Raw genomic sequence first — 144,179 nt, 5'->3', positions numbered from 1 at the left:
ATGGCCCTCTATCAGAATCCAGAGTTTTGGGAAGATTGGAGAAACTTAATTTTTCGCCCCAAAAAAAAAAACGTAAGGGGTACCACTGTCGTTTTTTTTTTTCGGGCCGAATTTTTGAGTTTCGATATCTCAGCTCTGGAAGGGGCTAGAGCCTCCATTTTTGCACTCAGGTCTAAGTCTCATGGCCCTCTATCAGAATTTGGGAAGATTGGAGAAACTTAATTTTTCGCCCAAAAAAAAAAACGTAAGGGGTACCACTGTCGTTTTTTTTTTTCGGGCCGAATTTTTGAGTTTCGATATCTCAGCTCTTGAAGGGGCTAGAGCCTCCATTTTTGCACTCAGGTCTAAGTCTCATGGCCCTCTATCAGAATTTGGGAAGATTGGAGAAACTTAATTTTTCGCCCCCCCCCAAAAAAAACGTAAGGTGTACCACTGTCGTTTTTTTTTTTCGGGCCGAATTTTTGAGTTTCGATATCTCAGCTCTGGAAGGGGCTAGAGCCTCCATTTTTGCACTCAGGTCTAAGTCTCATGGCCCTCTATCAGAATTTGGGAAGATTGGAGAAACTTAATTTTTCGCCCAAAAAAAAAAAACGTAAGGGGTACCACTGTCGTTTTTTTTTTCGGGCCGAATTTTTGAGTTTCGATATCTCAGCTCTGGAAGGGGCTAGAGCCTCCATTTTTGCACTCAGGTCTAAGTCTCATGGCCCTCTATCAGAATTTGGGAAGATTGGACAAACTTAATTTTTCGCCCCCCCAAAAAAAACGTAAGGGGTACCACTGTCGTTTTTTTTTTCGGGCCGAATTTTTGAGTTTCGATATCTCAGCTCTAGAAGGGGCTAGAGCCTCCATTTTTGCACTCAGGTCTAAGTCTCATGGCCCTCTATCAGAATTTGGGAAGATTGGAGAAACTTAATTTTTCGCCCAAAAAAAAAAACGTAAGGGGTACCACTGTCGTTTTTTTTTCGGGCCGAATTTTTGAGTTTCGATATCTCAGCTCTGGAAAGGGCTACAGCCTCCATTTTTGCACTCAGGTCTAAGTCTCATGGCCCTCTATCAGAATTTGGGAAGATTGGACAAACTTAATTTTTCGCCCCCCCAAAAAAAACGTAAGGGGTACCACTGTCGTTTTTTTTTTCGGGCCGAATTTTTGAGTTTCGATATCTCAGCTCTGGAAGGGGCTAGAGCCTCCATTTTTGCACTCAGGTCTAAGTCTCATGGCCCTCTATCAGAATATGGGAAGATTGGAGAAACTTAATTTTTCGCCCCCCCAAAAAAAACGTAAGGGGTACCACTGTCGTTTTTTTTTCGGGCCGAATTTTTGAGTTTCGATATCTCAGCTCTGGAAAGGGCTACAGCCTCCATTTTTCACTCAGGTCTAAGTCTCATGGCCCTCTATCAGAATCCAGAGTTTTGGGAAGATTGGAGAAACTTAATTTTTCGCCAAAAAAAAAAAACGTAAGGGGTACCACTGTCGTTTTTTTTTCGGGCCGAATTTTTGAGTTTCGATATCTCAGCTCTGGAAGGGGCTAGAGCCTCCATTTTTGCACTCAGGTCTAAGTCTCATGGCCCTCTATCAGAATCCAGAGTTTTGGGAAGATTGGAGAAACTTAATTTTTCGCCAAAAAAAAAAAAACGTAAGGGGTACCACTGTCGTTTTTTTTTTCGGGCCGAATTTTTGAGTTTCGATATCTCAGCTCTGGAAGGGGCTAGAGCCTCCATTTTTGCACTCAGGTCTAAGTCTCATGGCCCTCTATCAGAATTTGGGAAGATTGGACAAACTTAATTTTTCGCCACCCAAAAAAAAACGTAAGGGGTACCACTGTCGTTTTTTTTTTCGGGCCGAATTTTTGAGTTTCGATATCTCAGCTCTAGAAGGGGCTAGAGCCTCCATTTTTGCACTCAGGTCTAAGTCTCATGGCCCTCTATCAGAATTTGGGAAGATTGGAGAAACTTAATTTTTCGCCCAAAAAAAAAAAACGTAAGGGGTACCACTGTCGTTTTTTTTTTCGGGCCGAATTTTTGAGTTTCGATATCTCAGCTCTGGAAGGGGCTAGAGCCTCCATTTTTGCACTCAGGTCTAAGTCTCATGGCCCTCTATCAGAATATGGGAAGATTGGAGAAACTTAATTTTTCGCCCCCCCAAAAAAAACGTAAGGGGTACCACTGTCGTTTTTTTTTCGGGCCGAATTTTTGAGTTTCGATATCTCAGCTCTGGAAAGGGCTACAGCCTCCATTTTTGCACTCAGGTCTAAGTCTCATCAGAATCCAGAGTTTTGGGAAGATTGGAGAAACTTAATTTTTCGCCAAAAAAAAAAACGTAAGGGGTACCACTGTCGTTTTTTTTTCGGGCCGAATTTTTGAGTTTCGATATCTCAGCTCTGGAAGGGGCTAGAGCCTCCATTTTTGCACTCAGGTCTAAGTCTCATGGCCCTCTATCAGAATTTGGGAAGATTGGAGAAACTTAATTTTTCGCCCCAAAAAAAAAACATAAGGGGTACCACTGTCGTTTTTTTTTCGGGCCGAATTTTTGAGTTTCGATATCTCAGCTCTGGAAGGGGCTAGAGCCTCCATTTTTGCACTCAGGTCTAAGTCTCATGGCCCTCTACCACAATTTGGGAAGATTGGAGAAACTTAATTTTTCGCCCAAAAAAAAAAACGTAAGGGGTACCACTGTCGTTTTTTTTCGGGCCGAATTTTTGAGTTTCGATATCTCAGCTCTAGAAGGGGCTAGAGCCTCCATTTTTGCACTCAGGTCTAAGTCTCATGGCCCTCTATCAGAATTTGGGAAGATTGGAGAAACGTAATTTTTCGGCCCCCCCCCCCCAAAAAACGTAAGGGGTACCACTGTCGTTTTTTTTTTCGGGCCGAATTTTTGAGTTTCGATATCTCAGCTCTGGAAGGGGCTAGAGCCTCCATTTTTGCACTCAGGTCTAAGTCTCATGGCCCTCTATCAGAATTTGGGAAGATTGGACAAACTTAATTTTTCACCAAAAAAAAAAAACGTAAGGGGTACCACTGTCGTTTTTTTTTCGGGCCGAATTTTTGAGTTTCGATATCTCAGCTCTGGAAAGGGCTAGAGCCTCCATTTTTGCACTCAGGTCTAAGTCTCATGGCCCTCTATCAGAATCCAGAGTTTTGGGAAGATTGGAGAAACTTAATTTTTCGCCCAAAAAAAAAAAACGTAAGGGGTACCACTGTCGTTTTTTTTTTCGGGCCGAATTTTTGAGTTTCGATATCTCAGCTCTGGAAGGGGCTAGAGCCTCCATTTTTGCACTCAGGTCTAAGTCTCATGGCCCTCTATCAGAATATGGGAAGATTGGAGAAACTTAATTTTTCGCCCCCCCAAAAAAAACGTAAGGGGTACCACTGTCGTTTTTTTTTCGGGCCGAATTTTTGAGTTTCGATATCTCAGCTCTGGAAAGGGCTACAGCCTCCATTTTTGCACTCAGGTCTAAGTCTCATCAGAATCCAGAGTTTTGGGAAGATTGGAGAAACTTAATTTTTCGCCAAAAAAAAAAACGTAAGGGGTACCACTGTCGTTTTTTTTTCGGGCCGAATTTTTGAGTTTCGATATCTCAGCTCTGGAAGGGGCTAGAGCCTCCATTTTTGCACTCAGGTCTAAGTCTCATGGCCCTCTATCAGAATTTGGGAAGATTGGAGAAACTTAATTTTTCGCCCCAAAAAAAAAACATAAGGGGTACCACTGTCGTTTTTTTTTCGGGCCGAATTTTTGAGTTTCGATATCTCAGCTCTGGAAGGGGCTAGAGCCTCCATTTTTGCACTCAGGTCTAAGTCTCATGGCCCTCTACCACAATTTGGGAAGATTGGAGAAACTTAATTTTTCGCCCAAAAAAAAAAACGTAAGGGGTACCACTGTCGTTTTTTTTCGGGCCGAATTTTTGAGTTTCGATATCTCAGCTCTAGAAGGGGCTAGAGCCTCCATTTTTGCACTCAGGTCTAAGTCTCATGGCCCTCTATCAGAATTTGGGAAGATTGGAGAAACGTAATTTTTCGGCCCCCCCCCCCCAAAAAACGTAAGGGGTACCACTGTCGTTTTTTTTTTCGGGCCGAATTTTTGAGTTTCGATATCTCAGCTCTGGAAGGGGCTAGAGCCTCCATTTTTGCACTCAGGTCTAAGTCTCATGGCCCTCTATCAGAATTTGGGAAGATTGGACAAACTTAATTTTTCACCAAAAAAAAAAAACGTAAGGGGTACCACTGTCGTTTTTTTTTCGGGCCGAATTTTTGAGTTTCGATATCTCAGCTCTGGAAAGGGCTAGAGCCTCCATTTTTGCACTCAGGTCTAAGTCTCATGGCCCTCTATCAGAATCCAGAGTTTTGGGAAGATTGGAGAAACTTAATTTTTCGCCCCAAAAAAAAAAACGTAAGGGGTACCACTGTCGTTTTTTTTTTTTCGGGCCGAATTTTTGAGTTTCGATATCTCAGCTCTGGAAGGGGCTAGAGCCTCCATTTTTGCACTCAGGTCTAAGTCTCATGGCCCTCTATCAGAATTTGGGAAGATTGGAGAAACTTAATTTTTCGCCCAAAAAAAAAAACGTAAGGGGTACCACTGTCGTTTTTTTTTTCGGGCCGAATTTTTGAGTTTCGATATCTCAGCTCTTGAAGGGGCTAGAGCCTCCATTTTTGCACTCAGGTCTAAGTCTCATGGCCCTCTATCAGAATTTGGGAAGATTGGAGAAACTTAATTTTTCGCCCCCCCCCAAAAAAAACGTAAGGTGTACCACTGTCGTTTTTTTTTTTCGGGCCGAATTTTTGAGTTTCGATATCTCAGCTCTGGAAGGGGCTAGAGCCTCCATTTTTGCACTCAGGTCTAAGTCTCATGGCCCTCTATCAGAATTTGGGAAGATTGGAGAAACTTAATTTTTCGCCCAAAAAAAAAAAACGTAAGGGGTACCACTGTCGTTTTTTTTTTCGGGCCGAATTTTTGAGTTTCGATATCTCAGCTCTGGAAGGGGCTAGAGCCTCCATTTTTGCACTCAGGTCTAAGTCTCATGGCCCTCTATCAGAATTTGGGAAGATTGGACAAACTTAATTTTTCGCCCCCCCAAAAAAAACGTAAGGGGTACCACTGTCGTTTTTTTTTTCGGGCCGAATTTTTGAGTTTCGATATCTCAGCTCTAGAAGGGGCTAGAGCCTCCATTTTTGCACTCAGGTCTAAGTCTCATGGCCCTCTATCAGAATTTGGGAAGATTGGAGAAACTTAATTTTTCGCCCAAAAAAAAAAACGTAAGGGGTACCACTGTCGTTTTTTTTTCGGGCCGAATTTTTGAGTTTCGATATCTCAGCTCTGGAAGGGGCTAGAGCCTCCATTTTTGCACTCAGGTCTAAGTCTCATGGCCCTCTATCAGAATATGGGAAGATTGGAGAAACTTAATTTTTCGCCCCCCCAAAAAAAACGTAAGGGGTACCACTGTCGTTTTTTTTTCGGGCCGAATTTTTGAGTTTCGATATCTCAGCTCTGGAAAGGGCTACAGCCTCCATTTTTCACTCAGGTCTAAGTATCATGGCCCTCTATCAGAATCCAGAGTTTTGGGAAGATTGGAGAAACTTAATTTTTCGCCAAAAAAAAAAAACGTAAGGGGTACCACTGTCGTTTTTTTTTCGGGCCGAATTTTTGAGTTTCGATATCTCAGCTCTGGAAGGGGCTAGAGCCTCCATTTTTGCACTCAGGTCTAAGTCTCATGGCCCTCTATCAGAATCCAGAGTTTTGGGAAGATTGGAGAAACTTAATTTTTCGCCAAAAAAAAAAAAACGTAAGGGGTACCACTGTCGTTTTTTTTTTCGGGCCGAATTTTTGAGTTTCGATATCTCAGCTCTGGAAGGGGCTAGAGCCTCCATTTTTGCACTCAGGTCTAAGTCTCATGGCCCTCTATCAGAATTTGGGAAGATTGGAGAAACTTAATTTTTCGCCCCAAAAAAAAAACATAAGGGGTACCACTGTTGTTTTTTTTTCGGGCCGAATTTTTGAGTTTCGATATCTCAGCTCTGGAAGGGGCTAGAGCCTCCATTTTTGCACTCAGGTTTAAGTCTCATGGCCCTCTACCACAATTTGGGAAGATTGGAGAAACTTAATTTTTCGCCCAAAAAAAAACGTAAGGGGTACCACTGTCGTTTTTTTTCGGGCCGAATTTTTGAGTTTCGATATCTCAGCTCTAGAAGGGGCTAGAGCCTCCATTTTTGCACTCAGGTCTAAGTCTCATGGCCCTCCTAGAATTTGGGAAGATTGGAGAAACTTAATTTTTCGGCCCCCCCCCCAAAAAAACGTAAGGGGTACCACTGTCGTTTTTTTTTTCGGGCCGAATTTTTGAGTTTCGATATCTCAGCTCTGGAAGGGGCTAGAGCCTCCATTTTTGCACTCAGGTCTAAGTCTCATGACCCTCTATCAGAATTTGGGAAGATTGGAGAAACTTAATTTTTCGCCCAAAAAAAAACGTAAGGGGTACCACTGTCGTTTTTTTTTCGGGCCGAATTTTTGAGTTTCGATATCTCAGCTCTGGAAGGGGCTAGAGCCTCCATTTTTGCACTCAGGTCTAAGTCTCATGGCCCTCTATCAGAATTTGGGAAGATTGGACAAACTTAATTTTTCGCCAAAAAAAAAAACGTAAGGGGTACCACTGTCGTTTTTTTTTCGGGCCGAATTTTTGAGTTTCGATATCTCAGCTCTGGAAAGGGCTAGAGCCTCCATTTTTGCACTCAGGTCTAAGTCTCATGGCCCTCTATCAGAATCCAGAGTTTTGGGAAGATTGGAGAAACTTAATTTTTCGCCCCAAAAAAAAAAACGTAAGGGGTACCACTGTCGTTTTTTTTTCGGGCCGAATTTTTTAGTTTCGATATCTCAGCTCTGGAAGGGGCTAGAGCCTCCATTTTTGCACTCAGGTCTAAGTCTCATGGCCCTCTATCAGAATTTGGAAAGATTGGATAAACTTAATTTTTCGTCCCCAAAAAAAAACGTAAGGGGTACCACTGTCGTTTTTTTTTCGGGCCGAATTATTGAGTTTCGATATCTCAGCTCTGGAAGGGGCTAGAGCCTCCATTTTTGCACTCAGGTCTAAGTCTCATGGCCCTCTATCAGAATTTGGAAAGATTGGATAAACTTAATTTTTCGTCCCCAAAAAAAACGTAAGGGGTACCACTGTCGTTTTTTTTTCGGGCCGAATTTTTGAGTTTCGATATCTCAGCTCTGGAAGGGGCTACAGCCTCCATTTTTGCACTCAGGTCTAAGTCTCATGGCCCTCTATCAGAATCCAGAGTTTTGGGAAGATTGGAGAAACTTAATTTTTCGCCCCAAAAAAAAAACGTAAGGGGTACCACTGTCGTTTTTTTTTCGGGCCGAATTTTTGAGTTTCGATATCTCAGCTCTGGAAGGGGCTAGAGCCTCCATTTTTGCACTCAGGTCTAAGTCTCATGGCCCTCTATCAGAATTTGGGAAGATTGGAGAAACTTAATTTTTCACCCAAAAAAAAACCGTAAGGGGTACCACTGTCGTTTTTTTTTCGGGCCGAATTTTTGAGTTTCGATATCTCAGCTCTGGAAGGGGCTAGAGCCTCCATTTTTGCACTCAGGTCTAAGTCTCATGGCCCTCTATCAGAATTTGGGAAGATTGGAGAAACTTAATTTTTCGCCCAAAAAAAAAACGTAAGGGGTACCACTGTCGTTTTTTTTTCGGGCCGAATTTTTGAGTTTCGATATCTCAGCTCTGGGAGGGGCTAGAGCCTCCATTTTTGCACTCAGGTCTAAGTCTCATGGCCCTCTATCAGAATTTGGGAAGATTGGAGAAACTTAATTTTTCGCCCCCCAAAAAAAACGCAAGGGGTACCACTGTCGTTTTTTTTTTCGGGCCGAATTTTTGAGTTTCGATATCTCAGCTCTGGAAGGGGCTAGAGCCTCCATTTTTGCACTCAGGTCTAAGTCTCATGGCCCTCTATCAGAATCCAGAGTTTTGGGAAGATTGGAGAAACTTAATTTTTCGCCCCCAAAAAAAAAACGTAAGGGGTACCACTGTCGTTTTTTTTTCGGGCCGAATTTTTGAGTTTCGATATCTCAGCTCTGGAAGGGGCTAGAGCCTCCATTTTTGCACTCAGGTCTAAGTCTCATGGCCCTCTATCAGAATCCAGAGTTTTGGAAAGATTGGAGAAACTTAATTTTTCGCCCAAAAAAAAAAACGTAAGGGGTACCACTGTCTGTATTTTTTTCGGGCCGAATTTTTGAGTTTCGATATCTCAGCTCTGGAAGTGGCTAGAGCCTCCATTTTTGCACTCAGGTCTAAGTCTCATGGCCCTCTATCAGAATTTGGGAAGATTGGAGAAACTTAATTTTTCACCCAAAAAAAAACCGTAAGGGGTACCACTGTCGTTTTTTTTTTCGGGCCGAATTTTTGAGTTTCGATATCTCAGCTCTGGAAGGGGCTAGAGCCTCCATTTTTGCACTCAGGTCTAAGTCTCATGGCCCTCTATCAGAATCCAGAGTTTTGGGAAGATTGGAGAAACTTAATTTTTCACCCAAAAAAAAAACGTAAGAGGTACCACTGTCGTTTTTTTTTTCGGGCCGAATTTTTGAGTTTCGATATCTCAGCTCTAGAAGGGGCTAGAGCCTCCATTTTTGCACTCAGGTCTAAGTCTCATGGCCCTCTATCAGAATTTGGGAAGATTGGAGAAACTTAATTTTTCGCCCCCCCCAAAAAAACGTAAGGGGTACCACTGTCGTTTTTTTTTTTCGGGCCGAATTTTTGAGTTTCGATATCTAAGCTCTGGAAGGGGCTAGAGCCTCCATTTTTGCACTCAGGTCTAAGTCTCATGGCCCTCTATCAGAATTTGGGAAGATTGGAGAAACTTAATTTTTCGCCAAAAAAAAAAACGTAAGGGGTACCACTGTCGTTTTTTTTTCGGGCCGAATTTTTGAGTTTCGATATCTCAGCTCTGGAAAGGGCTAGAGCCTCCATTTTTGCACTCAGGTCTAAGTCTCATGGCCCTCTATCAGAATCCAGAGTTTTGGGAAGATTGGAGAAACTTAATTTTTCGCCCCAAAAAAAACGTAAGGGGTACCACTGTCGTTTTTTTTTCGGGCCGAATTTTTGAGTTTCGATATCTCAGCTCTGGAAGGGGCTAGAGCCTCCATTTTTGCACTCAGGTCTAAGTCTCATGGCCCTCTATCAGAATTTGGGAAGATTGGAGAAACTTAATTTTTCACCCAAAAAAAAAAAACGTAAGGGGTACCACTGTCGTTTTTTTTTCGGGCCGAATTTTTGAGTTTCGATATCTCAGCTCTGGAAGGGGCTAGAGCCTCCATTTTTGCACTCAGGTCTAAGTCTCATGGCCCTCTATCAGAATTTGGGAAGATTGGACAAACTTAATTTTTCGCCAAAAAAAAAAACGTAAGGGGTACCACTGTCGTTTTTTTTTCGGGCCGAATTTTTGAGTTTCGATATCTCAGCTCTGGAAAGGGCTAGAGCCTCCATTTTTGCACTCAGGTCTAAGTCTCATGGCCCTCTATCAGAATCCAGAGTTTTGGGAAGATTGGAGAAACTTAATTTTTCGCCCCCCAAAAAAAAAACGTAAGGGGTACCACTGTCGTTTTTTTTTCGGGCCGAATTTTTTAGTTTCGATATCTCAGCTCTGGAAGGGGCTAGAGCCTCCCTTTTTGCACTCAGGTCTAAGTCTCATGGCCCTCTATCAGAATTTGGAAAGATTGGAGAAACTTAATTTTTCGCCCCCCAAAAAAAACGTAAGGGGTACCACTGTCGTTTTTTTTTCGGGCTGAATTATTGAGTTTCGATATCTCAGCTCTGGAAGGGGCTAGAGCCTCCATTTTTGCACTCAGGTCTAAGTCTCATGGCCCTCTATCAGAATATGGGGAGATTGGAGAAACTTAATTTTTCGCCCCAAAAAAAAACGTAAGGGGTACCACTGTCGTTTTTTTTTTTCGGGCCGAATTTTTGAGTTTCGATATCTCAGCTCTGGAAGGGGCTACAGCCTCCATTTTTGCACTCAGGTCTAAGTCTCATGGCCCTCTATCAGAATCCAGAGTTTTGGGAAGATTGGAGAAACTTAATTTTTCGCCCCAAAACAAAAAACATAAGGGGTACCACTGTCGTTTTTTTTTCGGGCCGAATTTTTGAGTTTCGATATCTCAGCTCTGGAAGGGGCTAGAGCCTCCATTTTTGCACTCAGGTCTAAGTCTCATGGCCCTCTATCAGAATTTGATAGATAGAGCTGAGATATCGAAACTCAAAAATTCGGCCCGAAAAAAAAAAACGACAGTGGTACCCCTTATGTTTTTTTTTGGGGCGAAAAATTAAGTTTCTCCAATCTTCCCAAATTCTGATAGAGGGCCATGAGACTTAGACCTGAGTGCAAAAATGGAGGCTCTAGCCCCTTCCAGAGCTGAGATATCGAAACTCAAAAATTCGGCCCGAAAAAAAAAACGACAGTGATACCCCTTACGTTTTTTTTGGGGGGCAAAAAATTAAGTTTCTCCAATCATCCCAAATTCTGATAGAGGGCCATGAGACTTAGACCTGAGTGCAAAAATGGAGGCTCTAGCCCCTTCCAGAGCTGAGATATCAAAACTCAAAAATTCGGCCCGAAAAAAAAACGACAGTGGTACCCCTTACGTTTTTTTTTTGGGCGAAAAATTAAGTTTCTCCAATCTTCCCAAATTCTGATAGAGGGCCATGAGACTTAGACCTGAGTGCAAAAATGGAGGCTCTAGCCCCTTCCAGAGCTGAGATATCGAAACTCAAAAATTCGGCCCGAAAAAAAAACGACAGTGGTACCCCTTACGTTTTTTTTTTTTGGGCGAAAAATTAAGTTTCTCAAATCTTCCCAAATTCTGATAGAGGGCCATGAGACTTAGACCTGAGTGCAAAAATGGAGGCTCTAGCCCCTTCCAGAGCTGAGATATCGAAACTCAAAAATTCGGCCCGAAAAAAAAAACGACAGTGGTACCCCTTACTTTTTTTTTTGGGGCGAAGAATTAAGTTTCTCCAATCTTCCCAAAACTCTGGATTCTGATAGAGGGCCATGAGACTTAGACCTGAGTGCAAAAATGGAGGCTGTAGCCCCTTCCAGAGCTGAGATATCGAAACTCAAAAATTCGGCCCGAAAAAAAAAACGACAGTGGTACCCCTTACGTTTTTTTTTTGGGCGAAAAATTAAGTTTCTCCAATCTTCCCATATTCTGATAGAGGGCCATGAGACTTAGACCTGAGTGCAAAAATGGAGGCTCTAGCCCCTTCCAGAGCTGAGATATCGAAACTCAAAAATTCGGCCCGAAAAAAAAAACGACAGTGGTACCCCTTACGTTTTTTTTTGGGGGGCGAAAAATTAAGTTTCTCCAATCTTCCCAAATTCTGATAGAGGGCCATGAGACTTACACCTGAGTGCAAAAATGGAGGCTCAAGCCCCTTCCAGAGCTGAGATATCGAAACTCAAAAATTCGGCCCGAAAAAAAAACGACAGTGGTACCCCTTACGTTTTTTTTTTTTGGGCGAAAAATTAAGTTTCTCCAATCTTCCCAGATTCTGATAGAGGGCCATGAGACTTAGACCTGAGTGCAAAAATGGAGGCTCTAGCCCCTTCCAGAGCTGAGATATCGAAACTAAAAAAAATTCGGCCCGAAAAAAAAAACGACAGTGGTACCCCTTACGTTTTTTTTGGGGGGCAAAAAATTAAGTTTCTCCAATCTTCCCAAATTCTGATAGAGGGCCATGAGACTTAGACCTGAGTGCAAAAATGGAGGCTCTAGCCCCTTCCAGAGCTGAGATATCGAAACTCAAAAATTCGGCCCGAAAAAAAAAACGACAGTGGTACCCCTTACGTTTTTTTTTTTTGGGCGAAAAATTAAGTTTCTCCAATCTTCCCAAATTCTGATAGAGGGCCATGAGACTTAGACCTGAGTGCAAAAATGGAGGCTCTAGCCCCTTCCAGAGCTGAGATATCGAAACTCAAAAATTCGGCCCGAAAAAAAAAACGACAGTGGTACCCCTTACGTTTTTTTTTTTTGGGCGAAAAATTAAGTTTCTCCAATCTTCCCAAATTCTGATAGAGGGCCATGAGACTTAGACCTGAGTGCAAAAATGGAGGCTCTAGCCCCTTCCAGAGCTGAGATACCGAAACTCAAAAATTCGGCCCGAAAAAAAACGACAATGGTACCCCTTACGTTTTTTTTTTTTGGGCGAAAAATTAAGTTTCTCCAATCTTCCCAAATTCTGATAGAGGGCCATGAGACTTAGACCTGAGTGCAAAAATGGAGGCTCTAGCCCCTTCCAGAGCTGAGATATCGAAACTCAAAAATTCGGCCAGAAAAAAAACGACAGTGGTACCCCTTACGTTTTTTTTTTTGGGCGAAAAATTACGTTTCTCCAATCTTCCCAAATTCTGATAGAGGGCCATGAGACTTAGACCTGAGTGCAAAAATGGAGGCTCTAGCCCCTTCCAGAGCTAAGATATCGAAACTCAAAAATTCGGCCCGAAAAAAAAACGACAGTGGTACCCCTTACGTTTTTTTTTTTGGGCGAAAAATTAAGTTTCTCCAATCTTCCCAAATTCTGATAGAGGGCCATGAGACTTAGACCTGAGTGCAAAAATGGAGGCTCTAGCCCCTTCCAGAGCTGAGATATCGAAACTCAAAAAATCGGCCCGAAAAAAAAACGACAGTGGTACCCCTTACGTTTTTTTTTTTTGGGGCGAAAAATTACGTTTCTCCAATCTTCCCAAATTCTGATAGAGGGCCATGAGACTTAGACCTGAGTGCAAAAATGGAGGCTCTAACCCCTTCCAGAGCTGAGATATCGAAACTCAAAAATTCGGCCCGAAAAAAAACGACAGTGGTACCCCTTACGTTTTTTTTTTTTGGGGCGAAAAATTAAGTTTCTCCAATCTTCCCAAATTCTGATAGAGGGCCATGAGACTTAGACCTGAGTGCAAAAATGGAGGCTCTAGCCCCTTCCAGAGCTGAGATATCGAAACTCAAAAATTCGGCCCGAAAAAAAAACGACAGTGGTACCCCTTACGTTTTTTTTTGGGGCGAAAAATTAAGTTTCTCCAATCTTCCCAAATTCTGATAGAGGGCCATGAGACTTAGACCTGAGTGCAAAAATGGAGGCTCTAGCCCCTTTCAGAGCTGAGATATCGAAACTCAAAAATTCGGCCCGAAAAAAAAAACGACAGTGGTACCCCTTACGTTTTTTTTTTTGGGCGAAAAATTAAGTTTCTCCTATCTTCCCAAATTCTCATAGAGGGCCATGAGACTTAGACCTGAGTGCAAAAATGGAGGCTCTAGCCCCTTCCAGAGCTGAGATATCGAAACTCAAAAAATCGGCCCGAAAAAAAAAACGACAGTGGTACCCCTTACGTTGTTTTTTTTTTGGGGCGAAAAATTACGTTTCTCCAATCTTCCCAAATTCTGATAGAGGGCCATGAGACTTAGACCTGAGTGCAAAAATGGAGGCTCTAACCCCTTCCAGAGCTGAGATATCGAAACTCAAAAATTCGGCCCGAAAAAAAACGACAGTGGTACCCCTTACGTTTTTTTTTTTGGGGCGAAAAATTAAGTTTCTCCAATCTTCCCAAATTCTGATAGAGGGCCATGAGACTTAGACCTGAGTGCAAAAATGGAGGCTCTAGACCCTTTCAGAGCTGAGATATCGAAACTCAAAAATTCGGCCCGAAAAAAAACGACAGTGGTACCCCTTACGTTTTTTTTTTTTGGGGCGAAAAATTAAGTTTCTCCAATCTTCCCAAATTCTGATAGAGGGCCATGAGACTTAGACCTGAGTGCAAAAATGGAGGCTCTAGACCCTTTCAGAGCTGAGATATCGAAACTCAAAAATTCGGCCCGAAAAAAAAAACGACAGTGGTACCCCTTACGTTTTTTTTTTTGGGCGAAAAATTAAGTTTCTCCAATCTTCCCAAATTCTCATAGAGGGCCATGAGACTTAGATCTGAGTGCAAAAATGGAGGCTCTAGCCCCTTCCAGAGCTGAGATATCGAAACTTAAAAATTCGGCCCGAAAAAAAACGACAGTGGTACCCCTTACGATTTTTTTTTGGGGGCGAAAAATTAAGTTTCTCCAATCTTCCCAAAACTCTGGATTCTGAGAGAGGGCCATGAGACTTAGACCTGAGTGCAAAAATGGAGGCTCTAGCCCCTTCCAGAGCTGAGATATCGAAACTCAAAAATTCGGCCCGAAAAAAAAAAACGACAGTGGTACCCCTTACGTTTTTTTTTTTGGGGCGAAAAATTAAGTTTCTCCAATCTTCCCAAATTCTGATAGAGGGCCATGAGACTTAGACCTGAGTGCAAAAATGGAGGCTCTAGTCCCTTCCAGAGCTGAGATATCGAAACTCAAAAATTCGGCCCGAAAAAACAACAACAGTGGTACCCCTTACGTTTTTTTTTTGGGCGAAAAATTAAGTTTCTCCAATCTTCCCAAATTCTGATAGAGGGCCATGAGACTTAGACCTGAGTGCAAAAATGGAGGCTCTAGCCCCTTCCAGAGCTGAGATATCGAAACTCAAAAATTCGGCCCAAAAAAAAAACGACAGTGGTACCCCTTACGTTTTTTTTTTTTTTTTGGGCGAAAAATTAAGTTTCTCCAATCTTCCCAAAACTCTGGATTCTGATAGAGGGCCATGAGACTTAGACCTGATTGCAAAAATGGAGGCTCTAGCCCCTTCCAGAGCTTAGATATCGAAACTCAAAAATTCGCTCCGAAAAAAAAACGACAGTGGTACCCCTTACGTTTTTTTTTTTTTTGGGCGAAAAATTAAGTTTCTCCAATCTTCCCAAATTATGGTAGAGGGCCATGAGACTTAGACCTGAGTGCAAAAATGGAGGCTCTAGCCCCTTCCAGAGCTGAGATATCGAAACTCAAAAATTCGGCCCGAAAAAAAAACGACAGTGGTACCCCTTACGTTTTTTTTTTTTTGGGCGAAAAATTAGGTTTCTACAATCTTCCCAAATTCTGATAGAGGGCCATGAGACTTAGACCTGAGTGCAAAAATGGAGGCTCTAGCCCCTTCCAGAGCTGAGATATCGAAACTCAAAAATTCGGCCCGAAAAAAAAACGACAGTGGTACCCCTTACGTTTTTTTTTTGGGCGAAAATTAAGTTTCTCCAATCTTCCCAAATTCTGATAGAGGGCCATGAGACTAGGACCTGAGTGCAAAAATGGAGGCTCTAGCCTCTTCCAGAGCTGAGATATCGAAACTCAAAAATTCGGCCCGAAAAAAAAACGACAGTGGTACCCCTTACGTTTTTTTTTTGGGCGAAAAATTAAGTTTCTCCAATCTTCCCAAATTCTGATAGACCTGAGTGCAAAAATGGAGGCTCTAGCCCCTTCCAGAGCTGAGATATCGAACCTCAAAAATTCGGCCCGAAAAAAAAAACGACAGTGGTACCCCTTACGTTTTTTTTTTGGGCGAAAAATTAAGTTTCTCCAATCTTCCCAAAACTCTGGATTCTGATAGAGGGCCATGAGACGTAGACCTGAGTACAAAAATGGAGGCTCTAGCCCCTTCCAGAGCTGAGATATCGAAACTCAAAAATTCGGCCCGAAAAAAAAAACGACAGTGGTACCCCTTACGTTTTTTTTGGGGCGAAAAATTTAGTTTCTCCAATCTTCCCAAATTCTGATAGAGGGCCATGAGACTTAGACCTGAGTGCAAAAATGGAGGCTCTAGCCCCTTCCAGAGCTGAGATATCGAAACTCAAAAATTCGGCCTGAAAAAAAAACGACAGTGGTACCCCTTACGTTTTTTTTTTTGGGCGAAAAATTAAGTTTCTCCAATCTTCCCAAATTCTGATAGAGGGCCATGAGACTAGGACCTGAGTGCAAAAATGGAGGCTCTAGCCTCTTCCAGAGCTGAGATATCGAAACTCAAAAATTCGGCCCGAAAAAAAAACGACAGTGGTACCCCTTACGTTTTTTTTTTGGGCGAAAAATTAAGTTTCTCCAATCTTCCCAAATTCTGATAGAGGGCCATGAGACTTAGACCTGAGTGCAAAAATGGAGGCTCTAGCCCCTTCCAGAGCTGAGATATCGAAACTCAAAAATTCGGCCCAAAAAAAAAACGACAGTGGTACCCCTTACGTTTTTTTTTTTTTGGGGGGAAAAATTAAGTTTCTCCAATCTTCCCAAAACTCTGGATTCTGATAGAGGGCCATGAGACTTACACCTGAGTGCAAAAATGGAGGCTCAAGCCCCTTCCAGAGCTGAGATATCGAAACTCAAAAATTCGGCCCGAAAAAAAAACGACAGTGGTACCCCTTACGTTTTTTTTTTTGGGCGAAAAATTAAGTTTCTCCAATCTTCCCAAATTCTGATAGAGGGCCATGAGACTTAGACCTGAGTGCAAAAATGGAGGCTCTAGCCCCTTCCAGAGCTGAGATATCGAAACTCAAAAATTCGGCCCGAAAAAAAAACCACAGTGGTACCCCTTACGTTTTTTTTTTTTGGGCGAAAAATTAAGTTTCTCCAATCTTCCCAAATTCTGATAGAGGGCCATGAGACTTAGACCTGAGTGCAAAAATGGAGGCTCTAGCCCCTTCCAGAGCTGAGATATCGAAACTCAAAAATTCGGCCCGAAAAAAAAACGACAATGGTACCCCTTACGTTTTTTTTTTTTGGGCGAAAAATTACGTTTCTCCAATCTTCCCAAATTCTGATAGAGGGCCATGAGACTTAGACCTGAGTGCAAAAATGGAGGCTCTAGCCCCTTCCAGAGCTAAGATATCGAAACTCAAAAATTCGGCCCGAAAAAAAAACGACAGTGGTACCCCTTACGTTTTTTTTTTTTGGGCGAAAAATTAAGTTTCTCCAATCTTCCCAAATTCTGATAGAGGGCCATGAGACTTAGACCTGAGTGCAAAAATGGAGGCTCTAGCCCCTTCCAGAGCTGAGATATCGAAACTCAAAAAAATCGGCCCGAAAAAAAAACGACAGTGGTACCCCTTACGTTTTTTTTTTGGGCGAAAAATTAAGTTTCTCCAATCTTCCCAGATTCTGATAGAGGGCCATGAGACTTAGACCTGAGTGCAAAAATGGAGGCTCTAGCCCCTTCCAGAGCTGAGATATCGAAACTCAAAAATTCGGCCCGAAAAAAAAAACGACAATGGTACCCCTTACGTTTTTTTTTTTTTGGGCGAAAAATTACGTTTCTCCAATCTTCCCAAATTCTGATAGAGGGCCATGAGACTTAGACCTGAGTGCAAAAATGGAGGCTCTAGCCCCTTCCAGAGCTAAGATATCGAAACTCAAAAATTCGGCCCGAAAAAAAAACGACAGTGGTACCCCTTACGTTTTTTTTTTTTTGGGCGAAAAATTAAGTTTCTCCAATCTTCCCAAATTCTGATAGAGGGCCATGAGACTTAGACCTGAGTGCAAAAATGGAGGCTCTAGCCCCTTCCAGAGCTGAGATATCGAAACTCAAAAAAATCGGCCCGAAAAAAAAAACGACAGTGGTACCCCTTACGTTTTTTTTTTGGGCGAAAAATTAAGTTTCTCCAATCTTCCCAGATTCTGATAGAGGGCCATGAGACTTAGACCTGAGTGCAAAAATGGAGGCTCTAGCCCCTTCCAGAGCTGAGATATCGAAACTCAAAAATTCGGCCCGAAAAAAAAAACGACAATGGTACCCCTTACGTTTTTTTTTTTTGGGCGAAAAATTACGTTTCTCCAATCTTCCCAAATTCTGATAGAGGGCCATGAGACTTAGACCTGAGTGCAAAAATGGAGGCTCTAGCCCCTTCCAGAGCTAAGATATCGAAACTCAAAAATTCGGCCCGAAAAAAAAACGACAGTGGTACCCCTTACGTTTTTTTTTTTTGGGCGAAAAATTAAGTTTCTCCAATCTTCCCAAATTCTGATAGAGGGCCATGAGACTTAGACCTGAGTGCAAAAATGGAGGCTCTAACCCCTTCCAGAGCTGAGATATCGAAACTCAAATATTCGGCCCGAAAAAAAACGACAGTGGTACCCCTTACGTTTTTTTTTTTGGGGGCGAAAAATTAAGTTTCTCCAATCTTCCCAAATTCTGATAGAGGGCCATGAGACTTAGACCTGAGTGCAAAAATGGAGGCTCTAGCCCCTTCCAGAGCTGAGATATCGAAACTCAAAAATTCAGCCCGAAAAAAAAACGACAGTGGTAACCCTTACGTTTTTTTTTTTGGGCGAAAAATTAAGTTTCTCCAATCTTCCCAAATTCTCATAGAGGGCCATGAGACTTAGATCTGAGTGCAAAAATGGAGGCTCTAGCCCCTTCCAGAGCTGAGATATCGAAACTTAAAAATTCGGCCCGAAAAAAACCGACAGTGGTACCCCTTACGATTTTCTTTGGGGGCGAAAAATTAAGTTTCTCCAATCTTCCCAAAACTCTGGATTCTGAGAGAGGGCCATGAGACTTAGACCTGAGTGCAAAAATGGAGGCTCTAGCCCCTTCCAGAGCTGAGATATCGAAACTCAAAAATTCGGCCCGAAAAAAAAAAAACGACAGTGGTACCCCTTACGTTTTTTTTTTGGGGCGAAAAATTAAGTTTCTCCAATCTTCCCAAATTCTGATAGAGGGCCATGAGACTTAGACCTGAGTGCAAAAATGGAGGCTCTAGTCCCTTCCAGAGCTGAGATATCGAAACTCAAAAATTCGGCCCGAAAAAACAACAACAGTGGTACCCCTTACGTTTTTTTTTTGGGCGAAAAATTAAGTTTCTCCAATCTTCCCAAATTCTGATAGAGGGCCATGAGACTTAGACCTGAGTGCAAAAATGGAGGCTCTAGCCCCTTCATGAGCTGAGATATCGAAACTCAAAAATTCGGCCCGAAAAAAAAACGACAGTGGTACCCCTTACGTTTTTTTTTTTTGGGCGAAAAATTAAGTTTATCCAATCTTCCCAAATTCTGATAGAGGGCCATGAGACTTAGACCTGAGTGCAAAAATGGAGGCTCTAGCCCCTTCCAGAGCTTAGATATCGAAACTCAAAAATTCGCTCCGAAAAAAAAACGACAGTGGTACCCCTTACGGTTTTTTTTTCTTTGGGCGAAAAATTAAGTTTATCCAATCTTCCCAAATTCTGATAGAGGGCCATGAGACTTAGACCTGAGTGCAAAAATGGAGGCTCTAGCCCCTTCCAGAGCTTAGATATCGAAACTCAAAAATTCGCTCCGAAAAAACAACAACAGTGGTACCCCTTACGTTTTTTTTTGGGCGAAAAATTACGTTTCTCCAATCTTCCCAAATTCTGATAGAGGGCCATGAGACTTAGACCTGAGTGCAAAAATGGAGGCTCTAGCCCCTTCATGAGCTGAGATATCGAAACTCAAAAATTCGGCCCGAAAAAAAAAACGACAGTGGTACCCCTTACGTTTTTTTTTTTTGGGCGAAAAATTAAGTTTATCCAATCTTCCCAAATTCTGATAGAGGGCCATGAGACTTAGACCTGAGTGCAAAAATGGAGGCTCTAGCCCCTTCCAGAGCTGAGATATCAAATCTTAAAAATTCGGCCCGAAAAAAAAAACGACAGTGGTACCCCTTACGTTTTTTTTTTTTTTGGGCAAAAAATTAAGTTTCTCCAATCTTCCCAAAGCTCTGGATTCTGATAGAGGGCCATGAGACTTAGACCTGATTGCAAAAATGGAGGCTCTAGCCCCTTCCAGAGCTTAGATATCGAAACTCAAAAATTCGCTCCGAAAAAAAAACGACAGTGGTACCCCTTACGTTTTTTTTTTTTTTTGGGCGAAAAATTAAGTTTCTCCAATCTTCCCAAATTCTGGTAGAGGGCCATGAGACTTAGACCTGAGTGCAAAAATGGAGGCTCTAGCCCCTTCCAGAGCTGAGATATCGAAACTCAAAAATTCGGCCTGAAAAAAAAAAACGACAGTGGTACCCCTTACGGTTTTTTTTCGGCGAAAAATTAGGTTTCTACAATCTTCCCAAATTCTGATAGAGGGCCATGAGACTTAGACCTGAGTGCAAAAATGGAGGCTCTAGCCCCTTCCAGAGCTGAGAAATCGAAACTCAAAAATTCGGCCCGAAAAAAACAACAACAGTGGTACCCCTTACGGTTTTTTTTTTGGGGCGAAAAATTAAGTTTCTCCAATCTTCCCAAATTCTGATAGAGGGCCATGAGACTTAGACCTGAGTGCAAAAATGGAGGCTCTAGCCCCTTCCAGAGCTGAGATATCGAAACTCAAAAATTCGGCCCGAAAAAAAAACGACAGTGGTACCCCTTACGTTTTTTTTTTTGGGCAAAAAATTAAGTTTCTCCAATCTTCCCAAATTCTGATAGAGGGCCATTAGACTTAGACCTGAGTGCAAAAATGGAGGCTCTAGCCCCTTCCAGAGCTGAGATATCGAAACTCAAAAATTCGGCCCGAAAAAAAAAACGACAGTGGTACCCCTTACGTTTTGTTTTTTTTTTTGGGCGAAAAATTAAGTTTCTCCAATCTTCCCAAAACTCTGGATTCTGATAGAGGGCCATGAGACTTAGACCTGAGTGCAAAAATGGAGGCTCTAGCCCCTTCCAGAGCTGAGATATCGAAACTCAAAAATTCGGCCCGAAAAAAAAAACGACAGTGGTACCCCTTACGTTTTTTTTTGGGCGAAAAATTAGGTTTCTACAATCTTCCCAAATTCTGATAGAGGGCCATGAGACTAGGACCTGAGTGCAAAAATGGAGGCTCTAGCCCCTTCCAGAGCTGAGATATCGAAACTCAAAAATTCGGCCCGAAAAAAAAACGACAGTGGTACCCCTTACGTTTTTTTTTTTGGGCGAAAAATTAAGTTTCTCCAATCTTCCCAAATTCTGATAGAGGGCCATGAGACTAGGACCTGAGTGCAAAAATGGAGGCTCTAGCCTCTTCCAGAGCTGAGATATCGAAACTCAAAAATTCGGCCCGAAAAAAAAACGACAGTGGTACCCCTTACGTTTTTTTTTGGGGCGAAAAATTAAGTTTCTCCAATCTTCCCAAATTCTGATAGAGGGCCATGAGACTTAGACCTGAGTGCAAAAATGGAGGCTCTAGGCCCTTCCAGAGCTGAGATATCGAAACTCAAAAATTCGGCCCGAAAAAAAACCGACAGTGGTACCCCTTACGTTTTTTTTTTTTGGGCGAAAAATTAAGTTTCTCCAATCTTCCCAAAACTCTGGATTCTGATAGAGGGCCATGAGACTTAGACCTGAGTGCAAAAATGGAGGCTCTAGCCCCTTCCAGAGCTGAGATATCAAAACTAAAAAATTCGGCCCGAAAAAAAAAAACACAGTGGTACCCCTTACGTTTTTTTGGGGGGCGAAAAATTAAGTTTCTCCAATCTTCCCAAATTCTGATAGAGGGCCATGAGACTTAGACCTGAGTGCAAAAATGGAGGCTCTAGCCCCTTCCAGAGCTGAGATATCGAAACTCAAAAATTCGGCCCGAAAAAAAAAACGACAGTGGTACCCCTTACGTTTTTTTTGGGGGGGCGAAAAATTAGGTTTCTACAATCTTCCCAAATTCTGATAGAGGGCCATGAGACTAGGACCTGAGTGCAAAAATGGAGGCTCTAGCCCCTTCCAGAGCTGAGATATCGAAACTCAAAAATTCGGCCCGAAAAAAAAACGACAGTGGTACCCCTTACGTTTTTTTTTTTGGGCGAAAAATTAAGTTTCTCCAATCTTCCCAAATTCTGATAGAGGGCCATGAGACTAGGACCTGAGTGCAAAAATGGAGGCTCTAGCCTCTTCCAGAGCTGAGATATCGAAACTCAAAAATTCGGCCCGAAAAAAAAACGACAGTGGTACCCCTTACGTTTTTTTTTGGGGCGAAAAATTAAGTTTCTCCAATCTTCCCAGATTCTGATAGAGGGCCATGAGACTTAGACCTGAGTGCAAAAATGGAGGCTCTAGCCCCTTCCAGAGCTGAGATATCGAAACTAAAAAAAATTCGGCCCGAAAAAAAAAACGACAGTGGTACCCCTTACGTTTTTTTTGGGGGGCAAAAAATTAAGTTTCTCCAATCTTCCCAAATTCTGATAGAGGGCCATGAGACTTAGACCTGAGTGCAAAAATGGAGGCTCTAGCCCCTTCCAGAGCTGAGATATCGAAACTCAAAAATTCGGCCCGAAAAAAAAAACGACAGTGGTACCCCTTACGTTTTTTTTTTTTGGGCGAAAAATTAAGTTTCTCCAATCTTCCCAAATTCTGATAGAGGGCCATGAGACTTAGACCTGAGTGCAAAAATGGAGGCTCTAGCCCCTTCCAGAGCTGAGATATCGAAACTCAAAAATTCGGCCCGAAAAAAAAAACGACAGTGGTACCCCTTACGTTTTTTTTTTTTGGGCGAAAAATTAAGTTTCTCCAATCTTCCCAAATTCTGATAGAGGGCCATGAGACTTAGACCTGAGTGCAAAAATGGAGGCTCTAGCCCCTTCCAGAGCTGAGATACCGAAACTCAAAAATTCGGCCCGAAAAAAAACGACAATGGTACCCCTTACGTTTTTTTTTTTTGGGCGAAAAATTAAGTTTCTCCAATCTTCCCAAATTCTGATAGAGGGCCATGAGACTTAGACCTGAGTGCAAAAATGGAGGCTCTAGCCCCTTCCAGAGCTGAGATATCGAAACTCAAAAATTCGGCCAGAAAAAAAACGACAGTGGTACCCCTTACGTTTTTTTTTTTGGGCGAAAAATTACGTTTCTCCAATCTTCCCAAATTCTGATAGAGGGCCATGAGACTTAGACCTGAGTGCAAAAATGGAGGCTCTAGCCCCTTCCAGAGCTAAGATATCGAAACTCAAAAATTCGGCCCGAAAAAAAAACGACAGTGGTACCCCTTACGTTTTTTTTTTTGGGCGAAAAATTAAGTTTCTCCAATCTTCCCAAATTCTGATAGAGGGCCATGAGACTTAGACCTGAGTGCAAAAATGGAGGCTCTAGCCCCTTCCAGAGCTGAGATATCGAAACTCAAAAAATCGGCCCGAAAAAAAAACGACAGTGGTACCCCTTACGTTTTTTTTTTTTGGGGCGAAAAATTACGTTTCTCCAATCTTCCCAAATTCTGATAGAGGGCCATGAGACTTAGACCTGAGTGCAAAAATGGAGGCTCTAACCCCTTCCAGAGCTGAGATATCGAAACTCAAAAATTCGGCCCGAAAAAAAACGACAGTGGTACCCCTTACGTTTTTTTTTTTTGGGGCGAAAAATTAAGTTTCTCCAATCTTCCCAAATTCTGATAGAGGGCCATGAGACTTAGACCTGAGTGCAAAAATGGAGGCTCTAGCCCCTTCCAGAGCTGAGATATCGAAACTCAAAAATTCGGCCCGAAAAAAAAACGACAGTGGTACCCCTTACGTTTTTTTTTGGGGCGAAAAATTAAGTTTCTCCAATCTTCCCAAATTCTGATAGAGGGCCATGAGACTTAGACCTGAGTGCAAAAATGGAGGCTCTAGCCCCTTTCAGAGCTGAGATATCGAAACTCAAAAATTCGGCCCGAAAAAAAAAACGACAGTGGTACCCCTTACGTTTTTTTTTTTGGGCGAAAAATTAAGTTTCTCCTATCTTCCCAAATTCTCATAGAGGGCCATGAGACTTAGACCTGAGTGCAAAAATGGAGGCTCTAGCCCCTTCCAGAGCTGAGATATCGAAACTCAAAAAATCGGCCCGAAAAAAAAAACGACAGTGGTACCCCTTACGTTGTTTTTTTTTTGGGGCGAAAAATTACGTTTCTCCAATCTTCCCAAATTCTGATAGAGGGCCATGAGACTTAGACCTGAGTGCAAAAATGGAGGCTCTAACCCCTTCCAGAGCTGAGATATCGAAACTCAAAAATTCGGCCCGAAAAAAAACGACAGTGGTACCCCTTACGTTTTTTTTTTTGGGGCGAAAAATTAAGTTTCTCCAATCTTCCCAAATTCTGATAGAGGGCCATGAGACTTAGACCTGAGTGCAAAAATGGAGGCTCTAGACCCTTTCAGAGCTGAGATATCGAAACTCAAAAATTCGGCCCGAAAAAAAACGACAGTGGTACCCCTTACGTTTTTTTTTTTTGGGGCGAAAAATTAAGTTTCTCCAATCTTCCCAAATTCTGATAGAGGGCCATGAGACTTAGACCTGAGTGCAAAAATGGAGGCTCTAGACCCTTTCAGAGCTGAGATATCGAAACTCAAAAATTCGGCCCGAAAAAAAAAACGACAGTGGTACCCCTTACGTTTTTTTTTTTGGGCGAAAAATTAAGTTTCTCCAATCTTCCCAAATTCTCATAGAGGGCCATGAGACTTAGATCTGAGTGCAAAAATGGAGGCTCTAGCCCCTTCCAGAGCTGAGATATCGAAACTTAAAAATTCGGCCCGAAAAAAAACGACAGTGGTACCCCTTACGATTTTTTTTTGGGGGCGAAAAATTAAGTTTCTCCAATCTTCCCAAAACTCTGGATTCTGAGAGAGGGCCATGAGACTTAGACCTGAGTGCAAAAATGGAGGCTCTAGCCCCTTCCAGAGCTGAGATATCGAAACTCAAAAATTCGGCCCGAAAAAAAAAAACGACAGTGGTACCCCTTACGTTTTTTTTTTTGGGGCGAAAAATTAAGTTTCTCCAATCTTCCCAAATTCTGATAGAGGGCCATGAGACTTAGACCTGAGTGCAAAAATGGAGGCTCTAGTCCCTTCCAGAGCTGAGATATCGAAACTCAAAAATTCGGCCCGAAAAAACAACAACAGTGGTACCCCTTACGTTTTTTTTTTGGGCGAAAAATTAAGTTTCTCCAATCTTCCCAAATTCTGATAGAGGGCCATGAGACTTAGACCTGAGTGCAAAAATGGAGGCTCTAGCCCCTTCCAGAGCTGAGATATCGAAACTCAAAAATTCGGCCCAAAAAAAAAACGACAGTGGTACCCCTTACGTTTTTTTTTTTTTTTTGGGCGAAAAATTAAGTTTCTCCAATCTTCCCAAAACTCTGGATTCTGATAGAGGGCCATGAGACTTAGACCTGATTGCAAAAATGGAGGCTCTAGCCCCTTCCAGAGCTTAGATATCGAAACTCAAAAATTCGCTCCGAAAAAAAAACGACAGTGGTACCCCTTACGTTTTTTTTTTTTTTGGGCGAAAAATTAAGTTTCTCCAATCTTCCCAAATTATGGTAGAGGGCCATGAGACTTAGACCTGAGTGCAAAAATGGAGGCTCTAGCCCCTTCCAGAGCTGAGATATCGAAACTCAAAAATTCGGCCCGAAAAAAAAACGACAGTGGTACCCCTTACGTTTTTTTTTTTTTTGGGCGAAAAATTAGGTTTCTACAATCTTCCCAAATTCTGATAGAGGGCCATGAGACTTAGACCTGAGTGCAAAAATGGAGGCTCTAGCCCCTTCCAGAGCTGAGATATCGAAACTCAAAAATTCGGCCCGAAAAAAAAACGACAGTGGTACCCCTTACGTTTTTTTTTTGGGCGAAAATTAAGTTTCTCCAATCTTCCCAAATTCTGATAGAGGGCCATGAGACTAGGACCTGAGTGCAAAAATGGAGGCTCTAGCCTCTTCCAGAGCTGAGATATCGAAACTCAAAAATTCGGCCCGAAAAAAAAACGACAGTGGTACCCCTTACGTTTTTTTTTTGGGCGAAAAATTAAGTTTCTCCAATCTTCCCAAATTCTGATAGACCTGAGTGCAAAAATGGAGGCTCTAGCCCCTTCCAGAGCTGAGATATCGAACCTCAAAAATTCGGCCCGAAAAAAAAAAACGACAGTGGTACCCCTTACGTTTTTTTTTTGGGCGAAAAATTAAGTTTCTCCAATCTTCCCAAAACTCTGGATTCTGATAGAGGGCCATGAGACGTAGACCTGAGTACAAAAATGGAGGCTCTAGCCCCTTCCAGAGCTGAGATATCGAAACTCAAAAATTCGGCCCGAAAAAAAAAACGACAGTGGTACCCCTTACGTTTTTTTTGGGGCGAAAAATTTAGTTTCTCCAATCTTCCCAAATTCTGATAGAGGGCCATGAGACTTAGACCTGAGTGCAAAAATGGAGGCTCTAGCCCCTTCCAGAGCTGAGATATCGAAACTCAAAAATTCGGCCTGAAAAAAAAACGACAGTGGTACCCCTTACGTTTTTTTTTTTGGGCGAAAAATTAAGTTTCTCCAATCTTCCCAAATTCTGATAGAGGGCCATGAGACTAGGACCTGAGTGCAAAAATGGAGGCTCTAGCCTCTTCCAGAGCTGAGATATCGAAACTCAAAAATTCGGCCCGAAAAAAAAACGACAGTGGTACCCCTTACGTTTTTTTTTTGGGCGAAAAATTAAGTTTCTCCAATCTTCCCAAATTCTGATAGAGGGCCATGAGACTTAGACCTGAGTGCAAAAATGGAGGCTCTAGCCCCTTCCAGAGCTGAGATATCGAAACTCAAAAATTCGGCCCAAAAAAAAAACGACAGTGGTACCCCTTACGTTTTTTTTTTTTTGGGGGGAAAAATTAAGTTTCTCCAATCTTCCCAAAACTCTGGATTCTGATAGAGGGCCATGAGACTTACACCTGAGTGCAAAAATGGAGGCTCAAGCCCCTTCCAGAGCTGAGATATCGAAACTCAAAAATTCGGCCCGAAAAAAAAACGACAGTGGTACCCCTTACGTTTTTTTTTTTGGGCGAAAAATTAAGTTTCTCCAATCTTCCCAAATTCTGATAGAGGGCCATGAGACTTAGACCTGAGTGCAAAAATGGAGGCTCTAGCCCCTTCCAGAGCTGAGATATCGAAACTCAAAAATTCGGCCCGAAAAAAAAACCACAGTGGTACCCCTTACGTTTTTTTTTTTTGGGCGAAAAATTAAGTTTCTCCAATCTTCCCAAATTCTGATAGAGGGCCATGAGACTTAGACCTGAGTGCAAAAATGGAGGCTCTAGCCCCTTCCAGAGCTGAGATATCGAAACTCAAAAATTCGGCCCGAAAAAAAAACGACAATGGTACCCCTTACGTTTTTTTTTTTTGGGCGAAAAATTACGTTTCTCCAATCTTCCCAAATTCTGATAGAGGGCCATGAGACTTAGACCTGAGTGCAAAAATGGAGGCTCTAGCCCCTTCCAGAGCTAAGATATCGAAACTCAAAAATTCGGCCCGAAAAAAAAACGACAGTGGTACCCCTTACGTTTTTTTTTTTTGGGCGAAAAATTAAGTTTCTCCAATCTTCCCAAATTCTGATAGAGGGCCATGAGACTTAGACCTGAGTGCAAAAATGGAGGCTCTAGCCCCTTCCAGAGCTGAGATATCGAAACTCAAAAAAATCGGCCCGAAAAAAAAACGACAGTGGTACCCCTTACGTTTTTTTTTTGGGCGAAAAATTAAGTTTCTCCAATCTTCCCAGATTCTGATAGAGGGCCATGAGACTTAGACCTGAGTGCAAAAATGGAGGCTCTAGCCCCTTCCAGAGCTGAGATATCGAAACTCAAAAATTCGGCCCGAAAAAAAAAACGACAATGGTACCCCTTACGTTTTTTTTTTTTTGGGCGAAAAATTACGTTTCTCCAATCTTCCCAAATTCTGATAGAGGGCCATGAGACTTAGACCTGAGTGCAAAAATGGAGGCTCTAGCCCCTTCCAGAGCTAAGATATCGAAACTCAAAAATTCGGCCCGAAAAAAAAACGACAGTGGTACCCCTTACGTTTTTTTTTTTTGGGCGAAAAATTAAGTTTCTCCAATCTTCCCAAATTCTGATAGAGGGCCATGAGACTTAGACCTGAGTGCAAAAATGGAGGCTCTAGCCCCTTCCAGAGCTGAGATATCGAAACTCAAAAAAATCGGCCCGAAAAAAAAAACGACAGTGGTACCCCTTACGTTTTTTTTTTGGGCGAAAAATTAAGTTTCTCCAATCTTCCCAGATTCTGATAGAGGGCCATGAGACTTAGACCTGAGTGCAAAAATGGAGGCTCTAGCCCCTTCCAGAGCTGAGATATCGAAACTCAAAAATTCGGCCCGAAAAAAAAAACGACAATGGTACCCCTTACGTTTTTTTTTTTTGGGCGAAAAATTACGTTTCTCCAATCTTCCCAAATTCTGATAGAGGGCCATGAGACTTAGACCTGAGTGCAAAAATGGAGGCTCTAGCCCCTTCCAGAGCTAAGATATCGAAACTCAAAAATTCGGCCCGAAAAAAAAACGACAGTGGTACCCCTTACGTTTTTTTTTTTTGGGCGAAAAATTAAGTTTCTCCAATCTTCCCAAATTCTGATAGAGGGCCATGAGACTTAGACCTGAGTGCAAAAATGGAGGCTCTAACCCCTTCCAGAGCTGAGATATCGAAACTCAAATATTCGGCCCGAAAAAAAACGACAGTGGTACCCCTTACGTTTTTTTTTTTGGGGGCGAAAAATTAAGTTTCTCCAATCTTCCCAAATTCTGATAGAGGGCCATGAGACTTAGACCTGAGTGCAAAAATGGAGGCTCTAGCCCCTTCCAGAGCTGAGATATCGAAACTCAAAAATTCAGCCCGAAAAAAAAACGACAGTGGTAACCCTTACGTTTTTTTTTTTGGGCGAAAAATTAAGTTTCTCCAATCTTCCCAAATTCTCATAGAGGGCCATGAGACTTAGATCTGAGTGCAAAAATGGAGGCTCTAGCCCCTTCCAGAGCTGAGATATCGAAACTTAAAAATTCGGCCCGAAAAAAACCGACAGTGGTACCCCTTACGATTTTCTTTGGGGGCGAAAAATTAAGTTTCTCCAATCTTCCCAAAACTCTGGATTCTGAGAGAGGGCCATGAGACTTAGACCTGAGTGCAAAAATGGAGGCTCTAGCCCCTTCCAGAGCTGAGATATCGAAACTCAAAAATTCGGCCCGAAAAAAAAAAAACGACAGTGGTACCCCTTACGTTTTTTTTTTGGGGCGAAAAATTAAGTTTCTCCAATCTTCCCAAATTCTGATAGAGGGCCATGAGACTTAGACCTGAGTGCAAAAATGGAGGCTCTAGTCCCTTCCAGAGCTGAGATATCGAAACTCAAAAATTCGGCCCGAAAAAACAACAACAGTGGTACCCCTTACGTTTTTTTTTTGGGCGAAAAATTAAGTTTCTCCAATCTTCCCAAATTCTGATAGAGGGCCATGAGACTTAGACCTGAGTGCAAAAATGGAGGCTCTAGCCCCTTCATGAGCTGAGATATCGAAACTCAAAAATTCGGCCCGAAAAAAAAACGACAGTGGTACCCCTTACGTTTTTTTTTTTTGGGCGAAAAATTAAGTTTATCCAATCTTCCCAAATTCTGATAGAGGGCCATGAGACTTAGACCTGAGTGCAAAAATGGAGGCTCTAGCCCCTTCCAGAGCTTAGATATCGAAACTCAAAAATTCGCTCCGAAAAAAAAACGACAGTGGTACCCCTTACGGTTTTTTTTTCTTTGGGCGAAAAATTAAGTTTATCCAATCTTCCCAAATTCTGATAGAGGGCCATGAGACTTAGACCTGAGTGCAAAAATGGAGGCTCTAGCCCCTTCCAGAGCTTAGATATCGAAACTCAAAAATTCGCTCCGAAAAAACAACAACAGTGGTACCCCTTACGTTTTTTTTTGGGCGAAAAATTACGTTTCTCCAATCTTCCCAAATTCTGATAGAGGGCCATGAGACTTAGACCTGAGTGCAAAAATGGAGGCTCTAGCCCCTTCATGAGCTGAGATATCGAAACTCAAAAATTCGGCCCGAAAAAAAAAACGACAGTGGTACCCCTTACGTTTTTTTTTTTTGGGCGAAAAATTAAGTTTATCCAATCTTCCCAAATTCTGATAGAGGGCCATGAGACTTAGACCTGAGTGCAAAAATGGAGGCTCTAGCCCCTTCCAGAGCTGAGATATCAAATCTTAAAAATTCGGCCCGAAAAAAAAAACGACAGTGGTACCCCTTACGTTTTTTTTTTTTTTGGGCAAAAAATTAAGTTTCTCCAATCTTCCCAAAGCTCTGGATTCTGATAGAGGGCCATGAGACTTAGACCTGATTGCAAAAATGGAGGCTCTAGCCCCTTCCAGAGCTTAGATATCGAAACTCAAAAATTCGCTCCGAAAAAAAAACGACAGTGGTACCCCTTACGTTTTTTTTTTTTTTTGGGCGAAAAATTAAGTTTCTCCAATCTTCCCAAATTCTGGTAGAGGGCCATGAGACTTAGACCTGAGTGCAAAAATGGAGGCTCTAGCCCCTTCCAGAGCTGAGATATCGAAACTCAAAAATTCGGCCTGAAAAAAAAAAACGACAGTGGTACCCCTTACGGTTTTTTTTCGGCGAAAAATTAGGTTTCTACAATCTTCCCAAATTCTGATAGAGGGCCATGAGACTTAGACCTGAGTGCAAAAATGGAGGCTCTAGCCCCTTCCAGAGCTGAGAAATCGAAACTCAAAAATTCGGCCCGAAAAAAACAACAACAGTGGTACCCCTTACGGTTTTTTTTTTGGGGCGAAAAATTAAGTTTCTCCAATCTTCCCAAATTCTGATAGAGGGCCATGAGACTTAGACCTGAGTGCAAAAATGGAGGCTCTAGCCCCTTCCAGAGCTGAGATATCGAAACTCAAAAATTCGGCCCGAAAAAAAAACGACAGTGGTACCCCTTACGTTTTTTTTTTTGGGCAAAAAATTAAGTTTCTCCAATCTTCCCAAATTCTGATAGAGGGCCATTAGACTTAGACCTGAGTGCAAAAATGGAGGCTCTAGCCCCTTCCAGAGCTGAGATATCGAAACTCAAAAATTCGGCCCGAAAAAAAAAACGACAGTGGTACCCCTTACGTTTTGTTTTTTTTTTTGGGCGAAAAATTAAGTTTCTCCAATCTTCCCAAAACTCTGGATTCTGATAGAGGGCCATGAGACTTAGACCTGAGTGCAAAAATGGAGGCTCTAGCCCCTTCCAGAGCTGAGATATCGAAACTCAAAAATTCGGCCCGAAAAAAAAAACGACAGTGGTACCCCTTACGTTTTTTTTTGGGCGAAAAATTAGGTTTCTACAATCTTCCCAAATTCTGATAGAGGGCCATGAGACTAGGACCTGAGTGCAAAAATGGAGGCTCTAGCCCCTTCCAGAGCTGAGATATCGAAACTCAAAAATTCGGCCCGAAAAAAAAACGACAGTGGTACCCCTTACGTTTTTTTTTTTGGGCGAAAAATTAAGTTTCTCCAATCTTCCCAAATTCTGATAGAGGGCCATGAGACTAGGACCTGAGTGCAAAAATGGAGGCTCTAGCCTCTTCCAGAGCTGAGATATCGAAACTCAAAAATTCGGCCCGAAAAAAAAACGACAGTGGTACCCCTTACGTTTTTTTTTGGGGCGAAAAATTAAGTTTCTCCAATCTTCCCAAATTCTGATAGAGGGCCATGAGACTTAGACCTGAGTGCAAAAATGGAGGCTCTAGGCCCTTCCAGAGCTGAGATATCGAAACTCAAAAATTCGGCCCGAAAAAAAACCGACAGTGGTACCCCTTACGTTTTTTTTTTTTGGGCGAAAAATTAAGTTTCTCCAATCTTCCCAAAACTCTGGATTCTGATAGAGGGCCATGAGACTTAGACCTGAGTGCAAAAATGGAGGCTCTAGCCCCTTCCAGAGCTGAGATATCAAAACTAAAAAATTCGGCCCGAAAAAAAAAAACACAGTGGTACCCCTTACGTTTTTTTGGGGGGCGAAAAATTAAGTTTCTCCAATCTTCCCAAATTCTGATAGAGGGCCATGAGACTTAGACCTGAGTGCAAAAATGGAGGCTCTAGCCCCTTCCAGAGCTGAGATATCGAAACTCAAAAATTCGGCCCGAAAAAAAAAACGACAGTGGTACCCCTTACGTTTTTTTTGGGGGGGCGAAAAATTAGGTTTCTACAATCTTCCCAAATTCTGATAGAGGGCCATGAGACTAGGACCTGAGTGCAAAAATGGAGGCTCTAGCCCCTTCCAGAGCTGAGATATCGAAACTCAAAAATTCGGCCCGAAAAAAAAACGACAGTGGTACCCCTTACGTTTTTTTTTTTGGGCGAAAAATTAAGTTTCTCCAATCTTCCCAAATTCTGATAGAGGGCCATGAGACTAGGACCTGAGTGCAAAAATGGAGGCTCTAGCCTCTTCCAGAGCTGAGATATCGAAACTCAAAAATTCGGCCCGAAAAAAAAACGACAGTGGTACCCCTTACGTTTTTTTTTGGGGCGAAAAATTAAGTTTCTCCAATCTTCCCAAATTCTGATAGAGGGCCATGAGACTTAGACCTGAGTGCAAAAATGGAGGCTCTAGGCCCTTCCAGAGCTGAGATATCGAAACTCAAAAATTCGGCCCGAAAAAAAACCGACAGTGGTACCCCTTACGTTTTTTTTTTTTGGGCGAAAAATTAAGTTTCTCCAATCTTCCCAAAACTCTGGATTCTGATAGAGGGCCATGAGACTTAGACCTGAGTGCAAAAATGGAGGCTCTAGCCCCTTCCAGAGCTGAGATATCGAAACTAAAAAATTCGGCCCGAAAAAAAAAAACACAGTGGTACCCCTTACGTTTTTTTTGGGGGCGAAAAATTAAGTTTCTCCAATCTTCCCAAATTCTGATAGAGGGCCATGAGACTTAGACCTGAGTGCAAAAATGGAGGCTCTAGCCCCTTCCAGAGCTGAGATATCGAAACTCAAAAATTCGGCCCGAAAAAAAAAACGACAGTGGTACCCCTTACGTTTTTTTTGGGGGGGCGAAAAATTAAGTTTCTCCAATCTTCCCAGATTCTGATAGAGGGCCATGAGACTTAGACCTGAGTGCAAAAATGGAGGCTCTAGCCCCTTCCAGAGCTGAGATATCGAAACTCAAAAATTCGGCCCGAAAAAAAAATGACAGTGGTACCCCTTACGTTTTTTTTGGGGGGCAAAAAATTAAGTTTCTCCAATCTTCCCAAATTCTGATAGAGGGCCATGAGACTTAGACCTGAGTGCAAAAATGGAGGCTCTAGCCCCTTCCAGAGCTGAGATATCGAAACTCAAAAATTCGGCCCGAAAAAAAAACGACAGTGGTACCCCTTACGGTTTTTTTTTTTTGGGCGAAAAATTAAGTTTCTCCAATCTTCCCAAATTCTGATAGAGGGCCATGAGACTTAGACCTGAGTGCAAAAATGGAGGATCTAGCCCCTTCCAGAGCTGAGATACCGAAACTCAAAAATTCGGCCCGAAAAAAAAACGACAGTGGTACCCCTTACGTTTTTTTTTTTTGGGCGAAAAATTAAGTTTCTCCAATCTTCCCAAATTCTGATAGAGGGCCATGAGACTTAGACCTGAGTGCAAAAATGGAGGCTCTAGCCCCTTCCAGAGCTGAGATATCGAAACTCAAAAATTTGGCCCGAAAAAAAAAAACGACAGTGGTACCCCTTACGTTTTTTTTTTTGGGCGAAAAATTAAGTTTCTCCAATCTTCCCAAATTCTGATAGAGGGCCATGAGACTTAGACCTGAGTGCAAAAATGGAGGCTCTAGCCCCTTCCAGAGCTGAGATGTCGAAACTCAAAAATTCGGCCAGAAAAAAAACGACAGTGGTACCCCTTACGTTTTTTTTTTTTGGGCGAAAAATTACGTTTCTCCAATCTTCCCAAATTCTGATAGAGGGCCATGAGACTTAGACCTGAGTGCAAAAATGGAGGCTCTAACCCCTTCCAGAGCTGAGATATCGAAACTCAAAAATTCGGCCCGAAAAAAAACGACAGTGGTACCCCTTACGTTTTTTTTTTTTGGCGAAAAATTAAGTTTCTCCAATCTTCCCAAATTCTGATAGAGGGCCATGAGACTTAGACCTGAGTGCAAAAATGGAGGCTCTTGCCCCTTCCAGAGCTGAGATATCGAAACTCAAAAATTCGGCCCGAAAAAAAAACGACAGTGGTACCCCTTACGTTGTTTTTTTGGGGCGAAAAATTAAGTTTCTCCAATCTTCCCAAATTCTGATAGAGGGCCATGAGACTTAGACCTGAGTGCAAAAATGGAGGCTCTAGCCCCTTTCAGAGCTGAGATATCGAAACTCAAACATTCGGCCCAAAAAAAAAACGACAGTGGTACCCCTTACGTTTTTTTTTTTGGGCGAAAAATTAAGTTTCTCCAATCTTCCCAAATTCTCATAGAGGGCCATGAGACTTAAATCTGAGTGCAAAAATGGAGGCTCTAGCCCCTTCCAGAGCTGAGATATCGAAACTTAAAAATTCGGCCCGAAAAAAAACGACAGTGGTACCCCTTACGATTTTTTTTTGGGGGCGAAAAATTAAGTTTCTCCAATCTTCCCAAAACTCTGGATTCTGAGAGAGGGCCATGAGACTTAGACCTGAGTGCAAAAATGGAGGCTCTAGCCCCTTCCAGAGCTGAGATATCGAAACTCAAAAATTCGGCCCGAAAAAAAAAAACGACAGTGGTACCCCTTACGTTTTTTTTTTGGGGCGAAAAATTAAGTTTCTCCAATCTTCCCAAATTCTGATAGAGGGCCATGAGACTTAGACCTGAGTGCAAAAATGGAGGCTCTAGTCCCTTCCAGAGCTGAGATATCGAAACTCAAAAATTCGGCCCGAAAAAACAACAACAGTGGTACCCCTTACGTTTTTTTTTGGGCAAAAAATTAAGTTTCTCCAATCTTCCCAAATTCTGATAGAGGGCCATGAGACTTAGACCTGAGTGCAAAAATGGAGGCTCTAGCCCCTTCCAGAGCTGAGATATCGAAACTCAAAAATTCGGCCCGAAAAAAAAAACGACAGTGGTACCCCTTACGTTTTGTTTTTTTTTTTGGGCGAAAAATTAAGTTTCTCCAATCTTCCCAAAACTCTGGATTCTGATAGAGGGCCATGAGACTTAGACCTGAGTGCAAAAATGGAGGCTCTAGCCCCTTCCAGAGCTGAGATATCGAAACTCAATAATTCGGCCCGAAAAAAAAACGACAGAGGTACCCCTTACGTTTTTTTTTGGGCGAAAAATTAAGTTTCTCCAATCTTCCCAAATTCTGGTAGAGGGCCATGAGACTTAGACTTGAGTGCAAAAATGGAGGCTCTAGCCCCTTCCAGAGCTGAGATATCGAAACTCAAAAATTCGGCCCGAAAAAAAAACGACAGTGGTACCCCTTACGTTTTTTTTTTGGGCGAAAAATTAGGTTTCTACAATCTTCCCAAATTCTGATAGAGGGCCATGAGACTTAGACCTGAGTGCAAAAATGGAGGCTCTAGCCCCTTCCAGAGCTGAGATATCGAAACTAAAAAATTCGGCCCGAAAAAAAAACGACAGTGGTACCCCTTACGTTTTTTTTTTTTGGGCGAAAAATTAAGTTTCTCCAATCTTCCCAAATTCTGATAGAGGGCCATGAGACTAGGACCTGAGTGCAAAAATGGAGGCTCTAGCCTCTTCCAGAGCTGAGATATCGAAACTCAAAAATTCGGCCCGAAAAAAAAACGACAGTGGTACCCCTTACGTTTTTTTTTTGGGCGAAAAATTAAGTTTCTCCAATCTTCCCAAATTCTGATAGAGGGCCATGAGACTTAGACCTGAGTGCAAAAATGGAGGCTCTAGCCCCTTCCAGAGCTGAGATATCGAAACTCAAAAATTCGGCCCGAAAAAAAAACGACAGTGGTACCCCTTACGTTTTTTTTTTTGGGCGAAAAATTAAGTTTCTCCAATCTTCCCAAAACTCTGGATTCTGATAGAGGGCCATGAGACTTAGACCTGAGTGCAAAAATGGAGGCTCTAGCCCCTTCCAGAGCTGAGATATCGAAACTCAAAAATTCGGCCCGAAAAAAAAACGACAGTGGTACCCCTTACGTTTTTTTTTTGGGCGAAAAATTAGGTTTCTACAATCTTCCCAAATTCTGATAGAGGGCCATGAGACTTAGACCTGAGTGCAAAAATGGAGGCTCTAGCCCCTTCCAGAGCTGAGATATCGAAACTAAAAAATTCGGCCCGAAAAAAAAACGACAGTGGTACCCCTTACGTTTTTTTTTTTTGGGCGAAAAATTAAGTTTCTCCAATCTTCCCAAATTCTGATAGAGGGCCATGAGACTAGGACCTGAGTGCAAAAATGGAGGCTCTAGCCTCTTCCAGAGCTGAGATATCGAAACTCAAAAATTCGGCCCGAAAAAAAAACGACAGTGGTACCCCTTACATTTTTTTTTTGGGCGAAAAATTAAGTTTCTCCAATCTTCCCAAATTCTGATAGAGGGCCATGAGACTTAGACCTGAGTGCAAAAATGGAGGCTCTAGCCCCTTCCAGAGCTGAGATATCGAAACTCAAAAATTCGGCCCGAAAAAAAAACGACAGTGGTACCCCTTACGTTTTTTTTTTTGGGCGAAAAATTAAGTTTCTCCAATCTTCCCAAAACTCTGGATTCTGATAGAGGGCCATGAGACTTAGACCTGAGTGCAAAAATGGAGGCTCTAGCCCCTTCCAGAGCTGAGATATCGAAACTCAAAAATTCGGCCCGAAAAAAAAAAAACCACAGTGGTACCCCTTACGTTTTTTTTTGGGGCGAAAAATTAAGTTTCTCCAATCTTCCCAAATTCTGATAGAGGGCCATGAGACTTAGACCTGAGTGCAAAAATGGAGGCTCTAGCCCCTTCCAGAGCTGAGATATCGAAACTCAAAAATTCGGCCCGAAAAAAAAACGACAGTGGTACCCCTTACGTTTTTTTTTTTGGGCGAAAAATTAAGTTTCTCCAATCTTCCCAAAACTCTGGATTCTGATAGAGGGCCATGAGACTTAGACCTGAGTGCAAAAATGGAGGCTCTAGCCCCTTCCACAGCTGAGAAATCGAAACTCAAAAATTCGGCCAGAAAAAAAAAACAGTGGTACCCCTTACGTTTTTTTTTGGGCGAAAAATTAAGTTTCTCCAATCTTCCCAAATTCTGATAGAGGGCCATGAGACTTAGACCTGAGTGCAAAAATGGAGGCTCTAGCCCCTTCCAGAGCTGAGATATCGAAACTCAAAAATTCGGCCCGAAAAAAAAACGACAGTGGTACCCCTTACGTTTTTTTTTTTTGGGCGAAAAATTAAGTTTCTCCAATCTTCCCAAAACTCTGGATTCTGATAGAGGGCCATGAGACTTAGACCTGAGTGCAAAAATGGAGGCTCTAGCCCCTTCCAGAGCTGAGATATCGAAACTCAATAATTCGGCCCGAAAAAAAAACGACAGTGGTACCCCTTACGTTTTTTTTTTGGGCGAAAAATTAAGTTTCTCCAATCTTCCCAAATTCTGGTAGAGGGCCATGAGACTTAGACCTGAGTGCAAAAATGGAGGCTCTAGCCCCTTCCAGAGCTGAGATAACGAAACTCAAAAATTCGGCCCGAAAAAAAACCGACAGTGGTACCCCTTACGTTTTTTTTTTTGGGCGAAAAATTAAGTTTCTCCAATCTTCCCAAATTCTGGTAGAGGGCCATGAGACTTAGACCTGAGTGCAAAAATGGAGGCTCTAGCCCCTTCCAGAGCTGAGATATCGAAACTCAATAATTCGGCCCGAAAAAAAAACGACAGTGGTACCCCTTACGTTTTTTTTTTTTGGGGCGAAAAATTAAGTTTCTCCAATCTTCCCAAATTCTGATAGAGGGCCATGAGACTTAGACCTGAGTGCAAAAATGGAGGCTCTAGCCCCTTCCAGAGCTGAGATATCGAAACTCAAAAATTCGGCCCGAAAAAAAAACCGACAGTGGTACCCCTTACGTTTTTTTTTTGGGCGAAAAATGAAGTTTCTCCAATCTTCCCAAATTCTGATAGAGGGCCATGAGACTTAGACCTGAGTGCAAAAATGGAGGCTCTAGCCCCTTCCAGAGCTGAGATATCGAAACTCAAAAATTCGGCCCGAAAAAAAAAACGACAGTGGTACCCCTTACGTTTTTTTTTTTTGGGCGAAAAAATAAATGTCTCCAATCTTCCCAAATTCTGATAGAGGGCCATGAGACTTAGACCTGAGTGCAAAAATGGAGGCTCTAGCCCCTTCCAGAGCTGAGATATCGAAACTCAAAAATTCGGCCCGAAAAAAAAAAACGACAGTGGTACCCCTTACGTTTTTTTTTGGGGGGCGAAAAATTAAGTTTCTCCAATCTTCCCAAATTCTGATAGAGGGCCATGAGACTTAGACCTGAGTGCAAAAATGGAGGCTCTAGCCCCTTCCAGAGCTGAGATATCGAAACTCAATAATTCGGCCCGAAAAAAAAACGACAGTGGTACCCCTTACGTTTTTTTTTTGGGCGAAAAATTAAGTTTCTCCAATCTTCCCAAATTCTGGTAGAGGGCCATGAGACTTAGACCTGAGTGCAAAAATGGAGGCTCTAGCCCCTTCCAGAGCTGAGATATCGAAACTCAATAATTCGGCCCGAAAAAAAAACGACAGTGGTACCCCTTACGTTTTTTTTTTTTGGGGCGAAAAATTAAGTTTCTCCAATCTTCCCAAATTCTGATAGAGGGCCATGAGACTTAGACCTGAGTGCAAAAATGGAGGCTCTAGCCCCTTCCAGAGCTGAGATATCGAAACTCAAAAATTCGGCCCGAAAAAAAAAACGACAGTGGTACCCCTTACGTGTTTTTTTTGGGCGAAAAATTAAGTTTCTCCAAACTTTTATTTGTCCACCTGCGGCTGGACACCTCAGTTTTTCTCCAAATGCTTCCTTACTGGTTGGCAGTAATTGCATATTTCCTCTAAACTATGAGATATGCTGCCCAGTGTTCCATGGTATTCCTGTGCTAAACAGGAGCTCTTCGTCCGTGCCAGTCTCACGACAGGGATCTTACGTTTTACGCAGCTGTGAAGGTGGCATGATTAGACTGGTAACCCCATTCGTCGGCATCTGACGGAACTCGGAGTGACAACGAAAGGGAACGTCTCTGTTATGTATGTAAACCTCGTTCCCTGAGTAGGGAACGGAGATGTTCCGTCTTCCGTCTATTGCCAGTGTCCTCCTTTTATACCCACGAGGTAAGGCGGAGATACGCTATGCAAAATCCCCAGACCCATGGCATTTCTTTGCCATTGGCTCACTTTGTAATACTCGAAGTCGATAGGCTTTCTAAGCGAAACCCCATTTGTCGTCATCCGACGGAACGTCTCCGTTCCCTACTCAGGGAACGAGGGTTACATACGTAACCGAGACGTTTTTGAGGATATACTTCCCCAACAAGTATGCCCACTCCAGCTCTGTGCTGCCTGCATTTACAGTGCAGTGCTTTTAGAAAAACTGAATCAACAACCAATTGATTCGCAAAATGATTTGGTTTCATAACGTACTGACGACACCTGCTGGTCAAGAAGGAGACACATCATCAATAAAACAATAACGTGGGCTAAACTTGTAGAATGGTGTCTTTTTTAAAACAAATTTCAAATGGTTTTGCAATTTTGTTTCTAAATTAAACTCAAACTGTTTTAATTATAGACAGTAAGAAATGCATTCAAATGTTTTAATGCACATCCATAGAGGTGAACTAGGAGTGAAGTGTGCTGGTGTTTTTACATCCCAGCCGCTGATCGTTTTTTTTTCATACCGTCTCCCAGAGACAACGCGATTCAAATTCTAGATGTTTTCAGATACAAAGTATAATATTTAAACACATGCAGTTAATATCTTTAAGAGCACTTATTGCTCATAACATAAAAAGTCTATCCCATAAGTTTGTCTACAACTCAAAATTTCCTAATTCTCACAGGTTGCTCCCCAGATCCCCTTAACTATTTAAAACTACCAAAAATACTAAGCAAATTTTGGGTTGATTCTTACAGTCTCAGATATGTCAATGATTAACAAGAATATCAGTTTTGATGCATTTTTTTCTGCAGTGTCAGATTTAAAACAAAACACTAAATTTCACCCTTCACTTACACAATTAGAGATCTATCATGCATTCAACTAGCCTGTACCATCTAATGCAGCAAAAACAGAAAAGAAAAGAGTTTTTCTCCATTGGCCAAACCTGAGAAATAGCACCATCTGATCTCCAAGGACACAAAAGGGTTTAGCACAGAGACAAAATCAAATTTAAATTAAACTAATAAATAAAGTGCACTTTACAGAAGCATGAGTAAAAGACCTACAAGCAGTGCACCTTCACCCATGCCATTGGATTCGGGCATTGGGCCAATGGGTAATCCTTTTAGTCTATTATCAATAAACTACATTTACTAACTTAATTTAAGAATATGACAAAAAAAATGCCCTTATCAAGTTAAAATGCCTTTGGAAAATTTAATTGTTTCACTTTTTACAAGGATTCCATGAGAGGAAAATGTCTTTATCCATCTTTGTCTCAGATGCACCGACATGTTCATAAATGAGTTTGTCACAGTTGTGAAGTCTGCATAAAATATTGAACTACTGAAGAAAGAGTCTGTGCAATCACTGAAACTGTCCAGGTATACATTTATTAAAAACTGCAGAGTATAAATCACAACACTTTTTACATAATCTGTACACAGACATGTCCAATTAGTGTTGATTTTGTAATTTTGTTTTTTTAAAAATACTGTAGCTCATCGTCTCTTACTGGAATGTAGTGCTGGATGCTGGTTTTGCACATAAGATCCCCAGAACAGATGTGGTACTTCTCGATCTTTTTCCAAAAAAAAAAAAAAAAAATCTTTTCTGAGGTGCTCCGACAGCAAGATTTAAATTTTCTTTAAATGACAATTATACAGATCCATTACACAGATCCATACAAAAGCAACAATGTACATCCAAATTGAATGAAACATGTTCTTGTTGTCTTTCCTCATTTCAGACTGGATACTGTACAACACACACAAGGTTGAATGAAGTGAGGGTGTGATAACGCTGTGGTTCCCTCAGCAATGGTCACGGTCAGGAGAGAATAGAGCGATCAGACCTGCAGCATCAGTGTTCTCCAGCATATCTGTCGTAGGCTTTGGCTTCTTAAACAGAGATGGCAGGTTTCGGATGTGCACTTCCTTCTTGAACTGCTGTCCTAAAGGTTTCTAACAGCACAAACACAAATTGACCAATTGATTATAATGTTGAAATGAAATGATGTTGATATCATCATTGTAGCAGACCAGGAACCAAGATATTGTAACAAAAAAAAAGTGTTTATATTTTGCTTTTATTTTATTTGAACTGTATGAATGATTAGAGCTGAGCGATGCAGGTTAACATCATCAGGGTTCGAGTGCATGGTTAGGTGATTTTTTCATTTTTCCCATAGGGATTAAAAATATATATTTAAGTATTTTGAGAGCATAGTGAGATCGACTTCTGTGGTGCTTCATTGGAATGGTTTTGCTTTTGGCGTGATTTGATCTCTGCAACTCTGGTGGAATTTGGAGTACAGCATCATGGGTAATGTAGTTTTTCCACAATGAATTCCACTGTAAAACACAACTAATGCAAACTGAATGGGTTGCCCTCAGCATGGCACCGTGATAGGTTACCATTGGTGAAATTTCCACGGTCAACTTTTAGTGGTGTTATGACAAAGTGGAACCAATTGGGAACAGCAACTCAGCCACAAAGTGGTAGGTCACATAAAAATCACAAAGTGGGGTCATAAATAGCTACAGACCTATGAACTTCATATGGCCTTCAGATTAGCTCAAGAACAGTACGTAGAGAGCTTCATGGAATTGGTTTACACGGCCTTGCAAAGCGTTGGATGCAGAGAGCAGTGGAGACATGTTCCCTGGAGAACCAATAATGCTTCTCTGTCTGGCAATCCGATGGACGAGTCTGGGTTTGGCGTTTTGCAGGAGAACTGTACTTGCCCGATAGCACTAAAGTCTGGTGGAGGGGGGATTATGGTGCGGGGTTGTTTTTCAGGGGTTGGGCTTGGCCCCTTAGGTCCAGTGAAAGGAACTCTTAATGCGTCAGCATACCAAGGCATTTTGGACAATTTCATGCTCCCAACTTTGTGGGAACAGCCTGAGGATGTCCGCTTTCAGTTGACTAACATGACTCCATAAAGACATGGATGACGGGTTTGGCATGGAGGAAGTTGACTGGAGTCCTGACCTCAACCCGACAGAACACCTCTGGGATGAATTAGAGAACGAGCCAGTCTTAGCCAGTCTTATTAAAAATGCGCTTTTCTCTAATAGAATCGTAAAAAAAATCCCATAAACACCTCCCAAACCTGGAAAGCCTCCCTAGAAGAGGCGAAGCTGTTATAGCTGTAAAATGTGGGACCGACCCCATATTAAACCCTACGGATCAGGAATGGGATGTGATTAAAGTTCATGTGCATGTAAAGGCAGACGTCCCAAAACATTTAACAATATAGTGTATATTTAGTTGCCTGCTGTGTCATATTCATGTAAAATTAGAGTTATCTTGTTTTTATTTGAAGTGCACTCAGACTTAGATTACCGAGTGCCCTGTTGGTTAAAGTGTTTACTTCATTTATATTTACATTTTTCAAACGCTGTAGTTATTTGTGAAAAATACTGTAATATGATTCCAGATTCAAGAAGTCTCAATCTAAAGTAAGTGTTTAATTTAAAGATTTCTTTTTAAACTTTTTAAATTTTTATGTCACCCTGGTCTTTAAGATATGGGCCATTGAAAAACATTTATCGGTCGACCACTAGTTTAATGACAATTTTGACAACTGATTGTTAATTGCAGTACTGTTTTGAATTGAAAGTCCATAAGCTTGTTCCAGTCTCCATAGTACACCTCATAATTGGGAAGATCGGGATTCAGATCGTGCATCGTGATTGTCTGTTATAAGGTCATGATATAAAATTTCATGGGAACCAAACGGTTCAAGGTCCAAATGACAGTTTCAGTGCAGCTTCAAAGGTCTTATTAACGACACCAGACGATGAATGAGGGTCTTGTCTAGCGAAACAATCGGTCATTTTAAAACAAAAATAAAAAACTACGTTTTATAAGCACAAATGCTCACCTTGCTCTGTTCTGTGATGAGCGTTCGTGACTCTCCTATTCAAACTCGTCCATCAAAATGAACAAATCTTTTTTCGAGTCATGACTCGAAGGGTCCTTGATAAGACCCTTATTCATCGTCTGGTGTCGTTTAAAGCCCTTTGTAGCTGCACTGAAACTCTCTTTTGGACCTTGAACCGTTTGGTTCCCATTGAAGTCCATTATATGGAGAAAATCCTGGAATGTTATCATCAGAAACCTTAATTTCTTTTTGACTGAAGAAAGAAAGACATGGACATCTTGGATGACATGGGGGTGAGTAAATTATCAGCAAAAGTTTTTTTTAAAAGTGAACTACTCCTTTAAAAAGCACTTCAACTATTTCAGTGACTTTTTTGATAGAGCACTTGTACTTTTACTCAAGTCCGGATTTCTAGTACGTTATACATCTCTAGTTCTTAGTTTAATTTAAGTTGGAATAAAATTGAGCATGTCTGCAATAGCCATAATGAACGTGCCAAGAGATTATCTACTTCTTGAATTCATCTTGAAATCAAACTCTTTGTGAACAAACAAGTGTATTTCAAGACTTTTTTTTTTTTTTTAAAAATGCTAAAAGTGTCCATACCCCAACAGTGCCTGCAATGAGACGTTTAAACTGCTCTTTCTTTTTCTTCTCTGCAGCCTTTGACACAGCGGGTTGGATGGCCTTCTGATCAAACTGCTCCAGAGCATCAACCTGGATATCAGGGATCTGGTTCATGATGAGACGCAGCTCAGCGTATCGAGGCCTCTGTAGAGAAATATCACAATGAAAATTAATGACATTTTCTAAACGATGCATTCAGTCACTACTATGGTCATTTAAAGGCGCATTCGGTAGTAATTAAACTAGCGTTAACGTCGCTGTTCTTTGTGTACTTGAAGTACCAATAACACAGTGCACTGACGTCTACTTGGATCAGCACTGACTTTCATGAAAATAAAACTGATAATAGTTATAGAGAGTGTCACTGAGAGTTGAGGGATCATTTTAACATGGAGAAATATGCTGTTATACCATGTGGATGCTCAAATGCTGAATGCACAGTTAATCACCGTTCTATACGAATGCACTGCTGCATTGTAACGCACACACATACACAACAGCCCACATATTGCATTATTTTTCGAATAATTCAAAGGCCTGTCGTCAATTAATTACCACGAGCAGAAATCTAAGAGAAATATAATGACCCAAAGACAAAAGAACTGATAAAAATAAGCTGTTATGTAGGAGCAATAGCCTTGTGGGCAGTAGACGTCAACTTTAATCTCATAAATGCCAACTTAAAAAAAAAATGATATCCAGCAGGTTAGCTGCTTTGTGCAATAGAGTAACATTGGCAAAAAAGGATATACTTTTTACTGTTGTGCTGCATTAATATATGTACAAATGTGCTTCTCATACTGAGAAACATGCAAGTTATGATAGCTGAGCTGAAATGACGCACTAGAGCCTCGTAGATGAGCAAGGCCAGCTGAGTTAGTGCAGCATTGCAGCCTTCGTGTTGCCCATGCATCTGCAGACCCTTCAGGACACTGGCGAAGAGCCACGTCACAGCCTCCGGAAGCAGGTTACCACCAAGCACCTGCACAAGAATTCATTCACATACACACACATAGTCAAAACATTCAAATATAAAATAGCTGGCATCTTTACAATTCAATTCTAATCTCATTTACAGACAGATAGAAATATTGTGATGAATTATAAAGGGATAGTTGACCCAAAAATGTAAATTCTGTCATTATTTACCCACCCTTGCTCCAAAACTGTATGAATGCTGAACACAAAAGAAGATATTTTGAAGAATGTGTGTAACCAAACAGGCCCAGGGAACTATTGACTTCCATATTATTAAAAGTCAACAGGGACTGTTTGGTTACCCATATTCTTCAAAATACCTTCAGAAGAAGTATATTTAACAACTTGAGGGCGATTTTCCACTTTTGGGTGAACTATCCCTTTAAGAGAGACAGGAAAAATCCGCACCTGTTTTAGCAGAGTCCAGCAGAGCAAACCAGCAGTCCGTTGGCAATTTACAGTGTCCTTCCAGGAAAGGGAGTTAAAACATATAGTCAGGAGGTTCATATAAATATCCTGAAAAGGAAGGGAGAAAAATAAATGACTCTGATCTCAGAGGTCAGATGTCGAAGCCAACTGATGGAGCCCACAGATAAATGTTCAGTTACCTCACTTCGGAGAAGGCACTTGCCCAGTTCTGAGAGCTCATCTGTCGGTGTATTTGTTTGAATGCCCTGTGAGGAATCCATCGACACCATCTCCTCATCTCCTGAACAGAAGATGAAAGTCTTTTTAAGATCTGCTGATCCTATGTCTTGACATCACATGAAAAACTAAGGTTATTCATAAGAGCGTGAAGGGCGTGCTGCAAAAATGACATCACTGTGGTGTGGGCGGTCGTGCGCGTTGGAAGCGCAAGACCCCATTTCGCCTAGCGGTGTGCACGACACTTTTTATAACATTGCGCGCGGCGCCACATCCGAAGATGAACGACTTTGAGCCGAATCTGGCCGAACTGGTACCGGCATGTTTATGATCCTTCTATACACAGAGACATTTGCATTGATGGGCGACCATAAAATCTCATTTTGTGAACAGGAAGACATTTGCATTAAGCACCTCATTTGCACTTGTCTAAAGTAGGGGTGGGCGATATGACCAAAATTGTGTTTCACGGTATGACTAATTTTATTTCACGGTAACGATATATATTTCACGATATAGTTTTTTATATGTAGTTATCCTCACAAAAAAAAACTAAAAAAACTAAAAAAACAACAACAAAAAAAAACACAAAAGGGTATAATGTATAATAAATAAACCCAAATACTTTAGAAAAGAAAAGTATGTCACCTTGTTTGATTTTTATTTTATTTGGTAAATGATTTCTTTGGTAAACTATTTCTATAGAAAAATATAGTAAACAAAAAACACTCATCAACTTTTAGATGAACTTCCCACAACAGATTGATATAACTCATATTTCAACTTTAAATAAAGTGTTGCTGAATAAATTTTCAATCTCATGCATTGCTTTACTTCATCAATCAGTTTATAATATAATTATAATATATTTTTACCACATGTGCTTATTATCCTGCGTTTTTAAGGGGCTTGTTTTGCTCTTTTTGTGATATCTGGCAACCCGTCACCCTGAGCTTTAATCAAGAGGAGTTCAGAAGTGATTAGAAGGACTGCAGCTACAAAACAGCACATACTCAATAAAGGATCATGTTGAAGATGCATCCAAGTCTCCTAGTCTTCGCTTCTGAATTTCCAACACATCACAGTCCTCAGTAGGCTTTTAAACTACTAGTTAAGTCTGAAACAGTGCATTGTTCACATGAAGAAGAAAAAAAATGGGAATCCGCCATCATGTGGACTAGGGAGCCGAAGGAGGCCATCTAAGTTTGGTTGCAGTGGAACTGTGGCACGATGGAAAATCAAAGCAACTCACACTCTGGTTTATACTTGTTCAGAAAATAAAGTGTGTTTCAGACGTTATTAATTCCAAAACACACATACAAGCGTGAGTGAGTTGAAAATCAAATGCTCACACTCAGATGTATCCATTAAGCTTCAACGTCATGCAGTGTTGTTCACTAGCAGCACATAATAGTACCAAATTACTGAATAAATAGGCTACTTTGTTTTGCTAAGAGCTCATTTTGTAGCTCTCTGAGATGTGTTTTGGTTGTGAGAGAGACTACGCTGGATCGTGATTTCAGACAAAAACATTTTACTTATTGTTTTCTTCCATTGAGTGGTCAGACATTAATTTAATTGGCGAATTTCCACCATTAGATACAGGGAGAATGTGATCAGCAACTCACCATCTGCGTCCTCTTTGTTTGCAGATAACTCTGGACATTTTCTCGTAATGCAAGTCACACCTGAAAACACATTTACAAAGTTGGTGTTATTTTGTATAAAAAGTGAAGCAAACCTGATAGGCTTCACATGCATTAGGGAAACTCACCTAGAAGGTCAATGACTTCTCTCGTGACCAACCGCAACAGCTGCTCCTCCACCATTTCCTGAGTCACATGGTTCTCCTCATAGGCCTCGTCCTCCTCCTGAGCACTAAAACATCAATAACAGCCATATTAATAATCATGTTGACTTGACAAAGCCAACACAGATATTCTATTTAAACTTACAACATCAGTATGTTGCCATTCTCACGCCAATATAATAATGATTTTATTTAAATGTATTATTATGTTGGGTTAAGAATGCTACCATACTGATGCATGATGAGTTTAATTTGGATGTGCGTCATGTGAACTTTTCAGTAAATTATCAGCAAAAGTTTTTTGAAAAGTGAACTAATCCTTTAAAGTGACGTCAGCCTAATAAACCTGCTGCTGTCTGTCATTAAGGACAATCAAAGAACAAATCAAAAAGAAAAATCACTCTGCTCTCAAAAGCAATGAAAAACAAACTTTAAAGTGACGGCACAAGAAACAGCCACAAGTGACTTGAAGTACGGACACAAGCAACATGCAGCTACAAAGTCACTGGTGGTGTGAATGGGGCTTCAGTCGAGGCTTTTGGAGAATAGAAACTCGTGTCAGTCTCAACCACACACACACGAGGCAGGGGTCTCACACACGACGTGTTAGAAGAAAGCGGTGTTAAAAGAAATGTAAAAGACATCGGGTCTCCACTCCTGGACACCGGCCAGAACTGACCAAATGGCCAGAACTATACACAAAAAAAGTTTATTATCCAAAACTAAAATACTTTACCTCAGACTGGTCCTTTGGTTGATGATCTGCCACCGAAAACTCAGTCTCTGTTTTCAATGAAAAAAAAAAAAAAAATGGAGATAGCATTAGGCAAATCCTGTGCTACAAGCAATATTGCTTGCTTCACTATACCCAAAATTACTGAATGATGTAAAACAACAGAAGTGTCTGTGCAACCTTCAAACTTCAATATTGAAAACAGAATGATACCTCAATAGGAAGAAACAAAATGATTCCTCAAGCGGATGGCTTTTTCATTATACTGTGTTTATGCATGTAATATTGAAAGGAAAAAGAAAATAAAATAAAATTATTTTATTTTTTTATTTTTATTATTTTTTATTTTATTATTATTATTTTGTTTTGTTTCGTCTTTTTTTTTACTTTGTATACTGTGTTTTCCTAGTAAATTGTCTTTTTATATTGTATTAAAATAACCATCACTGTTACATGATTTTTATATGTTAATTGTTTTTGTGGTAATGTAATTTTATCTTGTCATGTGATTGTATTTGTGTAGGACTACAGATGGAAATTCGCATAGTGCTAAATCTGGTGCAGCCATCTTTTCAATGTAACTGCACATTGTCCTGTTATAAAAAAAATAAATCAAATCAATCAAATCAATATTTTATGGATATTTTGTTGCTATTTGGATGATATTTAGTGTGTTTTTGTGCTAGAACCTTGGATGGTTTTTAAGCCCGTCATGGAAAGCCGATACCCAAAATTATTACATGCCATTATAAAGGCAATTGTTCTTAACCTTATTAGAAGTATACATAAATTCACTTTAATTTAAAGGGATAGTTCATCCAAAAATGAAAATTCTGTCAGTATTTACTCACCCTCGTGTTGTTCAACCCTGTAAGAAAACAAATCATCTTCGGAAAACAAATTAAGATATTTTTTGATTAAATCTGAGAGCTAGTTCACCAGAAAAGATATTAAAGACATCGTTAAAATTGTCCAAGTGACTACAGTGGCTCAACCTTAAGTTTATCAAGTGATGAGAATAATATTTGCGTGCAATAAACCCCCCGAAAAAACAGCTTTATTCAACAATTCATTCTCTTCTCTGTGGGCCTCGAGTGAGTTCACGGCGTTTCTGTATTGTACGTCACACGTAAACTCACTATTGGCTGACGCTGATCTTAAAGGGATACTCCCCTTTTTTTTGGAAATATGCTCATTTTACAACTCCCCCAGAGTTAAACTGTTGAGTTTTACCGTTTTTGAATCCATTCTGCCGATCTTCGGTTCTGGCGGCACCACTTTTAGCATAGCGTAGTATAGTGCACAAGACCATTAGCATTTTTCAAAAAAAAAAAAAATATGGCTAAAGTGTTTAGATATTTTCCTATTTAAAACTTGACTCTTCTGTAGTTACATCGTGCACTAAGACTGACGGAAAACGTAAAGTTGCGATTTTCTAGGCTGATATGGCTAGGAACTATACTCTCATTCCTACGTAATAATCAGGAAACTTCACTGCCGTACCATGAGTGAAACAGGCGTAATGATATGACACAGTGCCTGAAAATAGGCTACCTTCCGTCAACATAACTACAAACAAATTACACTTGTTTTTTTTTTTTTAATGTAACTACACATTACAAATGATTTACTTTTAGCTTCTGACCAAGGCTGTATCTCAATACTAGTCCTACTTGATCTTAGCGCTGCGTTCGACACTATAGATCATATAATACTCTTGGATCGACTACAAAACTTCACCGGTGTCCAGGGACAGGCATTAAGCTGGTTTAGATCGTACTTATCGGACCGTTCTCATTTTGTCTGTTTAAATGGGAAAAAATCAAAGATAACGTCAGTAGACTATGGAGTACCGCAAGGATCAGTTTTAGGCCCTCTGCTATTCTCAATATATATGCTGCCACTTGGTAATATTATAAGAAAACATGGAATTAATTTCCACTGTTACGCTGACGACACTCAATTATATATTTCATCACGACCAGATGAAAACACTAACTCATCTAAAATGACAGAGTGTCTCAAAGATATAAAATGCTGGATGACGCGTAATTTCCTGCTATTAAATTCAGATAAAACGGAGGTATTACTTATTGGTCCAAAAAACTACTCACAAAACCTCTCACAATACAACTTTAATATAGACGGATGTCCTGTTACTTTATCCACAACAGTAAAAGACCTGGGTGTTATACTAGACCACAACTTGTCGTTCGAAAATCATATTTCATATGTTACAAGAACAGCCTTTTTCCACCTTAGAAACATTGCTAAGCTACGTAACATGCTATCTATTTCTGATGCAGAAAAATTAGTTCACGCATTCATGACCTCGAGACTAGATTACTGTAATGCTTTATTAGCCGGTTGTCCTGCATCCTCAATAAACAAGCTACAGTTAGTACAAAATGCAGCTGCTAGAGTTCTTACTAGGTCAAGAAAATATGATCATATAACACCGATTTTATCATCTTTACACTGGTTACCTATTAAGTTCCGCATCAACTACAAAATACTACTACTGACCTATAAAGCCCTAAATGGTTTAGCACCTATGTACTTAACGGACCTTCTTTCGCCCTACAATCCACCGCGTTCCTTAAGATCACTAAATTCAAGGCTTCTGGTCATTCCTAGGATATCGAAGTCCAGTAAAGGAGGGAGGGCGTTCTCGCATTTAGCTCCAAAACTCTGGAATGGCCTTCCCGATACGGTCCGAGCCTCTGACTCGCTGACACAGTTTAAAACTAGATTAAAGACGCATCTCTTTAGTCAAGCATTCACATAATGCTTACCTTCTACTCCTCTGTTATGCCATACGGAACCGTTTGCCACTGAAACTGCTTAACGCACCAGTGGGGCTCGACAGCCTCTTAGACAAACGGGTCGGCGCGTATGGTTGGGTTGCGGAGAGTTCGGGTTACGGAGAGTTTGTGAGTTATAACGGAAATTATTATGAACATCAGCTATGCTAATTATTTCCCATCTGCCTTTCTGCTGTTATCTCGGGACGCTTGTCCCGAGAAAAATGGCGTTCGTCAGGTCCAGTTTTGTGTCCAGCCTCTCACGGGGATTTCGGATGCCCCAACGCCTGTGATGAGACGACTCAACGCCTGTGATGAGACGACTCAACGCCTGCGATATGTTATGGCGCCGTTTGATTCATAAACAATATTTATATTTAATATTTATATTTAAACAATATGAATGTAAGCCAGAGGAGAACTGGCCCCCGACTGAGCCTGGGTTCTCCCAAGGTTTTTTCTCCATCCAATCTGATGGAGTTTGGTTCCTTGCCACTGTCGCCTTGCTTTTGGCTTGCTTTGAGCTTGCTCAGTTGGGGTTATTTATTTAGTGTTTAGCAATGTTGTTGATCTGTGTTGTGCTACTTACATGTTATCACTGTGAAGCTGCTTTGATACAATCTGTATTGTGAAAAGCGCTATATAAATAAATGTGACTTGACTTGACTTGACAAACTTAGTCCCGGTCACCGAGCTGGGGACTGTTTTCATGCGCTGCGTCATATCATTACGCCTGCTGCACTCATGGTACGGCACCTGAGATCGGCTGAATGGATTCGAAAACGGTAAACCTCAACAGTTTAACTCTGGGGGAGTTGTAAAATGAGCCTATTTCCAAAAAAAAAGTGGAGTATCCCTTTAATTTGTGTTCCGACGATGAACGAAAGTCTTACGAGGTTAGAACAACATGAGGGAGAGACAAAATTTTCATTTTTGGGTGAACTAATAACCCTTTAATAAATTAAAAGAGACATCAATCAAATGAAATCAGTAACAACAAAACATCTTTGCACAGCAGAGGCGGCACACAATATCAGTATTTAAATGAGGCATTATTGGGTGTGATGTGAAGTTTACCTGCTGTAGATAGGCAAATAATGGACCCAGCAAAGGACAGAGGAGGCTGTCATAATACTCACGAGGACAGGACACGACCAGCTGCTTCATGAAGAGACGTGATCGACATTAAGGAAAACAACCAGGCAGCAAAAACAAACTGTACCCTAAATCACTTCATTCAGGAGTCAATCTACATTTGATGAAAAGGATCCGTGTAAATAATGGGTGAGCCATCCAGGGATGTTTAAATCATGGCAATAATATGCACGTTTAATTCAGAGTCAAATACTTCTCATTGTGCTTTGCGGCCCCTTTAAATACAGTTTTAAAAAAAGATCACGCATTCGATCTACGTCAGAGCATCAGAGCGTACACGAATCTTTCCACGGCGTCGCTGACAGGCGGCGGTATGAACGTACGGTTTGAACGTCAGCGCTGATAGCCCCGTGGGTAGCGCACAGACATGTATCGATGTTGAGCTTCGGCCGACTCGAGTAAGCAGGGTTTCTGCAGGTTTCACAAAGTCAAATTTAAGACTTTTTAAGACCTTTTTAAGACCATTATGAATGAAATTTAACACCTATATCAAAAAAAAGAAAAAAAAACGTACAAAGGAAACGCATAGTCTCAAAATTATTCGCAAAGTAATTTAAATTATTCAAACTGAACATTCGTTGAGAAGCACAAACGGTCCCGTGATTTTGGAAATTTGTTCGGTTTCTGTTTTTATAAAACCCCCTATTCCAAAGTACATAATGTAGTCCGTTTTATCTTCCCCGCAACTGAAGGATTTAGCGATGTCAGAGTCCAGAAACATCGTTTGAAACAATGTAGGACTGGTGTCCTGTCACCGTGTGGAGAACCCAGAGCACGTCCACTTTTAGTGTTGGCTCTGATCCAAAAGCAAAATCAGCAAAATCTGATCCAAAATTCAGATTTTTAAGCCAAGTATCGCTAAACTTCCACTTCCCCATAGCTGAATAAAATCCGTTTTATGTCTGTCTGTGCTATCTGAGATATGCGCTAGAGCCAGACCGATATTATCGGCCGATATTAGGCATTTTCCATAATATCGGTATCGGCAGTTATAATAGCGATAAATGAATATTTAAAAAATAAAATAAAAATGGATGAAACACGCTTCAATCATCTCTCCTTGGCCTGTTATATTGAAAATGTATGTTTTACAATTTGCAGTATGATGTCATCTATTGCTAAATTACGGCTCATCATAGACTAGCTAACCACAAAGCTAGCTAATGCAACTATTGTCAGTGGAAGACCGCTAACGTTAACATTAATGAGCTTGGAAACCACAATGAACTTTTTCTGCCTAAAGAAAGTAATGATTACTATATTTATAGCTAGCATATCTCTAGTTACAGTTCCTGCATTGTAAAATGTAAGTTATACTTGCGAGGAGTGAACATTTAGACATATAGAAAAAGTATGAAACGTATCTTGTGCAGAAAAGTTAGCTTTTCTTTTACACGTGTGTGAAATCCAACAATATTTAATAAAAAAAAAAATATTGGCCGATATATCGGAATATCCCAAACCCAAAAATATTTGTATCGGTATCTGCCTTCAAAATCCTTTATCGGTCGGGCTCTAATACGCGCCAATAACACAAAACCTCAAAACTGATTGGCTGTTGCATGTTGGTCTATTTTGTAGTCATAATACAGCGAATTATATTTGAACAAGCAAAATAAAAATAAAAAATACAACCACGGAATAAAAAAATAAAAACATTCCAAAGCGCTGCGGGAGCATTTCTATGAGATTTACATGGACATAGGAAAATTAAGACCTGTTTAATATGATTTAAGACCTAGAACACTGTACTTCAGCAAATTTAGGCCTTAAATTGTGATTTAGAAATTTTAGACTTTTTTAGACTTTTTAAGACCCCGGGGAAACCCTGAGTAAGAGTACCCGCTTGCTGACCTTTCCCGATCCCGATCTTTATCCCAGTACTTCTGTGATTGTTGTAACACAGAAAAAATATACAGTCTGGTTGAAAAGACTTTCGTTTTTGAAGCCGTTTTATACCAATACACTGTTTTCTCTGTAGTTCAGAGGCAGCGCAAACGCAGACCTGTATGTTCGCTGTGATTATACAAGGTTTGATAGACAGAGCTGAATCACTTTCAGTTAGGAATGAGAATGTGTGAGTATTTAAATCTAGATCGCAATCTTTTACTAATTTACCCTGCAGCTCTACTTTTCAGTAGAAGTTTATATAAATAATAGCAAAAAAAAACCCAAATATATATATATATATTTATATATGATAAGGATATGGACTAGGGGACGGAGCCTGTGGTCTGGAACACTGTCTAGATGGATAAAGGCGGATCCAACAATCTGCTCCGCCAAGCCTTCTATAGCATAAAAGTCTTGTTGCAAGCAGGGTCCAATATTCCCAAGCACACTGTAACTGTAAAAAAAAAATAACAGAAAAGGGAAAACAGGATCATCAAAGTGAGATTACACCATCGGAGAAGAGGTTTTTTTATATTAAACCAACAAACAAAAAAGAATAATTAATCATTGAACTCGTTCCAACCAGTTTTCGTAGAGTGAGGAGAAGAAGCCTTGCATGCGCTCATCTATGTTTCTATACACTGGGGTGTCGTAGGAATCTAAAACTTGTTGAGGAATTCCTGTAGGAAACAAGAAGAGTCATTTCGTTAAAGGTCCCGTATTATGCCCCCTTTTCACAAGATGTAAAATAAGTTTCTGATGTCCCCAAAATGTGTATGTGAAGTTTCAGCTCAAAATACCCAACAGATCATTTTTTACAGCATGTTTAAATTGTCATTTTTTGGGGCTCAGAAAAACGCTCTGTTTGAGTGTGCGCCCTTTAAATGCAAATGAGCTGCTGCTGCCGGCACAGGGGGGCGGAGCTTCTGCGCTCAGTCTCTCAGGACAATTTTATCTCACAGAATAATGATAATATCAGAAACTCTCAGTAACGGTGTTCATTTCGAGTCGGACAATAATGCCTACAGAGTCAGAGTGCTGTATAGAGATGGAACAGGTATAGTTTAATAGTTTAATTACGGTTATTATAACGTATTTGTCATCTGCTTGTATGTATCCATTATTTATTAATAGCCTACAAGACTGCTGTTTCGGACCAGGTCCGAATGATGATCAAACTGAGATTACTAAAGTTTATTGTACATCACACAAAAGATGAAGCGTCAGTTTTACTTCAGAAAATCATCGTAAGAGCTGAGTAAACTCAGTAAGTTATATTGAGGGAGTTGAGGGAGCATTCCTGTGGGTGGACGTTAGTCAAAAAACTGATCTACTGAAGTCTTTAAAGGAGGAAGTAGAAGGATGTAGTCCAAACAGGCCGTTCGATGTAGGCCACTTCTGTTAAAATAAAATATCTCGCTTGGCATTGAACTTTTGAGCTTTATAATTGTACAGATATTATTTATACTCTAACGACAACATTACACACTAACTAAAGTTTGAAACATGGGATCACGAAGAACGGGACCTTTAACATAACCAGGGTTTGGTGTTTAAAAGACAACTAATATTCAGTAATACCATTGATTCAACTGCATTGACACTAAACAAAATCTGAAAAATATTCCATTATAACTGAATAATGCTACTTGTCTTGTGTAGAGCGGCTTTTACCTGAATTGAACTCGTTTCATAATTGATTAAAGAGATGGTTCACCCAAAAACAAAAATTCTGTCATTTACTCACAAACCCGTATGACTTACTTTTATCTTCAGAAAACAAATGAAGATAAAACTGAAAAATTGGGGTGAACGATCCCTTTAACTTTGCAGCACTGACACTTTCACTGAACTAAATTAACACTGAAGTGACTTGAGCTGAATAAATGACTATTGTCGTCTGTAGCGCTGCTTTACAGTGGAATTGAACTTGTTTTATAATTGATGAAATCTGCAACAGTAACTGTTATTTTTATGGTGAGACCTGAATTATGATGTTTGTATCAGGACAGGGCAAATTAGAAACCTACCTAAAACAGAATTCTTGTCCATATCCATAATATCATAGACTTTAGTAAAGGTCTTGCTAAGCCGGTTGACGTTCTCTGGCAAGAACAAGCTGTTGTGGGTCCTGAAAGGATGAAGAACATGAAACTACTTCAAACACTGTTACAAAAAGGCATATATAAACAAGCTAATCACTCTAGAAATGACCTAATGTACCTGATGAGGGCCAAAAGGTTGGGCAGAAGGGCCTGCACAGGCTCCGCACAAGGGTTTCTGTAGATGGGCGTCCCATCCGAGGAAGTGCTGATCACAAAGCCGCCTGCTTTCGCCTCCTCAGGATCAGCAGGCCAACGAGCACGCTTCACAACGCCAAGTATGGTGTATACACATAAACTAATCTGCCATAAAAAGACACAAGCCAATCAAAGCCACTCATTTTCACATCTATTAGACCAGTGTTTCCCAACCCTGTTCCTGGAAGCACACCAACACTACTCATTTACGAACTATGATTTAACTCACGGCGTCTCAAAGACCAACAATTAATGGGTTAAGTAAAACAAAAACGTAAAATGAAAAAACAGAACATTCATGAATCATGATCAACAGAAAGTAATCAAATGTAAAACAATACTGCAAGTCTTTACTGTATAAATTGAATATAGATGAGCCCTACTAAATCTACCAAAGAGCAACAAGTGATTTTCTCTGTCTTTTGTTGTTATTTATATGAATAACAGACAGCAGCAGGTTTTTTTAGACTGCTGGCACTTTAAGACAGAATACACTGATCCAATACAATGATACACATGCAACTTAATCCCAACAGTTTGTGTTCACTTAAAGGATAATTCTGGTATTTAACACCTTGAGTCTATTTTGTAGTTTGTTTTGAATGAAAAAGAACAAAAATTGACATTGGGTCCTGTCTCGACTCTTTGACTTTTTTATAATCGCCTGTGACAGCGTTAGACTGGGTGTCTATGGGCATGCACAAACATGTCCATAAAACAACCCTTAACGTTCATTTTCAAAACTGTGCAACTCACCGAGTGGTTGCTGGTGTTCGTTGATGTTCCGAAATACCGTTTCTGTCGTGTTTTATTTGTCATTTTTTTAAATCGCATTGATGTCTGCTGGAGGACTCAGTGCTCGTTAATATTACTATGCTAGCTACCGGAAACGGAAAGGGGTCTGTTTACATTTGGTTGTAGTCTTTTCGCTCGGTTCTCTGACTAACAAAATTCTGAATCTCTAACCGGCATAATTTTGTTACTGCGTTTGTAGACATTTTCGTTTGTGTCCTCACGAAAGTTTGTCAATTGTATGTTTAAAGGCTTGCTGAATATCTTTACAAAAAGAAAAAAAAAATCGTAGCTTTGTAAACTATGCTGGACTAACTGGGACAAGTTAAAGCACTTGCATATTATTGTCCTATTGTTAGTTTGATTGCTTCTATTCCTCTACTCATTTGTAAAACTTTTTGAAAGTATCTGCTAAATGATTAAATGTAATGTTAATCTTTCTATGATTCCAATTATGCATTATTATATAGTAGAATTTGCTGCCCGCCATTTATAATTTCTTTGAAACATCCTTTTTCGAACTCCTCCTAAACCTTTAGTCCAATTCTCCCCGAAACATGCTCAGATCATCAACGATTGACCAAATTGTTCTTGAATAACATCAACAAATTTTGATTTAGAATCTGATTTAGCAACACTTTAGCATATTGACACTAGGGCTGTCAACTTTAGTCGTTTAGTCGACTAATCAGTCGATGCCGTCTTGGTCGACTGACATTCTTATTGGTCGACCAGTTACTTTTTTTTACCAATAGAAAGATTTTTTTTAAATGATTTACTCCTTGATATTTATTCCTTTATAAGAAATTATTTATTAATGTATTCTAAATATAATTAGGCTTTGTTTTATCCCCAACTTTAATTGCTTTAATTTAGGATATTTTGTAACAGCGCCACAGTTTTAGCGCACACACATAGAGCACTCGGGAACGCGCCTGTGGCTGGCTGCGCTGCTGCTCGCGCTCGGTAAGGGATGCTGTATTCATTCAGTTAGAACGCTTCTTGTTTTGGCTTTAGTCGACAAAATGTCCAGGAAATCTAAATCTTTTGTCTGGCTGTAGGGTTGTGCCGATAGACGATAGTATCGTGTATCGACGATAGTCTGACATATCGCCGATGGCAGATGCCTTTGACGATATCAATACGATAATTGGCTCGTTTTACCATAATGTATTAAATTATTATTATTAGGCCTATTATTATTATTATAAAGCTAGTATTGTTATTAAATGAATATTAGGAACTACAATTAATTTGCCTTGCCTAAATTTACAACGACATCACCTCATAACAATTGCAACAACACACGCACTAATGAGGACTCCTCTAAGAGAATGTTTTTAAAACAGACTAAAAAACATCCCACATCAAAATTCAATCGCAAGGTGATCCATTCACAAATTATCAAGTGTGCTCGTTTTAACAGACGCAAAATTCAATTTCCTACAGATCCAAGATGAAAACGGCATCGTTGTTCGTCAGTATTTGTTTCTGTAACAAATTAACAAAACGTTTAATGACACTAACACTAAAAACAATACAATTACTAAATAGTATAAATAATAATATCACTAAAATAGTATTATAGTTACCGTTATCATCGTCGTCTCTGAGGGAACGCGGCGTTAATGCAGATGCCGAAAGCAGTCCGTTTTTACTTTCACTTTCAGAGATTGAGCGCGTTTACATGCGACGACTTTCTTAACCTGATTATGTTGAATAAACTTGACAATGCATGTGGTCATGTAAACGTTTCCTTTATCAGAGTCAAGTCATAAGTATAAGTATAAACCGATCGACTCAGCTAGACGTTTGGCTCTTGCTCTTGTTTCTATCGGCATTTAAAACACATTAACCCGCGTACTTCGTGCTTACTGAAGTGCGCAGAGAGCGCACTGGTAGGGGGGCACATATCGCAAACTCCGACTCTTTCTGACCCAAGAAATTATTAAAACGTGTTTTCATCTCGTGCAGAAATAGACCAAAATTCTGCATGTAATGGCATGAGAATAGGCTAATGTGTCCGTAAATTTCCCGTTGACAAACAAAAGGATTAGGATCTCTTTTTTTTACTTTACTATACCAGGAAATAACTTGATCCTATTAATAAACACTCCACCTTTGCTAGCAAAATAGAAAAAAAGATTCTCGTATATAAAACGAAGAAGGCTAATAAAACAAGCAAATTAATGAGTAGGCTAAATAATCAAGTTAATAATCAAATAAGTTAGCCCCGCCCCCTCACGATAATATCGTGTATCGCCGATCTCACAGGCTGACGATAGGACGATATGAAAATGGAGCATATCGCCCAACACTATCTGGCTGCATTGTAAAACAAAGACGACAAGACTGTGGAGGGTGGCGATCGCGTTGCTCCATTATGAGCCCGCTCACCGCGCGCCTACATTTGAAATCGAACTTGAGCGCGCAAAAGAAGTGAGCAGCCCTTTTAACGGCTATATCATGCTGACTCAATAGATTGTGTTTTCTTAATATGTTTTTCGTTTTTATTTGTACACTTTACGCATTTGAAAATAGCCTAAATGATGCAACAAAACGAAAATAAACCTTTATGCCTTCCAAAATACAGCCTATTATTATTCGGATTGTTTTTTAGGCTATTTGGGTTTGTGTGTTTGTTTAAAACGCCTTGATCGGCTGGACAAAAGTTAACCCATAGCTTTGCAAGTAAAGAAGAATATAAAGCCTGTATAAACGAGAGCTTTTGTTAGGATTTTTTATAATGTGGCAGATAGCAGTTATTTTTTTGTAGCGTACGTGGTGTGATCAGGTGCGCGATTGTGACTGCATAGACAGAGCTCCTCAATTTTTTCAGTTAAAAAAAAATCACTTAATTCTCAAAGAATTTTATTATTATTATAGTTATATTTATTTGTGATGTTTTATAAATGCTCTATGACAATTGTTTAAAATATGTTCAATCAAAACAGTTTTTTTTTTTTTTTTTGTCGACTAATCGTTGTGCAGGACAAGACTTTGGTCGACCAAGGATTTCTTTGGTTGACTACAGCCCTAATTAACACCAAAGACCAAACTTTTTTGTGCTTCACCGTCTCCTCACACGGAATACTACATTTATTCGGTGACAGCGCCATCTATAGGTCAAAAGTGATAAGAAATCTGCTCAGTGATTTCAGGCTTTCATTTTGACGGGTTGCCAAATAAATAAATGCGTTGCCGGTTTCAGAGTAAAGGCACAGTATGTTTATTTAAATGCTCAAAGCGTCTCATTCACAGTAAATGAGACACAAAAAACAGTGTATCATGAACTACATGTGTAAATGATGAGTTTCACTCTGATAGCACATATATTTACTTAATAATTCAATCGAAGCCTGAGGAATCTGACAATCTCACTAAGTCAGAGCAATATTGTTTTTATTTCAATATTAGAGCACACCTACCCGTGACCTGTTGATACCCATATGGTCCTCTGTGTCAGGGTCATTGATCACCTGATCAGCACCAACATATGCCAAGAAGGTCGCAGGATCCCATAACACACTACACAACACAGAAATAAAAGAAGGATCACACATCATTCATTCATTTCAACATCTGTTTAATAAACTTGGGTACCAGCATCCATTCATACCTCCTCATCTCCTCTGACAGCCACTGGGCCGTAACAGGTGCCATGAGTTCCTCCAGGAAGGCTTTCTGCTTGTTATAGTCTTTAAACTGATTGCTGATCAGTATCAGGGCTTCCATAAGAGCACACTTCTCCATCTGTGTCAGCAGCATCTCATTTGAGAACAACCTCTTCACGTGCTCATACATCATGTCGAAGCATGGCTGCAATGCATGAAAAATAATCTATTATTGTTTATGGTTTATATCAAAAGAGAATGCTAATATCACAATTTATAAATCCTTTTTTTAAATCATTTTCCAGCATTAAAACAAATCATAACAACTAATAAAAATAGCATGTTTTGCGTTGTGGAGGAACATTTTTTTCATGCTTTAACATACCAGAATAAGGTCTGAATAATCTCGACACATCCTAATGATGGAAGAACAGGCGTGTCTTCTGACGTTCTTTACAGCTCGCGTTCGAGGTGCCTGAACACATCCACTGAACGTCAACAAGAGTGTTTGATTAGAGAACGATATGCAGATATGTTTACATGAATGGGCAACTTACCTTGCGTTCTTCAACCAATTCAAAAGTGATGGCAGGGAATATCTTAGAAAGGAAACAAAATTGATATTGGTAGGTCTTTAATTGCACTAAGAAAAACACATACAGGCTATTAATAAAAAAAAAAACTAAAATGCCTGTAAAAAATATGTAAATGCATGACATAAGACTTAAAGCTACACTGAGTGATTTTTACCCCCATCTAGAGGTGAAAAGGTATATGACCATCCAGTGAATATTAGTTTCTGTTCCTCTCAATTCCGATTTTGTTTTAACTCCTACGGTGGGCAATGTAGTTCAAGATTAACATGGCTTCCAGTTCGACCTCGTTCATGAGTGTTAACTCAAACGTAAACGCGAAAGGCGAAGCTTGAATTAACGGGTATGTCCCTCTTTGGCTAATGTACTTTCAAGATGGAGGGGCAACATGGCGAACGACATTAGAACCCCTTACCCGTATGTATTTTCAATGGCATATTATACACTCACGAGAATACTTTATTACTTGAAAGAAGTAAATATACATTAATGAGCACATATATTTTTGAAAGAACCAAGTGTTTTTAGCTAAGAATAAACTAAAAGAGTTACACAGTGTAGCTTTAATAACAGCAGAGAGAATACAACAAATCTTGGGGAGAAGGGGAGAGAATACAGGGGGTTTTGAACCACATTCAAACTCACATATTTCGGATTGATTGTTTCTAGATCATTGTAGATGTATTACCAGACCACAGGCAGGGGGCTTGACATTAAAGAGCCCCTATCATAGCATTTCAAATGTTCCTATTTTTGTTTTGGGAGTTCCCAAAAACAGTTTAACGTGCATGCAAGGATAAAAAAAAACCCTTTATTTGTCTTATAATACGCATTTAATTTGACCTGATTAGCTCAACGACTCCCAAATGATTCGTTCGACGATTCATTTGCCCCAAACACCTCCTTTGAGTGACGCGAATAATACTGTAAGTCTCCCCTCGCCTCGCCTCACTCACTCAATTCATTTACTTCGGATTAAAATTGGTGTTACAAGTCTTGAATTTCGGTGTGAGTGTGTGTGTGTATTGCACATAATTTCACTCGATCCCGCAGATTTTGCTCTCACACCCGAAGTGCTCGCACTTAAAGCCACCACTCGGTGCTAAATTGTTAAGCACCGATTATCGCACTTAAACAGTCAAATACACACAAAATAATGTCAAAATGCTGTTCTGGGCCAGCATTTACATAAACAGTCAGTTATTTTTTTAAGCGAACGTAAATAGTTGAGACGGAAACATGTGTAACAGTATTATGGGTCGGTGCATTAACTTAATATGACCAGACCGTAGAGCTTTACAATTTTGAAACACCAGATTATATCGCTTACCTTAGAGAGTACTTGGGGCAGGAAGTGAGGTTGGTGTTTGACGAAGGGAAAGAGAGTGGATATGATGGTAAGGACACAGGACAGAATGAGAGGGTCTCTTGTCTCATAGTTTACAACCGTCTGCAGCAGCTCCATGCCCTCATCTATGGGAAGTTTCTAAAGGAGCGGGAAAAAAGCCTCAATAGCAAGATCCGCTTTAAATCCCTCACCATGAAAGATATTTGATGGTCTTGCCTCTTTTTCGAGGATTTTGAAGAGCTGTCCAAATACACTTTCAGTGAAGAAAGTCATGGCATCCCACTGAACCGCTGAAGGGTAGAGAGCAGAACAGAGAACCTTATCTATCTTAGCTTCAACAAAAAAGACCCAAATGTAGCCATGTTAAAGGGATACTCCACTTTTTTGGAAATAGGCTCATTTTACAACTCCCCCAGAGTTAAACAGTTGAGTTTTACCATTTTCAAATCCATTCAGCCAATTTTCTGATATTTAGAAGAATATCAGTAACCAGACAGTATCTGGTCTCATTGACTTCCATAGTAGGAAAAAAAATATATACTATGGCAGTCAATGAGACCAGAAACTGTCTGGTTACTGACATTCTTCTAAATATCAGAAAATCGTCTGAATGGATTCAAAAATGGTAAAACTCAACTGTTTAACTCTGGGGGAGTTATAAAATGAGCCTATTTCCAAAAAAAGTGGAGTATCCCTTAAAGGAACGTTCTAAGGTAATACACAAGTATTGATTTTGAAGTGTTGATTATTGTCTGTGGTAACCAACACTATCTGTTGTGTATAATCTGTGTTTTAAGTCTATGAATTAACTGAATGACCAAATGAGGCGGCGCCTCATGAATGAAAATCTGTAATGTAAATCAAACTCAATCTCATTCCACAATGAGTAAAAGCGTGGTGACATAGGTACACTGATCCACCAAAACATTAAAACAAATATGCAGCCAAAACAGCTCTAAAGGGTCAGTTCACCCAAAAATGAAAATGTCATTAATGACCTTGCCCGTCAGACCTCCGTTCATCTTCAGGACACAGTTTTAGATATTTTAGATTTAGCCCGAGAGCTTTCTGTCCCTCCATTGGAAATGTGTGTACGGTATACTGTCCTTGTCCAGAAAGGAAATACAGACATCATCAAAGTAGTCCATGTGACATCAGTGGGTTAGTTACAATGTTTTGAAGCGTCGAAAATACATTTTAGTCCAAAAATAACAAAAATTAGGACTTTATTCAGCATTGTGTTGTGGATCCGGTTCTGTTGTGGATCCGCGTTCAGTGCCGCTGCTGACGTGTGTCTGGTCGTCCGTGTATTCGGGTTCAAATAAATACGCCTGGGCAAAAAAATGCAAGTGTTCCTCTGTGTGGAAATACTTAGACGTGTTTGTGAAGATTGTTTTGTACAGCGTGCGTCTCCCTCAGACTGTAACTGAAGCTCAGTAATAGCAGACACACGTCAGCCAAGTCACTGAGCGCGGATCCACAACACAACCGGAAGACAACACAATGCTGAAGTCGTAGTTTTTGTTATTTTTGGACCAAAATGTATTTTTGATGCTTCATAACATTGTAACTAACCCACTGATGTCACATGGACTATACAGTGATGATGATGATGTCTTTATTTCATTTCTGGACAAGGACAGTATACCGTACATGGTGACAGATTAAAGAGTACCAACCATAAAGAAAGTGTAGTAACAATACTCACATGTTGTGTTCCCAGTATCTATAGGTGTGTTGATCTGATACTGAGCCCACTCCCTTGCAATTTGAAAGGCCTCAAACGAGACAATTTTGCAAGCCAGACGAACTGCTTCCCCCTGATGAGCCCTGAAAGCTGTTTAACAAATATTGTTAAGGGGTAAACCCAACCGGGGAAAAAATAAATCTTTAAAAAAAAAAATTAAAAAAAAGAATTAGGTAGTATTCATATTATTTCTTTGTGATCATTTTGAGATTCAAACCATTTTACTTCTGCCATACCTTTATACATCACACAGGGCATGCACTGGTTGGTGGGGGATTTTTTGTTATACATTTTCCTAACTGTTATTTATTTTCCAAACGACATAAAATTCAATCACATTATATTTATCATCCGCCTACTAGTCATGTTCTCTCCTGTCCTCTGCAGTCAGCAGGATGACGCAAATGTGCCATCCACATTTCTCTCGACAAAATCAATAACTGGAACCTTTAATCTCTCTCTCACACACACACACACACACACACACACACACACACACACACCCTGTGGTGAAACAAGCTACGGATTGATCTGACTGCACTGACACTATTTGATGAGAACTGAGCTGGAAGATGAAGATGTCTGAGCTGGAAGATGTCTTCATTGTTTAATGCAGAGCTGCTTTATAGCCGAATTGAACTAATTTAATAATTGATGATCTTTACACTGAAACTGAATCAACCATGAACTGGCTTCAGCTGAACAATATGTAAGGATTTTGTAATAGAATATCCAAAAATAACTTGCACAGTGTGATATATTTCCTGCAATTGTGCACTTACAATATCCCAAAAGTCTCCAAAGTCCTTTTATTTCAGAGAAATTCCAATTTTAAATAAGTGGCCGTCCCGGAAAAAAAAATGTCGTCTAATGTCGCTATCCTCGGCTACCCTTGTTTCCGCTCGTATTGCCATAGCCATGACGTAACCATGGCGACAGACGCGGAAAACTGCGTAGTGCGTAACGTTTAGCGGCACCCAGTTCTTGTTTCGTTCAAACATAGACCATGGCAAGAAGACTTTGGGAAAAACAAGGAGAACTAGAATGAGGATCAATATCAGCGTGATGTTTTTGAGATGCCGAGAGCTAGCGTCCGAGACTGACTTCCACTCGCCACTCCGCAACTAATTTGGACTTGACAGAACTTCACGAGTCACGACTTTACAGCTTTATTAGACAGGTGAGCAAAAGTACATAAAACAAATCAATGTTATAACTTTATTTTGACATGATGAAATGTTAGAATATAGTCAGTATGTTATTCTTATGTTGATCTAGCTGCTAGTTTCGTATAGCAAACGAACTACAGTAACACGTAGAATGACATTATAACTTTCAACACACATTTAAATGCCGTTTAGTGTGATAGTGTAACGTTATTCCAACTGGAACAGCGCTGCGTTTCCCTCACAAGTTTAATTCATCTAATAAACAGACCTGTGTGAGTAATCCAGCACTTGCGTGTAGTTCAATAGGATGAAATTTCCTTATTCTTTTATATCCACAGGACTCGCGTGTGATATTTGTATCTTATTAGCAATCGCGACCTGCTTCATACCACTGTAATGTTATAAAACATGAGTGTTTTCACTAATCCTTAAACATTATTAGATCCATCAGCTTGACAGCAAGTCCCATCATTCAGCTTGTCACTGCGTCACATACATACGCCTTTGTTATTGTTGGAAACGGCGCCCTCTTGTGACCAATAAATTACATATTGTAGCTTTAAGAGTTGCTTTACAGACCATTTGAGCAATGTTTGCATCATTGATCACTGTAAAGTGCTGCTTTTAAATAATCCGTATTTTGCGCCAGGAAAATAAAGGTGACTTGATTCTGCAACTTTTAGATCCGACATATGAACTTCTGGGTTGATAATCTCATCTGTGAATTTGATTATCAATGATTGGGAAAATGTTTAAATACTACTAATTAACCAATAATAACTCACAATTAAAGCAGCAGTTGAAATCTTCGTCACTATCAAAGTCCACTCTGGAGAATTCACAACCTGGACAATCATTCTTGGAGGGAAATCCAGTCTGTAAAAGGCAAACAATTAAGTATGATTAAGTATGACAACAATTACTCAAAACTGCTCTGTGTCTGGGATTCAAAGCACTTACTTTCACAAGATTGGTCCTCGCTGATCTTAAATATTTGATGGTCATTTGGCAAATTATAGGATCCTTCGATAAAACTTCATGTCGGAATAAGTTTCCCCAGGTCATTTGCGTAGAAGACCTCAGAAACTGTTTTGAATAACATCAAATATGGAATGCAATATTTAGTTACAATTCTTGGTTGACCAATGAGTTTCACCGAGTGGCTATAATGCAGTTAAACCTGGCTGGGATGAGTAGTAAAGGCAAGAAGAGCTTCCATGTATTTATTCAGATTAGCAGGAACTTGTACTTCGACATCTGAACCCTGAAGAGAACAATAAAAATCTTCTGCATAAATGGACAAAGGGATAAATGATACACAACAGTGATGTTCATGCGATCCCCTCACCACTAGAGAGCAGATTTGGCTACCCAGGGCGCAGAGAACCTGACACAGCCTCTTCAAAAAGGTGTATCTTCTTTCCACGATGGCACCTGATGATCTGAATTGGACGACGCACGGTTTTGGTTAAAACTAACAGGAGAGAACTCGGTTGTTCTAAATTATGTTGGTTTTTAAGAGAAAAATGTAAACTCACGGATCACACAGAGCAGCACCGTCTGCCGACCTATATTCAAATAAAATCCAAACAGCATTTTGCAGTCAATCGAACAGTATCCAAGTCATTTAGAGCAGGGTTCCTCATATCTGTTCCTCCAAGGCCACTGTCCTACAGAGTTCAGTTTCAACTAATCAAACACACATGAACAACCTAATCAAGGTTTTCAGCTATTAAAAAAATATCAGGCGAGTTTGATCAGGGTTTAACAGGGATGCAAACACATGTATGGTCAAAAAAGGAGAGAGGTAATAGTAGCTCTCGCCAACGGAAAATATCCCAATACTTACATTGCCACCAACCCTGGCCCACCCATTGGCACACATAGTAAACATGTTTTAGCCTTTAAATCATTTTTCACAAAAAAAAAGGGTTTTATAAAAACCAAACCTCACATATTTCAGCCTTTAAATCATTTTTCACAAAAATAAAAGGTGTTATAAAAAGATAAACCTCCCATATTTCAGTCTTTAAATCATTGTTTATAAAAAGAGTGAGATAAAAGCTTATCTTTTATTATTAATAGTAAAATACGGTCCGATTTTCCCATGGCGTCTGTCGTTGCTAAGCATCTATGCACAAGGGCTGTCAATCTTCCTCTGTAATACTATTCGAATTCCATTCCATATTTTATGTAATATTCGAATAATATTTGAATATTAAATGCTCATCCTATTATTAATATTTACGAAATAACACATTCTTATGGATCGCCAATGCCACTATATCCTGTGGTTGTTGTTACACATTCTGTCCACTAGAGGGAAATCTAACTTTACTAATAAACATTTAGATCGTGTCCATAAACCGGGGGGAACTTCCGGGAGGCTTAGGATGTCTGTATGGGAAACGCATAGGGGAAACCCCGATGATAGCCTATAGCTTGGATAACGTGCACAATTAAATCAAAAACGTTATTGTTCATTAGACGAAACAAAAGCATTTCATTTTCACATGCGTGTAAGCCGCGAGAAAGACGAGATTGCATTTTTTTTTTTTAAATATATATAAAAGCATTATTCGAATAGTAACTTCAGCATTCGAATAGTATTGATTTTTTAAATATTCGAATTTCGGAATTCATTCCAACAGCCCTACCATGCACTGCGCTCTCCACAACGACAAAGAAGTTTTAGTAGCTAATAGATTTACCACCGAAAAACGCTTTCTGTAGCAGCTACAAGATTTATTCACGGTGAAGAGAAAAACACCGATAGTATTTAGGCGCACCCCCAGCTTTCAATGGTGGTTGGTTCTTGTCACATGAAATGCAGTGCACTGGCGGCATTCTGGAAAAGTTTTCATCTCGCTGCGCCTGGAAAAAAAATCACTTCAATTATGAGTGCGCTTACCGCGCGCCTACATTTGAAATATCGAACTTGAGAGCGCAAAAGACAATTTAGTCTTTAGTCTCAAAACTCACGCACAGGATACAAAAGCAAAAAACAGTATACATGGACAGAATGTCATCCACGTGCGGGTGCATTTCTGCACAGTGAGCGATAGGGGTGTAAGAAAAAAAAAATCGATACACTTGAGTATCGCGATATTTTATTTTGCAATACTGTATCGATTTTCAGAAACGCAATATCGATTTTTTTTTGGCTATGCATAGACACACCACTAGCCTAACGTTTGCTAGAAACAACATAGCTATGGCTGAACCCCGTGTAAAGACCGGCTCCTGCTCTATTCCTTTCAGCATGTTAATCAATGAGTGCGTTCATTCACACCGCAAGCAGTAGCCGCGCGTAAGTGTCGAGCAGGACCGTCGCGTGAGCAACAGTGAAACGGGGGTTTCGGCAGAGAGTCTATAAGGGCGTTGCACACCAGACGAGAAGCTCAGCGCCACATCTTTAAAATTCGAACACATTATTCTCTATGAGTGTACACACACCGGCGGCGCCATTCAGCGTCTGTCCGCGGCGCCCAGCAACGCCTCAGGGCCGTGTTCAAAATCCTGCTGCGCCACAGAGCGGCATTTACATAGTGTAACAAGGTTCAGGGAAGAAGGAGGCAGGAACCGGATAATAATCAAAAATAAAAACTTTATTTAAACAAAATAAACAAACAAAATACCTGCCTGCAGCCCCTCACGGACGACTGCTGGCTACCGAAAATAAAATATAAAATACCGGCCAGCAGCCCCTCGCGGACGACTGCTGGCTTACCAAATAAAATATAAAACACAAACAAAAGCAGGCCTGTTCCTCTCTCCCTCATCCACTCCGTCGCTCCCCCTTTATGGCTCCGCTCCTTCGTGAGAGATGCGAGACCGGTGTGCTTCACCGGTGCTGCTCATTAGCAATCGCACCACCGGCCTCGCGACTTTCTCTCACGTCCCTCGGCCGTCCTGCTCACCACATACCCCCATCACCCCTCACAGGCCGGGGGGTACACCCGAGACTGTGCCTACTCCCCCTCCCGGCGGCGGTGATCCCTAGGGGGTATGGATCGACAAGCCGAGGGAGACGGAGACGGAAGCACGAGGAGCGACGGACACGAGAGAGGGGAGAGAGAGAAAAAAAAAAAATTGGTCCGGCTCCCACAACGCGCTGCCATCTTGTCCCTCACCAGCTGGGCGATCTCCTCCGCGGTGCCCGGCGGCGACGCTGGATGGCCCTCGGTGAACGCCTCGACGCTCCCCCGCCCCCGGTGGATGGCGACGGCTCCTCGGGTGCCTTGGGCAGACGGCAGGAGTCCCCCGCTCCCTGCTCCTCCCCTTAACTGGTGGATGGCAGCAGGCTCCGGCCCACGGCAAGCGGCGGTGACTCCTCCTCTCCCTCCCGAACGGCAGCCGCCCCTCCATTTTCCAGGCGGTCGGCGGCGAGCTCGGGCGTCCCACCGGCAACTCATCCCAGCGCCCCGCCTCGAGCGTCCATGGCCGCGAGTCCCCCGCTCCCTGCTCCTCCCCTTCACTGGCGGACGGCAGCAGGCTCCGGCCCACGGCGAGCGGCGGCGACTCGCGCACGATGCTCGATGGCACCGCGGATTCCCGACAGCAGCGAGGACCCTCGGACAGCGCGTTCCTCCCTCTTCCCGGGTTTCGGCACCAGTGTAACAAGGTTCAGGGAAGAAGGAGGCAGGAACCGGATAATAATCAAAAACAAAACTTTATTTAAACAAAATAAACAAACAAAATACCTGCCAGCAGCCCCTCACGGACGACTGCTGGCTACCGAAAATAAAATATAAAATACCGGCCAGCAGCCCCTCGCGGACGACTGCTGGCTTACCAAATAAAATATAAAACACAAACAAAAGCAGGCCTGTTCCTCTCTCCCTCATCCACTCCGTCGCTCCCCCTTTATGGCTCCGCTCCTTCGTGAGAGATGCGAGACCGGTGTGCTTCACCGGTGCTGCTCATTAGCAATCGCACCACCGGCCTCGCGACTTTCTCTCACGTCCCTCGGCCGTCCTGCTCACCACACATAGTTTTATATACAATTTAAATAATTTTTGTCTCAAATCGTTGCTAATATACAGGTATACTGACTTCGCCCTATCCTGCAAAATGCATTTAGTTTCGCATCCATTATCAGAAATCAGCTGCTTGAATGACAATTGCTGATGTTATTAGATTTTTCATGTGAGATTCTCAATTCATTCAGTTAACGGATGCTCTGAGGTAAAGTTTTCAGACTGCAGACTCAGCAACGATTGTATTTAATTGTACAGTACAATCATAACATACAACAGACATTACCTTCATTTCATGTCATTAAACATTACAATATGGCTGGCCATACACTGATGAGAAGGTGCGCGTCCAGTGTGGGATACCTAGAGTTGTCCTACTGCGCTTCTCGTCCGGTGTGTGACACCCTAAGTCTATCAAGTTTATGACCAACTTCTAAAAACACATTTACGTTTTTGTAATGAACCTGTGAACCACAATCCCAAACTGGTAGTTTGATTTTCTGAGTATTAAATTGTTTACCTAAAGTAAACTTGTTTCAATTTAATTCACATCATGTCTTTTTTTTAATATTGCTTTTTCTAAAATTATAGTCCTACTTAAAAAAATAATCCCAATATATCGCCTTATGGACAGTATCGAAATATATTGCAATATATTGAATCGTGACCCATGTCTCGTGATACGTATCGTATCGCCAGATTCTTGCCAATACACAGCCCTAGTGAACGGGCACGATGCCATCCTCGCGCGTGGCCCCTTGACGAGCTACCTCCAATCAGGCCAGGAGCTAGTGGAAGAAACACTAGTGATTCACGCTTGCGCACATACTGCTGTTTTGGACTGCAGTGTTCTGATTTGATTATTTCCTTTACTTGTTTGGTGGAGGCAATCCAGAATAACTGTTGGTGAAATTATAATCAGACCCGCCAAAAAAATATATAAATGGTAAATGGACTGCATTTATATAGCGCCTTCATAGACCTAATGGCCACCAAAGCGCTTTACAGTTTGCCTCACATTCACCCATTCATACAATCTTTCATACACCGACGGCGGTGTCAGCCATGCAAGGCGCCATCCAGCTCGTCGGGAGCAGCTGGGGTTAGGTGTCTTGCTCATGGACACCTCGACACTTGGTCAGGTGGAACCGAGGATTGAACCACCAACCTTTCGGTTCGTAGACAACCCACATGAACCACTGAGCCACTGCCGCCCATATCTTATATATCTTCAGATCTGCACGATTCACACAAGTCACCCAAACTGACATGAAAAAAAGGCGGGAGGCACCAAAAAGCGTGCTGTTTGCATCCCTGGTTTAAGCTAAGCAAGGCCAGATTTGGGGAACCCTGATTAAGAATAAGCTTAGACGTTTACTTACTGTGCCGCAGACAGGATATAGTTCATGGCGACTTCATCAAAGAGTAACATAAATGGCTTTCTCTCCTCTAACTTTCCCTGTGGGAGTAAAGAATTTGCTCAATCAAAAAAACTTTAACTGATCACTTACACTCTTGACTCTAAATAGCACTACAATTAACTAGTCAGGGATAGACATTAAAGGGATAGTTCGCCCAAAAACGAAAGTTCTGTCAGTTTTTACTCACCCTCATGTTGCTCCAACCCCGTAAGACCTTCGTTCATCTTCGGAACACAAATTAAGATATTTTTTATTAAAACCGAGAGCTATATCACTCCTCCATAGGCTAAACTTGTTCCCCGAAAAGTTATTAAAGACATCCTTAAAATAGTCCAAGTGACTACAGTGGCTCAATCCTAAATTTGAGAAGCGACGAGAACACTTTTTGTGCGAAAAAAAACCCAAAATAACGACTTTATTCAACTATTAATTTTCTTCTCTGTGGGCCTCGAGTGAGTTTACTAGTGTAACAGCGTAAGCTTCTGTTGTTGTACATCACACACATGACCAGCGTCGGCCAATAGTGAGCCTACGTGTGACGCAGCTCTACGCTATCACACTACGTTAACTGATTAGAGACCCACAGAGAAGGAAATGAAGTTAAAATAAAGTCGTTATTTTTGTTTGTTTTTGCGCTAAAAAAGTATTCTCGTCGTTTGATAAAGTTAAAGGGTTAGTTCACCCAAAAATGAAAATTAAGTCATTAATTACTCACCCCCATGCTGTACCAACCCCGTAAGACCTTCGTTCGTCTTCGGAACACAAATGAAGATATTTTTGATTAAATTTGAGAGCTGTATAACTACCACATTGGCTCCTAAGGGACTGCCTCTTGACGGCCCAAAAAGTCAATGAAGAAAATGTTTAAATATCCCAAGTGACTACCGTGGCTCAACTATATGTTTATCAAGCGACACGAATACTTTTTGTGCGAAAAAACAAACAAAAATAACGAGTTTATTCGACTATTTTTTTCTTCCTTGTAGGCCAGAACGAGACTTCCTTAGATTTCCACGACGCATGCGCGAGATTTGCGATCTGCGTACACAGCTTACACTACTTCAGATCGCAATTCTCGCGCATGCGTCGTGGAAATCTATAAGGAAGTCTCGTTCTGGCCTACAAGGAAGAAAAAAATAGTCGAATAAACTCGTTATTTTTGTTTGTTTTTTCGCACAAAAAGTATTCGCGTCGCTTGATAAACATATAGTTGAGCCACGGTAGTCACTTGGGATATTTAAACATTTTCTTCATTGACTTTTTGGGCCGTCAAGAGGCAGTCCCTTAGGAGCCAATGTGGTAGTTATACAGCTCTCAAATTTAATCAAAAATATCTTCATTTGTGTTCCGAAGACGAACGAAGGTCTTACGGGGTTGGTACAGCATGGGGGTGAGTAATTAATGACTTAATTTTCATTTTTGGGTGAACTAACCCTTTAAGATTGACCCAATGTAGGCACTTGGACTATTTTAACGATGTCTTTAATAACTTTTCTGGGCCAACAAGTTTCAATCCCTTAGAAGCCTATTATATGGAGGACTCAGATTTAATAAAAATTATCTTAATTTGTGTTCCGAAGATGATCGAAGGTTCACACGGGGTTGGAACAACATGAGGGTGAGTAAAAACTGAGAGAATTTTCATTTTTGGGTGAACTATCCCTTTAACGTTTTTGCTCACCAACCAATAAGGCTAGTGGTTTTCCAAAGTTACTAGTTATAGGGGATTATCACGCTGATACGTAGGACTTCCAGATTCAGTGATCTTTGCGCACTGCCATTTCCGCTGAATTACCGATCTCACTGGCGAACTGATGACCCAGACAGCAAACTGACATTGAATCAACGTGGAAACGACGTCTCTCATGACATTGAAACAACGTTGATTTTGCTCATCGAATTAATGTTTTCGGCATTCTTCAAAGCTAAATGAAAATCGAAAAATGGTTTGCTTTCATAACGTTGAAACAACGTTGATTTCAGGTTGATTTTCCGTTAGTTTTGAAAGAATGACGCGTCTGACGTTGGTTCAACGTTAATTCGATGAGCAAAACAATGTCAGATAAACGTTGTTTCGATGTCATGTTTCCACGTTGATTCAATGTCAGTTTGCTATCTGGGGAAGGACTACACTAAGTTTATTTATACGGCATCCCTGGTAAATTAGTCTGATTCACTAAAGTGCCGGCAGCAAATAAACTTGCTACCCTGTTTTATTTTAAAGTTTTAATCCACTTCTTCCTTAAACTCCATTGACTTTATGCCCAGCTGCACTACTTCCTGAACTTCAGCCAGCTCCTTGTTTCCTGTCTGCCATTATTGGCCAAATTAATTAATTCAGGTGTGTCTGATTATTGTTGCCATGACTACTGAGGTCAAGCACACCTGAATTAATCAATTTGACCAATAATGGCAGAAAGGAAACAAGGAGCTGGCTGAAGTTCAGGAAGTAGTGCAGCTGGGCATAAAGCCCGTTCAGTCGGGAATCCATGAAAACTTACATAGGGTTGGCGTTGTTGGTTAGATTTACAAAGTGGAACAGAGCAGTGACACATATAGCCTTCGTCTCAGCCATTGTTGAACTGCGTCAGAAGTGGACATGCACAAAGTTGACAAATCCTGCCCATGAAACCCAAAAGCGTGATAATGCCCTATTCAGCATTTTCTCTGGCCACAACATTGACACCATGCGGAGAAACTGCCAGGTAGATATTTTAATATCTCATAATTTGTCAGCAGGTATATTAGACTGCTTTCACTTTAAGACCTGACACACAGATCTATTATGCTGTTACGCATGCATTTTCTCCCTCAACTCTTTATGTTCACTTAAGCAGGGAAAAATAACTAAATCTAGCACTGTAACGACTGAGACAAATCAGACGCAAGCATCCGTTATATTGAACAAATAATCTTTAAAAACCCCTCACCAACCACAAAACAAGGTGCTAAGGTGTCTGCACAACCCACAAAGTACTGGAACCAGGCATCTGCTTGCCATGGTTTTACAACTTATAAGCATGCAACCCTAACCCTATTTACAAAACACAAAAATTGGTCAGTGCACACTTTGAAAATCATTTCTCTGTACTTTTATCAGTTAAATAAAGGTTTTAGAGAGAATTAACAAATTTTAAATGAATAAAATAAATAAATGGAAAATGTTATTTCAGAAAAGCAGCTGAAAAGAGAAAGTAGTATAATGTAAATACAGCAGTCACTCACTTTCCTACTAATGGCAATTAGCAGACACTCGGCAGCCTCTAACTGAAGATCGGGTTCACTAAGCAACAGGCACAAGATCTCCAAAAGACGGCAGTTTTCATTGGTGATGTGGCTCAGAGCAACCCAATCAATGTAGCCAGCCAGAGTGTTGAGAGTGGCCACACCAACTCGCCAGTGAGCTTTTGTCTGGGAGTAAAAGACAAAAATCAGAGCTAACTTCAGACAAATACGCGACTAGACGGTGGAGGTAGAGCAGATAGATTACATTAAGAAACTGTAGAAAGCATTAAAAATTAAAAACTTATTTTTTTTATTAACCTAAATGCAAAACCTGCAAAAAGCAAATATGGTGCCAAGCAAGACAGTCCCAAAAGTGCCATTAATTCATTACCCGAGAACAGCTCGATTAATTGTTAAAAGCAATTAAAAGCGTTTAACTATTTATTTTAAGGTCATCAGAGGCATTTGGTGCATATCTGATTAACTCAAAATGATAATATTGCAAAGGTTCCTCCACTTGGCTTTTGTCCATTAAATAAAGTATTCCTGTGACCCAAGAATATTTTTTATAATTCGTTATTCTTATTTTAAATCTGTTCGTTTCTCAAAATGCATGAAAGGAAAATTCTATTAGCCTAAGCTCTGTAAACAACAGATTAACAAACTCATTTTAAGAGCAGAACGCTCCCATTAGAGGACGTACATCTGTGAAAATAACTCTGGTCCCTCACCAGTGATAATTCATACATGTGTGTGTGTGTGTGTGTGTGTGTGTGTGTAAAGTAGTCAACATTTTAAGTGGATAATAAACGTTCAAAGTTGTCCAAAGACAAGGAAGTGTAGTGTTCAAAATTCATGCATAACTTTGATGAAAGGTTTTGATTCACTTCAATTGTTGACTACTGTACACATACACACATTTTTCCCCCTTACACACAAATTCTGAAAACAGAAGAGTAGAAATGGCCATTTATTTCTAAATGATGATAGTTCTGATGTAAAAATCCTATTAAAGTACAAATCAGGGGAAAAAAACAATTCTTGACTCCTTTAATAATGCATTTTTTCTTTTTTAAAGGGAAAAGGTGTTTTCAATGATGAACCTAACGATTTGAATATTTGGTTATAAAAAAATGATTAAAATAAAGCATTTTCCAAACTCGGCGCAAACCATATTAGATGTAGGAGAGTAGACCAGATCTCAGATTTTCAACAATTTTGGCTTCGGTACGATACCAGAACCTAACATCTCAGTACCAACACTAATCGATACCACAGTCGAAATAAAGTATCAATTTCACTGAATTGAAATAATTTTATTAAAAACACTGCTTGAAACTCTCCACTACCAAATATGCAAAGAAATAGTATCAAACTGTAAAAAAATAAATAAAATCAGTCAAGGAACATACAGTAGATAAAATTTTGTTTAAAAAAAAAAATCCTTGAAATGATACAATTACAATAGGTTAATATATATAATAATAAAACTGATGTGACATGTAAACCATTAGCTGTCATGCATCAACAGATGCATCTCTGGTTTATGTTTTGGGTTCATATAATGCATTGCATAAAGTAATGTTAACAGGCACTTATTATAATTATATTACATTTTTAAGTCATTTTATTAATGATTGATCTAGATTAAGAAATGCTATAATATTGTTAGGTCAGGTTACATAATGAATGTTGACAAACTTAGCTTAATTGTAATATTAGTAATATTCATATTACTACTGTTACACTCTCTTTCTCTCTCTCTCAGCTTATTCCTCAGTGGGTCGCCACAGTGTCAGTAATATGCTATATCACTTTTATTCTATATTCATTCAAATTAAATTAATATGTTTGTTTGAAAGTGCAAAAATTAATTGAATTGGTTCTAGCGTGTAATGCACAAAGATTTGAGCTTTTGTGTTTAAAGTATCATATTTAATTGATAAGTTCTTATGTATGTGCTCTGTTCAGTGTTCAATAAAAGTCTAAATTAAATCAGTTGAACGATGACCTCACCCGTCGATCTCTGAACTCTTTGAACAAGTCAGGATGAGCATACTGCTCTCTCTATTTATTGACTTCTGGCGTCAATATACCGACAAATTGAACAAAATTATGATATTGTACCGTTTGAAATATATTATATACCGGTATTTTTGAAGTATCTTTGATCGGTATACACCGCACATCCCTAAACAGACTACATTCGAAACTGGCTCTTGAAAATGTAAAAACTTGGGGTTTCTAGGTTCAAGCAATTTCATTTAAGCTTTGGTCAGTCTAAATCCGGGGTTATCTTTATTCATGTCACACTGTACATTTTTAGATGAACCTTTGAGAAGAACAGCACTAACTCCCTCACAAAAAACTGATAAACAAAGATGATTAGACCCACTCACCTTCAATTCCAGACCAGCAACACATTTCTAGAAAACAACATGAATAAATCCATTATGTGACCAGACTGTAGAAAAAGCAGACAAATCATTAAAAATGTCTGAAGAACTCACCAACTTGTTGTACTCGTTCACATGAAGCTGCAGAATGCCAAGCAGGAAGGTGAAGATGCTGTCCATGTTCTGCGTAAGGGTTTGCTGGATATCTCGCCGTCTTTGAATGGGTAATGTCTGAAATGTGATCACGTCCTCGGCTAACCGCAGCAGGACAAGCATTACAAGTTCTGTCTGAGCATCCTAAAGAGATTACAATGTGATTGTTTATTCAAAAAGACAATGGTTATTTGCATGCAAAATGCTCATCGAGTAGCAGATCAACAGAATGCTCTCACTCCTGAAGATTTCTGTTGAGTTTAGTTTTTTCAACCGTGCACATTAAAGGAGTAGTTCACTTTTTAAAAAAACTTTTGCTGATAATTCACAATTCACTCGCCCCCATGTCATCCAAGATGTCCATGTCTTTCTTTCTTCAGTCTAAAAGAAATTAAGGTTTTTGATGAAAACATTCCAGGATTTTCTCCATATAATGGACTTCAATGGGGTCCAAACAGTTCAAGGTCCAAATGAGAGTTTCGGTGCAGGTTCAAAGGGCTTTAGACGACACCAGGCGATGAATAAGGGTCTCATCTAGGACCCTTCGAGTCATGACTCGAAAAAAGATTTGTTCATTTTGATGAACGAGTTCGAACAGGAGAGTCACGAACGCTCATCACAGAACAGAACAGGGCGAGCATTTGTGCTTATAAAACTTAAACTTTGTTATTTATTTTTTAAATGACCGATCGTTTCGCTAGACAAGACCCTTATTCATCGTCTGGTGTCGTTTAAAGCCCTTTGAAGCTGCACTGAAACTCTCTTTTGGACCTTGAACCGTTTGGACCCCATTGAAGTCCATTATATAGAGAAAAAAAATCAAAAACCTTCATTTCTTTTCGACTGAAGAAAGAATGACATGGACATCTTTGATGACATGGGGATGAATAAATTATCAGCAATCGAATTGTGAAATTTGTGTCTATTCCCAGCCCTAATAACCATAGAGTATAAAATCCAAATTATTCAATATAAATTCTCGGTATAGCATTGGACTCGGCGGAAGTAATCCAGCATCTTTAGACATTCACCGGAAATACCCGAGCCCATTGAAAAAGAACGTTTCGTTACAATATTATCAGTAGTAGTTTACGGTTTACCCGAAAAAGTGCTTATGTTACTGTAACACCAACACTGGTGGACATCCATTTTTCAATTAAATTAGCGCAATTCTCAGGGACTAAACTCTGACAGGAAGGCCTAACTTCAGGAGCAGGATGAAGCAGACCTGTCCTACAACATCAAGCCGAAACTCTTCATACCCCCATAGCAGCCAGAGCCTCCATCTCCGTCAGCATGTCGGGCCAGTGCTGCGGCCACTCTCTCTTGATCATCTCTACTACTATGCGTGAAAGTGCATCCTTAACATGACATTCCTCTTGCAGAATTGGGTGTGTACCCTAAAACAGGACATTCAGCCATATGAATCAAAAAGAAATCTTCACAATGCATGCAATAGGTTAATTGAGTAGAGACACTTCCAAGATGCTCACATCTGACAACAGGCCCATGGTGCAATTCTTCAGCCGGAGCTTTTCTTGTGGTGCCATGTTATTCCACTGAAACCTGTTCATAGAAGAATGTGTAAATCAGTTTAATGTTCAATGTTCACATCTGCCTATTTTGGGATATCGCATAAAATAACCAGAATGGAAAAAAAATGTAAATAAAAAAACTCATACGTTCAACTTAGGCAGATTTTTATTTGTTGTTAATCCAATAAGACAACACGTATAAACTATGAAGGAAAAACATTTACTGATTGACACTGCCTAAACAGAGAATGTGATTGGATAACAGGACTAACCAGAGAGCCAATCACATCGCGCAGCATCTCAAATGTTGGTTTGGTGGTTCTGAAACATCCGAGTCAAAGTCTATCATCAGAATGCCGTGTTTCGTGTTTCCCATACATGATTTATTTGTGGCGGCTCACCACAATATCAACATTGACCGCCACAAATAGATTTTAGTGTTTCCCATTGATTGACTGTGGCGTTAAATCTAACTTCTCACTATATCATAAAAGGCCTTTAAATGTCGTGTTTTGCGCCATTGCTGTCAAACAAACTAAAATTGAAAGCGCAATAAGGCTTTGTGTCCTTTAATCAAAGGACTGTGTCTGCACAAATTCACGGTGAATGAATGCATCTGTTCATGTGCTGAGTTTAGCGTGATTTGGGATCACAGTTGCATTGTCGATGATTATTTCGCTAGACTTGTTTTTAAACTTATTTTCCGTCAAAATAAAAGCTCACAGGTTTCTCTCATTATAGAAATTAGGACAATTTATTTTTCAGTGCATTTGTTTTATAATGTATGGCTATTACGGTCATAGGAATAATATTATAACAGCATTATTGTGTAGTGTAATGTAGACAGACTCCATATCACAACTAAAAAGAGGTTTGAGTCTCCTTTAAAGTTCAGGTACAAGTCAATGCACTGACTTTTTTCTGTGTTTTCACACAATTCTTAATGTTGAAGTCTCAAAGTGCACCAGATTGATTAATTTAACTTTAAAATGTGCAATATTTTCTTACGGGGGAGCATGACCCCGGACCTCACTAGAGGACCGAGGTACATCTACAACAGAATCCCAAAATCCTGTGGGAAACGCTGAATGGTTAGATTATTTTTCCTTCCCAGGAGCGTATCGCACGATAGCGTTTCCAAAAAAACAGCATTCGACCGCAAGATAACATGACAGCGTTTATTGCATTTCACCTGCAAGATATTTATGATATACAAAAGAAAGCCACAGCGGCTTCACCGACTGTAGAAACATATTTATTCCGCACCATTTTCCTAGGAAGTGACGATTTTATTCTCTTGAACACATGGGGTAGAAATAGTGCTTTTTCACAATTGTTTCACATGCTACACTAATTCTGCACACAAGGTCAATTCTCAACTTGGGATGGAAACATAGGGTAGCTATTGATGTACACACACACACACACACACAAGTTTTTTAGACACTTACTTGACTACATGCTCCAGTATCTGCAGCCCAAAGTGTCTGACCACTGCCGTCTGTGATTTCTCCGCTAACTGAAGTCCACATTCAACGCAGAAGGGACTTTTGTCTTTGAAATCTTCAATAAACTATAAAAACAACAAAAACAATAAAACATTTAACAACAAATTTACTAAGCCTATATTAAATCTGCTCATAATGTCTCCTCAGAATATTTGAACTGAACCGCTCAATATGGATTCGTTTAGATAACTTTAACAACTTTTTGAAGAATCAATGGTAGTTGCGTAAATGTCAATGGAGGGACAGAAATTATCATTAAAATATCTTTATTTGTGTTCTGAAGATGAGTATTGCAGGTTTGGAATGACATGAGGGGTAGTGAATGAAGACACAATTTCATTTTTGGGTGAAACTAACCCTTTGACTATAATATTTGAATCCCTTTGGTCTTGCAATGACAATAATATACATCCATGTCATTGTGTGTAACGTTATCCGTTCTACTGCATCCCTTGATGAATGATCAAGTCAATCAATGTGCATACAATATGTTATGTATGCTATTAGTGTTGTCAAAAAACTCGGTACTTCGGTACCAAGTCGGTACTAAAAAAAAAAAATGTTACGGTACCAGCTTTTCTAGGTACCGAATACCAGGTTCGTCCAGTTCTGTTCTAGACGCGATGTCTGAAACGTGCACAGTTGCGTCCTCTTCATAACGCTGATATGGCTCTCTCTCTGAATCCACTTGTTGACACGAAAGGAGGAAAGAGCCACATATGGAAATATTTTGGATTAGGCTAATGTCACGTTGCCATAAGAGGCCGATTACATGCAAATTCGCAATTTCAAATATAGGCGTGATTCAAGCGCGCTCCTAATAAAAACTCGTTGGCGTTGCATAGCAACGACAGACGCCGCGTGAGAGCAAGCGCTTTGGAAAGAATAAGCACGCGCAAAAATACAATTAAAAAACACGCGCGACATGTGAACGGCCTCTAAAGTGCTTTCGGGGTAGTTTTACGAGTACATGAGCACAGTAGTATCCAACCAACACCAGAGTACTACTGGTATTAGTATTGTCATTTAATGTCAGTGCCAGTTCTAGGCGTATTCTTGCCTTTATAACTCAGCAGGTTTAAAAAGCCTTTTTAAAATTAAATATGAATTCAGTTTTAGATTAATAAAAGGACAGTCAAGTCAAATAAAACATGTTTTATGGTAATGCTACAAAGATACCATTCATAAACATTACTTGGTTATCAACGCATTGAGTGAACAATATATTTTTACAACATTAATTAATGTTTGAAAATGTTATTTATTACAAACACCTGATTGTTAATGTTTGTTCACTTAATTCATTGTGCATTAAATAAATAATGGATTAAAACTTTACAAACAACTTTAAAAATGTGTTAGTGTATAATATTGTTTATTTTAGGTCATTTTATCTAATCTTTTTCTAAAGTGTTTATAATACAAATGTACAGTTTCCATACTTGTAACCGTGATAAACACTTAAATATATGTAAATTTAAACTAAGCTTTGGTACCGAAATTGGTACCGAGAACCTTGAATTTTAACTGGTATCGGTACCGAATACTGAAATTTTGGTACCGTGACAACACTATATGCTATGCGATATCCCATTGACACAATGACGCCTAGTGCAACCTTATTGATTGATATCGATAAGGTTAATATTAAAAAGCAACACATGCGAACATAAACATAAACAAAATAAGATGACGACTTGGTCGTTTGAATAATGAAATGAAAACGGGATTTTCCAAAAATGTTATTTCAATGTGACCTCCATAAAATGGATTTACGTATTAATACATACATAATAACCTTGTTATTGTATTTGATAATTCACCTTAAGGGCCTCCAGGCGGTATGTCTGACTGGATTCTGCCTCCATCATCACATTCACAGCCTTTATAAGCTCATCGCACAAAGCACGTATCGGTTCGGCCATGGCTTTAAGCACGTCCAGCAGACGGAATGTAAAACACCAGTCGACTAGTAAAATGTTACTGCACGCTTCGCTACTAGTTCAGCCTCTTTGGATGTGCATTAAACAAAACGTGGTAGGTCTCTGCTGTCTGTGGACCGCCTTAATCAAGATGGCGGAAGTTGCGTTCCCTCTGGGGATTGTAGTTTTTTAATGTTGTTGACAAACGCCACGTTAGTTTTGCATTGGCTATTTGCTGATGCGTCTTTCTGTCTCTTTTCTATTGAAGCGACATTCTTACAAATATAAAAATACTACAGTTAGTTTAAATAATATTCAACAATTGTATATCATAATGGTCGTATGTGTATATGACTATCAGACGGTGCCCATTTAAAAATGCCTCTCGCCTCGTTTTCAAACATGCAAGATCACTTGATTTTAGTTTAGAAAAAACGTTGTAAAGTTATATGTGATTTTTTTTTTACGGCACAAATCCACAAGCTGTTTTCTTGTTAATATTAATCCCCATTAAAACCAAGTTTTTGAAGTGCTTTTTTTGTTTTTTAGCATGAATGATAAGCTTAGTGTGTTAGCTGGTCCAAAACAACAAAATTTGCATTCAAAACTCACCTCTAACTTCTGCAAGGATCAATGAATCAAAAAAATTCACTCTGAGTCTGCACTTCAGCTTCTCAGCAGATTTTTTGTCCAGTCAAATGCACTGTATAATTGAAGTGTATCGCCCCCTTCATTATTTAGAGTTGAAGTTAAAACTGAAGCTAGAATCAGTCACTTTTTTTGTAGCCTAATATTTTCTACATGGTAAATGCATAGACATAAAATTAAAGGTGAATGCATAGTGAATGACACATGGGGTTGTAGGAGCCATTGTATGGTACAGTTTTTTTTTATTTGTCCACGAGATGGCGCTGTTACTGTGTATTTGAGCACCAGTCAGAGCACCGTTTTTGACCGCAGTCACCACACTGCAGCATAGCTCGTAAAGTGAGATGCTCTCTAATGCTGTCTGGTATGTAGGGCCTATGTATGTATGGATTTGTGTGTTGCTACCTTTTTTTATGGTTGCAACGTGTATGAACAAGGGGATAGGTAATGATTCAGGCAGTGCTTTCCATTGGGGCGAATGAAGTCTGGTTTCATGTTAGTACAGATCGGAACATCCACCCCCACCCCAGTCGAAAAGAAATTAAGGTTTTTGATGAAAACATTCCAGGATTTTCTCCATATAATGGTCTTCAGTGGGAACCAAACGGTTCGAGGTCCAAATGAGAGTTTCGGTGCAGCTTCAAAGGGCTTTAAACGACACCAGACGTTGAGTAAGGGTCTTATCAAGCGAAATGATCAGTCATTTAAAAAATAAATAAAAAAGTTTAAGTTATATAAGCACAAATGCTATCCTTGCTCTGTTCTGTAATGAGCGTTCGTGACTCTCCTGTTACAAACTCGTTCATCAAAATGAACAAATCTTTTTTCGAGTCATGACTCGAAGGGTCCAAGATAAGACCCTTATTCATCATCTGAAATCGTTTAAAGCCCTTTGAAGCTGCACTGAAACTGTCTTTTGGACCTTGAACCGTTTGGTTCCCAATGAAGTCCATTATATGGAAAAAAAAATGCAGGAATGTTTTCATCAAAAACCTTAATTTCTTTTCGACTGAAGAAAGAAAGACGTGGACATCTTGGGCGACATGGGGGTGAGTAAATTATCAGCAAAAGTGAACTACTCCTTTAAATAAAATCTTAAATGAAAGCAAAGAGTCGTGAGAAAATTAAATGCATCATGAGATGAGCCACTAATTCTCTCTGTCAGTAAAGTTAACCAAAGAACAAAGGGAACAGAAAATATTACTAACTGCTCTTGATTAAATAACGTTTGAAGCTGTTTATGTAAGGTTTGTTTTAAGTTCACTTAAATTATAGTTATAGTTAAGTAAGTTATATTTTTGAAGCCTAATAAATGTTTAAAATTTGTGAATCATTTTTATCGAGACATCAGTAGCTTGAATATCAGTGATACTGGCCTTCTTTCATAAACAGAAGCCATTAAACAATTATTTTAAAGCGTTAGTTCACCCAAAAAATGTAAACTCTGTCAGTTGTCAATCTTATAAACTTAATATTGAGCCACTGTAGTCCCTCGGACTATTTTAACGATGTCATAACCTCATAACTTTTGGGCCGGCCACTTTCGATCCCTTGAGAAGCCTATGGAGGAGTGATCCAGCTCTCAGATTTAATAAAAAATATCTTAATTTGTGTTCCGAAGATGAACAAAAGTCTTACTGGGTTGAACAAACACACTGTAAAAAAAAAAAAAAAATTATGATTTGTAATCACAACATGTTTTCTTATGTCAAATCAACTTAAATCATTTATGTAGTTCAGATAACATATATAGCCCACTATTCTTTTTTTTTTTAGAAAAAGACATTATCATTATAGACCATTTTGCAAGATGTAAACAACACTGGTCCAGAAACACTTCCTGTTTCAGTTTGTAACTGTTTTCTTTATTTCACATGTAAAGAAAAAATCTTAAAGATGTTTTAAGGTCCCTTTTTGATTCAGTTCTATATGTTTTGTTGGTTGTATTTTATCCCAGCTTTTAGGCCTATGTAGTGTTAAAAAACTGAAAAAGGAAGTGCTTCTGGACCAGTGTTGTTTACATCTTGCAAAATGTTTTTTTGTTTCACCATAGTCCCTAAATGTATACGTCCAGGAAATGGGATTCAACTCGAAAACATTTTCCCCCATTGTGCCACCCTACCTTCTCAAACCAAAGTTCAGCAAGGGACTTGATCTCTGAAGTGTATTTACCTCCTGAAAGGTAAAAATACAATAAACCTCTAAGGTTTGAATTCCTATAATTAGGCCTAATTATAGGAATTCAAACCTTAGAGGTTTATTGTATTTTTTTAAAATAGGGATTTAGCAGCTTTTCACTGGAGCAAATCCTCTTTAAGAGACTTGATCTCTGTAGCTTATTCACGCCTTAAAAGGTACATTTTATATATTACTTGTTGCACCCTTGTTTCTCAGGTGTTCACATCTTAACCGTCACAGCCATATCTACTAATATAACAATAAATAATCTTTTGAAAAATATAATAGCTTAGTGCTTTTCTTTGGATTTTGGTGTGAAACTGAACATTTTTCATGATATTCATCTATATTCTGTTTTTAGATGGTTCACTAATCTGAAATTATAAGAATATTTAATGTTGAACACATAATAATCCCTTTTAAAGGTTCTTTAAATATTTATTCAATTATCAGCATTGTTTTTATTAATATTTTGGTTTGTTATGAATCAGCATGAAAATGTATATTTTGGTCAATAAAATAAGTGCAAGAACAGGTTTGGAACACATTACAGCAGGATAACGTGTTAGGGGAATGTTTTCGGATACAACACACCTCAAAACCAGCGAAGAGGCTTAAAAGACATCTATTAAAAACTGTTAAAATACATGATCTTAACACTGTTTATAATCCATTGACCACTATTAGTACACCATTCATGGGTTTATCTCGCCCAAAAGTGTAAACATTGAGCCTCCCAGACATCTAAACATTGAAAGCGAATGGGGCATTGAGATGCTTTAAACTTCAACGGATGCTTCAATACAATAGAAAGATGAACGTACCATAAATATTTAATTTAATGTGTCAAATGTACACAGCCAAAGACATTTGTGAAACTTTTTTAAATCAGCGGTGCAGAGGCACTTCAGGGGCCAATCCGATTTCAGCTGGGGTCAGACCCCTGGATCCGCCTCTTCATTTAAGGCAATAATATGCACCTTTTAGGGGTAATTGAAATACGAAGGTGTACCTTTTAAAAGAATTTTACCTTGCGTCAGCTTTTGTACATATTACTCTATGAATGATCAGCTCCCATGACGAAACATTCAACACCGGTCATAGATCTGATAATGCTCTTGTAAGATATGAGATTCTTCCTGATTTCCTGTTCGTCGAATTTAATCAGTTACCATGGTAACATCATTCATTGCTATACTATTTACAATCTTAAATGTCCTGGCATAATATTGACCAAGTTTGGTGAGAAATGTATTTATCCCCTCGATGGGGTACAATAAATACAAGTGGCAGAATCCCTGTTGGGGGAGAGCTTATGTCTTTAATATTGAAAGTTGTCCAGCTTTACGAGAGCAATACATGTTCATGCACCCTTTAGGCGTAATTGAAGTACAAAGGTGTACCTTTTAAGAGAAAATTCTCTTATGACAGCTTTTGTACATATAAATCTATGAATGATCAGCTCCCATGACGAAACATACTCAACCGGTTTTATATCAGATAATGCTCTTCTAAGAAATGCTTGAATGCTCTATAATGCTTTAATTTCCTGAGTCCGCTTCAGCCCCAGAGTTCAGCCTATAGTCCGATCCTGACTCCCAGCCCAGAGACCAATCCCGCTCCAGAGTCTGCTCCCGCCCAGAGACCAATCCCGCCCCAGAGTCTGCTCCCGCCCCAGCGTCCCCTCCTTCCCCAACGTCCCCTCCTTCCCCAGTGTCCCCTCCTGGCCCAGCATCTCCTCCTGCCCCAGTGTCCCCTCCCACCCCAGTGTCCGCTCCCACCCCAGTGTCCGCTCCCACCCCAGTGTCCGCTCCCACCCCAGTGTCCGCTCCCGCCCCTGCATCCACCCCGCCCCAAAATCCGCACCCGCCCCAGAGTCCGCACCCACCCCAGAGTCCGCTCCCGCCCCTGCATCCGCCCCGCCCCAAAATCCGCAGCCGCCCCAGAGTCCGCACCCGCCCCAGAGTCCGCACCCACCCCAGAGTCCGCACCCGCCCCAGAGTCCGCTCCCGCCCCTGCATCCGCCCCAAAATCCGCACTCGCCCCAGAGTCCGCTCCCGCCCCTGCATCCGCCCCAAAATCCGCACTCGCCCCAGAGTCCGCTCCCGCCCCTGCATCCGCCCCAAAATCCGCACCCGCCCCAGAGTCCGCACTTTGACTTGAGTGTTTCTAGTTTTCTCGACCACAGCGCTGTCACCAGTGCTTCCCTGGTGGCTCCCTGAGCGGTCTACACCTTTCTGGCTCCCTTTGATGCTGGTCCCTTCCAGGCTCCTTGAGCTACCAGCACCTCTCTGGCTCCCTTTGATGCTGGTCCCTTCCAGGCTCCTTGAGCTACCGGCACCTCGCTGGCTCTCTGTGATGCTGGTCCCTTCCAGGCTCCTTGAGCTACCGGCACCTCGCTGGCTCCCTGTGATGATGGTCCCTTCCAGGCTCCTTGAGCTACCGGCACCTCTCTGGCTCTCTGTGATGCTGGTCCCTTCCAGGCTCCTTGAGCTACCGGCACCTCGCTGGCTCCCTGTGATGCTGGTCCCTTCCAGGCTCCTTGAGCTACCGGCACCTCACTGGCTCCCTGTGATGCTGGTCCCTTCCAGGCTCCCTGAGCTACCGGCACCTCACTGGCTCCCTGTGATGCTGGTCCCTTCCAGGCTCCCTGAGCTACCGGCACCTCACTGGCTCCCTGTGATGCTGGTCCCTTCCAGGCAACCTGAGCTACCGGCACCTCACTGGCTCCCTGTGATGCTGGTCCCTTTCAGGCTCCCTGAGCTACCGGCACCTCGCTGGCTTCCTTTGATGCTGATCCCTTCCAGGCTCCCTGAGCTACCGGCACCTCGCTGGCTCCCTGTGATGCTGGTCCCTTCCAGGCTCCTTGAGCTACCGGCACCTCTCTGGCTTCCTTTGATGCTGGTCCCTTCCAGGCTCCTTGAGATACCGGCACCTTTCTGGCTCCCTGTGATGATGGTCCCTTCCAGGCTCCTTGAGCTACCGGCACCTCTCTGGCTTCCTGTGATGATGGTCCCTTCCAGGCTCCCTGAGCTACCGGCACCTCTCTGGCTCCCTGTGATGATGGTCCCTTCCAGGCTCCTTGAGCTACCGGCACCTCTCTGACTCCCTGTGATGATGGTCCCTTCCAGGCTCCTTGGGCTACCGGCACCTCACTGGCTCCCTGTGATGATGGTCCCTTCCAGGCTCCTTGGGCTACCGGCACCTCTCTGGCTCCCTGTGATGATGGTCCCTTCCAGGCTCCTTGAGCTACCGGCACCTCTCTGGCTTCCTTTGATGCTGGTCCCTTCCAGGCTCCTTGAGATACCGGCACCTCGCTGGCTCCCTGTGATGATGGTCCCTTCCAGGCTCCTTGAGCTACCGGCACCTCTCTGGCTTCCTTTGATGCTGGTCCCTTCCAGGCTCCTTGAGATACCGGCACCTCTCTGGCTCCCTGTGATGATGGTCCCTTCCAGGCTCCCTGAGCTGTCGGCAACTCCCTGGTTCCCTGTGATGCTGGTCAATAATAAAAAAGTTATTGTGTAATGCCGTTGGTGTCATTGTCTTGTCTTTGTCATAAAAAAAAAAACTTTTGACAAACATGTTCCATCATTGATTAACGTAACAAAATTAAAACTAATCTAAAGTGAGATTAAAATTTATTTACACAGACTATTTAATGCAGCTTATTGGTGATATGAATGACCATTTATAACCCAATATTTGTTTGAGCAGTTTACAGTATTTTACCAGTTTTGTAATGTTTATATACCTGCTGTCTAGCTAAATTTAAAACTTAAGGTCTCGCTGTATTTTCCTGGCAAAAACTAACAACAACATTTTAACATAAAGACATAAACGTTAGTATTGTAATTTTAATATCATACTGTATATTTTTCATATTTTTATTCATTTTGTTTTACAGTACAATAGTTATTTTGTTTGTTTGTTTTTTTTATACTATCCTCATTATCTATATTTGGATTATTTTATTTAATTCATAAATAATAATAGTAACCGTTGTTATTATTCTTTATTTTATATGTTTAAATTAAGCCGAGTCAGCATAATTCACAGCATGTAACAAACCCACCTTCCACGTCACTGGGGCGGTATCCTTTCAAAAGGTTTAAATCTGTACCATTAAGGTAATAATACATACATTTAAGGCATTAATATGCACCCTTTAGGGGTAATTGAGGTACAAAGGTGTACCTTTTAAAAGAATATTTCCTTGTGACAGCTTTTGTACATAGTACTCTAGGAATGATCAGCTCCCATGACGAAACATACTCAACCTGTTTTATATCAGATAATGCTCTTGTGAGATATGAGATTCTTCCTGATTTCCTTTTTGTCAAATTTAATCAGTTACTATCATTCATGCTATGCTATTTACAATCTTAAATGTCTTGGCATCATATTGACCAAGTTTGTGTACCTAATATTGAAAGTTGTCCAGCTTTACGAGAACAATACTGCAGTTACCAAACATAGTACAGTCGTCCATCCCTGCTGTAGGCACAAAAAAGATCTGATTTTTACCAATAAAACTGTTAGGATCATAAAAACCTTTATTTTTTCTTACCATCCTAATCTTAAGGTAATTAACTACAAATAGGTTAATTCATCCTATTCATAAGAAGTATCTTAGCAACCTCATTAAATGAATGACCAGATATAAAGTCTCATAAAAAAGTGAGCTGTTTCAAAAACAGCTTTAAAACACAGAATTTGAAAACACAGGTTTTGTGTCTTGTTCCTTGTTCTTGTCTCTCACGCGATTCCCTGTTTGTCGTGTGATCCTGCCATGTGTCTTGTCTTTTGCTAATTGTTTCCTCAATGTCCACAAGTGTTCCTTGTCTTGGTTATTAGTCTCCCCAGGTGTCTCGGATTTACAACTGCCCCTTTGTTATCTTGTATAGCTTGTCTGCTTGTGTATGTATACTTCTGTGATTCAGTTGTGGTTCGTCGGCCGTTATTGTTCGTAGCTGTTTCTTCTTCCTGTTCTGAGTTCATGTTCTGTTGTTTTGTCCTGGATCACCTGTTTGTTTATTCAATTAATGCTTGCACTTGGATTCTCTCCGCTTCTCTCCTGCCTCAACGTTAAAATATGTACTAAAAATGTTTTTGTCAACGAATGTAAAGACAAAAAAGTTAAAAAAAAAAAAAAAAAAAAGCACTTATCTGTGTTTTGATCACAGATGCCATTGTGATTCCTGGCTACGCTACTGGTGCTAAGGACTTTACTTCTTGCCAGGAGGTCCCCCTCTTGGTCAGTTCATCAAGCGTGGACCGCCTCCAGTTGGATTTAGGTCTCCCTTTGATTCTGTGAACCAGTTCGAACGGTTACCGGCTTAAAAAAACCTGATTCGTTCAAGAATTGAACCTAACACACTCTTATCACTCTCTCTGGACTCCAATCACCAGCACCTCTTCCCAATCACTCTCATCAAGGACTACCTTTGTCTGCGCTATCGTCTTTGATCCCTTACCCTGTATGGTGTGTTCACCCTCAGTGCTCAAAGTGGAATGGTACACACTTCTATATTTTAAATTGCAATATACCCCCACTTTTTCTTGTATACCGGCACTTCTTGCATTTTACTGGTACCAGGGGCGCCACTAGACCTTTCTACTCAGCTCCCTGAAAAATTGTGATAAACTCTAGAGTATAACTTGTGATCGCCTCAGTCACCTTTAAACCTTATATAAAATATAACAACGATTTATATTTAACTTATATAAAAATGGTGGTGACTTAGGCTTCTCCTTTATAGACTCTATAGACCTTATTGAGAGCAGCGCTTTGACCGGTATGAAAGCGAGGCTGTGAGGGATACACTCGGGTTTTTGTCATAAATGTCATGTACATAATGTGATGTGGGACAGTTTCCCATTTCACACTGTAAAATTTTTCGCTGCTTTCTCCTAATTTTTCATGGGAGGCTTTTTGAAGATAGCCTGCTATCTGCTGCTATCTACCCTGTTTTACACATAGTGTAAAAGCCAGGCCTTGGCTAGACGACTATTGTAGTAAGGGGAGGCCAGTACCAGGAAATACTAGATTTACTAGATTTAGACCATTTTCACCTTTCAACTAATTTTCCTCCTGCGAAAACGGAATGTGAAGACATTTAAAATTGTATTATAATTTGAAAATGTACATTTTAAATTAAAACGTCTTATTGTGGATTAGATTAACATCATGCAAATAAATTATTAAAGACAATCACACAGTAAAAAAATATTTGTTGTTTTACACAAAGGGAAAATGCAGATATTTCCCTGCGCATTGGCCTCTCGTTTACACGAAAACCCAGTTTTTATCACAGAAAACGACTATTTCTAAAAATCGGCCAACTCCGGCCAAAGTGGATATTTCTGAAAACGCCGGTTGTGTGTTGTCGTGTGAACTGGGAGAAACGGCGTTTTAGATTCTGATTGGCTTGCATGGCTTTATCCTTAACCCCTACACTGCCGCCAATTGGTTTGGCATAGTTATGATGGCGCTCGACAGCGTATTTATGCGGGTGTGTGAACGATGTTATTTTTGAAAACGGAGAGGGGGAAAATATTCGTTTTGCCAAATACCCAGCTTTGTGTAAACCAGTGATCTCAAACTCAATTCCTGGAGGGCCAAAGCTCTGCACAGTTTTGTTCCATCCCTAATCAAACACACCTGATCTAGATCCATTGAGCTAATCAAGGTCTTCAGGATTACTAGAAACTTTCTTACAGGTGTGAGTTGGAGCTAAACTGTGCAGAGCTGTGGCCCTCAGGAATTGAGTGACTTAACTGAATATTTGAGGTGATACAAAGAAAAAAGATTAGTTTATTCATCAGAAACTCAAAAGATGATGTTATCTGAACAACATTTGTGATAGAGAAAAAATCATGTGGAGAGTAAAGGGACTTGTGTTTTTGCTGTCACTTTGAAATGGCAAATTAATAGATTCATATCCTGTCATTTAAAAAAAAAAATTCGGCTCGCCTACTCAAACAATACAAATGTTTCAACCCCCACCACCTTGGATAAGTACCTTTATTTTTTCCCACTTCAAGCACAATTTACCCATATTGTCTGGTGTCCTTGTGAGTCAACATCTATGTCCTGCAAAACAAAGAACCTTGTGTGCTCCATCATCTGCCCCTCACCTGCTCTTCCTGTATATCCATTTACCTGTCAATAAACCTCAGTTTATCTTCTTCTCTATTGTCGCCTTCTGTGTCCTGTGAAACTAATACAAAGAAATTAAGTTACATTTGACATGAGAAAACAGTGTATTCTGTACTCCTGCTTTTTAGTACTGTAAATGATCTTCCAATTGTATGCAGACGAGACCATGACACCATGATCTTCTACAACAACAATCTCTGAATGACTTGTCCTGTCTAATGTTAAGTGTCCATAATGTATGTTTAGTTCAAGTAAAAAGAAGATCAACAAGTTATTCTCACACCTGAAATTTGAAAAGCATGTTTAAAAAGTCTCTGATACTTGACACACAACACCCTAGGTATACCTCTCACTTTGAGAGTCGTTTGAACTTCAGTCATACAATATTTGTGTGTCAGCCCTCACGGCGTTTCCTCGAAATCTGGCTTAGGCTTAATTTTCTAGGAAAATGCCTTTCGGTATCAGAGTTTTGGTTTCTTAGAGCAAGAGCCTATCAGCACATGTTATTCCTGTAAATCTAGTTTTTTCTAGTACTGGCCTCTTCTTACTAGAATAGTCATCTAGCCAAGGACTGCCTTTCACACTATGTGTAAAAATGCTAGTGGTGGTACAGGGTAGATAGCAGCATAGGTAGCAGGCTATCTTCAAAAAGTCTCCCATGCAGATATCTCATGATCGTTGTCAGACCTTTCAATTTAAAAAGCAAGAAGTAGTAAGCTCAGGCCTCCTGAGTATTGCAGCTAGTTTATCCAGCTAAGCCTTAAAACTGAAAAAGTTTTTTTTTTTTGTCTGCTGAGCCCCTTGAATAAGAGAATTCAAGTCATAAGGTTGAATATGGTTGGCCACTTACTGTGGCCTCCGTTTCCTTGGGTTTAACGGAGAATGTAAAATCTGTCTGGTTAAAATACAAGATAATAGGCCTCGACCCTGATGCTGATAGTACTCCCCTTGTTAGGGTCATTATTTAAGAGTACTTTGACACCCATAGCTCATATGATACCACCCAGGCTCAGGTAGAGACGGATTAGTTACTCCCTCCCAGTTGGGATGGTTGAGTTTCCTTACAGCCGAAGCACTGCCTGGGCTGATGCCCGCAACATTCAAAGCTTTAGGCTTTATAGTAGACCTCGTCGATAGTCCGGTAGTGTTGGACTGTACTCCCCTTGCTTTAAAGGATCCACTACTAAAGTCCCGCCATCAAGTAGTTAGGCTTTTAACAGCCCCCTTGGTAGCTCCCCAACGAGCTGCTTAGCATTGCAAAGGCACTAGGCTCCCATGGAGCCTCCCTGTTTCTAGCCCAGATCCTGGTCGATACCCTTTTCCACCAAAGTATTTTGAGAGCCGGTGCCTGTACGGGAACCAGTTCTTTGTGTTTCGACAGCCAAAGAACCGGTTCCAAAGCGGCACCAACTCTTTGCTGGACTAGAACCGTTCTTTTACCCCGTCATGCTTACGCCGGGGGCTGGGGGCGGGTTTAGATGTGTTCTAAACATCTTTTCTGATCACAATAATGGATCGCAAAGCCAGGAGAAACATTTGCAGAAACACGATGGAGTCTGCCTTTGTAATTGTTATGCTTGAAGTTGGCGCAAGCGTTTCTATTTTTACATTATTTTTTATTGAAAAAATTTGTAAGCAAAGAAGAAAACAGTCACAATCTAGAACAAATCAATGGAAAGAAACAAAAAAGACACAAGACAGGGATACATAACTTATCAGAAAACATTACATATCAAAGGAAAAGATTAAAAGATTTACATATTTCAATTGTTTTTAAAGCTTTCTTGGTACACGAGTTAGAGATAATCCCAAAGTAATGTTGTACTTGCAAGCGTTTCTAGCTAAGACGTATGGCGACGTACACAGCGGCGTAACGACGTCGTTCCCTGGGCGCTCAAGTCAGTGGAAAAACAAACCGGTTCTGAAAAGGTTCGCAAGTTGAACCAACTCCAAACCAACTTTGAACCAGCACCAGTTCCGAACCAGTTCTTTTTTGGTGGGAAAGGGGTACCAGAGACTATTTATGCTGTAAGAAAACTTAGTTACCTAAGTCTGGTTGGAAGGTCAAAGGACTCTCATGAGGCCTACCTGTTAGATCAGCCCTAGAGTTGGAGGCGCTCCCCTCATTAGGGTCCCTTTTAAGAGTGCCCAGCTTCCACGGGGCTTTGAAGCACTGCGTAGGTTCAGGATCGAGCAGAGTCACTCCCCTCATTTGCAAGGGTTAGAAAGCGCTATGCTGAGTTCTACTGTCCAGGATTCCCATTTCTATGATCCGGTCTGAGAGCGATTGCTACCACTATCCGTAGTCCTCCCTATCGGATGCCTCCACAAGTGAGGCAAGATATGGTAGAGACTCTGTTTAGGAAACAGACGGGTTTTAGCAAGACTAGGTCAGTAAATTAGACCAGGTCAGCCTCCCTGGTGGCATGTGAGGTTTGACTTCATGTCCCCCTCAGAAAATGACTGGGCGGGACTCCTTTGGACCCCCTGGCCATATTCCCTTAAATGAACCCCTTCCATGGAAGCTTTCGGGGTAGGCCTTCATTGTATTGGAGGCCTTTTTGAGGCTTATAGCTTGGGCAGTGGCCGCAGGGACAGCCTGTTTGTGACCCGGAGGAGGAGTGTTTTGGCATTTTAGTCGTTTTTTTCACAGCCATAATTTGCCATGGACTTTCCTCAGCATGGTGATGTTGGTATATTGTTCCCCAAAGCATCAACAACACAGTGGAAGTTCCCTTTCGAAAGGGAACATCTCAGGTTACGACTGTAACCTTTGTTCCCTGAGAACAGGGAACGAGACACTGCGTCGTTCAAGCAGCACTGTTCAGCAAGCCTCGGGAGTCACTGGCACTAAAACATTTTCATATCTAAAGAAGAAAAGAACAATGACAGCAGTCGCGGACTCCCGGCCCTGTGCAAGCACAAACGCACCAGACAGGTTTGTTGACGAGATGGAGAGCGCGGCTTGCTTGCGTGACGTCACTCATCACTACTCCTCTAAAGATTTTGTGATGTCTGAAGAATTTGATAATTTTTTATGGTTCTTTCTACGGCACAAAACGGCACAAATCGAGCACAAACAAAAGGCACTGTTTTTGGTGGAAGAAGTACTGAATCTCAGTACTTAAGTAAAAGTACAAATAACCAGATAAATATTTACTTTAGTAAAAGTAGAAGTAACACAATGACAACCATACTTAAGTAAAAAGTACCTGATTTTAAATGTACTTTAAGTATTAAAAGTAAAAGTACTTGCATAACAATTTATTCTCTTAATGTCTATTTTTTTCTAATGATTAATAAAACATTTAATTCTAACTCGTTCCACCTACTCCTACAATGATGTTCAATAATCATGGAAAAAATTTGTTGTCACCATTTCTGAAACAAGCTTGCAATTAGGCAATATGCACATCATGCTTATCCTTACTATATATTAATAACTTTGTTTGGCAGTAAACGCGATTAATTTATGGTGTAATTGTGAACCTCTTGGCTTGCCATAGGCTAATCCTAACCAAATGTATAGGCCTATTACACACGGTGCGTTTCCTATGCACATAAAAAAAATAATAATAATTTGCACTATAAACACACTGCGTGGGAGACGCATTTAGTGTGACCGGGTGGATGTATCTATGGCAACCAAACGTCACTGGTGAGACACAACGAACGGATGGTCAGATTACGTTTTGGCAGGGGAAAAACTGATCAGAAAATGTAATGAAAAAGTAACAGATGTTGTAGAAATGTAGTGGAGTAGAAAATATAATAATTGCTGCAAAATGTAACGAAGTAAAAGTAAAAAGTATGCACTATTTATTCTACCTAAGTAAAGTAAAGATACGTGAAAAATGTACTTAAGTAAAGTAAAGTATTTGTACTTCGTTCGTTACATTCCACCACTGGGCGATTTAGACGAGGTGGGGTGGAGTGACGTCACTGTCACGAATCCAATGTTCTATTTCTAAGGAGGGGAAAAATACATAATGTTCATCGTAACGGCACAAAATCGTGGAGCGATTTGAACTACATGGGGTGGAGAGTGACGTAACACAACCAAAAAAATAATCTTCAATATCTCAAAATCCAAACCAGCACAAATGTCAGTTTTGACGGCACAAATCAGCACAAACGCAGCACAAACCAATGGCATAGTTTTGAAGATTATTTCGTTTTATGGGGTGCCAACTTCACAGAGGTCTGTACAGGTATAAAAGAGAAAATAAAAACATTTTTTTATGTTTTTATTTTCTCTTTTCAGTTTTTATTTTCTTTTTCTCTCTTAATAAAAGCCTACGGAGGAGCTCTCCGATTTCAAAAATATCTTAAAGGAGTAGTTCACTTTTAAAAAACTTTTGCTGATAATTTACTCACCCCCATGTCATCCAAGATGACCATGTCTTTCTTTCTTCAGTCGAAAAGAAATGAAGGTTTTTGATGAAAACATTGCAGGATTTTTCTCCATATGGACTTCAATGGGAACCAAACGGTTCAAGGTCCTTAATGAGAATTTGAGTGCAAACTGTTCAAAGGGCTTTAAACGACACCAGACGATGAATAAGGGTCTCATCTAGGACCCTTCGAGTCATGACTCGAAAAAAGATTTGTTCATTTTGATGAACGGGTTCGAACAGGAGAGTCACGAACGCTCATCTCGGAACAGAGCAAGGCAAGCATTTGTGCTTATAAAACGTAATTTTTTTAAATTTATTTTTGAAATGGCCGATGGTTTCGCTTGATAAGACTCTTATTCATCGCCTGGAATCGTTTAAAGCCTTTTGAACAGTTTGCACTGAAACTGTCTTTTGGACCTTTAACCGTTTGGTTCCCAGTAAAGTCCATTATATGGAGAAAATCCTGGAATGTTTTCATCAAAAACCTTAATTTCTTTTCGACTGAAGAAAGAAAGAAAGAAAGACATGGTCATCTTGGATGGCATGGGGGTGAGTAAATTATCAGCAAAAGTTTTTTAAAAGTGAACTACTCCTTTGAGATATTTTAGTAAGAATATTGTATGTAGATATTACTGTTTATTACTACTTTGTTTCACATAAATACATTTCTGGTTGTGCTCATTTAGGGTGTGTTCACCTTGGCTGGCACATCTTAAACTTTTAAACTCCCAGGCACAAGCAGCTCAATCGTTATCAGATCATCATGTACCGGATGATTCACTTATTCACAGAACTATCACTATGACACATGCTCTACAGCATAGGACGTCTTACATAAAAAGGTGTTTTTATATGATGCTGCATATTTGTTTTGTTTTGAAAATAAACACAATGTTATCACTAGTGTTGATGTTCTCAGCTCTGGAATGTGAACAGTGACAGATTTCTCTGTTTCTAGGCAGTCTGGCTTCGCACCAGCAGAAGTGTCAACAGAAGGAAGTCTGACGTTCTGCTCGATCAACGTTAACCCCAATTGGATTTAATCATCCAAGCATTAAATTTAACTGCTCGAACTGCACCGGTAGATCAATTTTATTCACATTTGAAAATGTGAATAACACAATATCCAACAAAACATGGTTTATTAAACAGTAAGTTGTTAAAGTAAATTAAACAAAGAATCTAATAAAAAAAGAAAGAAAAATCACTGTAAAAAATACATTATGTGATAGTAATTAGTTATGACAACTATGTTTTTGCATGCTTTTCAACTTTTTAAAAATCAATTATACAAGATTCAACTCGTTTTTAAAGTTAAAATGACTTAAAATCCAAGTTGCTTGTCCTTAAAAATTGAGGGCAGCAACTTTTTTCTTTTCTTTTTTGCAGCAGGCTATGGTGTCCTAACTACTTTCTTCTATATTACACTGTAGTAAGTGCGTTGATGATGTATTGCGAAAGACTTGTGCTGCTTTTGAGCAGGATAAGGTTAGTCTGAACAGGATAAGGTTTGTCAGGACAGGTTTGGTGGTGTGGGTACAGTTAAGGCTTAAGGGACGGTCAACAGTGTAATTTTAATGAAATTGTATTTACATTAAAGTACTTTTAAATACAAGTAGGCTACAATATAAATACATATGCACACAATCCAGTGCACTGTATTGCAAAATTATTAATTTAAATGTTTTTTACAGTACATGTTTACAGTGTACTTGCTTAAGAAAGGTTAGGTTTAGGGGTAGGTTCAGAGTTATTTTATATTAAAAAACTTTATTAGGCCTACCTAGTTATTTTAATTGCTATAATAACTTAGTATGTATATGTGGAACATGACTGTAAAATAAAATGCTACCCAAATATTAGTTTATAGAAGTTAAAGACAATTAATATACTTGCTATTTCTTTGTAATTGTGAAATTGTGAGAAAAAAAATGTCAGTGTGTATTTCTGACCAAATCCATGATAACACACGCATTTCATCACCATTTGTTTCTAAAAGATAAGACTGTTTACACTTTGCACACTGTGTGTATGGGTGTGTTTGAAACACGTCACACTTGCGTATCCACACTAACGCTATAAAAGTGCAACAGCTCAGATTCCAACAGACAGCTGGACAACACTGACACTGCATCAGCAAAACACAGATCCACAATGAAGGCCTTGTTCGTCCTGCTCCTGTTGCTGCCTCTCTGCATGGGTAAGTCAGAAGCCGCTTGCATTTCTTGTTTGACCAAATCACATCAGATCATTACGGTCTGCTGTATTGTACTTTGTTGTTGAACTAGCTGAAAATAGATGAAATGTTCGCTTTAAAAAAAAAACTTTTGCTGATAATTTACTCACCCCCATGTCATCCAAGATGTCCATGTCTTTCTTTCTTCAGTCGAAAAGAAATGAAGGTTTTTGATGAAAACATTCCAGGATTTTTCTCCATATAATGCACTTTACTGGGAACCAAACGGTTCAAGGTCCAAAAGACAGTTTCAGTGCAAACTACAAACTGTTCAAAGGGCCTTAAAAGATTCCAGACGATGAATAAGGGTCTTTAATCGCTCATTTAAAAAAAAAAAAAGTTTAAGTTTTATATGCACAAATGGTCACCTTGCTCTGTTATGTGATGCACGTTCGTGACTAAATGAGCGATGGTTTCGCTTGATAAGACCCGTATTCATCGTTCATTTGCAGTTTGCACTGAAACTGTCTTTTGGACCTTGAACTGTTTGGTTCCCATTGAAGTCCATTATAATGGAGAAATATCCTGGAATGTTTTCATCATTTCTTTTCGACTGAAGAAAGAAAGTCGTGGATATCTTGGATGACATGGGGGTGAGTAAATTATCAGCAAAAGTTTTTTTTTTTTAAAGTGAACTACTCCTTTAAGCCCTTTTAGCTGCTCTGGTGTCATGTTATTATTTTAGAATCAAAGGTTTTTCTTATGTTGAAGAAACATATTGTTGGAAAGTTATGAGACTCAAGGTTCCATATTTGGGGACTGTTTTGTGATAGAAGTGATGAGTGACATGAGAAAGTCTCCTGGTGGCTATTTTTGGTACAATGCCAAAACAAATTAGTAAGACATAGGGGTTTGATGAAGAAAAAAAATGTGTGTGTATATATATATATATATATACAGTTTAAAATAGAAAAAGTGATTAATAGGCAAACTATTTATTACAGTAAACTTAAACTTCTGTCATTTTTATTTTACTTTATTTTTTCCCCAAGCGTTTTCGATTTGAGCTATAATCTGCAGATTGCTTCTTAAATTGAGACCAACCTTAGGATTGTATTCCAAAACATTCATAAATAATAACTATTTAAGGTCGGCTAGTGCTTTTTCCTCACGTCTATGTTTAAAAAGGCAGTTGAAAGACAGTTAACAGGTAGAGGGTTTATTAGGACTTTTAATGCAGGAACGTTGTAAACTAATGGCCGGTCGGTTTGTTTGTTTGTGGTGCAGCGGATCATTCCATCGATTGCTATGGGGAGGATTTCCTGATGGTGAGGAACATGGTCCTGCACTGCAAAAGTAAAGTTCCTCAGGCCTGCTACACCAGAGGTAAATGAGTGCACAAACTGCATGCTTCCACATTACACAATCAGATCAAATACAGTTTTAAAGATTAGAACGATTTCATCACAATGCGACTGACTTCTGTTGGAGACATCAAAGTTGCACAACTAACAACCTGGTGTGAATTCCAGTTAAAGTCATCTAAACTTTGAACAGTTAAAGAAAAATTAATCTGATTTTTAGTTGATTTTAGGACATTTAGCACATAACAATTGCCCTTGGTCTCCTCATTTTGTATGTTTCAAACCGATCATCTAGGAAAAGGAAGATAAAATATAATATATTTCAAATCTTCTCTTTCACAGTGACTGGAGAGAAGGGCTGCGTCAGCACGAACTTCTGTCAAAGGAAAGGCTGGAATTGCTGTTATGAAAGCAAGTGCAATGCTTGATCTTCACACTCAGCCAGCTTCCTTCATCATCATCATCATGTTCCAACACCAATGCAACAACGTTGCAAAGTTGACAATCAGACTGTGATTTCATGTTCTTAATGTAGATATCGTCTTGTTCATGTACAGTGAAGAAATAATATTAGTCATCCAGAAATCAACAAATAAATCAAGGTTTATCAGTACAGCAGAGAACAGGCCGTTTTTCTGAGTCAGGAAGAAATGCACACAACATAACCTCTCTCTCGAACACAGACTGAAGAGCAAACATCATTCAAGGTCTGTTGCTTGTTTACTGGTCCAAACTTCAGAGGTTACAGGGGCAGCAAGCTCTTTTTTTTTAATGTGTGTTTTATTTTTATTTTTTTGCTGACTCACACGACTGAGGGATCAAGGTTTTGCTGGAATGACTCGGACTCTGTTGCCCCCTGTTGGCGGATGTTGCATCTACACCATTCAGAAAAAAACATCTTTCGAAATTTAACTGTGTATTCTAACAAAATGTTGCAAAGCTACTCTACTGAAAATCTCAAAGGGCACAAAGTACAATTCCATTCGCCTCAGGGGCATTTTTATACTCATATTATGAATATTTTAATAAATAATCACAATAAGTACTAGCATATGGGGGTTCGGTTAAGTAGTTAAGTAGAAATGGTTGGGAGTAACGTATTATTGCAATGCATATGTAATATTCTTTCTAGCAATGTAACACAAAATGTTTTTATGGTACACAACCAAACAGTAATGCCTATTTTTGAATAAACAGTGAACTTTACCAATGGTCTCGGTTGCAGCGTTGGGTTTTGTTCTTGTAAGACTAGAAGAACTGGTTGAAGATCAACCTCAACACAGGTCTGAGACGAAGGACCTTGCTTGCAAATGAACATTTGAACACCTCTCACACACACACTCCTTCCCCGCATCCCACACTCACACAAGAATGGTTTTAATTTGAATGATTATCATTAAGGATTGTGTTTAGTATCATTTTAAAGGTCTGCAGGGTGACTCATTCCTAAAGAAGTAAATCAAAAGGTAATAAAGATCTTAAAAATATAGGAATAACTGGCACACTCTATGAATGTGGTCTACTTCCAAATTCATGAATGCTAATTTCTACTGTCCCTTGCAAATGGTGAACTTCTACCCCCAGTAAGTATGGAGGGGGACCACAGTAAATTTCCACTAAACTCATGTTTTACATCAGAAAATGCAACGAGAGCTTAGCGTCGTTTCTTTATCAGATCAGCCCATGTGGTTGAGGATCTCGCGACTCTTAGCTCACGTAGCCACACAATGTCAGTAGGGTAAAGATTGCTAAACAAGTCTACGGTTGCTAAAACGGGACAAACATCTCGTCGGCTGAGACAGCAGAGAATATAAGACCACAGTCCACAGTCTGTACCACAGTCCATTATAAACCACATCATGGATTCAGTTTACAAAGCCATAGTCAGGTGAGGATCAAGGGTTTTAATATATAATTTAATATAATAAGAGTAATCAGCTGACTTTCTCACAAACGTAACCAGTAGCACTTTTTCTCTCCACACAAACATACAGTGAGGGAGAAGAACCACATGAAACTATGAAGCTATATATTTTTTTCTAACAGGGTAGTAATAGTTTAGCTGGCTAATATGAGCTGTTACTGTGGCTGAGATGGGTAAAGCCTCGTTTACTCGATGCGTCCCATGAGTTCAAAGCTTTTATTTTTATAATCTGCTGATGTAACGTTACTTATATCATTGTTGTGGACATAACTGTGTAAATCATCTTGTGTTTTTTTGCCATAGAAATTGTCCTGTACCTTGTGTTCCCTCTGACCTTTGTGTCACATCTTCACCTCTCACACACTTCACACACAAGCGCGCGCACGCACACACTGATAGTGCGCGCGCATTCATATTGGACCCTGAAGTGTAGCTCTGGCTGTGTTTTGATCAGACTGTGCTCTGTTTATTATGTATGTCCAGAGCTGCATTGATACCGTGTGTTCAGCACCGCTTCAGTTATGGCAGCTTCAGTGGAAGATTTCAACAGGGCCAAAGAAAAACTGGGCACTTTGAAGGAAGATCCAGGGAATCAAGTCAAACTGAAGATCTATGCGCTGTTTAAACAGGTGAGAAACTGACCAATAAAGTCCTGCTCTTGATTGACATAGCTTAAAGGAGTAGTTCACTTTAAAAAAAAAAAAAAACTTTTGCTGATAATTTACTCACCCCCATGTCTTCCAAGATATCCACGACTTCCTTTCTTCAGTCGATAATAAATTAAGGTTTTTGATGAAAACATTCCAGGATTTTTCTCCATATAATGGACTTCAGTGGGAAGCAAACGGTTCAAGGTCCAAAAGACAGTTTCAGTGCAAACTGTTCAAAGGGCTTTAAACGACACCAGACGATGAATGAGGGTCTTATCAAGGACCCTTCGAGTCATGACTCGAAAAAAAGATTTTGATGAACAGGTTTGAACAGGAGAGTCACGAACAGAGCAAAGCAAGGCGAGCATTTGAGCTTATAAAACTTAAACCTTTTTATTTATTTTTTAAATGACCGCTCGTTTCGCTTGATAAGACCCTTTTTCATCGCCTGGTGCCGTTTAAAGCCCTTTGAAGCTGCACTGAAACTCTCATTTGACAGTGATAAAAAAAAAAAAAACTGGATCTCACCTGAGACCTCTGTGCCCACGTTTGTCCACGAATGGTGAAAAAGTGAATAGGGCATGAGGCTAGCTAGATTAAAATATCCCCACATCATCACACACCATTCACCATACCTAGAGATTGACATTGACATGAAACCAGCTATTAGGCTAACTGAAGTAAAACCATGCCAATCTCTAGGTGTGGTGGAAGGTGTGTGATGATGTGGGGATATTTTAATCCCAAAGGCCAAGGGAACTTTATCAGGATGCATATTATCCTGGATCCATGAAATAACTGACTTTTAAAAATAAAAATCTGCCTGACTCTATGGGAATTTAACATAGGGGGGCCCTGACTTATGCACCCTGTATTTTAAGGGAAAACATTTATTTTTTTATTTATTTATTTATACATTATTTATTCACAAAGAAAATTTGTGTCCTTAAAGGTTGGAGTTTTCATCATTTTTCTAATTAAGGCATTAAGATCAATATCCAAAAGATGATTTTTTTTATTCCTCTTTTTAGGCAACTTTAGCATGGGTGTCGTATTCACATCACTGTATATATTCACATAGATGATTTTAAATTGTAATAATATTTCACAAAAGTGCTGTATTTTCAATCAACTAAATGCAGCCTCGGTGAGCATAAGAGATGTTTTCAAATGTTACCCAGACTAGTGAATGGTTTGGATTTGCTGTTGACGCATCAGACCAATCCATCAGTGTACTTTATCTGGCTATTAGCATTTGAATTAATTGCTGTAGGCATACATTTACTGAGCTGAACTATAAGTAAAAGTTTTTTCCTCCTCGCTCATTTCTGTTTTGCAAACGCTCAGGCCACACAAGGACCCTGCAACACCCCCAAACCCGGCATGCTGGACTTTGTGAACAAAGCCAAATGGGACGCATGGAAGAGTCTGGGCTCCGTGTCACAGGCGACGGCAACATCCATGAGTTCTGTCTTTTATTTTCAACTAAAGAGTAAGACCAAATTAAAGTTGCTTGGCCCAATTCTGGATCAGCTTTTCATGTATTACTACAGATTTAAATGTGTGATTATTTACACAACCAATTATTTTATTGATAATGTAAAAAACTGGGTTACACTTTATTGTAAGGTGATGTAGTTACGTTGTACTTACTCAAATATGTACTGATTAATATTAAAATCAACTACTTATTGTAGAGTTATGATTGGGGTTAGTTGCTTGTTATTATGCATCATTTACTGTTATTACTATAGTAGGTACATAGGTAATGTGTAAATACGTCACATTAAAATTGTTCTGGATTATTAAAAATTTGTAATATTTTAAAAAGCTTTTAAAAATATTTATGTATCTTTTTTTTAATCTATTTTGGTAATTTTTTTTATAAAAACCTTTCTATTTAATTTTGGTAACTTTATTTAGCTTTTCAAAAATATTACTATTAATCTTTAATTTTTTTAATTTTTATCAGATTAAAAGTGTGTGTGTATATATATATATATATACAAAAAGTGTCCGAAATTAAATAGAAAGGTTTTTATAAAAAGTGACCAAAATTTGAGATAAATAGAATTATGTTTAAAAGCTTTATCCATCCATAAAAATCCATCCCAATTTTAACTAAGACTATTATAATATCACTGCTGCTCCTTTTATTGGCTTACACCTTTATTGCTATTTAGGAGTTTGCATGCGAGTTATATTAAAATTAATATAAAATATTCATGATAATTGTGTTTTGATAATTTGTATTACTTTATATATACAATGTATATATATATATATATATATATATATATATATATATATATATATATATATATATATATATATATATATATATATATATATGTGAACAGCTCGATCACGTGATCCTCGTGTGCTTCATGTGTCAGGAGGAGGCCAGGCAGCAGTACGTACGTGGATCTCATCGAGTCTCTGGTGGGATCAGAAGCTCCTGCAGTGGCGGCGCAGACGACCGGGAGCTCGAAGGCCTTCCAGACCCTGCTGGTCACCACAGAGGACAACATCACCACCATACGCCTCAACAGACCTGGGAAGAAAAACGCCATCACTGCAGAGGTCAGGAGAAAACTCACTTTTTCTAATACATCAGTTGTCTGAGGACAATGGTCATATTACACATGAATAATTGACTGAAGACTGCAACGATTGACCAATCAAAAGTATTCCAGAGAGTCGTATAATAATGAGATTTTAACATTACTATCTACTATTGTCATTAGCTTTGAGATTTGTTGTTTTGAGATTATTGATATACTATTTTGGTTTTTATTCATATTTTTATATTTTGTGTTTTGATTTGAATTAAAATGTTAGTAATTTTGTCTATGTAGCTTTTATTAATTTATTTATTTTAGTACATCAAGTTAAACTAAATGAAAATTGATTTCAATTTGTTTTATCACACAAAATGTTAGCAGTGTTGTTTTGATATTTTCCGTATACTATTGTAGTATTGATTCATTGTTTTAAGTTTTGTCATTTTTATTTATTTTAGTATTTCTATTCAAATTTAATTTTTATTTTAACTTTTATTTCAGTTAGTCTCATTTTAATTGAATTTTTTACTTATATTTGTTGTATTCCAGCTTATTTTTTTCCGGTTTTACTCAACAGAAACAACACTGGTGCTTAGACGTTTGTATAAATAAGTTGACAATGTTTGTTTTTGCCTCCTGTAGATGTACAACGAGCTGATTGAAGCTTTGGATCTTGCTGGAAAAGACGATTCTGTCATTACCGTGATGACAGGTGAAGTACTCTGCTTCACTTTCACTCATCCTCATGGGATTCAGCGTTTGCAGATCCTTTCTCACCCTCCTCTCTCTGACTCTAAAGGTAATGGGGATTATTACTGCAGCGGAAACGACCTGAACAACTTTACGAAGATCCCTGAGGGTGGAGTGCAGGACCTGGCTAAACAATCTGGGGAGTTGCTGAAGTGAAGTCTATTTCGCTTTATTGGAAACTGAAACTAGTTTATAATCCGTTTTAGCTCTAGATTTATGGACACGTGTGCTTGTGTTGTTTTAGGCGGTACGTGAAGGCGTACATTGACTTCCCCAAACCTCTGATTGGAGTGATAAACGGGCCGGCGGTGGGTGTATCCGTCACCCTGCTGGGACTGTTTGATGTTGTTTATGCCACAGACAGGGTGAGCTGATTTTCGTCAGTATATCAATAATGTCCGTCTGTTTAACTGTATCTATATATCTAACTGTATTTTGGCTCCCACCTCCTCATTTGTTGTGTGTTTAGGCGACGTTTCACCATAGCTGTCAACCCTCCCGTTTTTTCCGGGTTTCTCACGTATTTTATCTCTGTTCCCGCTGTCTTCCCGTTTTAGTATTTTCCCGTAAAATATCCCGTATTTTTACGCTCTGATTGTGTGAGACGTACAAGCTCGGACCTATTCGGCTTGACGTCGTTCATACTCGGATGCAGCGCTGCGCGCGCTGGCCGGAGACACATTGGCTGCGTGCGTCTCAGCTGCGTGGCCGTTTTTATTTTACCGTCTATGGTTTTTATTTCGGCTCCCATGTTAACAGATTAGAGCTTGCACACTGCCTGCGTGACACGCGCAAACGCGTGCATGCTAGAAATAGAACCAGATGCCTATTTCCACGCGACAATCAAGCGTGTTGGAAGCGTTTCCAGGCCAAAAAAAAAAAAACGATGTTCATATGTCAAAAATTTCCATTATTTTTGCCTATATATATTTTCATGTCATTTTTTAAACAATCGAGTCCTGGTGTCCACTACAGAGGTCATAGCATAACATAGGAATAAAATATATCTATTTTTTTATTTGTTTCTTATGCTCTTAATAATGTAAAAAAAAATCCCTTATTTTGGCTACGGATTCCGGGAAATCTCCCTTATTTTCAATGTTCAATGTTGACAGCTATGCGTTCCACACACACCCTTCAGTCAGTTGGGTCAGAGTCCGGAGGGCTGCTCTTCATATCTGTTCCCCAAAATAATGGGCACAGCAAAGGTATGGATATCCACACGAAGAAAACTTGAGATTAATCGGTTGGCTACTAAAAATGTTGTTTGAATCAACTGACAGCACAGCACTGATGTACACACACAGGGCTGCATGATTTGGGGGAAAATGTGATTGCAATTGTTCTGGTAAAAAGTGGAGAACTAAAACTTTTTTTTTTTTTTAAATTGCAGAGAGAAAAAAAGCTCTAGATTTGTTGTGCTTTTTTGTAGGGCTACAAAAGTTGGCAAATATGTTATGATTCATATGACTATAATATTACTAAATAAAATAAACAAAATAAGAAATATTTGTGTATTTTATCTTTTAATTGTAATATATATATGAAGAGTTCAGATGCAAAAGCCTCTAAATGCCATTTGAAATTTTCTTCTTTAATGATGATTTTTATCAAACTTCAATATTTGAGTTCAGTAATTTCCCTTAAATAACAATTAATAGGTAATTATCATTGCCATTTTAGTGAAATTAGTAAACTTAAATATACAAGTTTGATAAAAATCATCATTAAAGAAGAAAATTTCAAATGGCATTTAGAGGCTTTTGCATCTGAACTCTTCATATATATATATATATATATATATATACAGGTAAAACTAGAACTAGGAAAAATTAGAATATTGTGCAAAAGTTGATTTATTTCAGTAATTCAACTTAAAAGGTGAAACTAATATATTATATATTATATATACTCATTACATGCAAATTTAGATATTTCAAGCCTTTATTTGTTATAATTTGATGATTATGGCTTACAGATATGAAAACCTTTTCACAGAATTCTAATTTTGACATTAAGCTGTTAGCCATAATCATCAACATTATAACAAATAAAGGCTTGAAATATCTCACTTTGCATAATGAGTCTATAAAATATATAAGTTTCACCTTTTAAGTTGAATTACTGAAATAAATCAACTTTTGCACAATATTCTAATTTTTCGAGTTTCACCTGTGTGTGTGTGTGTGTGTGTATATAAATATAATATATTTTTTTTAATAATAATTTTTATTTTATTCCACAACTGTAAAATTAAAATACTAATACTTATGGGTGTTTCCAGGTTTATTTATTCGATTCAAAGTTTTTTGGAATCGTATCCCATCAAAACGATCTCAGGAATAATACAAGATTTCACTCGTTAATTAATTTTTTTTTTCACCTGACACAAAGCCTTAATAAAACAACACACTTTTAGCATGACTGTCTAATTTAGCGATGACTTGATGAATAGCTGTCAACGTTGCTGCCTACCTGTTGCCCATACCCAATTATACTGAGGGAAAAGTCACAAAATTCTTATTATAATGTCTTATTATATGTCTTAAAAGGTGCTTGGACAGGAAAGTTAAAGATACTAAAAATGAATTCAATACATACATCTGGAATGGAGACGTGCATAATTACAAACTAAAATCACTATGACTCTTATCCGTTTCTAAAGTAAGCTACAGTTAGGATAATGCACTCAACTTCCATGCACTATAGGGATTAGTAACAAGTGAGTGATTTGGGACACAGTTTTCTGTATGACTCCTCTGTGTCCTTTCTCTCCAGGCTAGTGAGATGCTGTTGTTTAATAAGAAGCTGACGGCCACACAGGCCTGTGAAGTGGGTCTGGTGACTGAGGTCTTTCCTGAAAGCTCCTTCCAGAGCGAAGTGTGGACCAGACTGAAGGCCTACGCCAAACTGCCCAAGAACGTAAGTGCTCAGACTGCTGGATATGTGATATAAGGTACAACGGGGATAAAGGAGCACCAGTCTTTGATTTTATTCTCCTTTAAACCACTAGAAGGCACAAAAACCTGCCCCAGCACTTCCCAAAACATCTGCTTTCCAATAAATAAGATATCAATTCCCCATTTAAATCTTATCCAGGGTCTAGCCAGATTGTCATCCTTCATTTTAATCCTTGAATCAACCCTTTTTGCTCTCATAGTATACAATAATGGGACGTGATCAGAAATATCCACCTGTAGAATCTCAAAATCGCTAACATAGTTCACTGGATATGATGAAGTAATCGATCACACTCCCATTTCCAAAGTGTATGTTCAAACTACGACTCATCCAAAAGACATGAGTCGACCAAACATACCAAACATACTCGACCAAACATATTCGACCAACATATTAACAGCCTTATCTTTTGATTTTTCTATTCCATTCAAAATAATCATTCGTGTAATATCTACCACATGCTATATATTCAGAATCAGTGTAGTCGCATTCATTGCCAGTTATTGCCTGAGATCATTAATTGTACATCTGTCACAATTAAGTGGACATTTGTCTGATCCTTGATGTGATCACGGACCACAGTGCAAAGGTGATTCTGTGCTCATGTAATCTAATATTTGATGTTTTTGAAGAATCAATAAAATCATTGAATATGTTTAGAAGCAAAGGTCTTATTAATTATGTTTTAGTTTTGTTCAAGGTAATTATTAAAGATGCAGTTTTTCAATAACGGACGAATATGTAAAGTGTGGTATTTGGGGTAAAAGGCACATTAATTAATAATAATAAGCAGCTGGCTGACTTTCCATGTGTTGACATGGTTAGATTCAGATGGCATATGTCAAATTATTATAAAATGATAAAATATTATATAATCATATAATAAAATATACTTATTTGTTACCACTGTAAATGTATATTAAATTATAGGATCTCCTTCAACGCTTTCAGAATCTTCACCTTTAAAAAAAAAAAATTGTTTTTGTATTTTTTAAAATGAACATACTTGTCACAAAAGTACAGTGAGGTGAGTTGCAGTTTTATTAAATACAAACTTGACTTGAACTAAACTTTTAACATGAAATCAACATGAACATGAACATAAACCTGGACTTAAACCCACCAAACAGTGCTAACAGGGACAATACTAGACAAGAGACCAATGAAACATTTCACACAAAATCTGTTTTTGGAGCAACAAAACTGCAATCAGTGTAAATCAACATAAACCTGGACTTGACTTGACAAACAGTGGGAAGGAACGGGGACAAAACTAGACAAGAGACCAATGAAACATTTCACACAAAATCTGTTGCTCCATCAATGTCCAATACAAACATATATATTTTCTCCAATCATACACTATGGGAGTAGATTGGTGTGCCTTTAGATCTGTTGTTAAAAAAAGACTATCATTCTCAGGTAAAATGATCATGCTGGATCTAAATTAAATTTGATCAAAAAGGCAATACATTTCACTTGAATTGTAAAACACTGCAGTCACATGTCTGCGCTCATCATGGTCCTGTTCTCGCACCCCTTCAGTCTCTGGCTCTGTCGAAGCAGCTGATCCGCGGAGTGGAGAAAGACAAACTTTACGCCGTGAACGACGCAGAAGTGGAGAGGCTGGTGGAGCGCTGGCTCTCAGATGAATGCATGCAGGCCATCATGGCCTTCTTCCAGGCCAAGTCAAAACTTTGAGGAGAGGAACACACACAGCCTATCCAGGAGATTCTGCTGTTAATCTGACATACAACATAAAGACTAGCCAACTAATCTAAACAGTGTGTGTTGTCCAAAATTATTGGATGACATTTTTATAAGACATTTTTATGAATTCCTGTCATATCACTTTAACTTAAAAACATGTAATATACAGTACTTCATTTTCTGTACCACCGGATGTGCTCTTAGTAGGTTGTAACAGTCAGTGCCTTACTAATGTGAATGCATTTGTAAAAATAGTCACACTTTATATTACGTGGCCTGCTATGTGCCATCATTAAATACAAAACCATGGATTTATAAAAGGGTATTAATTGTTTGTCTTTTTTTTCCCACACATTTATTGCTAATGAAAAGGGTTTAGTGTAATGTTAATTTAATGTAGGTACTTTAATTGCAATTACAATGCACCTGAATTATGTGAATAATAAGTATATTGTATGCATGGGCGTCGGAAGCAAAAAAAAATGTGGGTGGGTCACTTACAGTCTATGGTGGGTCATCCTTCAGATTTTTTTTTTTTACTGGAGTAGTTCCAAATACCTTATCTAATCTCTATGCAAAAATTAGTTTGTGAATGAGTGAGAGTCCAAATAAAAACGAGCACAAATCCGTCTATGCGTGCATCTCTCAGAAATCAGAGCTTGGCAAGTAATATCAACTCAAATACATCCAAAACTGGCCCGCCAGCAAAAATATATGGCCCGCGCCGCCGCCTGAAAAAGCTCTCAAAGACATTTAAATTCAAAAAAATATGTGGCTCGCTAGACACACCTGTAAAATAACCGTCATGAAATGTCTGTTTTTATATTAAATGCGTCTCTATAGCACGCGTTGTGTTTATCGTGCAATTTAAACGCGAAACTTAGTTTTTACGTGCATATGATTGTTTTACGCGTGATTTGATGCGCACTTTATTGTGTGTAATAGCCTACACACGCACCCGCACCACTACTAACCTATCCCATGCTATTACAACCCGGTATCACAACAAGACATGAAATAATCACGTTGGTCCACTTTGGAAAACGTCACGGTTTAACCCCCTCAAACGTGAAACTTACACAACTGAAACTTAACGACCTATTGGTTTTCATTAAACCGAGAAAAATGGTATTTTGTTTTATTGATGATGACTGAGAATTGGTCTATTATTTAAAATGCAAAAAACAAAAACAAAACATTTATTATTTTCAAGGTGAAAAGGATTCATTTGATCCACACCGAAGAAAACGTCTAAATGTCACGTTTTTAATGAAGCAGCCTAAATGAGTAAAATGTCATGGATAGATGCACTTCTATCATGGATATGCACTTTTATGGACTTTCAAAACAGAAGCAAATTTACAGCCAATATAAAGCTTGGAAGGTCCAGGATATTGTTTAATATAACTCTAATTGTTTTCATCTAAGAGAAGAATGTCATATTGCCCATTGTAAAATATATCCCAGTAGTATTTTAAATGATATAGTTGATTCTATAAACAACTACATAAGAGATCATTTTCGTCTTTCTCCGGCGTGGTGAAGAGATGAGTCCTGTGGTAAGCGAAACCGGAAGTGTCCGACCGGCCGCACACACTCACGGATCAGAAATCCAAAATGGCGGCCACGTGCAACTAGCGGAGATGCGCTCCATTGATGATTGACTGGTTTGCTACTGTTATATCTTTTTTGCAGGTAAGATTACTTGTGTCTATTATAAGTCAAATGGGTCCACGAACAGTGATGTTTAGTATTTGAGTATTTAGGATTTATGTTAAGTAACGTAAGTTTTGAGCACGAAATTGTTATCACCCGTGGATAGAGCGTGATCAGAAACAATGCGGCAATGACACTTCGTATGTGAAACGATAATTGGTATTATGCAATGGAGATAGAAAGACAGTATGCACAGTACTGTTATTTAGAGGTTGTGTGATATTGATGGGTAAAATAATAGTGTAAGTGACGCGAGTTCAGTAACACACGTGGAGTTCGCGGGTGTCCGCCATTTTGCGCAAGTTGAATGCAGCGGGGACATTAGAGTTAAAGGGCAACTCCACCCATTTGCATTAATCTTTCCATTGTAGAAACCCAGTGGTTTCACGACGCGTCATCAAACTGGAAGTCGGCCATTTTGGAGGCACTCCGCATCACAATAAGCATAGGCACTGCCCAGCTAACAAAAAAAGGTCCCCAGAACGTCCCCTAAATGGCCTGTGCGAACGTCCCCCCGAACGTCCCCATGTGGAGTCCGCTTGATGTCCCGCGGACATTCGCGAAGACGTCCTCCGGACGTTCAAGAGGACGTTCCCAGGACCACCAGCGGCCATCCGGGACGTTTATGGGACTTTCGCGTTTAGTCCCCTGAATATAATTTTATTTTATTTTACTTCTGGCTAACCAAAGAAAACAGACGCGGTGTAAGGAACAAAGTACATTATTTATTTAAAACAATTGTAAAGGTGGCATTTCCGTGTGTGTGTGTCTTCAAATGCGCTGGCAGCTGTGTGTGTGTGTGTTTGTCGGTCAGCTGTGGGATTAATCCGATGGCTCTCCCCCTTCGGCGTCTAACGTTACCTAAAACAACAAAAATGAACATATTCCATTATGATTTTATCAATATGTGAAATGTTGTCTCATTTTCAGCTGTTAGCTTCGTAGCTGCTACTCATATTAGCATATAACGGTTATCAGCGGTACATTGCGGACAACTTCAGCAAACGTTTTAAAAGGTAACATTTTCATATAATTTGAAGATGGACAGTGGATATGGTGACTAATTTATAATAATATAATTAAAAATACCTTTTAGACAGACGACGGACAGAGGAAACACAAGGCTGCGTCTGAGAAGGACCGTTAACTGTCACTACGCTACCCAGCTGAGCGTTGCCATGGATACAAACCATAGACTGTGATACAAACCGCGTACATAAGGAATGACGTCACTCGCTTAGCCGCATTTGATTCTATGATTTGATCGTCACTCGCTTGTTTCTCCAATGTTTTTTTTGTTTTGTTTTTTGTTATTTGTTATGTATGTGCTATCAGTCTTAAGTACAATAATTATAACAATATTTTTCCTAAAATAAATTATTTTTAATAAAACCAGTCACCTTCTCCTGACCAACGTTTGACAGGTAAATGTTTAGGATACTTTTATTTGTCTTACCTGTTATTATCCACTTTTCCATTCTTCACGTTTTCCTTGGCTGCATTCATCATTTGAAGTCGATGCATTAGAGCTCCTGGGATTCAATCTCTGTGCATGTGAATAGCCTTTATAAATTATAGCTCATATTCAATTGAATCAATGGGCTCTATGCACGGCGTTATTTCCGGTGAAGGATTAAGGATGCTCGATAACTTCCGCCGATCATAGAGTCCAATGCAATAGCAAGAATTTATATTGAATTTTATACTCCATGGTTATACTAATGGAACGTTAGTCACAAAAACAGATAAAACAGACACCCCTCGTTGTGTTTATGCTTCTTTTTAAAATGATATCAAATAAACATAACTGTATATAAAATTACATCTAAACGTATGTACGTTTCGTTTCAAAGACGGGAGGACAGTAAATATTGAAGACTCTGCCATAATCCCGTTTTCTCCGGTTTTCCTCCGCTTTAATCTACACAACCGGAAATAGACGAGCATCCTTGCGTCAAATGCGGAACTTATGCGTGCATATAGCCCATTGTCATGTTTTTGATGTTTAAATTATAACGGGTGAAAACAGACTCGTGGTATACATCTTTAATTAGTGATTAGAATTTACATGAAGTAACATGAACATTATTTTAACATTAAAACACTAACATTTTAGCATTAACTTAATTTTACAATCAATGCAAATATTTGCATTTATATTTTAGTTTAATTATTCGTTTGTCTGAGTTGTAAAGTTTCAGTTGATGATAGCAAACATGGGCGACTGGTTAAGTGTTGTCATGGAAATGCCAGGTGAGGGACGAAATAGGGACGTTCGCAAACTGGCCCGGACAAATGTCCTCAGAACGTCCGTCAGCGAACGTTATAGAATGGATCAAATGCGAACGTCATCGGAATGTCCGCCAGCGAACGTTACAAAGCGGACCAAATGCGAACGTCATCGGAATGTCCGCCAGCGAACGTTACAAAGCGGACCAAATGCGAACGTCATCGGAATGTCCGCCAGCGAACGTTACAAAGCGGACCAAATGCGAACGTCATCGGAATGTCCGCCAGCGAACGTTACAAAGCGGACCAAATGCGAACGTCATCGGAATGTCCGTCCGCGAACGTTACAAAGGGGACCAAATGCGAACGTCATCGGAATGTCCGTCAGCGAACGTTACAAAGGGGACCAAGTGCGGACGTCCTCCGAACGTCCGCTAGGGAACGTTACAAAGCGGACCTAATGCGGACCTAAGGGGACGTTTGAAAAGTCCGGGGGACGTCCCTTGTTTGTAGGGTGAGCTATATCTCGAACGTCGTCAAGGAAAATGTTTAATTATTGCCGTGTTTCAGGTTGTACCAATAGGAAAAACCGAGAAAAACATTTGGAATATTATCGACTTCCAAAATTTATTAAAAACCAAGGAGAGGAATGCCAGAAGTTATCAGAGGAAAGGATGCGCTTGTGGTTGGCAAAGCACAACAGAACACAGATTTATTAAAGAAAAAAGACTTTTATCAGGACACTTATACACTTTACACTACTATAAATTATACAGTGTAATATAGTACAATACACTAACTGTAAACACAATTTTGAATGTAACTTGAGTATAACTTTTATTTGTCAAAATAGCTTTACAAAAATATCACTAACTAAAAAACAAATGCCAAAAATATTTAAAGAACATTTCACAAAGGTGCACAATTCAATATATCAGGATATGCAACTGAAGGAAGAATCACCGGGTTGTCATGGATCTAAGAAGAGGGAGCTAACTCGTAGGGATCTGCACCGCCAATAAATCGTAATTTCTCAAAATATCGCGCCTTTTCTTGTGGCCCAAGTCCTTCCCTATATGCCTTTGCATCTTGGACGCGTTTTGGTGAGCTTTTCAGTTGTTTAGACATGGCTATAATTCACTTAAAGTATCCAAAGCGCACAATACTCCATTGTGCTCCATTCAGTTGTTTACACCGAGTACCTCCAAAATGGCCGCGCATCCGGGTTACCGCCCAGAACGTGACGTCGGTGAAACCCCTCTATACTATTGAATGGTCGTGCAACACTTTCTCATTTTCCCCTGAGACGAGAGAAATCTGCTATTGACCTTTTTCACTTCCTCCTACAATGATGCAAAAATAGTCATTTTATGTCATAGTAGGAGGAAGTATAAGAGAGGGGGATTTCTGGAAAAATTACAAGCACAAGATCTCACCCTTTCAAACCCACCCATAGGGGGTTGGACCTAATGTGCTAACAGACCTATCACAGATCAGTGCCAGTGCGTCTGATTTCACCGCAGAAATGTTTTGAAAATATGGACGAAGGTACTGAATACGCAGACGGATGCATTATGTAGGATTGGCATTACACATCTTTTTTGGAAGCTAAGCTAGCAGGCTGTTGTCCTGTGGAGAAAGCTGAGTTATAGCTTTAGGTGTTACCATCCTCTTTTTCCCGGATATGTCCGGCCATCGATGTCCGGGATTCAGCTTTTGCTTTCTGTAGTTACAGCTTTTGTTTTAATCTAACTGAATTCATTCTGATTGCTGAATCTGAATGTAGTGTTTACATGAACGCTAAACAAGTGATCGGTTGATGTGGGTTTTAACATTGCTAAGAAAATTCCCGCTCCTCCGTGAGCGATACAAGACCAGTAACTTACGTCTCAGTTGCCGCTCATCGGTAATCACGCCACCGGCCTCGCGTCGTTCTCCACACAGCTCTCACTTGTCCCGCTCGCCACAGTAAACATGGTGAATGACGACTGTACAACGCAAAAGCCGAATCCCGGGAATATTGGGCGATCTCGAAACGCATTTTCAGGCAGACGCATCACGGAGACTCACTAGCCTAGACTTGTTGTTTACCTACTGTGCGTTTACCGATAGGCGTGGCCTCCAGCGAAGCAAGTGCATTCTGGGAGTTGTTTTTCATCCACATAAGGCAAAAATACATTTTCTGTCTTTTCTCAGTCTAGAAAGCTCTAAATTCAAAAATAATTCCACATTTCTTCTACATAAATTACCCATTTTAAATACACATGAATCTTTCCAGAGGTGGAATGACCCTTTAAGGGAAACTCAAACGAAGTGATTTGCTTGATAATGGTATAAAAGAGTCGTGAAATGTGACATAAGAGAGCGTTAAAGTGTAATGTGTTATTTAGAGTTAACAAGTCATGCTGAGAAAGAGAATGTATGTGCTTTGGAAAGTATTTAACAGACAAAGGGAAATGTATAGGTTCAAATTAAGTTTAACAAGGGTTATTTGTTATTTTTGATATGGGGCGAGATATACTGTATGTTCACATGTTTGATTTGCAAACTGAAGTGAATGTTAATTTAAGTTAGTGAGCAACAGGGAATGTTATAATGAGCAATTATTAAATGTCATACTGAATGTGAGAATGCGCACAATATAGCAGTTAATGCAGAGACGAGCAGATAACACACCAAATTGAGATGCTCCACTGATGATTGACTGTGTACTGTTAAATCTGTCTTGCAGGATTGCATGCAAAGCCCCAATATAAAATGTGTTGCACCAGAAACGACATCTGCTCCTTTCTAGATGTGTAACATAGTTGTAGAAAATGAACTATTGATATCGGCGAATTACGATGTTTGATAAAGATGGGTTTGATTATTCTTTATGTTCCTGCAATTTTACTGTATCATTTGAGAAATAATATTTTAACATTAGACCACTTTTATTCTTTCAGTATACAGTCTGTAACAATCTGTTTCTAGCAGCAAAATGTCAGTGCCATTGTTTGGTCTCAAGATGCACATTAGTAATGTTTTTTAAAGGACCACACTTGCGGTCTTTGCACTTGTGTACTTGCACGATGTAGGTATTTCCTGCATTTAGCCCAAGTGTTCAAGTAGGTGTGATGACTAGATTACCCAATGGGACACACTTATAGTGACACAAAAATGCAAGTGTTTACAGAGCTTTATTTAAATTTTCAATTCTTTGCATTTTAAAATCAACAATGTCTGGTTAGTAGTCCCAATGTAACAAAAGGCATAATTAAAAAATATGGTGCTTTTAATTAAGTGATGCAAATGTGCAAAATACACATACCATACTCATCTTTGCAACATTATAATGACACTTTAACAATGTGTTTTTCTTCCAAATTACATGTAAAATGTAGTTCATTTAACTTACAGTGGAATGTTTTCCTCATCATCTTGTGATTTCAGTGCATGTGAGTTCCCGCACCTAATGCATGATGGGATACGCTCCAATGCGGTATTCAAGATAGTGTACATTTAGTGCGTGTTCAGGGCGTTGCGCGGATCGTAACAATCGATTTTGAGTGTAGTTCACCCAAAATGAAAATTACTGTATGCAAAAAAATTCAAGTTTATAGAGTTTTAGTGTCGGTGGTACTACATTAAACTACTGTATTATGTTGAGTATAATAAAGCAATGAGGGGATATTTGTCAGTCCTGATAATGCCAAATGTCCTATGTTACCAATAAAATATAAATCTAAATATAATTCTGTATTATTTTCAGCTTCAGAATCATGAATTCTTTTTATTCCGGTGTCTGTGGTCCTGTGCATTGGTTTCCCAGCACCAAGTCCAAACCTTTTCATTTCCACTCCCAATGTAATACCAAATTTAGCATTTTAATCAACAGTAATTTCTTTGTTTACCTTTTACCATATGTCTTGCAGTATCGCAATATCATTCGATATTCGGAGTTCACTATTATGATATATATCGAATCCTAACATGAGGGTATCGTTACACCCCTAGCCCAAAAGCTACTTAAATGCCCTAATTGAACAAAGGCCTATTCCTGGCTTAATCCAAGCCCTGTCTGTGAAATCAGACCTTTGAGATTAATTAACTTAAAAGTTACTTTAGATAGAAAAGGTGGGCATAAACATTTAAAATGTGTAAATTAATATAAAAACAAACTCAGTATGTGTTTTCTTATTGATTTTGTCAGATCTCCTCCTTCAGTGATGCTCCTCCTCCTCCTCCAGTGAAGCTCCTCCTTCAGTGAAGCTCCTCCCACTGCAGTTCACCAATAAACGGAATATTCCCCTCAGCTACAAGTGAAGACGAGCATCAAACCATCAGGAAGAGCTAACACAAACACAGAGTTTATTGAAGGACACTGAGAACATGAGATCCAGAACACTGCAGAATGAAACATACTGAAGAACAAAGAGGTTGGTGTTAATTCTTGATTCTGTATTAAAGGCACAGTATGTAAGTTTCGCCACTAGAAGTCGCTTATTCTAAACAAAGGCATAGCTTGATGATGCCGTGAATGAGCGTGGAATAATTGGAGGTCTCCAACCGACCACCGCTTCGTCAGGGCGACTGGCCCCCCGCCCACTGACCGGTCCCCACGAACCCACTATTTGTCCAATAACCCACTATATTTACCAAACGTCCCGTTACCACTCCCGGGCCATGCCCCCGTCCCACAAACCCACTATTTGTCCAATAACCCACTGTATTTTTAAAAAATTTTCCGCAGTTCAATCAATATGCTGCAATTGGACGCGATCCCACCGGCAAGCTATTGAATGGGGATTTGGGGGAGTATTTTTGATAGACATTTTAATTAAAGTTTCTGTCGTGATAACTATTTTCCCGCACTCAGGAGACCACCCCGGGGTCCGTACCACCAAGCGCCATCCCAGAATCCACTGTCCGCGAACCCACTATTTGTCCAATAACCCACTATTCTTAAATGTACTAACCATGCAATAAGCTGCAATTGGACAGAATCCCGCCTGCAATCTATTGAATGGGGATTTCGGTAGTGTTTTTTTTGTTTTTTGGACATTTTAATTAAAGTTCCTGTCATGATAAAAACTATTTTACTGCACTCAGCTAGGGCCCCTGAGTCCGTAGCACCAAGCGCCGTCCCATAATTCCACCGTCCACGAACCCAATGGCATAACTGCTACGTGGGATCTCAATATCCCAGCTCTGGAAGGGTCTAGAGCCTCCATTTTTGCACTCAGGTCTAAGTCCCATGGCCCTCTATCAGAATCCAGAGTTTCAAGAAGATTGGAGAAACTTATTTTTTCGCACCGAAAAAAAAAAAACGACAGGGGTACCACTGTCGTTTTTTTTTTTTGAGTCGAAATTTTGAGTTTCTCTGATCTTCTTGAAACTCTGGATTCTGATAGAGGGCCATGGGACTTAGACCTGAGTGCAAAAATGGAGGCTCTAGACCCTTCCAGAGCTGAAATATTGAGATATTTATAATGGCATAAATGCTACGTGGGATCTCAATATCTCAGCTCTCTGGAAGGGTCTAGAGCCTTCATTTTTGCACTCAGGTCTAAGTCCCATGGCCCTCTATCAGAATCCAGAGTTTCAAGAAGATTGGAGAAACTTATTTTTTCGCACCGAAAAAAAAAAAAAACGACAGGGGTACCACTGTCGTTTTTTTTTGGGGTCGAAATTTTGAGTTGCTCTGATATAGGCAAGGTCTGCTCTCTCCCACGCATGTTTACTGCTTTACCATTAACCGTTTTATACCTCGACGGTTTATTTGCCAGGAGTTATTGTTCGGCTTAAGCAAAATGTGGGTTTCTATTATACTCCAGCGGCAAAGCACAGCTAAAGCCTTTAATATCCATTTATGAAGATATTCATTTCATATTCAGCGAAATTCATGAGGTAGAAAATGTTATTATAGAGCCCATGAAAGCCAAAATGAGCCAATTGAGAAAGAAAGTTTGCATGTGCCTTCTGTGAGCACCGTCTCTCCAACCAAATGCCAGAAGTATTTTTTTCCAAAAGGAAGTCCACTGTTTTCATGACCATTGTCTTTTCACACAAAATGACTTGATTATCAGAAAACCTGATTAGCAAAGCCCAACTCATGCCATAGGTTGCAGTGTAGGGCTGCATTTTCATACCTGTAGGTCATTTTCTTTGTTCTGAAGCACGGATTTAATTTTTTACTCGTTCGGTTTGCTTTCACAAGGCAACATTTCAAAGCGTACCAAAATGTGTTTATGCAAGCCACGTGTATAAAACGATCCTCTTATTGGTCAGAGTTCAACCAAAGAGTTTAGAAGAACAAGAAGCAAAACTCTAGGTGGCGCTTCAGGAGCGCGGCCGCCATTTTGGGGTGAAAATTCCAACAGGAGTTACTGGACAACAGCATAGATAACAGTTTTTTGAGGTAGTTTTTTCTTCTAATGTTTCCCAAGCGGCAAAATTCTAATCTGAAAAATGAAGCCTACCCGGAAGTGGGAAAAACTGCAATACATCGAAAATCCGCTAGAGGTCGGTCCCAAAAGGGGGTGAATATCCATAGACCTCACATTAAAATGTCCGTTTTCACAGCATCAATTCATATGTTTACAGTTTGACGTTTATTGTATTTTTCGATAGGTTCTGAGTGCCTGACAACTGTGAGGTGAGTGAATTTTTTTCTGACTCGTTAGTTTAGATCGTATTTGGATATAAAATGTATGAAAAATAAGGGCGGTTAACTTTGATTGACAGCTGATAACGGGCTGCGCCGAGTGGAATTGGACGTCTTGGCCATGATCTGACACGACGCATCTCTGTATCCTTTCTGAAACATTTGTATTTCTGAACATTTGTATTTTGTGTTTCTCAAGCTTTTCTAATATGGCGCCGCCCATACCCCCCATAAACCTGTTCTTCAGAAAGTCTATGAGTGACGTCACAGACGCTTTGTCCATTTTTTTTACAGTCTATGGTATTTCCATTGTATGCAACTTTACACATTTACTACTTATATTAGTTACCAATTCCATTAGGCCTGAAATATATTTTGTACGTTTTAATCCCCTGGATCATGCTACAAACATGATGATCATTGATGCGCTGTGTTCGTTATCCTATAACTTTAATTGGCACTTTGAACAGTGGCTGTGTTTTTTTTTTGTTTACATAGTTTTGTTTTAACGGTCATTAATATAAGACAATACTGCAAAATACTTGTGTTGCAATGGAGCGTTCACTTTTTGTCAATATACGTTCTTTGGTTCAACCGTTTTCATTCCTCAAGATGGACAGAGATAATCGCTCCGCTGGCTTTGTTTATTCGAATGTAGCCTTAATTCCTGCTCTGACTGATAAATTAAATATTAAAAAATATATTACATTTATGAAGCAAGTTAGGCTTCGTCAAGACAGCATTCTTGCAGCATGGAATACTGCACACGTTTCTCTTATGAACTGTCTGAGATTCATTCTTTGGTAACACTTTACTTGAAGGGGTATGCATAAGACTAACATGATGTACGTTATGAATATGAATATGAAGGAAGGTTTATGCATGTTTGTGACAACTGTCATTAAGTGTCTTTTGCTCAGTTATGAAAGTTTTAATGCAAATATGACATTGTTTGAGATGTCTTTGTTATGACACCTTGACATTACCAAGCAGGGATGGAAATCAACTCTTTTGTCCACCGGCGGCCACTGTGGATTTCAAAATCGACCAGCCACTCGACGTTTTTACTAGCCACTTTCTTGTTTTTAACCGACAATGTGTAACTGGTAACACTTTACAATAAGGTTCATTAGTTAATGTATTTACTAACATGCACTAACCATGAGCAATACATTTGTTACTGCATTTGTTCATCTTTGTTAATGTTAGTTCATGAAAACACAGCTGTTCATTGTTTGTTCATGTTAGTTCACGGTGCATTAACTAATGTTAACAAGATTTTAATCAAGTATTAGTAAATGTTGAAAATAACATTAACAAAGATTAACAAATGCTGTATATGTGCTATTCATTATTAGTTCATATTAACTAATGTAGTTAACTAATGTTAACTAACGAACCTTATTGTAAAGTGTTACCGTGTAACTGCGTGTGAAAGTTAATGTGTATCTACATGTGAGTTAATGTGTAACTGCATGTGAGAGTTAATGAGTAACTGTATGTGAGAGTTAATGTGTAACTGCATGTGAAAGTTAATGAGTAACTGCATGTGAAAGTTAATGTGTAACTGCATGTGAAAGTTATTTAGTAACTGCTGTGGAAGTTGATGTGTAACTGCAGTGAAAGTCTATGTGTAACTACAGGTGAAAGTCGGCGAGTAAAGTGCATGTTACTGTGATGAGTATCTGCAGATGAAGTTTATGAGTAGCTGCAAGTGGAAGTTAATGTGTAACTGTGGTGAAAGTTATTGAGTAAATGCTTGCGAAAGTCATATGTGTAACTGCGTGTGATAATTAATGTGTAACTGCAGGTGAAAGTACGAGTAATTTGAGGTGAAAGTATGAGTAACTTGCAAGCGAAGTTAACGTGTAACTGCAGTGAAATGGTGAGTAGCTGTACGTGAAGTTAATGAGTAACTTGCAAGCGAAGTTAATGAGTAGCTGCATGCGAAAGGCAACGAGTAACTGCAGTGAAAGTTAATGTGTAACTGCATGCGAAAGCTAATGTGTAACTGCAGTGAAAATCGATATGTAACTGCATCGGAAAATGTCCAGTAGCTGCATGCGAAAGGTAACGAGTAGCTGCATGTGAAAGATATGAGTACTTGCATGTGAAAGACGAGTAGCAAGCATGTGAAAGATAATGAGTAACTGCAAGCGAAGTTAACCGGTAACTGCATGTGAAAGTCTATGTGTAACTGCAGAGAAAGTTTATGTGGAACTGCATCTGAAAGTTGATGAGTAATTTGTAAGCGAAGTTTATGAGTAGCTGCATGTGAAATGATGAGTAACTGCACTGAAGTTAATGAGTAACTTGCAAGCGAAGTTAATGAGTAACGGGCATGCGAAAGGCGACGAGTAACTGCTTGTGAAAGTTGATGTGTAACTGCATGTGAAAGCTAATGTGTAACTGCAGTGAAAATCGATAGGTAACTGCGTGAGAAAGTTGTTGAGTAATTGCAAGCGAAAGTTTACGAGTAGCTTCATGTGAAAGTTTACGAGTACCTGCCTGTGAAAAATGATGAGTACCTGCATGTGAAATGACGAGTAACAGCATGCGAACGATAATGAGTAACTGTATGTGAAAGTTAATGTGTAACTGCATGTGAAAGTTAATGAGTAACTTTATGTGAAAGTTAATGTGTAACTGTATGTGAAAGTTAATACTGGTAGGTTGGTTTAGGTGTAACTATGTGAAAGTTAATACTGATAGGTTGGTTTATGTGTAACTATGTAAAAGTTAATACTGATAGGTAGGTCAATGTGTAACTATGTGAAAGTTAATACTGGTAGGTAGGTAGGTTAATGTGTAACTGCATGTGAAAGTTAATACTTGCAGGTAGGTAGGTTGGTTAATGTGTAACTGTATGTGAAAGTTAATACTGGTAGGTAGGTAGGTTAATGTGTAACTGCATGTGAAAGTTAATACTGGTAGGTAGGTAGGTAGGTAGGTTAATGTGTAACTGCATGTGAAAGTTAATACTGGTAGGTAGGTAGGTTAATGTGTAACTGCATGTGAAAGTTAATACTGGTAGGTAGGTTAATGTGTAACTGCATGTGAAAGTTAATACTGGTAGGTAGGTAGGTTAATGTGTAACTGCATGTGAAAGTTAATACTGGTAGGTTGGTTAATGTGTAACTGTAAGTGAAAGTTAATACTGGTAGGTAGGTAGGTTAATGTGTAACTGCATGTGAAAGTTAATACTTGCAGGTAGGTAGGTTGGTTAATGTGTAACTGTATGTGAAAGTTAATACTGGTAGGTAGGTAGGTTAATGTGTAACTGCATGTGAAAGTTAATACTGGTAGGTAGGTAGGTAGGTTAATGTGTAACTGCATGTGAAAGTTAATACTGGTAGGTAGGTAGGTTAATGTGTAACTGCATGTGAAAGTTAATACTGGTAGGTAGGTAGGTAGGTTAATGTGTAACTGCATGTGAAAGTTAATACTGGTAGGTTGGTTAATGTGTAACTGCATGTGAAAGTTAATACTGGTAGGTAGGTAAGTTAATGTGTAACTGCATGTGAAAGTTAATACTGGTAGGTTGGTTAATGTGTAACTGCATGTGAAAGTTAATACTTGTAGGTAGGTAGGTTAATGTGTAACTGCATGTGAAAGTTAATACTGGTAGGTAGGTAGGTTAATGTGTAACTGTATGTGAAAGTTAATACTTGCAGGTAGGTTGGTTGGTTAATGTGTAACTGTATGTGAAAGTTAATACTGGTAGGTAGGTAGGTAGGTTAATGTGTAACTGCATGTGAAAGTTAATACTTGCAGGTAGGTAGGTAGGTTAATGTGTAACTGCATGTGAAAGTTAATACTGGTAGGTTGGTTAATGTGTAACTGCATGTGAAAGTTAATACTGGTAGGTAGGTTAATGTGTAACTGCATGTGAAAGTTAATACTGGTAGGTTGGTTAATGTGTAACAGCATGTGAAAGTTAATACTGGTAGGTAGGTTAATGTGTAACTGCATGTGAAAGTTAATACTTGTAGGTAGGTAGGTAGGTTAATGTGTAACTGCATGTGAAAGTTAATACTGGTAGGTTGGTTAATGTGTAACTGCATGTGAAAGTTAATACTTGCAGGTAGGTAGGTTGGTTAATGTGTAACTGCATGTGAAAGTTAATACTGGTAGGTAGGTAGGTTAATGTGTAACTGCATGTGAAAGTTAATACTGGTAGGTTGGTTAATGTGTAACTGCATGTGAAAGTTAATACTGGTAGGTAGGTTAATGTGTAACTGCATGTGAAAGTTAATACTGGTAGGTAGGTAGGTTAATGTGTAACTGCATGTGAAAGTTAATACTGGTAGGTTGGTTAATGTGTAACTGCATGTGAAAGTTAATACTGATAGGTAGGTTAATGTGTAACTGCATGTGAAAGTTAATACTGGTAGGTAGGTTAATGTGTAACTGCATGTGAAAGTTAATACTGATAGGTAGGTTAATGTGTAACTGCAGGTGAAAGTTAATACTGGTAGGTAGGTTAATGTGTAACTGTATGTGAAAGTTAATACTTGTATGTAGGTAGGTTAATGTGTAACTGTATGTGAAAGTTAATACTGGTAGGTAGGTAGGTTAATGTGTAACTGTATGTGAAAGTTAATACTGGTAGGTAGGTTAATGTGTAACTGCATGTGAAAGTTAATACTGGTAGGTTGGTTAATGTGTAACTGCATGTGAAAGTTAATACTGGTAGGTAGGTTAATGTGTAACTGCATGTGAAAGTTAATACTGGTAGGTAGGTTAATGTGTAACTGCATGTGAAAGTTAATACTGGTAGGTAGGTTAATGTGTAACTGTATGTGAAAGTTAATACTGGTAGGTTGGTTAATGTGTAACTGTATGTGAAAGTTAATACTGGTAGGTTGGTTTATGTGTAACTATGTGAAAGTTAATACTGGTTGCTAGGTATGTTTGTTAATGTGTAATGTGGGATCACATTATAAAATAAATGTTTTTCTCCAAAACACGTTGGCCACAATTACTCATACCCTTTTATTAAATACCTTTTTGCAATCTCTTTTTGCCAAGATAACTGCTCTGAGTTTTCTGTTATAATGCCTGATGTGTTTGCACAACACCTGACCTGAGATCAGAGACCATTCCTCCATACAGACTCTCCAGATCCTTCAGATTCCCAGATCCATGTTTGTGCTTCTCTTCAGTTCGGACCACTCATTTTCTATAGGGTTCTGGGACGGTCATGGGCCATGGCAGAAGCTTCATTTTGTGCTCCCTAACAAATTTTTGTGTTGATTTTGATGTTTGTCTTGGATCGTTGTCCAGATGGCAGATCCAACCATGGCCCATAATAAGATTTCTAGCAGAAGGTGTCAGGTTTTGATTTTTTATCTGTTGATGTTTAATAGAATCCACAATGCCATGTATCTGAATAAGTCCAGGACCTCCTGCAGAAAAATAGGTCCCCAACATTAAAGATCCAATGGTTTATTAAATTGTACACATGGGGTACTTTTTATCCTCATGTCCACCAAACTATCTAGTGTGCTTACTGCCAAAAAGCTCTTTTTTTAGTCTCATCTGACCACAGAACCCTGTGCCGTTTGAAGATCCAGTCGTGTCTGACACCTGAATACGCTGGAGTTTGTTTTTGGAGGAGTGAGGAGGATCTTTCTTGAAACCCTCTCAAACAACATGTGGGGTTGTTTGATAATTTTTTTTATTTAATACTGGTAGGTAGGTAGGTTAATGCGTAACTGCATGTGAAAGTTAATACTGGTAGGTAGGTTTGGCAAGTTTATTTATATAGCATATTTCATACACAATGGCAATTCAAAGTGCTTTACATAGAAAACATTAAATAATCAAAAGTAATCAGAATAATTAGAACAGTTTAGAATAAAACATGAACAATAAAAATTATTATAAAAATAATACAGTAAATAATTAAAACAATTTAGAATCAAAAATAAAACGTAGTACGCAGTAACAGTCGGACGAACAGTGGCAAAATGCACAGCTAAACAGATGTGTTTTGAGCCTGGATTTAAATGTGACTACTGTAAGAGCTCACCTGATCTCTTCTGGAAGCTGGTTCCAGTGGCGGCTGTTGGCATAATGGCTAAAAGCAGACTCTCCATGCTTAGAGTGAACCCTTGGTGTTTCTAGCTGATGTGAGTGATCTAGGTAGGTAGGTTTGAATAAGCATCAAAAAATGATTTGTGCACTATCAACATTTCCATTAGTTTTTTTAAAGTGCCTACTAGGCTGTTTTTATTTTGCAGCTCTCCTACAACAGGTTTACATTAACCCAATGTCAAAAGCACTATTTTACTCATGCTGCACATCACTTCACTTCTCAAAGCAGACTGATCTCATGAAGTAGCGTGTGACACGCCAATTCGTATTTCCATTTTTTGGCGTGCTATCAGTAAGGTTTAATGCCCGACGAGGTGTCTATTGTCAGGTTTTAATGGACGACGGCGAGGCGTGAACCGGCCGACGTGCAGCGGAGGACGAAGTCCATTAAAACCTAACAATGGACACCTCGGAGGGCATTAACCCGCTTATACCATGGTCACTTGCCAAATAAAACATTTTTAAAACATTAGTTTATATTTTAATTAGGCTAAATCTAGTTTTTACAAATAATAACTTGCCTGACGGTTTATTTAGCAACCGGAGATATTTATAGTCCGCTCAGCTTGTAGAACCCTTAGGTTCAAAAATGCATTTTTTTTCATGAAACACAGGTAGGCATAGTTATTTTTTTATTACACATAAAACAATTAATCAAACAAAAATCAGAAAAACACACAAAAAAACAAACAAACAAACAAACAATTAGCACCAGCGATTTGCGCTTATGGCAATAAATTAATCAGATCAAAGAGAGGGTCATTTGCCTAGCTACATTCTAGCTTTTTTATTTACAATTAATTTCAACGTTTCCATTTATAGTGCAATTTGAAAAAGTCGGCCAGTCAGAAGGATCCACAAAAGCTGGGTAACGTTACTGCTGCCCATGATGGGCACTTGATGCACACAGTAGCGTTGCTCCAGCTTCGTCTCTCACGGAGAGACGGAGCCGCCCGCAGACTGCTCTCGCATCGATGGCCTGTCACCGACATTATTTGACCTGCTCTCCAGTCCAGCATCGGAGAGTCCACCTACAGCATACCAGTCGTCAAAGTTGCCATATTCTCCATAAATGTTAAAAGAAATAACGAAGTCGCTCATTGTTGTATTAGGCTATAGAATCTAACGTTAGATGTTTGTTTTGATAGAGCGTTTGACTGCCTGTTGCTATGGTTACTCACAGCTGTTGTAGGCAGCGCATTTATTTATTTATTTATTTATTTATTTCGAATAGTAAACAGGCAGTTTCACCAGAACTACTTTACTAGGTGTCCTCTATCACTTTTTAACGGACACCCTGCAGCCAATCAGAATCGAGTATTCACCCAGACCATGGTATAAAGATGCATAATCGCCTTTCAGCGTGTTTATAAACGCCGTTGACATAACGTTATATAAATATATGACTTACCTCAACCCCGTCCCTAAACCTAACTGTCACTGCGGTTAATGGCATTTATGACTGTTCCCTTACCATCCTCCTAGGTAAAAACAAGATACGACTTACCTCAACCCCATCCCTAAACTTAACCGTCACTGGGGTTAATGGCATTTATGACTGGAGATTTGACTGCGTGTACAGACACGCGGAATGACGCGGACGTTAATGGCGTAGGCATACACGCAGATAGCTCAAAATGCGTAGAGATGACACGCCACCTGACTCGAAAGTGGCGTGTATGTTTACGCAAAAGTCATGATGTCATGTTGCTCAAAGAATCTGAAAACATTTGGACCCTCCCAAAAGGGATGAAAATTATAGTTTGGGGGGTTAGTAAAAATAATAATTAGTAATTGAGTTGGCTACACAGATTTGTGTTCACTTCAGTCGTGATAATTCAGTGCGTTCATCTGAGTCTCACTGATCTGTCACTGCTCATCAATGTCAGAATATTTGCGATGACCAATCAAAGTAGGCTGCTTTATGTTTTCAAAAGCATGCAAATTGTTGAGTTGCCAGCATGTTTCGTGATGCTTTCTCCGGTGTGTGTAAAGTCTCAGTGTGGCCGTGTACCATGAGTGATCGTTCTTGTATTCGACCTCGAGCGCTCTTGGAAAAATTGGTTGCAATCTGAAATGTCAACAATAGAGGCTGCTAAAAAATATATAAAGCATCTTTAAATGTATTTTTTTAAAGTGCCTTTTCTTTTATGCAACTTAATAAAGCTGCTACAATACGAGTAACTCAAGTCTAAACGTAAGGAAAACTCAAGAAGAAAACATATTTGCTGTGATTCCTCTGCTGTGGAGCTGATCGGTCCTGAATAAATAAATCCTGCCCATTGTCAGACTGCATTTGTGAACTTACAAACCCACATGGCTGGTTTAGAGGGCAAAACGGCAACCTTTCTGAGAAACACAGCCGCTTATCGGCCTGTCATCAGACTATTGTGTGATCCATGCGAATAAATCAAAGTCTTGCTCTGGGGCCCAATAGCAGTGTTGGGGAGTAGTTAACTACAAGTAGCGACACTACTAACTTAACTACATTTTTCAGTAGCTTGGCTGTAGCTCAGTTGCTTTTTAAACAGTGTAGCTTTTCCAGTAGCTAACTACTTTTTGCAGCAAGTAGCGGTGTAGCGCGAGCAAAAGCTACATTGCGTTTGTCGAGCCTGCGCGAATCAGCCCGATGCAAGGATATTCTTCATCTTGTTAGATTACAAACTCATTTTTTGCCATTACCGCCACCTGTTGTTTAATCACGCGTCTTGCGGCTAACGGTTCACTGACGTAAAGAAGTGGATTGACAGTGACACACCCATATTATGATTATGATGGAGCCAGAGGTGACGGCAGATTTGGATGATGGAGAAACAACTAAAGTTAATTACCCATGGCCTTATTTGTCCAAGTTCAATCGGTATTTTTGAGAAAATGTTCTAAATGCAATTTATGTTGAATGTATATTTAGTTCTTGCAATGTTGTAGGCTATTTGTTGCAATTTTGCACTTTTGGCAAACAGTCTGCGATATTTGAGTGTTGTGTGTAATAAAACAATACTCTATGAAATCATAATTGTATTGCATTGTTTTAAACACTAAATATTTTAATTAAAACATTCATCAGACACTTATTCAGTTATTTATAATATATAATTTATAGCATGTTATAATAATAATATGTAATATAATATTTATAATATGTTGTTCAAAAAGCAAAAGTAGTTTCAACGTAGCTAGCTATTTTTTGATAGTAACTTGTAGTGTAGCTAGCTACTTTTCCAAAAGGGTAACTTGACTGTAGTTTAACTACTTTAACGTACGAGTAGCTTGTAGCTTGTCAAACTACAGTTTCAGAGTAGCTTCCCCAACACTGCCCAATAGTGAAAGTTAACGAATCAGGTTTGTACGGTGGTTTTCATTTCACAGCTCTGTCTCCTTTATTTAACACACCTGATTCAGATCATCAACTAATAAGACAACAACGAGTTACTGTTGTGGATCTGCACAATTAACCGTTAAAAGATAGCGACTCCCACAAGATCTTATCCCTAAACGACAACAATTTGGTTATGTCTATAGTATTGGAATAAAAGTTCGTAAAAAGGGGCCGCGAAGTCGTTCCAAATGGCGGGTTTCGATTCGTGGTGAAGGTTTCAAGCGTGTTCCGTCTCTTCCATGGCAAAGTGAATTTCAATTAAATGTAAACCTTTAATCTTATCAATTAACTCGTTTCATCTGACTGTGCATCATCTAATACGTTAAACATTACTTTACTTTACGTAATCAAAATGTTCTATCTGAATGTAAATTAATTTACCTTAATTGTTTTTAGCAATGCTCTTGCTTTTGGTTGTAGTTTTAGCTCTGTCCTAAATGACAATCTTCTCAATCTATGGTTTCACTGAGACAGTTTAAAAACAGTGCAGTGGTTTACAGTATGTGTGTATTTGAGACTTTATTTGCATTTGAGATTTGAGACAGTGCTCAAAATGGGCCGGTCCGCACCGTACCTTTACTTTTATCGCGTTTCGCCACTTCTGACATTTTGTTGGTGATGGTGGCGCTGTATTGAACTAGTCCAACCTGATCCCAATCCTACGGTCACCAATTAGTGTCACAATTTTAAATTAGTGTCAAATTTATGGAAGCTTGTTTTTTCTGTGAAAAAACTATTCTGGCTTTATATGTAAACTTGGAATTGCGATAAAATAAAGTCACAGCAAGTTATGAACCCGAAAAATTAAGTTTCCCAAATCTTCTCAAAACTCTGGATTCTGATAGAGGGCCATGAGACTTAGACCTGAGTGCAAAAATGGAGGCTCTAGCCCCTTCCAGAGCTGAAATATCGAAACTCAAAATTTCGACCAGAAAAAAACCCGACAGTGGTACCCCATACGTTTTTTTTTGTTATTTTTGGGGCGAAAAAATTAAGTTTCCCCAATCTTCTCAAAATTTAGGACTCTGATAGAGAGCCATGAGACTTAGACCTGAGTGCAAAAATGGAGGCTCTAGCCCCTTCCAGAGCTGAGATATCGAAACTAAAAAATTCGGCCGAAAAAAAAAACGACAGTGTCTAAGGTCTAAGTCTCATGGCCCTCTATCAGAATCCAGAGTTTTGGGAAGATTGGAGAAACTTAAATTTTTGCCCGAAAAAAAAAAACCGTAAGGGGTACCACTGTCGTTTTTTTTTTTTCGGGCCGAATTTTTGAGTTTCGATATCTTAGCTGTGGAAGGGGATAGAGCCTCCATTTTTGCACTCAGGTCTAAGTCTCATGGCCCTCTATCAGAATCCAGAGTTTTGGGAAGATTGGAGAAACTTAATTTTTCGCCCAAAAAAAAAAAACGTAAGGGGTACCACTGTCGTTTTTTTTTTTCGGCCCGAATTTTTGAGTTTCGATATCTCAGCTCTGGAAGGGGCTAGAGCCTCCATTTTTGAACTCAGGTCTAAGTCTCATGGCCCTCTATCAGAGTCCAGAGTTTGGGATGATTGGAGAAACGTAATTTTTCGCCCGAAAAAAAAAACCGTAAGGGGTACCACTGTCGTGTTTTTTTCGGGCCGAATTTTTGAGTTTCGATATCTCAGCTCTGGAAGGGGCTAGAACCTCAATTTTTGCACTCAGGTCTAAGTCTCATGGCCATCTATCAGAATCCAGAGTTTTGGGAAGATTGGAGAAACTTAATTTTTCGCCCGAAAAAAAAAACATAATGGGGTACCACTGTGGTTTTTTTTTTTCGGGCCGAATTTTTGAGTTTCGATATCTCAGCTCTGAAAGGGGCTAGAGCCTCCATTTTTGGACTCAGGTCTAAGTCTCATGGCCCTCTATCAGAATCCAGAGTTTGGGGAAGATTGGAGAAACTTAATTTTTCGCCCGAAAAAAAAACGTAAGGGGTACCACTGTCGTTTTTTTTTCGGGCCGAATTTTTGAGTTTCGATATCTCAGCTCTGGAAGGGGCTAGAGCCTTCATTTTTGCACTCAGGTCTAAGTCTCATGGCCCTCTATCAGAATCCAGAGTTTGGGGAAGATTGGAGAAACTTAATTTATCACCCGAAAAAAAAAAAACGTAAGGGGTACCACTGTCGTTTTTTTTTTTCAGGCCGAATTTTTGAGTTTCGATATCTCAGCTTTGGAAGGGGCTAGAGCCTCCATTTTGCACTCAGGTCTAAGTCTCATGGCCCTCTGTCAGAATCCAGAGTTTTGCGAAGATTGGAGAAACTTAATTTTTCGCCCCCCAAAAAAAACGTAAGGGGTACCACTGTCGTTTTTCTTTCGGGCCGAATTTTTGAGTTTCGATATCTCAGCTCTGGAAGGGGCTAGAACCTCAATTTTTGCAATCAGGTCTAAGTCTCATGGCCCTCTATCAGAATCCAGAGTTTTGGGAAGATTGGAGAAACTTAATTTTTCGCCCGAAAAAAAAAAAACGTAAGGGGTACCACTGTCGTTTTTTTTTCGGGTCGAATTTTTGAGTTTCGATATCTCAGCTCTGGAAGGGGCTAGAACCTCTATTTTTGCACTCAGGTCTAAGTCTCATGGCCCTCTATCAGAATCCAGAGTTTTGGGAAGATTGGAGAAACTTAATTTTTCGCCCGAAAAAAAAAAAACGTAAGGGGTACCACTGTCGTTTTTTTTTTCGGCCCGAATTTTTGAGTTTCGATATTTCTGCTCTGGAAGGGGCTAGAGCCTCCATTTTTGCACTCAGATCTAAGTCTCATGGCCCTCTATCAGAATCCAGAGTTTTGAGAAGATTGGAGAAACTTAATTTTTCACCTGAAAAAAAAAAACATAAGGGGTACCACTGTCGTTTTTTTTTCGGGCCGAATTTTTGAGTTTCGATATCTCAGCTCTGAAAGGGGCTAGAGCCTCCATTTTTGCACTCAGGTCTAAGTCTTATGGCCCTCTATGAGAATCCAGAGTTTTGGGAAGATTGGAGAAACTTAATTTTTCGCCCGAAAAAAAAAAACGTAAGGGGTACCACTGTGGTTTTTTTTTTCGTTTTCGGGCCGAATTTTTGAGTTTCGATATCTCAGCTCTGGAAGGGGCTAGAGCCTCCATTTTTGCACTCAGGTCTAAGTCTCATGGCCCTCTATGAGAATCCAGAGTTTTGGAAAGATTGGAGAAACTTAATTTTTCGCCCGAAAAAAAGAAAACGAAAGGGGTACCACTGTCGTTTTTTTTTCCGGCCGAATTTTTGAGTTTTGATATCTCAGCTCTGGAAGGGGCTAGAGCCTCCATTTTTGCACTCAGGTCTAAGTCTCATGGCCCTCTATCAGAATCCAGAGTTTTGGGAAGATTGGAGAAACTTAATTTTTCGCCCCCCAAAAAAAACGTAAGGGGTACCACTGTCGTTTTTTTTTTCGGGCCGAATTTTTGAGTTTCGATATCTCAGCTCTGGAAGGGGCTAGAGCCTCCATTTTTTCACTCAGGTCTAAGTCTCATGGCCCTCTATCAGAATTTGGGAAGATTGGAGAAACTTAATTTTTCGCCCAAAAAAAAAAACGTAAGGGGTACCACTGTCGTTTTTTTTTTCGGGCCGAATTTTTGAGTTTCGATATCTCAGCTCTGGAAGGGGCTAGAGCCTCCATTTTTGCACTCAGGTCTAAGTCTCATGGCCCTCTATCAGAATTTGGGAAGATTGGAGAAACTTAATTTTTCGCCCCCCCAAAAAAACGTAAGGGGTACCACTGTCGTTTTTTTTTCGGGCCGAATTTTTGAGTTTCGATATCTCAGCTCTGGAAGGGGCTAGAGCCTCCATTTTTGCACTCAGGTCTAAGTCTCATGGCCCTCTATCAGAATTTGGGAAGATTGGAGAAACTTAATTTTTTGCCCCAAAAAAAAACGTAAGGGGTACCACTGTCGTTTTTTTTTTCGGGCCGAATTTTTGAGTTTCGATATCTCAGCTCTGGAAGGGGCTAGAGCCTCCATTTTTGCACTCAGGTCTAAGTCTCATGGCCCTCTATCAGAATTTGGGAAGATTGGAGAAACTTAATTTTTCGCCCCCAAAAAAAAAAAACGTAAGGGGTACCACTGTCGTTTTTTTTTCGGGCCGAATTTTTGAGTTTCGATATCTCAGCTCTGGAAGGGTCTAGAGCCTCCATTTTTGCACTCAGGTCTAAGTCTCATGGCCCTCTATCAGAATTTGGGAAGATTGGAGAAACTTAATTTTTCGCCCAAAAAAAAAACGTAAGGGGTACCACTGTCGTTTTTTTTTTTCGGGCCGAATTTTTGAGTTTCGATATCTCAGCTCTGGAAGGGGCTAGAGCCTCCATTTTTGCACTCAGGTCTAAGTCTCATGGCCCTCTATCAGAATTTGGGAAGATTGGAGAAACTTAATTTTTCGCCCAAAAAAAAAACGTAAGGGGTACCACTGTCGTTTTTTTTTCGGGCCGAATTTTTGAGTTTCGATATCTCAGCTCTGGAAGGGGCTAGAGCCTCCATTTTGCACTCAGGTCTAAGTCTCATGGCCCTCTATCAGAATTTGGGAAGATTGGAGAAACTTAATTTTTCGCCCAAAAAAAAAAAACGTAAGGGGTACCACTGTCGTTTTTTTTTTCGGGCCGAATTTTTGAGTTTCGATATCTCAGCTCTGGAAGGGGCTAGAGCCTCCATTTTTGCACTCAGGTCTAAGTCTCATGGCCCTCTATCAGAATCCAGAGTTTTGGGAAGATTGGAGAAACTTAATTTTTCGCCCCAAAAAAAAAAACGTAAGGGGTACCACTGTCGTTTTTTTTTCGGGCCGAATTTTTGAGTTTCGATATCTCAGCTCTGGAAGGGGCTAGAGCCTCCATTTTTGCACTCAGGTCTAAGTCTCATGGCCCTCTATCAGAATCCAGAGTTTTGGGAAGATTGGAGAAACATAATTTTTCGCCCCAAAAAAAAAAAACGTAAGGGGTACCACTGTCGTTTTTTTTCGGGCCGAATTTTTGAGTTTTGATATCTCAGCTCTGGAAGGGGCTAGAGCCTCAATTTTTGCACTCAGGTCTAAGTCTCATGGCCCTCTATCAGAATTTGGGAAGATTGGAGAAACTTAATTTTTCGCCCCCCCCCAAAAAAACGTAAGGGGTACCACTGTCGTTTTTTTTTTCGGGCCGAATTTTTGAGTTTCGATATCTCAGCTCTGGAAGGGGCTAGAGCCTCCATTTTTGCACTCAGGTCTAAGTCTCATGGCCCTCTATCAGAATTTGGGAAGATTGGAGAAACTTAATTTTTCGCCCAAAAAAAAAAACGTAAGGGGTACCACTGTCGTTTTTTTTTTCGGGCCGAATTTTTGAGTTTCGATATCTCAGCTCTGGAAGGGGCTAGAGCCTCCATTTTTGCACTCAGGTCTAAGTCTCATGGCCCTCTATCAGAATTTGGGAAGATTGGAGAAACTTAATTTTTCGCCCCAAAAAAAAAAACGTAAGGGGTACCACTGTCGTTTTTTTTTTCGGGCGGAATTTTTGAGTTTCGATATCTCAGCTCTGGAAGGGGCTAGAGCCTCCATTTTTGCACTCAGGTCTAAGTCTCATGGCCCTCTATCAGAATTTGGGAAGATTGGAGAAACTAAATTTTTCGCCCAAAAAAAAAAAACGTAAGGGGTACCACTGTCGTTTTTTTTTTCGGGCCGAATTTTTGAGTTTCGATATCTCAGCTCTGGAAGGGGCTAGAGCCTCCATTTTTGCACTCAGGTCTAAGTCTCATGGCCCTCTATCAGAATCCAGAGTTTTGGGAAGATTGGAGAAACTTAATTTTTCGCCCAAAAAAAAAAAACGTAAGGGGTACCACTGTCGTTTTTTTTTCGGGCCGAATTTTTGAGTTTCGATATCTCAGCTCTGGAAGGGGCTAGAGCCTCCATTTTTGCACTCAGGTCTAAGTCTCATGGCCCTCTACCAGAATTTGGGAAGATTGGAGAAACTTAATTTTTCGCCCAAAAAAAAAAACGTAAGGGGTACCACTGTCGTTTTTTTTTCGGTCCGAATTTTTGAGTTTCGATATCTCAGCTCTGAAAGGGGCTAGAGCCTCCATTTTTTCACTCAGGTCTAAGTCTCATGGCCCTCTATCAGAATCCAGAGTTTTGGGAAGATTGGAGAAACTTAATTTTTCGCCCCAAAAAAAAAAACCGTAAGGGGTACCACTGTCGTTTTTTTTTCGGGCCGAATTTTTGAGTTTCGATATCTCAGCTCTGGAAGGGGCTAGAGCCTCCATTTTTGCACTCCGGTCTAAGTCTCATGGCCCTCTATCAGAATTTGGGAAGATTGGAGAAACTTAATTTTTCGCCCCCAAAAAAAAAAAACGTAAGGGGTACCACTGTCGTTTTTTTTTCGGGCCGAATTTTTGAGTTTCGATATCTCAGCTCTGGAAGGGCTAGAGCCTCCATTTTTGCACTCAGGTCTAAGTCTCATGGCCCTCTATCAGAATTTGGGAAGATTGGAGAAACTTAATTTTTCGCCAAAAAAAAAAAAACGTAAGGGGTACCACTGTCGTTTTTTTTTCGGGACGAATTTTTGAGTTTCGATATCTCAGCTCTGGAAGGGGCTAGAGCCTCCATTTTTTGCACTCAGGTCTAAGTCTCACGGCCCTCTATCAGAATTTGGGAAGATTGGAGAAACTAAATTTTTCACCAAAACGTAAGGGGTACCACTGTCGTTTTTTTTTCGGGCCGAATTTTTGAGTTTCGATATCTCAGCTCTGGAAGGGGCTAGAGCCTCCATTTTTGCACTCAGGTCTAAGTCTCATGGCCCTCTATCAGAATCCAGAGTTTTGGGAAGATTGGAGAAACTTAATTTTTCGCCCCCAAAAAAAACGTAAGGGGTACCACTGTCGTTTTTTTTTTCGGGCCGAATTTTTGAGTTTCGATATCTCAGCTCTGGAAGGGGCTAGAGCCTCCATTTTTGCACTCAGGTCTAAGTCTCATGGCCCTCTACCAGAATTTGGGAAGATTGGAGAAACTTAATTTTTCGCCCAAAAAAAAAAACGTAAGGGGTACCACTGTGGTTTTTTTTTTCGGTCCGAATTTTTGAGTTTCGATATCTCAGCTCTGGAAGGGGCTAGAGCCTCCATTTTTGCACTCAGGTCTAAGTCTCATGGCCCTCTATCAGAATCCAGAGTTTTGGGAAGATTGGAGAAACATAATTTTTCGCCCCCCAAAAAAAAAAAACGTAAGGGGTACCACTGTCGTTTTTTTTCGGGCCGAATTTTTGAGTTTTGATATCTCAGCTCTGGAAGGGGCTAGAGCCTCCATTTTTGCACTCAGGTCTTAGTCTCATGGCCCTCTATCAGAATTTGGGAAGATTGGAGAAACTTAATTTTTCGCCCAAAAAAAAACGTAAGGGGTACCACTGTCGTTTTTTTTTCGGGCCGAATTTTTGAGTTTCGATATCTCAGCTCTGGAAGGGGCTAGAGCCTCCATTTTTGCACTCAGGTCTAAGTCTCATGGCCCTCTATCAGAATTTGGGAAGATTGGAGAAACTTAATTTTTCGCCCCCCAAAAAAAACGTAAGGGGTACCACTGTCGTTTTTTTTTTCGGGCCGAATTTTTGAGTTTCGATATCTCAGCTCTGGAAGGGGCTAGAGCCTCCATTTTTGCACTCAGGTCTAAGTCTCATGGCCCTCTATCAGAATTTGGGAAGATTGGAGAAACTTAATTTTTCGCCCAAAAAAAAAACGTAAGGGGTACCACTGTCGTTTTTTTTTTCGGGCCGAATTTTTGAGTTTCGATATCTCAGCTCTGGAAGGGGCTAGAGCCTCCATTTTTGCACTCAGGTCTAAGTCTCATGGCCCTCTATCAGAATCCAGAGTTTTGGGAAGATTGGAGAAACTTAATTTTTCGCCCCAAAAAAAAAAAACGTAAGGGGTACCACTGTCGGTTTTTTTTCGGGCCAAATTTTTGAGTTTCGATATCTCAGCTCTGGAAGGGGCTAGAGCCTCCATTTTTGCACTCAGGTCTAAGTCTCATGGCCCTCTACCAGAATTTGGGAAGATTGGAGAAACTTAATTTTTCGCCCAAAAAAAAAAAACGTAAGGGGTACCACTGTCGTTTTTTTTTCGGTCCGAATTTTTGAGTTTCGATATCTCAGCTGTGGAAGGGGCTAGAGCCTCCATTTTTTCACTCAGGTCTAAGTCTCATGGCCCTCTATCAGAATCCAGAGTTTTGAGAAGATTGGAGAAACTTAATTTTTCGCCCAAAAAAAAAAACCGTAAGGGGTACCACTGTCGTTTTTTTTTCGGGCCGAATTTTTGAGTTTCGATATCTCAGCTCTGGAAGGGGCTAGAGCCTCCATTTTTGCACTCAGGTCTAAGTCTCATGGCCCTCTATCAGAATTTGGGAAGATTGGAGAAACTTAATTTTTCGCCAAAAAAAAAAAACGTAAGGGGTACCACTGTCGTTTTTTTTTCGGGCCAAATTTTTGAGTTTCGATATCTCAGCTCTGGAAGGGGCTAGAGCCTCCATTTTTGCACTCAGGTCTAAGTCTCATGGCCCTCTATCAGAATTTGGGAAGATTGGAGAAACTTAATTTTTCGCCCCCCCAAAAAAACGTAAGGGGTACCACTGTCGTTTTTTTTTTCGGGCCGAATTTTTGAGTTTCGATATCTCAGCTCTGGAAGGGGCTAGAGCCTCCATTTTTGCACTCAGGTCTAAGTCTCATGGCCCTCTATCAGAATTTGGGAAGATTGGAGAAACTTAATTTTTCGCCCAAAAAAAAAACCTAAGGGGTACCACTGTCGTTTTTTTTTTCGGGCCGAATTTTTGAGTTTCGATATCTCAGCTCTGGAAGGGGCTAGAGCCTCCATTTTTGCACTCAGGTCTAAGTCTCATGGCCCTCTATCAGAATTTGGGAAGATTGGAGAAACGTATTTTTTCGCCCAAAAAAAAAAAACGTAAGGGGTACCACTGTCGTTTTTTTTTTCGGGCCGAATTTTTGAGTTTCGATATCTCAGCTCTGGAAGGGGCTAGAGCCTCCATTTTTGCACTCAGGTCTAAGTCTCATGGCCCTCTATCAGAATTTGGGAAGATTGGAGAAACTTAATTTTTCGCCCCAAAAAAAAAAAACGTAAGGGGTACCACTGTCGTTTTTTTTTTCGGGCCGAATTTTTGAGTTTCGATATCTCAGCTCTGGAAGGGGCTAGAGCCTCCATTTTTGCACTCAGGTCTAAGTCTCATGGCCCTCTATCAGAATTTGGGAAGATTGGAGAAACTTAATTTTTCGCCCCAAAAAAAAAACGTAAGGGGTACCACTGTCGTTTTTTTTTTCGGGCGGAATTTTTGAGTTTCGATATCTCAGCTCTGGAAGGGGCTAGAACCTCAATTTTTGCACTCAGGTCTAAGTCTCATGGCCATCTATCAGAATCCAGAGTTTTGGGAAGATTGGAGAAACTTAATTTTTCGCCCGAAAAAAAAAAACATAATGGGGTACCACTGTGGTTTTTTTTTTTTCGGGCCGAATTTTTGAGTTTCGATATCTCAGCTCTGAAAGGGGCTAGAGCCTCCATTTTTGGACTCAGGTCTAAGTCTCATGGCCCTCTATCAGAATCCAGAGTTTGGGGAAGATTGGAGAAACTTAATTTTTCGCCCGAAAAAAAAACGTAAGGGGTACCACTGTCGTTTTTTTTTCGGGCCGAATTTTTGAGTTTCGATATCTCAGCTCTGGAAGGGGCTAGAGCCTTCATTTTTGCACTCAGGTCTAAGTCTCATGGCCCTCTATCAGAATCCAGAGTTTGGGGAAGATTGGAGAAACTTAATTTTTCACCCGAAAAAAAAAAAACGTAAGGGGTACCACTGTCGTTTTTTTTTTTCAGGCCGAATTTTTGAGTTTCGATATCTCAGCTTTGGAAGGGGCTAGAGCCTCCATTTTGCACTCAGGTCTAAGTCTCATGGCCCTCTGTCAGAATCCAGAGTTTTGCGAAGATTGGAGAAACTTAATTTTTCGCCCCCCAAAAAAAACGTAAGGGGTACCACTGTCGTTTTTCTTTCGGGCCGAATTTTTGAGTTTCGATATCTCAGCTCTGGAAGGGGCTAGAACCTCAATTTTTGCAATCAGGTCTAAGTCTCATGGCCCTCTATCAGAATCCAGAGTTTTGGGAAGATTGGAGAAACTTAATTTTTCGCCCGAAAAAAAAAAAACGTAAGGGGTACCACTGTCGTTTTTTTTTCGGGTCGAATTTTTGAGTTTCGATATCTCAGCTCTGGAAGGGGCTAGAACCTCTATTTTTGCACTCAGGTCTAAGTCTCATGGCCCTCTATCAGAATCCAGAGTTTTGGGAAGATTGGAGAAACTTAATTTTTCGCCCGAAAAAAAAAAAACGTAAGGGGTACCACTGTCGTTTTTTTTTTCGGCCCGAATTTTTGAGTTTCGATATTTCTGCTCTGGAAGGGGCTAGAGCCTCCATTTTTGCACTCAGATCTAAGTCTCATGGCCCTCTATCAGAATCCAGAGTTTTGAGAAGATTGGAGAAACTTAATTTTTCACCTGAAAAAAAAAAACATAAGGGGTACCACTGTCGTTTTTTTTTCGGGCCGAATTTTTGAGTTTCGATATCTCAGCTCTGAAAGGGGCTAGAGCCTCCATTTTTGCACTCAGGTCTAAGTCTTATGGCCCTCTATGAGAATCCAGAGTTTTGGGAAGATTGGAGAAACTTAATTTTTCGCCCGAAAAAAAAAACGTAAGGGGTACCACTGTGGTTTTTTTTTCGTTTTCGGGCCGAATTTTTGAGTTTCGATATCTCAGCTCTGGAAGGGGCTAGAGCCTCCATTTTTGCACTCAGGTCTAAGTCTCATGGCCCTCTATGAGAATCCAGAGTTTTGGAAAGATTGGAGAAACTTAATTTTTCGCCCGAAAAAAAAAAAACGAAAGGGGTACCACTGTCGTTTTTTTTTCCGGCCGAATTTTTGAGTTTTGATATCTCAGCTCTGGAAGGGGCTAGAGCCTCCATTTTTGCACTCAGGTCTAAGTCTCATGGCCCTCTATCAGAATCCAGAGTTTTGGGAAGATTGGAGAAACTTAATTTTTCGCCCCCCAAAAAAAACGTAAGGGGTACCACTGTCGTTTTTTTTTTCGGGCCGAATTTTTGAGTTTCGATATCTCAGCTCTGGAAGGGGCTAGAGCCTCCATTTTTTCACTCAGGTCTAAGTCTCATGGCCCTCTATCAGAATTTGGGAAGATTGGAGAAACTTAATTTTTCGCCCAAAAAAAAAAACGTAAGGGGTACCACTGTCGTTTTTTTTTTCGGGCCGAATTTTTGAGTTTCGATATCTCAGCTCTGGAAGGGGCTAGAGCCTCCATTTTTGCACTCAGGTCTAAGTCTCATGGCCCTCTATCAGAATTTGGGAAGATTGGAGAAACTTAATTTTTCGCCCCCCCAAAAAAACGTAAGGGGTACCACTGTCGTTTTTTTTTCGGGCCGAATTTTTGAGTTTCGATATCTCAGCTCTGGAAGGGGCTAGAGCCTCCATTTTTGCACTCAGGTCTAAGTCTCATGGCCCTCTATCAGAATTTGGGAAGATTGGAGAAACTTAATTTTTTGCCCCAAAAAAAAACGTAAGGGGTACCACTGTCGTTTTTTTTTTCGGGCCGAATTTTTGAGTTTCGATATCTCAGCTCTGGAAGGGGCTAGAGCCTCCATTTTTGCACTCAGGTCTAAGTCTCATGGCCCTCTATCAGAATTTGGGAAGATTGGAGAAACTTAATTTTTCGCCCCAAAAAAAAAAAAACGTAAGGGGTACCACTGTCGTTTTTTTTTCGGGCCGAATTTTTGAGTTTCGATATCTCAGCTCTGGAAGGGTCTAGAGCCTCCATTTTTGCACTCAGGTCTAAGTCTCATGGCCCTCTATCAGAATTTGGGAAGATTGGAGAAACTTAATTTTTCGCCCAAAAAAAAAACGTAAGGGGTACCACTGTCGTTTTTTTTTTCGGGCCGAATTTTTGAGTTTCGATATCTCAGCTCTGGAAGGGGCTAGAGCCTCCATTTTTGCACTCAGGTCTAAGTCTCATGGCCCTCTATCAGAATTTGGGAAGATTGGAGAAACTTAATTTTTCGCCCAAAAAAAAAACGTAAGGGGTACCACTGTCGTTTTTTTTTCGGGCCGAATTTTTGAGTTTCGATATCTCAGCTCTGGAAGGGGCTAGAGCCTCCATTTTGCACTCAGGTCTAAGTCTCATGGCCCTCTATCAGAATTTGGGAAGATTGGAGAAACTTAATTTTTCGCCCAAAAAAAAAAAAACGTAAGGGGTACCACTGTCGTTTTTTTTTTCGGGCCGAATTTTTGAGTTTCGATATCTCAGCTCTGGAAGGGGCTAGAGCCTCCATTTTTGCACTCAGGTCTAAGTCTCATGGCCCTCTATCAGAATCCAGAGTTTTGGGAAGATTGGAGAAACTTAATTTTTCGCCCCAAAAAAAAAAACGTAAGGGGTACCACTGTCGTTTTTTTTTCGGGCCGAATTTTTGAGTTTCGATATCTCAGCTCTGGAAGGGGCTAGAGCCTCCATTTTTGCACTCAGGTCTAAGTCTCATGGCCCTCTATCAGAATCCAGAGTTTTGGGAAGATTGGAGAAACATAATTTTTCGCCCCAAAAAAAAAAAACGTAAGGGGTACCACTGTCGTTTTTTTTCGGGCCGAATTTTTGAGTTTTGATATCTCAGCTCTGGAAGGGGCTAGAGCCTCAATTTTTGCACTCAGGTCTAAGTCTCATGGCCCTCTATCAGAATTTGGGAAGATTGGAGAAACTTAATTTTTCGCCCCCCCCCAAAAAAACGTAAGGGGTACCACTGTCGTTTTTTTTTTCGGGCCGAATTTTTGAGTTTCGATATCTCAGCTCTGGAAGGGGCTAGAGCCTCCATTTTTGCACTCAGGTCTAAGTCTCATGGCCCTCTATCAGAATTTGGGAAGATTGGAGAAACTTAATTTTTCGCCCAAAAAAAAAAACGTAAGGGGTACCACTGTCGTTTTTTTTTTCGGGCCGAATTTTTGAGTTTCGATATCTCAGCTCTGGAAGGGGCTAGAGCCTCCATTTTTGCACTCAGGTCTAAGTCTCATGGCCCTCTATCAGAATTTGGGAAGATTGGAGAAACTTAATTTTTCGCCCCAAAAAAAAAAACGTAAGGGGTACCACTGTCGTTTTTTTTTTCGGGCGGAATTTTTGAGTTTCGATATCTCAGCTCTGGAAGGGGCTAGAGCCTCCATTTTTGCACTCAGGTCTAAGTCTCATGGCCCTCTATCAGAATTTGGGAAGATTGGAGAAACTAAATTTTTCGCCCAAAAAAAAAAAACGTAAGGGGTACCACTGTCGTTTTTTTTTTCGGGCCGAATTTTTGAGTTTCGATATCTCAGCTCTGGAAGGGGCTAGAGCCTCCATTTTTGCACTCAGGTCTAAGTCTCATGGCCCTCTATCAGAATCCAGAGTTTTGGGAAGATTGGAGAAACTTAATTTTTCGCCCAAAAAAAAAAAAAC

General features: G+C 39.9%; 2 protein-coding genes, 2 long non-coding RNA genes and 1 pseudogene across 6 annotated transcripts; 3 read left to right on the top strand and 2 right to left on the bottom strand.

The window, feature by feature from the left end:
• Positions 1-40,283: 40,283 nt before the first annotated feature.
• On the bottom strand, positions 40,284-82,290 carry xpo5 (exportin 5). The gene is made up of 33 exons (XM_089117317.1): positions 82,046-82,290; positions 80,166-80,287; positions 78,673-78,745; positions 78,442-78,579; positions 77,141-77,323; positions 77,030-77,056; positions 74,631-74,816; positions 71,367-71,443; positions 66,544-66,573; positions 66,354-66,447; positions 66,186-66,269; positions 65,966-66,091; positions 65,791-65,881; positions 63,798-63,926; positions 62,306-62,379; positions 62,072-62,227; positions 60,706-60,747; positions 60,534-60,623; positions 60,154-60,353; positions 59,963-60,062; positions 55,666-55,847; positions 55,473-55,573; positions 54,026-54,122; positions 53,761-53,896; positions 51,472-51,570; positions 47,594-47,640; positions 46,822-46,925; positions 46,676-46,735; positions 45,011-45,111; positions 44,811-44,918; positions 44,269-44,406; positions 43,404-43,568; positions 40,284-40,872 (listed from the first exon to the last, which is right to left on the bottom strand). The coding sequence occupies exons 1-33, from the start codon at positions 82,145-82,147 to the stop codon at positions 40,723-40,725; spliced, it is 3,612 nt and encodes a 1,203-aa protein (XP_088973443.1). The 5' UTR covers positions 82,148-82,290; the 3' UTR covers positions 40,284-40,722.
• Positions 82,291-98,616: 16,326 nt separating this feature from the next.
• Positions 98,617-100,679, top strand: LOC120492386 (uncharacterized). The gene is made up of 3 exons (XM_039690636.2): positions 98,617-98,726; positions 99,990-100,088; positions 100,409-100,679. Exons 1-3 carry the CDS (start codon positions 98,681-98,683, stop codon positions 100,492-100,494), a joined length of 231 nt encoding a protein of 76 aa, XP_039546570.2. The 5' UTR covers positions 98,617-98,680; the 3' UTR covers positions 100,495-100,679.
• Positions 100,680-102,484: 1,805 nt separating this feature from the next.
• Positions 102,485-111,256, top strand: LOC148977240 (enoyl-CoA delta isomerase 2-like; annotated as a pseudogene). The gene is made up of 9 exons (XR_016145613.1): positions 102,485-102,619; positions 103,988-104,086; positions 105,037-105,223; positions 105,847-105,916; positions 106,004-106,106; positions 106,199-106,319; positions 107,070-107,162; positions 108,733-108,876; positions 110,461-111,256. The product of XR_016145613.1 is annotated as an enoyl-CoA delta isomerase 2-like (transcript).
• A 921-nt stretch (positions 111,257-112,177) lies between these two features.
• Positions 112,178-125,759, top strand: LOC148977238 (uncharacterized). 2 transcript variants are annotated; one of them, XR_016145611.1, is made up of 6 exons: positions 112,178-112,320; positions 118,763-118,988; positions 121,183-121,207; positions 121,297-121,360; positions 122,210-124,384; positions 125,745-125,759. It is a non-coding gene; the product is annotated as an uncharacterized LOC148977238 (long non-coding RNA). The 2 variants fall into 2 exon arrangements; XR_016145612.1 differs by lacking the exon at positions 125,745-125,759 and having other exon boundaries at positions 122,207-122,987.
• Positions 113,047-114,091, bottom strand: LOC148977239 (uncharacterized). The gene is made up of 2 exons (XR_016145610.1): positions 113,431-114,091; positions 113,047-113,202 (listed from the first exon to the last, which is right to left on the bottom strand). It is a non-coding gene; the product is annotated as an uncharacterized LOC148977239 (long non-coding RNA).
• Positions 125,760-144,179: the final 18,420 nt, after the last annotated feature.

The sequence above is a fragment of the Pimephales promelas genome, chromosome 11, assembly GCF_988280905.1.
Source record: "Pimephales promelas chromosome 11, fPimPro1.hap1.1, whole genome shotgun sequence".
Classification (NCBI taxonomy): domain Eukaryota; kingdom Metazoa; phylum Chordata; class Actinopteri; order Cypriniformes; family Leuciscidae; genus Pimephales; species Pimephales promelas.
This window is presented reverse-complemented; position numbering and strand designations above follow the sequence as displayed.

Bases quoted from the DNA above. Each gene is read 5' to 3' on its own strand.
- xpo5 (XM_089117317.1), bottom strand. From the start codon at position 82,147: ATGGCCGAACCGATACGTGCTTTGTGCGATGAGCTTATAAAGGCTGTG. The intron at 65,882-65,965 runs GTAAGTGCTTTG...TGCCTTTTACAG, and splicing joins CGAGGACCAATCTTGTGAAA to ACTGGATTTCCCTCCAAGAA. The intron at 47,641-51,471 runs GTAAACTTCACA...CATTGAAAACAG, and splicing joins TATTTGCCTATCTACAGCAG to AGACTGAGTTTTCGGTGGCA.
- LOC120492386 (XM_039690636.2), top strand. From the start codon at position 98,681: ATGAAGGCCTTGTTCGTCCTGCTCCTGTTGCTGCCTCTCTGCATGG. The intron at 98,727-99,989 runs GTAAGTCAGAAG...TTTGTGGTGCAG, and splicing joins GTTGCTGCCTCTCTGCATGG to CGGATCATTCCATCGATTGC. The intron at 100,089-100,408 runs GTAAATGAGTGC...TCTCTTTCACAG, and splicing joins TCAGGCCTGCTACACCAGAG to TGACTGGAGAGAAGGGCTGC.